Consider the following 144,179-nt stretch of genomic DNA (forward strand, 5'->3'; position numbering starts at 1 on the left):
TGTTTCCACATTACATAGAATACATACTATTCTTTTACCAGTGTTCATTCCACATTACATAGAATGTCTACTTGCCTTGTCATGGTGCTTTAGGACTTTCCAAGATGAAGGTCCTTCTTGAATCATAAGCAAGATGACAACCTCTAACATAATGTTAGATAATATGAACTATTATGCAAAATGGTCAACTTTCTATCCTAGATGATCTCTACTACGCAACATTATCACATAAATTCAAAACATGCTACTTTCATATGCTTTTATCCTTTGATGCTTATTCAAAACATATCATCAAAAGAAAAAAATTTCATAAAGAACCTAGAAGGTAGTGAACCTTCTTTAGTAATAAAGATTCTTCACTTCTTCTTTGCCTTCTTCTCAGGTTCTCCCACAGCGTCGGCGACATGAGCTTCACTCCTATCCTTTCTCTTATTGTTATGTTTGTTTGGACAGTGCCTCTTAAAGTGTCCAAATTTGTTGCATCCAAAACATTGCACCTTGGACATATCTTTCTTCTTAGACTTTCCAAACTTTCCTTTCTTCATCTTCTTGACTCGGGCCAAGAATGCTTGAGTTTGTTCATCGGATCCAAAATCATCCTTGACCTTGATCCTTGATTCTTCCAATATGCATTGTGCCCACAACTCATCAAATGGAGTTGAATCTTTCTTAGAGTATATACTTGTTGCAAAGTTGCTCCATTCTGGTGGCAATGCATTTAGAACACATATGGTCACCTCTAAATCAATGATTGGCTCCCCAAGTCCTTGTAAATGGTCCCTTAACTGAGAGACTCTCATGAGGAAGGATGCCATATCCTCATCCTTCGATTTCATCATTATATATAGCTTGTTTCGTAATGACATCTTTTGATTTCTTGTACTTACTGAGTACAAATTCACTAGCTTGTCGTACATGGCCTTGGAAGTCTTCATGTTTTCCAAAAATGGAACAAGATAATCCTTAATTGATTCCATGATGATCCTTTTACCCTTATTTCCCCTTTCTTGTACTTTGCTAGTTCTTGTGTCCTTTCCTTTGTTGGTTCAATAATTTCTCTAGTTACATATCCCATTACATCTTGCTCTGTGAGTATCAAGACAATCCTCTTCTTCCATGCTAGATAGTTTATTGCCCCTATGAGCTTGTTACTCTCCTTGCAGAAAGAAATTACATGACTTTAAGATTCAACCATTATGACATAGTACAATACTTACTTGAATAGTATTTCTAATCTTCTTGATAGTATGCCCTTGAAATATATCCCCTAGGATTCCTCCACGAAAAACTTCCAAGATGATGTATTCTAAATAGACTCCCTCTTTGCGAGATCAACACCCTTCTTGAGATTGATGTAGTTCTTGATCTTCTTCAATGTAGAAACCCTAGATCAGAAGGGTCTTTTATCAACGATCCTTTAACCAAATCCCTTCAAGAGACAATCTTCTTCTTTTAGGCCATGAGAACTTCTTATCCCTTGACAAAAAAATCTTTCTAGTGTCCTTTCGGCTGCCTTCCTTGCTCACCTTAGCTCCGAAACTATGTTAGAAAATGTAAAGTGGCAGCTTATTATATCTTATTTTCTTTAACCTTGATACTTGCTTGTGAATCTTAGTTATCTTCTTCATGTTCTTTAGTTAAATTTGTTCATCAAACAATATCAAGAAACTGCAACAACAAAAGATGACATGGATATAGGCTCTCAGCGAGGGCAAAATCCCTCCAAGGGGAAAACCCAAAAACTCCTCTTCTTAGAATCTTCTTCAAATGAGATACAAAGATTCAATCCCTAGACCAAGTCCTTCTCCCAGTACCAAGTCGGCCCTTCCTCAAGACCTTCCTTGATTATGTACCAAATTGCTTCTTTCTTGCAACTTCGACTTGCCAACTATTGCTACTCGACCTGCAACTTCGTCCCACCAACAGCGACAGAAACCCTAATCTATCTTCCTTTTGAGATCTTCTTGGAGCAAAACAACTCTCCCCAAGGTCAACTAGGTAAAGAGAAGGATTTCACACTGTCTTGCAACTTGTTCCTACAATTTTGCTTCCCAACAATTCGGATCTGCAACTTTGGCCTTCTTTCTGGTTGCAAAAACCCTAGCTTTTTCACATGTGTGAGAGAGATAGAGCGCAAAAACAACAAATTTCGTCCTCCTAGCTTCTCCTATACTTTCGCTCTCCTTTTTCCAGCTTTCCAACTACAGATCGAACTCTTTCCTTGATAGATCTAACTTGTGTGCCAGGGTAAACCTACTTTTCTAGTGATGATCTACTTTCCGAAAGATTTTTTGTCTCACCGATCCATTCTTGGATGGTCGAAAGAGTTTTCCTTCAGCCTTACCCCAAAGCTAAAATGGATTTTGCCACCGGGATCTTAGGGGAGTCCTAGTGTTCTAGATTGAGTCAATGTAAAAGTGATTTGGGAATAATCCCAACTATTTAGTTAGGTTATTTTTATTACAAATTGCTTGGTCTGCTAGATTATATTTGTGTCGCAGAAATGAGTAGTCTGTAAGGGTCTATCACAAATGGGTTTTCCCCCTTGAAATGTAAAAAATGTAAAAAACATGATGTAAAGTGTCTTAAGGGTTGAAAAATAATTTATTTCCTCATAGGTTAATTAATTAAATTTTCTGGCAAAATTAATTAAAAATCCTAAGTCAGAAATTTAATTAATTCTAGGTCCAATATAAATTTAAATTCTCTAAAAGCAAAATTCGTTGGTCCTTAAAAATTAAATTTTCAGAGGTCCAGGGACTAAGGTAAATTGATTATTTTGCTAAATTTTAAGCCTTTGGCCCCTGGGTTTAAGTCAAAGTCAAAATTTAGAAAAAATTAATTCAAAAAATTTAATTTTTGAATTAATTAAAATGCATTTAATTGAAAAATTCGAATTTCCTCAATAATTTAAAATTTTAACGGATGAGATTAAAAGAAATTTTGATCCTCATCAACGATCAAGATTGCTTTGACGAGGATCACTCGAACTAGCCGTTGCAGCATTTATCTTTAAATAGGAGGTCATTTGTCAGTTAGTTCATCCGATCTCTGGATCGTGTACTAAGCGAAAAACTCTCTTGTAATATTTTTATGACCATTAAATAAAGACTTTGGGGTTAATTTCTTTTGGTGTTACTCTTTGTGGAAACACTGTAAGATGTGTCATTTTCATGCATAGATTTCTTTTTAGCCATTGATGATAACTTTCTGAAGAGTGATTTGAGTATAGGTATCTTGCTCAGTCGCCGGGGTTTGAATGATAATTTAAGTTTTGAATATAATAGCAGGTATCTCTATTAAATCTGAATTTTATTATCGTTTTCTCGCTTTATGTTGATGGTTGAATTGAGTTTTGCAGTAAAGTCTTGATTTTTAGATCATAGAGCGTTCGAGGAAGTTCTCGGTTGACCCAACCAACTCCCGAGCTGTGTTTTCTGAATAGCCCAACTTAATTTTGATCCCGGACTTATCATAAGATATTTTTTATGGGTGACGCATAAAGGGTTTTGAGCTCAATACCTCCTTTAAAATTCAAAAAATTTAATTTTTTGTGTGCTAAATTGATAGATCTCGCTGTTGAGAACTTCAAATTATCAAATTTGGGAGCGGAATTGGACTCACACTCTCCAGATCTAATAGATCTGCCAATCATGTACATAGATCTGTAATTATTTTCGGTTTTCTGACTTGGGTTTTTCTGGTTTTTGTATATATTGCTTGGGGTTTTATTGTTGTCTTGCAGCTTCAGATCTGAGGAAGAAATCTGCATAGAGTCCAGATCTAGGCCTTGGAGGGTAAGATTTGGATCTCTGGGGTTCAACAACATCATTTTGCAGGAATATTTTTCACAGTCCAGGGGTTTTATATTTAATTTTTTTAATTTGGAAAATTTTTAAAGGTTTTATTAATAAATCCTGAAGCAAAAATATAACATCTTAATTTGGGAATTTCTGAGTTTTATTGGGCACGATTTTTTTTTTTTTTTTTTTTTTTTGTCCACTGCCTGGGGTTTCCATTTTTTTTGTTGCAGGAAAGTTTCGAAATTGTTGGGCAAACTGCTTGCAACCCTCATCTCATCGCTTGCCTTTCCTCCCCTAGCTCTTTTCTGCAAGCTCCCATGCATCTATCAATCCGCCTGCCCTTCGATCCAACCCTCGACTGCTCCTTTGTGTCACCCATTGTTGCATTTCGCAGCCCTCCATATCCATCTCGCTGCAGTCTCATCCCTTATTCGCTTTCCTCCTCAACCTGTAAGCATTCATTTCTCATCTCTTCTTCCTCACGCTTCCAAACCCTCTCCACGCAACTTCATTCCCCCATCGCTGCTCCTTCCGCATCCTTTAGCCTACAGTCCTCCGCCCACGCCTCTCCTAAACGCGCAGCTGTAAGCCATACTCCAAACATGCGTGCTACCCGCAGTTCTATCCTTGTTGTCGCCGTCTCTGACTTCATTGCAGTCCCTTCCCACCTACCTGTCGAGCTCCTCTCCTAACCCTCCTTGCTACACCTGCATTCTCCTCCTCACTATCGAATCCTCATCTCCTCACGCTGCCACTGTCTCTGCTCTCTCACCTGCACACACTAAACGCAAACATACATTTTGATTTCTATTTTATTTGTATATTGTATAGGCATATGAGTTAAGTTTTGATGATTTTAGTGTTTGTATAGGGTTAGAGTTAGGGTTAGATTTAAATTTACGTTTTCCTTTTTTTACTTTGTAAATTCATAGGGATGAGTTAAGTGTGATGTATTTTAACTTTAATAAATTTTATTTTGTTTTGATTTGCTTTGATTTTGTTTTTTAAATCTAAGACATAAGAAAACAAAAAAGTTTGATCCCTGTTTTGGCTTTCATTTTTATTTTCTTTGACATTATTTCGATTTTTTTTTTTCAAAAATTTCTAAAAAATTCTTAAAAATTAAAAAATCATAATTTAAAAAAAAAAATCATAACATTAAAAATCCAAAAAATTTAAAATTTTGGTGTCAAATTTAAGAATGAAATAAATTAAAGGATTTGCGCTTAAACATCAAAATTTTTAATATGACCTATGGCCCATTAAAAATTCGTTTTATTTAACCCTTTGATTTATTTTACTTATTCATTTTTCACATTGATGTTATTGTCTAAAAAATAATTAAAACACTAATCTAAAGTTCTTTGGTGTTTCTGATGTTAAATGCTAAATCTTAAATTTTCATGATTCTTCTATAGTCAAAGTGCGACAAACGTTTTAAAACAAATTTATTGTTGGAGAAAGTTAATTGAATCTAGATTTGGGCTATTAAGTGAAAATCATTTTGAATCTGGAATCATTTTGCGTGATACAGTTTTGAGCGTTTATATTGATTATTCATGATTGTCATTATTCGTCACATATTGGAAAATTGTTCTGGATAACTTGCTTTACTTAATCTATGGTTAATTCAAATTGAAGGCACTGGTCTATAACTATTTCTATCTTTTGGTCGTATCTTGGTTACTTTAACATTTAATCTATTCATCTGGTTAATCGAAATCCATTTACAGTTCATCAAGTTGTCCATCATTAAAATCTACTAGACTCTGTTTTTCACAAGTTATCCTCATCCATTTGCTTAAGGACTACCCCCTTGACTTGCCTAGGAGAGAGTCTAAACGGAGTAAGGATCGAGAGTGATAGCCCTTACTCTGAGCGTTGTCGCGGTGCCTAGATACTTAAATGTGCGACAACATTTTTTGGCGCCGTTGCCGGGGACATTTTTTTTTTTTTTTAACAAGTTCGGTTGCTATGTATTAGTTTGAAAAAAAGAGGGAGGCATCTTGCCATACATTAAGTGCTTCTTGAGCATTACGGATCCAAGGGAATACAAAATAGTTCCATTCCTTGATCCTGATCCTATTGCTTCTAGCTATAAGACATCTTTTGCTACTATAGATTCGTACAAACTGAAAACACCAAAACTTACAACTGCAACACATTACTAATCAATTTCTATGTGACTGATCTTTCGCGCTGTAGAGTCCTCCGGGTTCTGGTCAGCCTCGTTCGGTTTTGCGCTGGAGGAGGATGAAGCTTCTTTGTATTTTTTTTCCATCATATACCTGAGGATTGTGATTGATTCTTCGGCATGAGCGCATCTATTACTAAGATCGCTGAACTGCTCGTGCAAAGAGTGAACTCGATGAAGGAATAAGTTCATCTCGGCTCGGTATTTGTCATGAAGGATTCTGCACTGCTCATCAAGCTTTGCTTCCAGATTCCGGATTTGGTCAGCCTGTCTAGCCTCTATGCTGCGAACTTGGTCTTCCAAAGCCCTTTGTTGCGCGCGCACTTCCTCAAATTCTGCCTGCAGATCGCGGCAGTGGAAACATTGTTCAGGGCGCTCCATAGGTTTCGCTTCTCTGATATAAAGACTTTGCTGGATTAGCTCGCTATTCTTGACTGCAAACACCTCTCTGGTGCAGAAACTTTGGAATTGTTTCTTGGCACTGGTGCTGTCCTCTGAATCCCCAGGTATCTGAAGATCGACGCCTCTTGCAGAAAGAAATGAAGCTGCTTGAAATAGAACAACTCTAAGGGGGAGAATACCATCACAAATTGCCTCACTAGAATGAAGGAGACTGAGTCGCTGTCTGGATATAAATAGCGCGTCTGTGCAGTTGGGGCGGGAGCCATCCTGAGTGCTATTTCCAAAATTGGTCCACACAGCCCAATGCATATCTGATTTGGAACAGATGGTCTGTCTGGCGGGACGATTTCTTCTTGCAGTTCGATGGCTTCCCACACTTTGGGCAGATTTTTCAATCCATTTTCTGAGTATATTCCCATCTACCATGCCAGCTCTGTACAATGCGGTTTGACTGTAATCGTGTGAAGCATGGGAGCGGTTGAAAAAAGGGGGCTGAGCTGATTGCCCGATCTGGCTCCTAATACTGATCCTTGCTTCCTTATCTAAACTGTCCTCTGCTCTGCTGATTTGCCTGCAGTTGCGGATTCTATTGGATACGGTGCCCCATACTTGGAATGGATGCGTGATCATGGCAATAGGTGGGTAGACAGGATGTCGTTGCAGCTGAGGTGGCCTTTGGGGCGGTCACAGGCCTTGTTGGCATAACTGTCAGCATCTTTGTTGAGGCCACGCAAAATATGGTAGTAGTTGACCTCCTCCATCATGTCGTTGAGAATCTGATTTCTACTGATGATTTGCTGCAATAAGGTGTTTGGCGAGGTCTGCCTATGCACCATGAGCCGAATTATGATTGCAGAATCGCCGAAGATAGTCGCCTTTTTGATTCCTAGCCTGATCAATTGCGTGAGTCCTTGGAACAGGGCCAATCCCTCGGCCCTGTTGTTTGATAATTCACCCAGCCCCCATTCAAAATGGAGAATTGGCTCACCATTAGCGTTGCATATAAGACCTCCTGCCCCTGCTTTGCCAGGGTTTGACTTTGAGGCTCCATCGAAAAACATATGAAACCTGTTGCAGTTGCTCAGCCATAGAGCAAATTCTTCTTCTTTGAGTCTCAATTTCCAGCCATTACTTGTCTCATTCTGCTGTAAATTCTCTTTTCTCGTTGCCTGGGCACTGATAAGGCTGCCATGCCCATAGTTGAGCAGATTTCTTTCTTCTACACTAAAGTGGGTGGCCTCAATCTTGCCTTGTATGCGGGTGGTGATTGCTTCCACCGCTAAACTCTTGGCTTTGTGGCATATAACTCTTAAATTGTATCCTTTATCTTGAAAAACCTTGTTATTTCTGGCCAACCATATGCACCAAACAAGAGTTAACGGAATTGTGTTCCATATCCTTTGAGTTAATTTGCCCTTCTTACCTTTCCAAGGGCAATTTTTCTTCCAGCTGTGAACAGTTTCAACTATAGATGCCTTTGGTTCCCAGGCAACCTCCCCTATTGAGGCCATATCTTTCCAGCACTTCTTTGCGACTTGGCAATCAAGGAACAAATGTTGCATTGTTTCTTCAGCTTGACAACAATTTGGGCACCTGGAGGGTCCCAATATGCCCCTTTTTTTTAAGTTTTCTGCTGTTAGAATCTTTCCTTTCAGGAGGAGCCAGAAGAAAAATTTAACTTTAGGAGGGGCTTCCGCCTTCCAAGCCAATTTCCAATGAATCCAGATGACCTGTGGATAAGCGCTTTCACACAATTGTTGATACCCTGCTTTGGTTGTATAAAGAGTTCCCGTAGGGTCCCAGCGATAGCTATCTTTTATCCCTTTTTGGACCGGAGCTTTACTGTGCAATAGACTCTTTAGAGCTAGGAAGCTTGTTTCGAGATCTCTAGGGTAGTCCGGAAATGACCAGCCTATCCAAGCTTGAGATTGATTTCCCCACTGCGTTATTTGAGCTAAATTCCAAATTCCTCTGTTATTAAGCCAACTGATAGCTGGGATTGCTTCTATATTGGATCCTATAGAACACTGGCCTGATATTCTGTCAGTAGAGATGCTAATGCTGCCACCTCCCCCGGGTATTTTTGAAGTATGTTGGGCCATAAAGGGGATGATTTTCTTACACAATTTCCAAATATTGGTGCTGTCTCTGCTGGGGACATTGGTGTCCAACAATTGATGCCGAGTGTTGTTCAGATATTTGGCCTCAAGGACTGTTTTCCACCATGCTGAGTCCCCTGTAATTAGTCTCCAAACAATTTTAGCCCCGAGGGCTAAATTTAGCAGATTTGGGGATCTAATTCCAAGTCCTCCTTTCTCAAGGGGCTGGATGACATTTTTCCAATTAACCAGGTTAAACTTTTTTTTCTCCGTCTTTCCTCCCTGCCAGAGGAAGTGTCTGAGAGCTTTCTCCATTTTGTGATGGAAGGCCATTGGAGCTTGGATCAGAGAGAAGCGGTAAATGGGCAGAGAGATCAGGCCTGATTTTAGGAGTACTAGGCGACCTGCTGGGTTCAGCCACATAGATCCCCATTGCTGAATCTTCCTTTTTATTTTATCAAGAATTCCATTCCAAGTATCGATCTTCAGAGGCCCCATACTGACTGGCATCCCAAGATATGTGAAGTGACTCCAGTCAAGCTTGTGTGAGACTCCAAGAATGTTTGCAATGCTGTATATGGTGTGATTCGTTGCATTCCATCCATAGACACAGCTTTTAACTTGATTAACTTTTCCTCCTGAATAATCCATGAATTGATCTAGTATCTTTTTGAAGCGCCTTGCAATGGTGATTGAAGCACCTCCCATCAAGAGGGTGTCGTCTGCAAATTGGGAGTGGTTGATGTTCTTTGTGCCCTGCTCAAATTGAATGCCAGTTATGAGGCCTACTCTTCGGTTGTAATCCAAGGCTTTGCTAAAGGATTCAGCCATAAGAATAAATAAATAAGGGGACAGGGGGCAGCCTTGTCTGAGACCTCGGGAGGATTGGAAAGCAGCACAAGGTCGCCCATTTACCAAAGGGGAAATCCAAGGGTTTGAGATGCAAGCTTTGATCATGTTTATGAAGGAGGAATTGAATCCCATTTTGTGTAATACTGCAAACAGAAAGGAGTGTCTGACCCTATCAAATGCATTGGCAAGGTCAAGTTTTAGGACAAAGCCTTTCTCCTTTCGACTTATGCTAGAGTGTATAGCTTCTTGCACAAGGAGAATGGAGTCTGATATGTGTCTATTGGGCAGAAATCCTCCTTGGTTTTCTGAGATTAATGAGGGAAGGTGAGGCTTGAGTCTAGAAGACAGAATTTTAGTAATAATTTTATATGCCGAATTGCATAGGGATATGGGCCGAAATCTTGAGAAGGTAGAGGGCCTGTTCTCTTTTGGGATTAGAGCTAGATAGGTTGAGTTGGTGAAGCCCCCCAATTTTCCTTTCTGAAGGGACCAGCGAATCATCTTTAGGAGGTCTTTTTTGATCAGATGCCAGTATTCTCTGTAAAAGCTTATTGGAAACCCATCGGGACCTGGAGCTTTGTCCGGATGGAGACTCCAGATTGCTTTTTGTACCTCATCCTCTTCTATTTCTTGCGTGAGCTTGCTGTTCATTCCTTGAGTAACATCTCTAGTCATGTGTTGGAGAAGACTTGAGTAATCCTCATCGCTCTTATCCTCAGATAATAGGTTTTTGAAGTGAGCGGTTGCTGCTTCTTTAATGGAATCTTGAGTATCGTGGCTTTTCCCATCGCTGTCTTTTATTATACTCACAGTGTTTCTTGCCTTCCTGACTGTAGCTTGCTTATGGAAGTATGAGGTATTCTTATCTCCTTCACGCAGCCACAACTGTCTTGATTTTATCCTCCATTTAATCTCCTCATCTCTGGCTGTTTGCCTCAGCTGGGTATACAGTCGAATCTCATCTTCTTTTGCTTGCTGGGTGAGACCATACGCCTCAATGTTTTGCTGGACTGTCTCAAGGCTTTTTTTTATGTCTTTTTTAATGAGCTCAGGTTCCTGATAGTTGGTCTTTGCCCAAGATTTGAGGGCCTGCCTAGTTTGCTTCAGCTTGGTTTCCCAGATAAAAGCCGGGGAACCCTCCACGTGCTGGGTCCACGCTTGCATCACCGCGTCTCTAGCTGCAGGGATTCGGTTCCATAGGGGAGAATATTTAAACGGGAGGGGTCCAAGCTGGCTATGACTGTGCAATGTGAGCGTGATTGGATAGTGGTCCGAGGCGGAGATGTTGAGGATATCTGACTGACCGGTGGAGAAGGTGGATAGAAAGGCGATGTTGATGAGGAAACGGTCGAGCCTTTCCATGATATTTCCAGCTCCTAGACGCCTGTTGCTCCATGTGTATCTTCTATTCTTAGGTTTTATGTCTACTAGATCTTTCTCCTGCATAATATGCTCAAGCCTGTTTCTGAAGGGATCTGAGCTATAGTTTCCTCCTCTTTTCTCATTGGTGTGCATGACCAGGTTTAGATCCCCTGCAAGAATAATATTGCTGTCATGATCTTCTTCTATATTTGTGTTCAGAGTATTCCAGCAAACTTCTTTTTCCCTATAGTGGTTCGGTGAATAAACATTGTAAATTTTAACCTCTGCTCCATTGTCCTTACTTTCCAGTTTAACACTGATCCAGTTCTGATGGATTTTGGTGAAGCTGCAAGTCCATCTACTATTGTCCCACATTGTTAGAATGCCACCCGATGCTCCTCTGGCTTCACTGGCGCAGCCACTGTATTGCTTTTGTTGGTTGATGAGTCTGTTGATTTCTGACTGATCTAGTTTCGTCTCTTGAATGAGTATGATTTCGGGCTTTTCACTTTGAATTAGTTCCCTGAGGGCTGCTTTCTTGGAGGGGTGCCCTAGTCCCCTGCTATTCCAGGACAACAGCTTCATCATGATTTACCAGTGGTATGGAGAGGTGCCCGCCTCTCTTTGCCTTTATTGTTGTTTTCCTTGTCCGAGTGTCCAAGGATGTAGGATTCGATAGGTGTCTGGGATCCCATTGCTATATCTTTCTGTGCGCTTTCTTCTCTTTGCTGCTTAGCCGATTTCCTGCCAGGTCCATGCTTTTTGGGAATGTCACTGGGCGCACCATGTTCCTTTGATGAACTTCTGGTGATTCTTATGGAGTTGATATCAGGAGAGGGTTGAGAAGATTGGGGGGGAGAGGAATGGGGATGCGGATCAGATGAGAGGGGGTCCTGTTCGGGGTCATCCTCAGAAAGAGAAGCAAAGGGATTGGATGATGGAGGGATGGAGGGGTCCGAGAGTCTAGGAGGTGAAGTGGGGATGAGAGGAGGGTGCTGCTGAGAGGATGAGGGGGGGGGCTGATGAGATGAATGAGGATGAGAAGGATGAAGCTGGGAAGGCCCTGGGATTTCAGTTTCTGCTTGCTTCATGGATGGGTTCGTTTTTTTTCTCTTTACCGTTTCCCACTGTCCTTCTTGCTCTATTGAATCTACAGTTATAAGTTTTGGGCATCTATTAGCAAAATGTCCATATTCGTGACATACCTTGCACTTGAAGGGGATCTGCTCGTAGTCCAGCTGTTGAATATGGCACCAGTCATCTACTTTCAGTTTGATTGCCTCCGGTAGTCCGCGTCCCAGATCAACTTCCACACATATTCGCGCACAGGCCTGCATGTTATCCTTGGGTTCACTTCGATCTATGTATTTTCCAACCGCGTTCCCTATTGCTTTGACCGAGTCATCTCCCCAGCAGTGAAGAGGGAGATGAGGAAGTCTGACCCAAACAGGAACAGCACTTGGAATGTCCAGCTCGGGATCAAAGTCCGGGGTCCATTTGTTGAGGTAGAGTCCTCTGGAATCCATGAAGTAAGGCCCATTTCGAAAGATTAGATCCTTGTCCTCCTTGGTTTCAAAGTGGAAGGTGAAGGTTGCCGGGGACATTTTATTCTTAGCGTTTCAACGACATTTCCTCATCATTTTTCTCATTTTTCATCTTTTCATTTGAGCCGACAACGACAACATTTTTTGGCGCCGCTGCTAGGGATAGAGTTTTCCCGTACTTGGTTTCTCGACACCGTTTTAATCATCTCATATTTTCCGCCATTCATTGATCGGTCAAGCGACACAACATTTCCTGGCGTCATTTGATCTTTTCATCGCCTATCTTTCGTCATCTCATTAATCGTTTTATTTGCACCTTTAGCACCTGGACATTTCGGTTCGTTTCTTGTTTGGGTGGCGACTCCACTTCTTCCATTTATTATTTCTCAAACAAGAATCCCTCCCTTATATCTGGTTGATTGTTGCCTTTTGGATCCTAGAGTTAGATTCATGTTCAAGTGGCGACTCCACTTGTTTCATTTCTTACAAGAATCTCTACTAGAAGCTCGCTTCTTGTGGATCTCTTGATTTTCTTGAGCAGGGGTCTCTATCTATCATCCATTTGGTCCCTCATTATTCCTTCAGGCAATTCATCATGGATGATGTGTTTACCCTGTGTCATTTCACTGATTTTCTCCATGATATTCCGGAAGTGGCCATTCATAAATTGTCTTTGTTCTCGAGTGGTGATTCAGTGGTTGTTAGAAAGCATCTATGCAAGTTTACTCATAGAATACTCAGATATTGTAGTTCTCCCTAGTATGATCATGAAGATGTCAAAATGTGTCTATTTGCCTTTTCTTTAGAGGGTGATGCTTTGAATTGATTTAATAATTGTCGTGAAGATTCTTTCGTTTTTTTAGAAGACATCGTCAATGCTTTTACAGATAGATATGGTTATCAAGGTAGCTCGCCTTGTGCCCCCAAAATTATGCAACAAAATGAAACTTATCTTGTGAAGGATCCAACTGTCAATGAAAGATTTCAAGACAATTCTCCATATTAGAATGTAAACCCATTCTGCATGTGTATAATGTAAATAATTTCAACAGATCCATGTCGTGTATGTAATTACCTAGGTAAACCTACTTTTCTGGTGACGATCTACTTTTCGGGAGGTTTTTTGTCTCACCGATCCATTCTCGGATGGTCGGCAAAATTTTCCTTCAACCTTACCCCAAAGCCGGAATGGATTTTGTCACCAAAATCTTAGGGGAGTCCTAGTGTTCTAGATCGAGTCTATGTAAAAGTGGTTTGAAAATAATCCTAACTATTTCATTAGATTATTTTATTACAAATTGTTTGGTCTGCTGGATTATATTTGTGTCACAAAAATGGATAGTCTATGAGGGTCTATCACAAATGGGTTTTCCCCCTTGAAATGTAAAAAATGTAAAAATAATGATGTAAAGTGTCTTGAGGGTTGGAAAAATAATTTATCCCATCATAGGTTAATTAATTAAATTTTCTAGCCAAAATTAATTAAAATTCTAAGCCAAAAATTTAATTAATTCTACGTCCTACGTAAATTTAAATTCTCCAAAGGTAGTAAGTCTTTAAAAATTAAATTTTAAGAGGCCCGGGGACTAAGGTAAATTGATTATTTTGCTAAATTTTAAGCCTTTGGTCCCTAGGGTTAAGTCAAAGTCAAAATTTTTAAGAAATTAATTCAAAAATTTTAATTTTTGAATTAATTAAAATGCATTTAATTGAAAATTTTGAATTTCCTCAATAATTTAAAATTTTGACGGATGAGATTAAAAGAAATTTTGATCCTCATCAACAATCGAGATTGCTTTGACGATGAGCACTCGAACTAACCATTGGAGGATTTATCTTTAAATAGGAGGTCATTTGTCAGTCAACTCATCTGATTTTTGGATCGTATGCTAAGCGAAAAGCTCTCTTGTAATATTTTTTATGAGCAATAAAGAAAGACTTTGGGGTTAATTTCTGTTGGTGTTACTCTTCATGGAAATACTATAAGATGTGTCATTTTCATGCATAGATTTTTTTTTAATCATTGATGATAGTTTTCTAAAGAGTGATTTGAGTACAAGTATCTTGCTCAGTCGCTGGGGTTTGAATGATAATTTAAATTTTGAATATAATAGTAGGTATCTCTATTAAATTTGAATTTTATTATCGTTTTCTCGCTCTATGTTGATTGCTGAATTGAGTTTTGCAGGAAAGTCTTGATTTTTAGATCATCGGACGTTCGGAGAAGTTCTCGATTGAACTAGCAAACTCACGAGCTGTGTTTTCTGAAGAGCCCAGCGTAATTTTGATCCCGGGCTTATCATAAGATATTTTTTATGGGTGATGCATGAAGGGCTTTGAGCTTAATACCTCCTTTAAAATTCAATATATATATATATATATATATTTGTGTTAAATCGATAGATCTAACTGTTGAAAGCTTCAGATTATCAGATTTGGGAGCGAAGTTGGACTCACACTCTCCAGATCTGATAAATATGCCAATCATGTACATAGATCTGTAATTATTTTTGGTTTTCTGACTTGGGTTTTTCTGGTTTTTGTATATATCGTTTGGGTGTTTTATTGTTGTCTTGCAGCTACAGATCTGAGGAAGAAATCTGCATGGAGTCTAAATCTAGGCCCTGGGGGGTAAGATCTATATCTCTGGGGTTCATCAACATCATTTTGCAGGAATATTTTTCACAGTCTAGGGGTTTTAAATTTATTTTTTTTTAATCTGAAATTTTTTTAAGGGTTTTATTAATAAATCCTCAAGCAGATATATAACATCTTAATCTGAGAATTCCTAAGTTTTATTGGGCAACATTTTTTTTTTGTCTGTTCCCTGGGGTTTTCATTTTTATTTTTTTTACTTTTTATTTTTGTTGCAGGAAAGTTTCGAAATTTTTGGGCAAACTGCTTGAAACCCTCATCTCATCGCTTGCCTTTCCTCCCCTGGCTCTTTTCTGCAAGCTCCCACGCATCTATCAATTCGCTTGCCCTTCGATCCCACCCTCGACTGCTCCTTTGTTTCACCCATTGCTGCATTTTGCAGCCCTCTATACCCATCTCGGTACAATCTCATCCCTTATCTGCTTTCCTCCTCGCCCTGCAAGCATTCCTTTCCCATCACTTCTTCCTCACGCTTCCAAACGCTCTCCACGCAGCTTCGTTCCCCCATCGCTACTCCTTGCGCGTCCTTCAGCCTGCAGTCTTTCGCCCACGCCTCTCTTAAACGCGGAGCTGTAAGCCATACTCCAAACCTGCGTGCTACCCGCAGTTCTATCCTTACTTCCGTCGTCTCTGCCTTCATCGCAGTCCCTTCCCACCTAACCGTCGAGCTCCTCTCCTAACCCTCCTTGCTGCACCTACATTCTCCTCCTCGCTATCGAATCCTCATCTCCTCACGTTGTCGTTGTCTCTGCTCTCTCACTTGCACACACTAAACGCAAACATACATTTCGATTTCTATTTTATTTGTATATTGTATAGGAATATGAGTTAAGTTTTGACAATTTTAGTGTTTGTAAATAGTTAGAGTTAGGTTAGATTTAAATTTACGTTTTCCTTTTTTTACTTTGTACATTCGTAGGGATGGGTTAAGTGTGATGTATTTAGCTTTAATAAATTTTATTTTGTTTTGATTTGCTTTGATTTTGTTTTTTAAATCTAAGACATAAGAAAACAAAAAAGTTCGATTCCTGTTTTGGTTTTCATTTTTATTTTATTTGACATTATTTCGACCTTTTTTTTGTTTTGTTTTTTTTTGTTTGTTTTTTTTTTTTTTTTTTTTTTAATTAGAAAAAAAAAAAAATCATAACATTAAAAATCCAAAAATTCAAAAATTTTAGTGTTGAATTTAAGAATGAAATAAATTAAAGGATTTGCGCTTAAACATCAATTTTTTTAATGTGGCCTATCGCCCATTAAAAATTCGATTTATTTAACCCTTCAATTTATTTTACTTGTTCATTTTTCACATTAATGTTATTGCCTAAAAAATAATTAAAACACTAATCTAAAGTTCTTTGGTGTTTCTGATGTTAAATGCTAAATCTTAAATTTTCATAATTCTTCTATGGTCAAAGTGCGACAAACATTTTAAAACAAATTTATTGTTGGAGAAAGTTAATTGAATCTAAATTTGGGCCACTAAGTGAAAATCATTTTAAATCTGGAATCATTTTGCGTGATACAGTTTTGGGCGTTTATATTGATTATTCATGATTGTCATTATTCGTCACATATTGGAAAAATTGTTCTGGATAACTTGTTTTACTTAATCTATGGTTAATCCAAATTGAAGGCATTGGTCTATAATTGTTTCTATCTTGTGGTGTGTCTTGGTTACCTTAGTGTTTAATCTATTCATCTGGTTAATCGAAATTCATTTACAGTTCATCAAGTTGTCCATGATTAAAATCTCCTAGACTCTGTTTTTCACAGGCTATCCTCATCCATTTGCCTAGGAACTACCCTTGTTGACTTGCCTAGGAGAGTCTAAACGGAATGAGTAAGGATCAAGAGTGACAACCCTTACTCTGAGCGTTGTCGCGGTGCCTAGACACTTTGTGCGACAACAGATCCCAAGGCCGACTTGTACTCTTGGAGATTCCAGGATTTTCTAGACTAAAAAATAATTCTTTTTACAATTACAAATTGCCTGGAAAGGTCTAATAAACATGACATTGACTTCTTTGACTCATGACAATAAATCCTAATACCTAATAAACCCTAGAAGCACAAAGAATATGCTTTTACTTAAAAGACCATCAATAATGAGCATGAAACCCATGCTTTGATAATAATAATTTTTCTTTTCTTTTTCTTGTTTGTTACATAGGAGACATATTGAAATGAGTACAATAATTATGAAGACCGAAACTAGTTACATTTCTCAACAAATCTGTCCTTGAAGCCATCCTTGTTCACTGGATTTCCCTTTTGTGGATTCCAAAAAGTACTTCGAAAAGTTGGAGGAAACTTTGTTATAAGTTTCTATGGATAGGGACTTCGAATGACTATGCTTTTCCATGGGTAAAATGGGACAAAATTTCATTACCAAAGGCTTGGGGAGGTTGGGGCCTCAAAAATTTGCCTCTATTCTCTAATGCACTAGCCACAAAAGCGGGATGGAGATTAATATCTACACAAAGTCTCTTGGTAACAGAGGTATACAGGAAATATATTTATCCTCTTTCGATGGAAGATTGGATCCAGCCTCCAAATAAACTTCATCAAAACTGTTCAATTATATAGAAAGCTATCATTTCTTTTTTTCCCATTATTGAATCTGGTTTGGTTTGGAAGATAGGCAATGGTGCGTGCCTCAAGATAGGTGTAGATACTTGGTATGGCTGCAATGATGAATATTGACTACCAGGGGATCTGCTTAATCCTCTATAGGAAAGGGGCTTCTACACCTTGGCATAGGTTGCAGGGGTGTATGGAAATACCCTGGTGCCTCAAACTTGGGTTTCTGCCCAACATCTTGGGCTTCTGCGAAAACACAGTGCCAGAATGGATATATCTCGGCTTTAGGTGAAACCCATATTAGACTATCTGAAGAGGAGGATGAATTGGTTTGGTAACATTCTGCAAATGACTCGTATATCCCCAAGCTAAGTTATTCCTTCCTGATTGCGAACTTACCAGAGGTACAAAGGGGATGGTCACTGGTGTAAATCTCTTTGGAAACTAAACTTCCCGCAAAATCAAGACTCTTCATGTGGTGTGTGTTGGAAAACAAGGTGCCAACCTGGGATTTTCTTCAGAAAATGAAAAAGGGAGGAGCGGGTTGGTGCAATCTATGTGGGAACCAAGAGGAATCTGTCAAACATCTGTTCATTTCTTGCTCCTATTCCCAGACTATTTGGGACCTTTTTGTTGCAACGTTTGGTCCGGAGTGATGTTGGTAAGGGGATGCCATATTAGATATTTGGTAATAGTGGTGCAGCAACAGAGCAGTGAAGGATTACAAGGTTCCCTCTCTTTTTGGATGCTCAGGTATGGCCCAGAACAAATCTATTTTCAGCGATAAGATTATTCCTTATGAGATCATCACTGCACAGTCCTTGGCCAAACTCGATCTTCTGCCCAAACCAAAGTCTTCACAGTCTCGCAGGGTTATTTTTGAGGTTCAGATAGACAAATCAAAGCCTTGGGCTTTTTTTGATGGTGCTTCCCAAGGCGATCCCCACCTATGTGGCAGTGGGGCGTTGTTATATCTAAATGAGATTCATTTCTTCCCCTTAAAAATGGGGTTTGGAGTTGGTACAAACAATTTTGCAGAGTTGTTGCCATTAAAACTTCTTCTTATCTCTGCACATGAGAAAGTTGTAACTGATCTACAAGTTTTTGGGGATTCTCTTCTAGTGATCATCTGGATCAATGGTACCCATCAGTGTCACAACCTACGAATCAGGCCTCTAGTGATTGAAATTTCCGGACTCAAAACTCTGTTTAATTCTTTTTCTATCTCACATATTTATAGGGAAGACAATGCTCCTGCAGATGTATTATCTAAAGGAGAATTAATGGATCCCGGGACCAGGCTGATCATAGAAGTGCAAAATGATCAGTTCTTCGAGTTTTTTCACAGACCGTTCATGGACAGAGTACAGCAGGAATAGTTTCCACAGTTTTGGTATTACTAACATATATACATATATATCTGGCTTTTATTGAATATCGTTTTGTCTATATCTTCAGCATAGTATACTTCTGTGCTTCACAACAGTTTTGTATATGATCAATTTTCAGAGATCATCATGATAGTATACAGATTTATTTTGCAAAGGCCTTTTCGCCTTCTATATGTAAAGATCCACTCCCAAGGGATCACAAAACCAAATACATGCGAGACATGTATCAGCAGGATGTAATTTTATTTCAGTTTATAAAATTACGTTTTTTTCCGTGGAAAAAAAAGAGACACATAATAGTGGATTAAAGATTTAAATAATGAAATGTGTGAAATGTCAAATTAGAAAAAAAGGTTGCATAATATCAAATTTTAATAGTTTTTCCCTCAATATTTATGTTTAAAGATTCATTTATACGATCAACAGAAAATCTCTGTTGAAAAAATATCTAGTAACTACTTCAATCATGACTTCTTAATAAAGATAACACAAACTCTTCTTTCTTCATCCTGCATTTCTTTCTTCCTATATCATTTTGGTATTTTGATGTTGGTTCGATTGTGGTTTAAGAATAACTCAAATTTTATTTATTGTACTCTATGAAATATATATATATATATATATATATATGTTTCTAATTTTTTTCCAATTAACAATAATACTATACACACCCTCTTTCATTACTTTGGTATTCTCATTCGCCCATTTAGGGGTATTCTAGTTTAGTCATATGTGGAAATTTATTTCTTTCTAAAAGCTAACGTGGTTGACCATTACTTTTTAAGAGATTAAGCTCCTTCAAGTTGACCATTACTTTTTCTGGAGCACCAGAAAATAATCCATGTTTGGCAGGACAAAGGAGCGCATTACTATTAAATGTTAAAAACTTGAAGACACAATTCCTGATCTCTAACTGACAATACACAACAAAGTGTTTCACCTCCTTTAGTTGCAAACTGTAGTAGCATCAGAATGAAAACAAAAAACATTTCAGCAAGTTCAACACGAAAGATATTTACTTCTACAATATGGCATTAAGCTATTTTATGTCTACTGAGACAGAAACTTACAAAAGTTACACGTGACCTTCATTATATAAGCTTGTACAGAAGCCTATGTTCCTCAAGAATAATTTGGGTAACAAACTCAAATTGAAATACAAGACAAGTAAGAGAATAATCAACAAAGTGAAACTTGTCATTTGGAAAATTGACAAGATTCACTAACTCCACTGCTAGACAAACGTTATAATATGATACTGTTCCAACTTCCTCAGAGTCAATGATTTCAGAAAAAAGAATTCTTCATGATCCATGAGTAGACAACTACAAACAAAGAGACCATGGAGAACCTTTTTCCTCATCTAGAATATGCCACATGTATCCTTTAGATCATCCTTAGTTCATAGTCACCTGCTTTTGTTATATACCTAACCCATGGCAAAGCCAAATATCCGCTCTTTTCAATAATTTTCAAGTACCTGATCTGCAAAAGAAAATTGCAAGGAAAGAAAGTCATTGCCAATTATCAACATTGTATCAATTCCATTATTAGTAAAACGAAAGATGCAAAGGGTACAGTAGGTGAAGTATGGGGATGCATCCCTACCCCTAGGAGATATTGGGGAACACTATGGGGGATGTCAAAACATTCCTTTAAGTGTGAAAATGTCTGGACCCTGGATATCCACTGTCCAAGGACATCCATATGGTGCCAAAACAGTCACCAAACAAACAAACAAAAAATAGGCACCAAACTGTCCTAATTTGTGTTTTAAAGTGGGTCCTAGATTTTACAAACTCACCCACCTCCATACCAACAATTTTTTATTTATTTTTGAAGCAAGTATAGTGCTCTTCCCTTGTGCAAAGCACAAAAACGAAATGGAAAAATCGCATGCAACAGCAAAAGCTTTGGAACGTCCATTTTTGGAGTTTACCAGCTTTGAACACAGTTATTTGCCAGTGATGTTGGACATTCAAATAATAACAGGAGGGGGGGGGAGTGGAAACAGTGTGGGAGTTTCCCTTTTTGAATACTACATTTTGCCATCCTCATTCCTGTCCCCTAGAAATTTGGGGTACCTTCCATCCATACCCAAAATCTATTTCCCCATCCCCAATATTCTGGTGTCTCAAAAACTTGTTTGAGCATAGGCTACAGTAATCTAGGCACTCCCTCAGCATGAACCAAAACTTCAACAGCTGTGCTTTCATTGACATTGACAACCATTGTCGATGCTTGCTTCATTGACATCAATGAGTATCTTGTTGACAGCTCACTAGTCAATGAAATCCTGGTTGACAATCCTCCCCGTTGACAACCTGCTTGCCAACGAGCCACTTGTCGAAGATTCTCTTGTAGACAATCCCATTGTGTTGACATTGGTGATCCTCTTGTCAACAACCTTATACCATTTGTTGAGAAATCTATAGGGCTATAGTTAGGATGATTTCTCTTAAACTTGATAAATGCTTGTGATGTTTTTTATTGTTTCTTACTTGTTAGCTTCTTCTTATTATTATTATGTTATTCTTATCATCAAACAACTACCAAAACAAGAAGATCAACAATACACAGGAACACAGGATATAGGCCAGGAACACAGGATATAGGCTGCAAGCCAAGGCTAAAACCTCTCCACTTGAGAAGAAAACCCACAAATATCTTCTCTTATAGATTCTTCAAATGACAAATTCCAAGACCTCTAGACCAAAACCAATACCCTTCCAAGACCAAGTCTGACCTTCTTGATGATGTGCTTCCCTTGTCCAAGTCCAAACCAGTCAAATCTCTTCCAGCAGCACAATTTCGACCCCCAGCTACAAAATTTTGGCCCCTACTGCAGGTTTGAAATTTTCGGCCCCTACCACCACTGTTGCTTCCACACGTGTGAGCAGAATTAGGGCTTCCAAGGTTTACCTTGACCTTCGCTAGAGTTTCTCCTTCTTCCAGGGCTTGAGGATGACCTAATAGACCTTCTTTTGACATTCCTTCTGCAATTCTTCCAAGTTTGATCTTCTAGCAGTAGAAAACCTAGCCTCCTTCCTTCGCACATGTGAACAAAGAGAGAGAGAATAACCCAAACACTTGATCTTCGTCCTTCCTCCGTCGCTTTCTTGATGAGAGAATAAATTGTGTCCATAGGAGGTCGAGTTCCCTCCTATATATAGGCTTATAAAGTGGACGAAATGCCCTAATTGAGGCCGACTTCTTAGTTTCCAGGCAGACTTGGTCTTGGAGAGTATTTTGATACTTTTAAATACAAAAATAATTCTTTTTACAAGTTACAATGTGCCCAATGGGGTCTTCATCATATAACAATGACTCTTTTGACTTCTTGACCTAGGACAACCACTTAAAGCACTCAATGGGTGCTTGACCTCTATAATAAAAGACCTTGAGCATGAAACCCATGCTTCAAAAATAACAATAACAAATTTTCTTTTATTTTACAATATACAAGACTCAAAAGTACATTTCATATTTACGACGACCGAACCTAGTTACACAATTTTCAACACTCCTTAACTAGAGAGGTATTCATAAATGGTACATGGACATTCTCAAACTGAAGAGATCTCATAAGAAGAGCTGAATTGGTAAGCCATCTTTTTACATCAAACCAGCGAACATTGTCACATAGCAAGGACTTGACTAACAACTCTGTCTCTCCACAAGATCATAACACAATGTTGGCGAGACTAATGACTGATAGACACCATCATCATTGTCTCTCAAGACACATACCCCACCTAGGTGTTCACAAGGTATGTCTTTCCAGTGCAATTCCTATCTTGGATACCCTACCTCTAATCCAAGTGGATATTGGTGGCCACCCGCCTATTCCACTTGGACCCCCACCGTTGTTTCTTTTCAGTTTCCTTAATTGTAGCACAACTTACTATTTTTGGCAGCTTTTCAAGTCCTAAACTTTCGGAGCCATTTTGAGGGACTAAAATGAGTTTTTAGAGAAAACAGAGAGACCGGAAAAGTCTCAAATTGGTTAAACAATTTGTTTTCGGATTTCTCTTCGACATCTTCGAAACGAGGTATTATGATAGCCAAACGAAGATAGTATGCCAGAGTTACGACCTTGGGAAGTTGATGTACCAATTTACCCAAACGAGGCCCACAATTTTGGCGCTTCATCTCTTAGGGTTAAGTTTTTGGATGTTTAAGGTTTCCCATTGTTTCTCAATAATAAATAGGCCTTTGAGCATCATTGTAACACAGTTCAGAGGCATGTAGCCGCCACATCTCTTCTAAGAGATAAGCTACCATCGCTCGAGCTAGTTTATTTCCATTTTTGTATGTAAGCATATTTCAATTCTTTGATATTAATGAAATGAAGTTTTATTTTTGCTGCATCTCTGTGTTTATGTGTGTATCTGTATTTTGTTGCGTTTCTGCATAAGTCTGGATTAGTGGTATCAGAGCAATCTGCTCCGTCTTTGTTTTTCTTTTCATTTCCCCAACAAGGTCCGGGTATAAGGAGTTAGCGCTCGAACTAGTTGAATCTTTGCAAGACCAGCCTTGCAAACCCAACGACCTCCCATGGAGGAAGAAAAGAAAGATGAGGGGGCAAGAAATCCTTTCAAAACATTGCTCGAGGAAGCCCTTGAGCGACAAAGGAACGTGATAATGGATAACTTTGCCCAGATCCTTTGGCAGCTACCCACAGGTGACACGTCTTCATCCAGCAGCCACTATGGAGGCAACGCACCGTTTAAGGTACAAGTTAACTTTGACATTCCCATATTTGAAGGACAAATAGATGCAGACGCCGTAGATAGATGGTTAAATCTGTTGGAAGGATATTTTTTAGTTCATGACTTTTCCAATCGGGAAAAGATTACTTTTGCACTCCTCAAAGCCACCCCACATGTCAAGGACTGGTGGGAAACCTACTGTGAACAAAAGGACGAGAGGGAATCCTCACTATTTTCAGTTGCACCCACTTGAAATTATTTTCAAGACGCTATCAAGGAACAATATTACCCTGTCGGGAGCTATGAAGATAAATACATAAAGTGGACCACACTACGGCAAGGAAGGGACCAAGATGTGTTAGAGTTCACAAATGTTTTCCATACCCTTTGCACGAAGTTGGGTATCAAGGATTTTGAGCGGCATTTGGTACTCAAGTACCGCGACTATCTACACAAGTACATCCAAGATGAGATGGAGTTCCTGGACATCTCCTCGCTTGGCGCCGCCTATCGATACGCTGTCAAGATTGAGCAAAAATTTAAACAGAAGAAGCGAGACTTTGGACCTGCGCATCCAAAGCAAGGGAAAGGCGTCCCTAAACCGCAAAACAAAAGCATCAAAGCCGCAAGCAAAGAACAACACCACGAAGAAAAAGTTTGGTTACATTTGCAGAAGGATCACCCCACTGCAAGTTGTGCCCGCTCCAATATGGGCCTTACACCATCACTAAGGCTATAGGGGACAATGCTTTCAAGCTTAGGATTCCACCATTCCTTTGCCTGCACCCAGTGTTCAATGTGGACTGCCTTCGACCATACTTTCCACCATTAGACATTGCAGAACAGCTCACACCAACAGAGTTAAACCCATATTGCAAGGAACAGGGCAAAATTGATCGGATCATGGATATGCAGATCAAGAACACTCGCCAACAGAAGATCCAACTGTATCGGGTTGTCAAAGCTGGCCAACTCCTGGACCAAGGCAAGTGACTCATTAGGGACCAAGTTCAGCAGAAGTTTATCCATCTCATGGAGGCACTCAACGCAATGGGGACCATTGCTTCCTAAGGGGGGAGGAATGATCTAGGTGGATATTTATGGCCACCCACCTATTCCACTTGGACCCTCACTGTTGTTTCTTTTCAGTTTCCTTAATTGTAGCACAACTTACTATTTTTGGTAGTTTTTCGGGTCCTAAACTTCTAGAGCTGTTTTGTTGTTTTTAGGGAAAACGAAGAGACCAGAAAAGTCTCAAACCAATTACTCTCTTGTTTTCGGCCTCCTCTTCGAGATCTTCGAAACAAGGTATTATGATAGCCAAATAGAGATCGTATGCCAAAGTTACGACCCCGGGAAGTTGATGTACCAATTTACCCAAACGGGGCGATGCTTCATCTCCAGGGTTAGGTTTTTGGATGTTTAGCGTTTTCTATTGTTTCTCAATAATAAATAGGCCTTTGAGCCTCATTGTAACACATTTCAGAGGCATGTAGTCGCCACATCTCTTCTCGGACATAAGCTATCATCGCCTGAGCTAGTTTATTTCCATTTCTGTATGTAAGCATATTTCAATTCTTCGATATTAATGAAATGAAGTTCTATTTCTGCTGCATCGTTGTGTTTATGTGTGTATCTGTATTTTGTTGCGTTTCTGCATAAGTCCGGATTGACCTCATCCTCAAAGAGTATTAGATGCCAAATTCTTACTCAATCCTCCATTTTTCTTCACAAAGTGAAGACAAGAATGATGTGTCTATCTCTCCCTCTCAGCTAGGTGTTGAAGTTTCTAAGTTTACTTAGTTTAGAAACGCTTCATCCACTTTTTCTGATTTATTCCTACCTACTTGTTATTTTTCTTTAACAAGTTATTCACAAAGTAAATACTGAAAATAAACACCAATGCATGCTCAACATATTACAAATCAGCAACTAAAAGAAACAAGAACAAACACACCATATGACACCATTATTTTTGGACCAATGTCCCCAGAAAAACCCAATGCAGGAAAACCGGTGCAGCTATTTGAGGGTTTTCTTATTAAGCAATATCAAAGTACAATCTAGGTGCCGAAATTGGCCTACCCAACAGAGAATTTCCTTAGCAACTATACCTCACAGTTTGAGAGAAATCTCCTAGCTGAAACCCCAAAAAAACCTTCCGGTAGCTCCTCAGCAGAATACTACTCTGCAACCCCAGCGTCTGCCCAAACTGGGTTGCGTCAGCCCCTCTCTGTCTCATGCTGGCCCTGCATCAGCATTTCTAGGCCTGCATCAGCCCCAGGAGGCCCTACGTCATCTCTGAGAGCCTCTGCGTTAGCTGCACTGACCGCTCTGGTGCTCTGCGCAACACTTGGCTGCCTCTGCATGGCCCTGCGTGAGCCCTTGCTGGGTCTGCGTCACCCTCCTTGGCTACTGCGCTGCTCTCCCGGCACAACCTCTGCCTTCTCTGTTTCTCTGTACTCAATGCCCCTCAACTGCTCTCCCGATCACTGATTCTATCTCTCTTAGCAAACCCCGCTCTAGAGAATAGAATGACTGATCACTCTGAGGTGTTCTCCAAGTGACCCTCAAGCCTCCTCTTATACTTTTCCTGTTGACATCTCAACGGTCGAGATTAAGTCCCTAATCAACGGCTAAGATTAGATCTGGCTTGATCCATGTCTTTTGGACCATTCTAACACAGATTCATATTAATACACATTAATATTTTATTTTCCCTAGGTTTAGACTTAGGGAGTCCATTAAAAATATTAATTATTTTAATATCTCCTGATCTGTTTAGAATCTGCCCAAACCCTTTCTGGGTATTGGAGATCTCATGTGCCCCAACCTCTCCACCAAATTTCGTGGTTGGAGCACATCCGATGCTACCCCAAATCAACACTCCCTCTTAGCAAGGATTGTGCTCTAGCAATACTCCTCACTGAGTATTACTCTGATCATCTGGCATTGGTACCTGTGCTGATGCTAGGCCTTCCTACCCAACATCCTCTGCACTACTGCATCCTATACTGTTGCCCATGGTTCTGCCACTGCCACTGCTGCATCTGTACGACAACTCCCTTTGCATCTGTGTTGCTGCTGGTCCTTTCTCCCAACACTGCATCCGCATTGCACCTCCTCTCATCATGTTGCATTGTGCTGCCCATTGCTGCACTATAACTTAGTTACTGAGAAGTAAGTAACTGATCTCCCAACTGACCTCCCTGTTGGGCTAGAAACACCCACTGATGTTGAAGCTCCCTCTGCCGCTGACAACTGCTCCCTCTCTGACCTCTGCGCTGCTGCAACAACTCCCTGCATTTCGCACCGTTGCACACCTCGTTGTGCCTTCCTACACTAGTGCAACACTCCTGTGCCTCTCGCACTGCTGCAGCCTGATAGCTCTGCGTTGTTTTGGGACTTCTGCACTGTAGCTCTCTCTGTCGCTCCATCCGCATCCATCTCTACCCACTCAGCCAGTCCTGCTACTCCTCGTTGGGGCTCCCGTAGCGAGGTCTAATCTAAGAGGTTGGGTACCTCAAGGATCCTGCCCCTTATCACTTGTAGTCCACCTGACTACAACTCGATGTCTCCCCACTTCTTCTCAAGTGGTGCGTGTGCACTCATGGCACAGTCATCGTTTGTCAAAACTTCCTTCTCTGCCCGTGCTGGCACTACCTTAGTCTCAAAAGACTCTCCCTTACTCTTCTTCCTTGGGCACTGGGTCGCATAATGACCCATTTCCCCACAGTGGAAACACTTGATCTTGGAGAGATCTTTCTTCTTCCGCTTCTCCTACTCTCCCTCAGATGCTAGGGCTACATCCTTCTCCTCCTCCTTGACCTTGATCCCTTTGCTGCTGCTACTTGTCTTTGACTGCCATCTAATCTCTTCCTGACGAAGAGCTGCCCACATCTCGTCCCAAGGTAGGAGAGTCCCTCTGCCCAGGATACTCTGGACAAACACTTCCCAATCTTCTGAGACAACATTCAGGGTTGTCCTCACCATAAGTTCCTGATCCGGTGTTGCTCCTATAACAGTCAATTGGTCTCGGATCTCATTCAGTCCTCCAAGGAAGGTGTCAATCAATTGACCCTTCTTCATATGATACGACCTCATCTGGTTCTCGAGCAACATTCTTCTCTGCACAGAAGTATGCTGGTACAGGTTCTTTGAGAGCCTCCCACATCTCAACTGCCGTTTCCTTCTCGGTTATATGTGGTACCACCTGATCCTTGACCCCGTCAAGGATAATGCATTTGGCCCTTTCCATCGCCTCTATTTGTCATTATCATTGGGGTCGACTGGGATAGCTATAACCTTCAAGGCGAAGTTTTTGACATGATTCCTGTCAAGCACCGATAAGATTTTGGCCTTCCAGACTGCGAAGTTCGATGCTCTGTCCAGTCTATCCTGGTCTCTTACCCCGTGTAGTGCCATGACGCTCCTCTACTTCCCTCCTAGAAGTTCTATGTTCGACTCGTCTGAATCTCTACTTCCCGTCTGGAAGTTCTCTTCTGGACTCCCTCTGAGTCCTGATTTCCCTCCTGGAAATCCTTCTGCCGCTTGTCGAGATGACCCCTACTCTGACCGTCTTGTGCAACTGCACTGCTGATCCAGGGTCCTTGGCTAGAAAGCCTCGGTAACAACTCCTTTGGCCATGCTCTGTCAGGTACTGTTCTGACTACAGTACCTCACCAGCTCCACTCTGCAATATTTCTGCAGCCTTCTAGACTCCAACAACTGCCTCTCTATGAAGTGCGTCAACCCCTCTTTGCCTCACGCTTGCTTTGCATCACCCCAGATGGGTCTGTGTCAGCCCTCCCTAGGTCAGCCCTCTGGCCCTCTGCGTCAGCAACGCTGGCCTCACTAAGGCTCTACGCAACTCCTGGCTTCTTCTGCATGGCTCTGGTTGGCTCTGCGTCGCACTTCTTGGCTTCTGCGCTGCTAGAAACAACTTTTGTCACCTCGGGACAACTGTTTTTTGCTACTATTGCTCTACTCGGCTGATGTCTTTTAGTCCTCCTGTGATCTGCAATCACGCTTTGATACCATGTTGAAGTTTCTAAGTTTACTTAGTTTAGAAATCCTTCATGCACTTTTTCTAATTTATTCCTACCTACTTGTTATTTTTCTTTAACAAATTATTTACAAAGTAAATACTGAAAATAAACACCAGTGCATGCTCAACATATTATAGATCAACAACTAAAATAAACAAGAACAAAAGCACCACATGACACCATTATTTTTGGACCAATGTCCATGGAAAAACCCAATGCGGGAAAATTGGTGCAGTTGTTTGAGGGTTTTCTTATCAAGCAATATTAGAGTACAATCTGGGTGCCGAAACTGGCTTACCCAACAGAGAATTTCCTTAGCAGCTATACCTCATAGTTTGAGAGAAATCTCCTGGCTAAAACCCCGGAAAAACCTTCCAACAGCTCCTCAGCACAAAACTGCTCTGCAACCCTAGCATTTGCCCAAACAGGACTGCGTCAGCCCCTCTCTGTCTCATGTTGGCCCTGCGTCAACCTTTCTAGGCCTGCGTCAGCTCTGGGAGCCTTTGCGTCAGCTACACTGACCCCTCTAGTGCTCTGCGCAACACTTGGCTGCCTCTGCATGGCCCTGCGTAAGCCTTTGTTGGCTATGTGTCACCCTAGAGGGTGCATGCAAACTTCTAGCATGCAAGCGCCAACCTTAGATTGCTTCCAGAATTAGTATTGTTCTTCCAAATTTAGTAATTTCCAGTTTATTTCAATTCTGTTTTAGTTAGTTTTCTAATTCCAATTTGCTTTTTCTAAGTTTAGAAACAAATTCATAAAGATCATTGAGTCTAATTTGGGCTCAGATCTCTAGGACCCAATGCTTACTTGTGTGCATGTCTGCTACTGCTAGTTGAGCACTCCAATCTAGGCACTCTCTCATGTAGGGCTAGGGCACACTACCCTAGGCTGGAATTAGAATTAGGGAATGGTTTACACATCTAACCTAGGCACACTACCAGGATGGAGTGCATTCATTGTGAATCTAGCTCCTAGTTTATAAAGGAACGAGAAGGTCTCCATTGAGTTGGTGTGTGAAATTGAGTTTTGAGATTTAGCATTAGAGTTCACGGTTTTTCAGATTTAATAAAACAATGATGCAAATTTGAGATTTCAGGTTTCCATCTATTTGTTGTTTATTGGAGTGAATAAATTCAACATTAGGCAACAACACACACACACACACACACATATATATATATATATATATATATATTAATGAATGAATTATGTTTGTTCACAATGAGGTCCCTGGCTTTTATATTGCCATGGGTGCCTTTTCGGGAAAGGGCATGATCTATGATCCTGCCCTTTTGTCCAATTACATTAATAATTTTTACATAACATTGCCTCCCTCTCGAATAGATGCGTTGTCCTCAAAGCATACGTAACGACGGGTGTTTTTGGCGAAATGCTTCTGTCACCCAAGAGGCTTCTTTTGCTGGTAGATTCTTCCATTTGATAAGGTGTTCTTTAATTACTCGTGAACATAACTTCTTCTCCCTGGTGGAGATGATCCCCTCTAGTTCTAGAATGAGCTTGCCTTCATCATCTAACATTGGCAGGGTAGTTTGTGTTGATTGGTGCTTGCCCAACGCCTTTTTAAGACAAGATACAAAAACAATTGTGAACTCGACTATTATCAGGAAGGCTTAAGCTATATGCCACTTCGCTGATCTTTTTGTTGATCTGGTACAGTCCATAGAATTTTGATGCTAGCTTATTTTTACCCTTTTGCTTTAGGGATACTTGTTTGTAAGTTTGAAGCTTAACAAATACCCAATCTCCAACTTCAAATTCTCTTTCCAACCTATGCAGGTAGGCTTGTTGTTTCATGCAATTCCTTGCAATACTTAGATTTTCTTTCAATGCTTGAAGAATTTTCTAGGTCTCTTCCAACTGGTCTTTAACTATCGGAACTCTAGTTTCAGTGAAGGCCAAGTCCTTCCATTTAGGAGGTTCATAGCCATACAAAGCTTGAAATGGGGTCATTTTTGCGGAAGTGTGATATGTTGAATTGTACCACCACTCAACGAGGTGTAACCACTGAGCCCACTTATTTTGTTTATCTGTTGCATAACAACAAAGGTAAGCTTCTAAGCATTTATTGACAGTCTCAGTTTGTTCGTCTGTTTGAGGATGATATGTTGAACTCATGTTGAGGTATGTCCCAACATGTTTGAAGAGTTCCTTCCAGAAATTCCCTTTAAATTTAGCATCCCTATCACTAATAATGACTTTGGGAAAGCCATGTAATTTGTAGACATTTTTACAAAATATCTCAGTGATATCTTTTGCTGAATTTGATTTCTTCATTCCTATAAAGTGTGCATATTTTGTGAGTTTATCGACTATGATGAGAATTGTGTCCTTCTCGTATGACATGGGTAATCCTTGAACAAAATCCATTGATACTTCTTCCCATTTTTTATTAGGAATATTCAAGGGATGGAGTAGGTCAGGGGTCTTAACGCTTTCACTTTTATTCCTTTGGCATTGATCACATTCTGCTACATATTTTTGAATGTCATTACTCATTCCTTTCCAAAAAAAGGACTGACGTGCGTTATAGTAGGTTTTAAAGAACCCTACATGTCCTGCTGAAAATGAGTCATGGGATTCCTTGAGGACCTTGGACTTAAATTTAGAGTTAGGGCTTAGGTAAATTCTCCCTTTATACCACAGAATATCATTTTTCCATTCGAATTTTGGATTTTGAGTAGGATTATTAATTATAGCACATGTTTCTAGGTCTTTTGCATATTCACTTCGGATTTCATTAAGCCATTATGGAATTATAGTTGAGACTGCAAACAAGGATGTTTCTTCATCTTTTCTGGAGAGAGCATCTACCACTACATTGTCCTTTCCCCTTTTATGTAATATCTCCAAGTCAAAAGCAACAATTTTTTCAATCCACTTTTGTTGTTCTTCAGAGAGCGTTTTCTATTGGAGGAGGTACTGGAGACTGTTATGGTCTGTTCGTATGGAGAACTTACTTCCCAAAAGATATTGCCTCCACTTGGCTAGTGCGTGCATAATAGCAAGCATTTCTTTGTTGTATGTAGACTTAAGACGTTCTCGCTTATTGAGCTTCCTGCTTTCGAAAGCTATTGGATGACCATCTTGCATCAATACTGCTCCTATCCCAAAACCTGAAGCATCACATTCAATTATAAATGGTTTTGAAAAATCTGGAGTTGCTAACACAGGTGCATTAAACATAATTTCTTTTAAGTCTCTGAAACACTTTTTTGCTTCATCATCCCAACGAAATGAATTTTTCTTTAGAAGGTTTGTCAGAGGTGCAGTTACATGGGCATATTTTTAATAAACCTTCGATAGTATCCAGTTAACCCTAAGAAACCCCTTAACTTGGATATGTTAATTGGTTTGGGCCACTCTCTTATAGCCTTGATTTTATTAAGATCTACTTTCACTCCTTCCTTGGATATTATATGTCCGAGATACTCTACTTCCTCTTTCCCAAAAGTGCACTTGGATTTCTTGGCATAAAATTGATGCTCTTCTAATATAGTGAGAACTTGCTCTAAATGTTGTAGATGCTCCTTCCATGTTTTACTATAAATTAGAATAAACATTAACACAAACTTCCTTAGATAAAGACGGAATATCTCATTCATGGTGGCTTGGAATGTTGTTGGAGCATTAGTTAGACCAAAAGGCATTACCTTAAACTCATAGTGACCTTCATGTGTACGGAACGCAGTTTTTGCTATGTCTTCCAACCTTATCCTTATTTGGTAGTACCCTGATCTCAAATATAATTTTGAGAAGTATTTAGCTCCGTGTAATTCATCCAGCATTTCATCGATAAACGAAATTGGAAACTTGTTCTTAATCGTTATCTTGTTTAGCCCTCACTGGTCTATGCATAGTCTAAACGATCCATCTTTTTTTCGAACTAATACAACTGGAGCACCATATGGGCTTCTACTTTTTGTGATAATACCACACTTTAAAAGATCCTGGACTAACCTCTTAATTTCTGTTTTTTTATGATGTGGATATCGATACGGTTTGATGTTGATGGGATTTGATCCTGATTTGACTTCGATTGTATGCTCGATTTCTCTTTTAGGAGGCAACTTCATTGGAAGGTCTTGGAACACCTTCTCGTGCTTTTGAATTAGTTCTTGAACTTTAGGTGAATCTTCATTAATCATATTTGAAGTTAGCATTTCTAATTGATGATATTGCACTAAATAAGTTGGTGCTCCCTTCCGAATCATTTTCATCATCTAAGATAATGATACAATTTGATTCTCAAGTGGTTGGAACCCATATAACTTGTATTTCTGCCCTTCCCATTTAAATTTTATAAATTGCTTTTGATGATTGGCAGAGTAAGTGCCTAGGGTTTGTAGCCATTGGATACCTAGGACCACATCAACTACTCCTAATGGTACAATGTAGAATGGAGATTCTAGATTATAGTCTTGAATCTGTAATTTGACTTTATGGCATTTCCCTACCTTTTCAATTTCCTTACCGTCAACCACCGTAACTTTCATGTTGGGCATAGGAGATATGAAAATGTTGAGCCTTGTTGTCGCGCGGATTGACACGACAACCCTCAGACCGGGGTTGTCACTCTGATCCCCGATCCCTCCGTTTAAGCCTGTCTCCCGCGGCTAAGGGGGGTAGCCCCTGTGAGATGATGAAGACCAACTGTCGACCAGCTGGTTGGGAGACACGATAGGATAAGCACTAGATGTATTTAGAATCTAAAAGACCAGTGCCTTATGAGATTGATTTTTAAACAATTATTTGCTAGACGATGTAAAAATATGAACCATGAACAGCAATCATTTGTCATCAAATAACCTGAACGATGCAAGATATCCAGTAAACCACAATGATCAGCAATTTAAGGAAATTTCAATAAATGCTTTAAACAATCGCACAAATCATAAATTATTTAACCGAATATCACCATTAAGATGGTCATTCGTTTGCATGGATCGAAAATTACAATCTTGAAATAAAACGCGATGATGTCCCGAGAATAATTGAATCTGGCAAAAAGGAAAAATTTCCACAATGCTTTTTTATGCTTTTTTTTTTTTAATAAAAAAAACCAAACTAAAACAAATTTAAAATCTAATTAAAACTAAAATCTAAAAAAAAATAAAAAGTGGAAAATCCCTTTTTTATTTTTTATATTTTTTATTCTTTTATTTATTTATTTATTTATTTATTTTATGATTTTTTAAAAGTGAAATTAAATTAAAATCTAGACAAAATAAAATCCTAAAGAATATTAAATCAAAAATTTAAATAATTAAAATCTAACAAAGCGTAAATCTAAAATCTAATTAAAATCTATCCTAAACTAAAAGTAAAACTTAAACTTATTAAAAAATATTAAAATCCAAAATTAGTTTAAATATTAAAACCTAGCAAACCTAGACTAAAACAGCATCTAAGTTAAAGGCTATTATTAAAACCTAACAAAATTAATTCTTAAACAAACATTTCTATAATCCTAAAAGAAAAATAAAAATGAACGAATAACAAAGCTATTGAAATCATGAAGTCTGGACGATGAAACTCTAGCTACAGGAACGCTATCACTTGAAATACGCAGACATTCACGACGGCAGAAACGCTGAAGGATAATATAACCAGAGCCAAATTGAAACGAAATCCCTGTCAAATACTCAGGACTTCATTTACGCCAAAGACGCCAGACGAAAACGCAGGCAGGGAACAAAAATTTGATCGATTTATCTATTATGAAAACGTGAAAACCTTACGCCAGCGGATTTTGAACACGGTTGATGGCAATAATGAAAGGTCGATGGCAATAACGAAACGAGTTTATACTCACCTGAGGACCGATGCGCAGATTACCTGGACAGTTTTTTGATAGCAGACGGCGGCTGGGAAAAATAGATACCAAGCAGACCAAAAGAATTTACATGACAGGGTTTCGAAGGCGAGATCGAGGGTCGAAAATCGTTCTAAAGATGCGGATGACCCTGCTAAAAAATTTAACGCAGAAACCACAAACCTGTGCGTGATTTACCTGAAACCGTGACCCTGGCGTTTGATTTAGCTTTACGCTCTGCGTGATGGCCTGATGATGGGTTCAAGACGTGATGATCTGCGACTGAGCCTTCCGGATAACAAATATACGCTTCGATTCTACTAGCTGACGCATGTAAGCCAAGCGAAATTCTGAGTTTGAGATTGATGTGACAGTTTTTGATCCTGGGCCGACGTATGAACATACAGTGGTATTGAGCCACGCTTATGGCCGTATATTATTTTCAAACAGCTGCGTGAACAATTGAATGAGAAATCGGCCCGATAATGAGGATATGATGACAGAAAATCGCAGCAAAGGGACAGGGTATGGCTCAGAAGGAGACAGCGTGTGAAAAGATCTCAGAACTCGTCCAAAGCTTGGCAGTTTTGATGAGGAGCCTGCAATTTTAAGGAAACAAAACCCGACACCTGCAAACACAAAGAAAACAAAACCCTAATCTTAAATCTGCATAAAGCAAAAAATTGAAAAACCCTAATGAAAATTTTGTGTACAATAGAAATTCGAAATAAACAGCTGATTAATGTACAGATTTGGCCCCTTAACAGCCAGATTCAGCAATGAGCACAGGAATATTTAAAGAACAGAAATTTCAGATTTTCACTGTGAAGGACTTCAGAAAATCTCTCATGCAAATTAGAAAAATAAACCGAATGATAGACCCAGGATCAAATCCAACTGGGCTCAGCAAAAAATGCTTGTGGGAGTTGGCTGGTTCAGCCGAGAACTTCCCCAAACGCCCACAAATCTTCTTCGATAAGGGTTTTCTGCACAGCTCAGAACAACCATCAGTAAAGAGGGCAAAAATGCTGCTAGGTCTCAGAAAGTAATGGAGATACCTGCCATTACTTCAGAAACCCTAACAACACTCAAACCCTAGCAAGTGAACAAGATACCTGTGCTCACAATACTCTATAATAAGCTATTATTAATGGCTGAAAATAACATATGCAAAAAATTAAACAATCTCACAGCATTTCAAGAGAGTAACACCAGCAAGATATGGACCCCAAAGTCTTCTTTTATTAATCAGAAACAGATTTACAAGAGAGCTTCTTCAATACCAGACTCAGATCTTATTCTGAAATGACCCCTAGCACCCTATTTAAAGGAAATGATCCCAACGGCTAGTTCGAGTGATCCATGTCGAAATGATCTCGACCGTCGATGAGGATCAAGACATCTCTTAATCTCATCCGTCGAAATTGTTAACTTATTATATTTTGCATACATTCACTTAAAATATTATTATTTTATTATTTAGGGTTTTTGCTCTATTTTATGATTTTTTATTATTTTATTATTTTTTAATTTTAATTTTTTAATTTTTTATTATTTTATTAAATGGATCATCGAACTAAGCCTTCGGAAACATCACCTAGGACCTAGAACTTAGGACCCATGAGGGGATTTAAAACATTTTTCAACCCTCAAGACACATTACATCACGACTTTTACAATTTACATCTCAAGGGGACAAACCCACTTAATGTAGACCCTCACAAATCACCCAGTTTCTGCGACACACTTATAATCTAGCAGATCAGCACATTAGGATTCTCCTAAAATTCTAATGACAAAATCCATCCCGGCTTTGGGGTCAGGTTTGAAGGAAAACTCTGCCGATCATGGATCGGTGAGACGAAAAACCTTCCGAGACGTAGATTACCACTAGAAAGTTAGGTCCACCTAGGCAATTTACATACACGACTCATATCTGCTAAGATTATTTACAATTCATACATGCAGACTGGGTTTACAATTAAATCGATAAAGCTGCTGATGACTGCAGGATGGCACGGACACGTCGTTCAGGTGCTACCCCTTTTTGCAAAGAAAAAAGGGGGGCGTACTGCATGGGTAGTTGACCGGTACTGGTCAACAAGCCTTTTCGCCATAGTTGAGTCCAGAAAGTTGTGGGTGCTACCGGTATCGATGAGAACCATTACGTTGCTTTTTTTGATATGACATTTTAACTTTAATGTCTGCAGCTGCAATATACCTGTCATGGTTGATAATGATACTTGCGGAATATTCTAGTTATCTGGTTTTGGCAAAAATTGTGGAGAATCTTCGATCTCTTCTACGTCTGATTCTTCACTGTCTGAATCATTAGTTGCTTCACACTTATACAAGTTCTTGGTTTCTTTTCCCTTAGCACATCTATGTTTAGGGTCCCATTTTTCACCACAACGTTTGCACTTGCCTTCTTTCATTCTTTGCATTTCCAAGTTAGTTTTTTCTCTTTCACGAAGATGTGGTGGAACATATTTTGTATTATCCGTGTTCGCAGTTTGGGAAAATCTTCATTTTGAATATACTCTTCAACTTTTGGCCACTGCATCTTTTTGTGCTTCTTTTCAGCAACTTTTGCCTTCTATCTTGCTACTTCTATAGAAGTGATGTCATGAAGCTCAAGCTCAGCCTGGATATGGGGTTTAAGTCTCGTGATGTATGACTGAATGAGACAAGTTTCTAATAATCCAGGTACTCGTGTAGCTAAAGTTTCCCATTCTCGAGTGTATTCGTCCACATCTCTTTTTTGTTGCAGTCTAGTGGGTGCTAAGAAGAACTCTTCTTCCTTGACACCTTGGAACCTCTTAAAGAATGCATTTTTACATTTCTTCGAACTGATAGCAAGTTTCGTCTTTTTCCACCACATATACCAATTATATGCTTCACCTTCAATTTGCATGGATGCATGCCTGATCTTTTCATCATCATTGTCAATACCGTAAATCTCAAAATATACTTCCGTTTTATTGAACCATGCGACACTGCATTTCTCGTTACCGTCAAATTCAGAGACCTCCAGTTTTGCTCTTTGTTGATATGTAGCCACTGTTGGAGTGAAGAACAAGTATTGATTCGAGAACTGCATATGTGAGTATTGATTCCAAAGCTGCATATTTTGAAAATTTGTGTTACTATTTTGTTGATGGGGTATGGACGCTGCTTTTGGAGACTCAGGTTTCTAATGTGAATCTGACAAGTTTGATGTTCCAGTGAATTGAGATGTTGAGTAGCTTCATTATTTTGGGGTATTTGATCGGGTGTAATCTTCAACTTGTCACAAATACAAGTCAACATCACCATTGCTTGATTATGATTTAGATCCACCTTATTTGAAAGGATTGCATGATCCTTTTTAAATTCGTTATGGTTCTGCTCGAGCTGACTTTCTATTCTCTTTGTTGTATCCTAGAGCTCCTCGATTTTTTCACCATGTCCGGTCACCTTAGTCTCAAGATCTATCAATATTTTATTAAAATCGGCCATCGACATTGATGAAGACATTGAGCGGGTATGAGGTGGAGTATACTTATCCAGCTTACCCTTTTTCTTAACTTAACCCTAATAATTAATTTTTTTTTAAATATATAATATATATTTTAATTTAATAATCTAATATATATATGATTGGATATATAATTAAATTATATAATATTTATATAAACATTAATTAAAATTTATATAATAAAATTATATGGCATAAATTTTGAATTAATCAAAATGAAATGGCAGTCGGTGGATAAACATGACCAGAGGGTCAACGGCCACATCGGTTGGCAGGCAGACGTTGGCAGATGAAACGATGGCTCAGAACAGTGACAGAACCAATGGTGGATCGATTGTCGGAAAACAGCAGCAGAGAGAAGCAATGGTCGGGTTTGGAAAATCACAAGGCCAACAGTGTTATGGAGGTGGAGCACGACAGCAGAGAACTGAGGGCGGTGGTCAACGGGATAGGAGACAGGGAGACCGGGACAAAGTGCGGAAAATGATAGCGAGAAATAGGGTATGTCGACAGAACAGTGAGGGACTTGTAGCAGTGGTTGCAGTATGACCGATGAGAGAAATACAGCAAAAGGACAAACCGGTGATTGTTTCAGTCGAATGATGCAGCGAGCAACAGCGTAGTGTGGGGGATGCAAAACCCACTCTGATACCAGCTGGAGTGAATAAACTCAACATTAGACAGCGACATATATACATACATACATACATACATATATATATATATAAAATATATATCTATATATATATATATATATATATCTATATATATATATATATATATATGATGAATGATGTTTGTTTACAATGAGGTCCTTGGCTTATACATTGCCATGGGTGCCTTTTCAGGAAAGGGCATGATCTATGATCGTGCCCTTTCATCAAATTACATTAAATAAGTTTTACAAAAATATTTTTTACGTAACATTCATATTATCAGCAGTGTGCGCTTTTACTACCATAGTAGCAAGATTCAGCTGTATTGGCCTTTGCTGTATAGAAATTTGGTATTAGTATGAAATTCAGTGAATTTTCAATGCAATAGAGACCAGACAACTTAATTTTGATTGTGTTTGATAATATATCTCATGTACTTGATACCCATTAATCCATAAACCCAGAGAACAAACAGCCCAAAAAACTCATAAATATTAAAGACATCTATAAATATAAAATAATTGCAAAATTTTCAAGAAATTATTTATTTATTCTGATTTATTGAGCATTCTTGAGGATAAAATTCTTCTAAAATTTGGAACAAAATACATATATTTGTATCTATGAGATGGATACTTCCCATATTGGAGTCGTACTGGATTTTTCCATTACATATTTTTTTCTGTATCAAATTCTTATTCATATTCAAATTTTGCAACTAAGTTTTGCAGGTTAACATACTCTGTGGTTGGTATTTTGATTGGTGTCTTCGGCTTAAGCTATCTAAAATTTTGGTTAAATTCCTGAGTGCAGAATCTGCTTACCATGGTCTGATTTTGACACAACCCTCCCCCACTGGGTCCATGGGGCAGCACTCTTGGCAACCTCTTGTCGCCGCTGACAAAGGGGGTTGCTGGCAGCAGCGTTCTTGATACTTGTAGAGCCTCTACATCATTGGGTGCATCAGTTTTCCACAATGTGTGCACACTTCAGCAGCTGATGCATGCCAAGAATTCCAACAGGCATCAAGACCACGGGGTTGAAGGGCTAGTGCCATGGCAGCTTCCCATCATTGATGATAGGCAGGGGTGTGGAGGCAATATCCCTGACAATTGTAGCCTCTCTACCAGTTGGTGCATCAATTTTCCTTTACAATGCACACTTCAGCAACCTGTGCGTGCCAAGAATTCCAACAATCATCAAGACAGTTACATCTACACACTAAAAGCAACACATGGCACATTGGGAGACAAACAGTCACTGACAGTTATAGAACTGAACTGCCTTTGGAAGCTGAATGCGAATTTCATAACTACTATGTAATTTTGTTTATGATAGGCAGATATCAGAGCTTTTCTTCCCTTGTCATGATCTCTCTCACGGAGCAATGTATATATCTTTCAAACAGTAATACAAACACTGTTTGATCTATTTCTTTCTGTGCATTTTGCTTCAATTTTATCCATGCTTCCGCTTCCCATAACTTAATCAGTCCCACACAGTTAAGTTGTCCTCTGATTGGATCTTGGAATCAGGATCATATAGTGAAGCATTTGTTTGATGCTTCTAGAAGGTCACTAAAAGCATCCAAATATGGCAATGAAATCCTGGTTTCTATAAAAGAATTTGTATATAAGCATTCATAAATTGTAACTGATTTTCTAAAAGCATGATGTGATTATAATTGAATACATAAGTACCTTAGGGTAGGTTGCAACAGAAAATAGAAGCAAACTGCAGGCCAAGCATCCAAGCAAGGGTAAAAGTATGTGGCAAAACAAAGATAGGGTAAAACGCCCAAAAAAAGGAATAAGTGTTTTAGTAGTTACTGTAAGATAATTGGCCCATAAAGAAATCTATAATGCAAATCCAAAAAAGCAGAGAATTGGAGAGCTACTTCAATCAGATCAATCATAAAATCTTCCATAACATATAAGAGAACTCTTGCTATTAGCTTATGTAAATATTGAAAACGACATCTAGAATTGTACAATTAAGTAATAAAATGACCTGGATTCCTGACACAGTAAAATATGGTATCTCAAATTTGACGCGAATTGGTGCCTGCCTCTCCGGGGCTGCCTCTTCAGCAGTGACACTAGGAAGGACAAATTCAGCCCTCAGCATGTATTCCTGGAAAAAAAAAAATCCTAGATGATATGTCAATCAAAAAATCAAAACCAATTTAATAAGAGCCGACAACAGCGATGGTTGATGTAGCAAGAGGAGAAGACCCGTGAAACTTATGAGATAAACCTTTCCACCAGGAAATGATTTAATTTTCCAAAGCAATGCATCCCTCTCTGGTGCATAAGAAGCAGAACCCATGGAGGTTCGTATATGAGGCGTGGTAGCATCAGCCGGAACAGGCAGCTGTATGTCAACATTTGTTGCTGTACTGCACAGCCAAAAAGAAAAGAGTTGAGATTAAGCAAATGAGTACATTCAAACAAACACCAGAAATCCCAAGACCTTCCTTGAGAGACATTGCATTAGATAACTGCATTTTAAGTGCAAAAACCCAAAAGATCTGACAAGATTTCAGGATCAAACAGAAAATAAATATCGTGACAGACATCAGCTAGAGAAGTAGCTTGAAACCTGCGATCTTTATAGTTGCTGCGTGCTCTCACTGAATATTCTACTCGACTTTTTGAATGTCGTTCCACTTGAGCTTCAATCCATATCAATGGCTTTACCTGAGTCAATAAAAAACATGAACATTATTTCAAGAAGGGAACTGTCAAAACACCAGATCCAAAGGCATTTTTGTGAAAATTGCCTTGATTTTGAAGTTATAGAAAAACCTGAGTGCTGAGTCTATATGTCATCAAATCAAAAGCCCCATCAGGAGGTATGAAAGATATAGTCCTATCATTTTCAAAACGAGCTAGACGAACACACCTGCGAAAATAAATCAACTGTTAAACTTTTTTCTTATAGAGAAAATATACCAAGAAAGACATCTAAAATATTTCCAACACTGCCATTTTTAAAATGAACTGTCATTTGGAAACAATATTCAAGGAATGCATCAGGAGAAAATGGGAGTTTGACTGCATACTGATGAAACTTGATGTCCTCTAGATCAATGGAACCCTTTGCTGCTCGGCCTTGAGCTTCTAGTAGCACCCTGTCATTAAGACCAAGCTTGCATTCTGGCATTCCACTGAAGAAAAGATATCAATCAGCATACAGTTAGCAGTTAGCAAAGTTCACTATCAAAATTATCATCCTTGTACAAACTTATTGTGAGTTATAAAATAAATAAATCAAATCTCTCTTGCATTTAGACTGCCCCAGAAAATTTCCTAAATGAAAAGTTAATTTACATTTTGAATTTCAAAACAGGAAACAATAATACTAGAGGTCGGAGCAATTGCATAACTCAGCTTGACTTAAGTACGTGACACTATTGCATAACTTTCACTGTGAGTGTTATAAGTTGAGTGCAATGGAACTAACAGGAAAGTCAATTCACACTTGTAATTATTTTGTGAGGAAGGCATCACTGAACGTTGCCTTGTCATTGATATTGTCCAACAAGTTAATCTTGTGGAAAAACCTTTTCACGAATGACACATCTCCCTCCAATTTACATTAGCCATATATTATCTTTCCATCAAGGATAGCATGCTGGGCAAGGATACAATAAGCATCTGTAATGAGAGGAGACGAAATATACAATGTTTGGGGAATTTATATGTTCTGCAAGAAATAAACACACAATAGTTGAAATTTATTTCAGATTGAGCATTTCTTTATCTAGTTGCATAAGTTTTAATTTAAGCATGTATATTTTGCTCCTCCTACCCCACCCTGGAACATGAAAATCCAGATTTTGAAAACATCATACTCAAACCCAATTCCACATCAACACCTGCAAACCATAGCAACCATGGTCCCGGTTATAAAAATACTCCAAGGTTCTCATTATAGATACTAAATATATTGAAATCATTTTATCTTATCAAATTCCCTCTATGGCTTTCTATTGGTCAGTGTCCCGTCTCCAATAAGTTAAATGACCATAAATATGAATACAGTTCTTCTTTTAGTGTTAGGATCAGCCATGCAAAATCTGGAAGTTAGTGTGCTTACTGATGGGAGAAATACTTGTAATATATATCTAAAACTGTGATCGAATTACTTTTGGTATCCCACTTCTTATTGTGGACTTTTTCTATAGTACAGAATTTTTTTTGACTCTGTAATCACATTGAATCACCACTGTTAAATTGCTTTTGCCAAGCAACACTAATATTATATTTTACTGTGCACATTAGCAAAAGTCTGGTCATGTTTCTATTAGCTGAGAATTCACAGTAGTTATCATTATTGGCATCCATTTGAGTCAATGTGATATGTTTATGGTCTAAGTCTGTAATGTTATCCTTCTCGGGCAGAATGTGCTGTAAACACTGTTGAGGCAATGGTGGTTAAGCTTGATTTAGTGGTCTGCTAGTGATCATTAATGTCATTTATGACTCTTCCTTAGCAGGCAGCCATAGCCCACACTAGTGGTTAGCGAGGCGGTTAAGCTGGACATAGTGGTCCCTCAGTTGTCATGAATGTCATTCATTGTACACCAATAGTGGGGTCATCAATTAGCTCACTTAAGGAGCCCGCAATGGTTGTTAGAGTTAGGATTGTGTAATCTAGCCCTAGCACCTATAAAATGTGGTTCTCACCACAACTGTAAGCATTCAAGCGTATATGCTATTCATAATTATTGGGTACAATGATAACCAGCAAACACTTGCAGGTCAACTTTTTTATGAGTTGTGGTGTGTTTCTAATGCCTTGGCGTATCTGCCCAAAAGTATTCAACAAAATGAGAAGCAAAGCCAAATTATCTTCCAATCATAAAAGTTCAGTTAAAAGTGGAAATATGACTGTCCTTGAGTTTTTTAATTTATGGACCATACATTCAGTCAATACAGCCCTAAGTTACTGATAATATATCATCTAAGATATTTAATAAATTCATAACATAAATAACTTCATCTATGCAAAATATAATAATTTAACAGTATGCCAAAAGTCACATATAGCAGCTAATAGCAAATTAAATGGTTTTCTTCCTTTCCACATGGCAGAAAAGCTACCTCAAGTAGGCTCTCATCTTCAAAGCACCAACTACATCTGACTGCACTATTTGTCCATTGCTATTCACAAGCATATTGACACTTTCCACCACATCCAAGAATACCTGAAAGAACAGGAGGATAATGCCAACTACTTAAATTTATATTCTCCATACACAAATAAAATACAAAATCAATCAAAATCTACCTCCCACCTCATTTTTCTTGTGCTGTATTCCTTCACTTCGCCATGAAACTGCATTTGTAACAGCCATTGGAGGACGTTGGGTGACTTCCATTCTATAAGCATCGGTTTTAATGAATTCACTAAGAATCTTTGCCTCTGTATATTGAGGGTATCCCAAATCCATCATTTCATCCAATAGTTCATACTGCAAGCATGCAAGAAAAACAATCAGAATGTGACTAGAAATTCAAATTTTAAGTTTTCAATAAAGAGTTCTACACATTGAGCCTTACTAACTAAACAAGAAATTAAAATACTTGCATACTAACCACCACAACAAAATTATCTCTCAAAGATTCTTCTTCCAACACTTCAAAATAGTGCTTGAAAACCTGCAGGAATCACACACATAACACTACCAAGATCAACACAGAACTGACCTATTGCTCAATTAATCCATTATCCGATATGCAATACCTAAGAAAAGTGATGCAGCATAAATAAAGATGCTTTGATGTGATGGTTTGCTTGTAGTATGCAGATTTCACACGCTGAAGATTGTAAACAGAGCAATCACATGCACACAAAATACAAACCCGTAAAGCCAAAAGCAGGTCCACAACGTCAATCCATAACAATATAAAAGCATCTTTTTTCTATTCTTGAAAATGAATCTGAGTTATGCATTCCACAAAAATATCGTTTATTGTAACGAATAAGAACTGTTCAAACTTACCTCCACAACCCTGTGTAAAAATAGCAATAAGCTAGCTGCATTGGAGTTCTGTCTTGATGCTGTCATAAGGTAAACATTGTTGTGTTGAATGAACAAATAAGTGACACCATTGTCATAAACCACAGGATTTTGTGATGCAGCATCTCCCTGTATAATGCAGCAGAAAAGGTCTATGTGAGGAATTCATTCCATCAAAAATCTCATCTATCGCAGAAGTTTCAAATCATGTGTTATTTACAGGGCTAGTTGATTTTTATGATTTCATGAAAAGAGGTTTCCTCTCAAAATGGTTGTACAACATAGTTCAATTTCCACAGAATTGATAAAAATTCAACTCGAGATTTCTCAACCAGCAGGGTGTTGATTTTTTAAAGTGCAATAGGTACAAGCACTAATTCCTGAAAAACTGATAATTACTTCTAATGACGTAATATTCTATTAGCACTTCCGGTTTATCATTAAGCAATTACACTTCAGAAATTCAACCATAAATGCACAAGGACAGTAGAGATCACAATGCACAAAGATAACACAAGATTTACCCTGGGAAGACCCACTTGGGAGAAAAACCCAGCGACCTTTTCCTTAGAGAAATTCCTCAGTTCAACAAGAAATACACCTAATTCTGCTAGTTAAGTATGATGGTCAAACTGCCCTCTTGTCAAACCCAACAAACTTGGCCCTGCCTGATATGCCTAGGCCGAAATTCAGCCTCCCATAAACTCAGCTCTTCTGCCCAGAATTTCGGCCCTGCTTCTTCGTCCTTATTCTTCTTCTCCTTCGCTTGGATGCACAGAAGATACTTTGACATGTGTGAGATCGAATTGTGCATTGTGGAGGACGTCAAGTGCCTTATATATAGTGTTTTGGCTATTATAGCTTGAATGGGTGTTCTTCACTGGGGCTGACTTGACAAGTTTGGAGCCAAAAATTCAAAATTTTCTCTTTTGAAACCGGCATGAACAACATGTCTTATATTAATAATTTCAATAGCTAACAATAAAATGACATGAAGAACATGTCTTACATTTTCCATTATATATTTCAAGGGCTAAAATATTAATTATGAAGGCTGTCCGCAGCTACAAAATTCAACACTCCCTCTTAGCTAGGGAGGTATTCATAATGACTATCAAATGTTTTCTTGTTGACAAATTTCTCTAAGAAGAGGTTTATCATTTATCAATAGCACCAACATCATCTGATTACCATAATCCTGGTCAACATCTTTGACCTATAGTAAAAATCTATAGCATCAACTAGGTACCATAATTCTGGCTGGTACCTCTGACCTATGGTGCATTATCACCATAATCTTGGTCGGTACGCCTAACACATGGTACAACATTAGCATCAAGTAGTCACCCTAATTCCGGTCCCTCTTGGTTCACCATCATCCTGGTCAATATCTTTGACTCATGATGAATCTCCAAAGGCCACACTCTTCATGAGTAATTTTGCGCTTGATGCTAAATGTGCTCGCTCAACCTATTTGAAGAGTCTAAGCCTGATGTCGAAAGGCACCCACTCAACTGAGTGATTCTTGGCCTATGGGACCATTCTTCCTAATTTTGTTCAACATTCTTGACACGGGAAGAATGATTGTGCTTTGTTGGACCATTCTCCCCGATTTCAGTTAATACGCATGATACAGAGAGAATACATGTCCCTGATGCTATCTCATTAGCACTCCCTCTCACTGAGGGAGGTATTCTCAACAAGTCCAAGCTTCTCCCTGAAGTACACAAACTTCGCTCCAGAAGCTTTGTAGGAATATCAACTCTTTGTTCATCAGTAGAGATGTATTGGAGCTTCACTGCTCCCTTTTGCAACATGTCGCGACTTAAGTGGTACTTGATCTCGATGTGCTTCAACTTGTCATGGTAAACTAAATTATCTGCAAGCTTCACACAACTTGATTGTCACAATATATCACAGGTGGTTCTAGCACCTGATCAAATAGTCTTGTGAGTAACTTTCGAAGCCAAACTGCTTCACAACTCGCTAAACTAGTTGCCATATACTCAACGTCGACAGTGTTGAGTGCAACAAATGTTTGCTTCCTGCTCATCCCTAAAATCATAGTGGAGCCCAAACTGAAACAACCTCCAAATGTATCTTTTTGTTTTCCACGCTCCCTGCCCGATCTGAATTTGTATATCTTTGCAACTGTATATCACTGTTTGAGACATATCTTAAACCATAATCAATTGTACCACGTAAATACCTCAATACATGCTTTGCAGCAATCCAATGTCTTGGTTCCGCCTAGAACTGGCTCCGGAGTGTTCACTGCAAAGCAAAATGTATAGCCTGGTATTAACCAAATACATCAAGGAACCAATCCACTTCCAGTACATGGTTGGATCTACAAAATTTGACTCAAAGTCTCTCAACTTCCTCAAATTAGTCACCATAGGGGTTGCCATAGATTTACAGTCCATCATTCCAAATTCCCAAAGGATCTTGATAATATACTTTCAATGAGCAAGGAATATTTCACCAGGTTTCTACCATACTTCTAGTCCTAAATAGTAGTGCATCAAGCCGAGATCCTTCATATCAAATTCAGAGGCCAGCTCCAGCTTACACTGAATAATGAGATGTTATACACTTGTCAGAATACAACAATAAAATCATAGGTTCATTTTTCTCAACCTTGATATATAGGTTTGGATCAACATCACTTTTGGAGAAGCCAAGTCTTATCAGGTAGTCACCAATTCGAGAATACCAAGCTCTAGGTGCTTGAGTAAGTCCATACAAGTCTTTCTTCAATTTGCAAACGTGAGACTCCTTCCCATGAACCTCAAAACCTTGAGGTCCTTGAGGTTGTTCTATGAACACTTCTTCCTTAATCACACCATTAAGGAAAACAATCTTTACATCCATCTAATGTAAATTCCAACCCATAAAAGAAGAAATAGAAATAATAGATCTAATAGTAGTGTACCTGGCAACTGGAGCAAAAGTCTCATCATAATCCTCTCCCTCTTTCTAGGAGAATCCTCTAGCCACAAATATCACCATGTATTTGTCAATATTGCCATCCACTACATGCTTAATCGTGTATATCCATTTGGAGGTCACCACTGACTTCCCTTTGGGTCTAGGCACAATCTCCCATACAACATTCTTCATAATATATTGGTATTCTTCCATCATCATGTTGTAACGGCTACAACCACCCTCCAAAATTTTGCTTTAGCTTCGTTTTGAAGCCTCTCTACCAACCTTTCACAGCAGCATGTCTTGCCTTGTCAAGCACACAAGCTTCAAAGATTTTCTTGCACAATGATAGCCTGTCCATCAAAGCTTGTTGCATTCCCCTCACAGGTTGTTTCATTGAACTTGGTCCAGCTGCAGGGTGAGCAGCTCCCTGAAGAAATTGCGCAATTCTGTCTAGCAGCCTACTGGGCTCCAGAATTGGGCAAATCTCCTGTCACTATTCACTAGAAAAATTGCGCAATTCTGGGCAGCAGTCAGCTTCTCTACCTAGAAATTGTGCAATCCCTCTAGGCAGCCAGCCCAGCTTCCACCCAGAAATGCGGATTTTTTCTTCCCAACTAAGCAAACTGTTGCATGTGCAGTTGAGTTGACCGGTTCCCTCCGGGACTGAGCAAAACTAATTTGCATGCATGGGTTGCTTCTCCCAAGGCAGCATGCAAAGGCATCCCTTGATTCAGGGATCTACTTTTATCAGTTGGAGGTTGCATGCAACGATCATTTCAAAAACCTCCCACCAAGTGTCTATCTTCCTAGATTTGTGGCATGAGCATCACATCTTCGATTTTATCAAAACTCATGAACCGGATGCTGCAAAGCTCATTCCTCACATTGACCTTGCAGCTTTGACATCCCACATTGCATCTAGGAGTCGTCGGCACATTCAGCTCAGTTGTTTTGGGGTAAGCCCGCCTTCCATGTCTTGTGTTGCATTTCTGTCGCTTTTTGTGTTTCGCTTTGTGTGAGTGTTGTCTACTTGATTTCAATGAGCGCTTGTTTTCATTTTGATGCATGTTAACTTGTAGAAGCATCGTTTCAATTTTCGTTCACATCTCACTGCTATCGCATGCATGACATTGTTTTGCACGGACAGTCACTGTCGCGATGACTCGCTTCACACACATGCATGCTTTCTCATTTTCTGAATATTGCGCTTGTTGTTTGCATGAATGATCATTCACTCTTGTTTGCACTCATCTCATCATGCATTCACACTTCTCATGTTTTCATTCACCCGTCGGCCAGACTGGGCTGCCTTGGCCCGGACCGTGCCTTGCCCAACTAGCACTGTGCATTTCCAGAAGCGAAGGCTCTGCCTTCCCTCCAGAAATTGTGCAAGTCTAGCCAAGCACTGACCTCCAGGCATGCATTGCGCAATTCTTGGAGGCAGTGTCCTGTTGGCCCCAGAAACTGCACAATGCAGTTTGCTGGTTGCATGTCACTGTTGACTGAAATTGCGCATTGTGCAGTTTCAATCCTCAGCAGGCCAGGCTGGACTATGCATTGCGCAATTCTAGCTGTCAGCTAGCCTCTTAACAACTCGGACTGTGCTTTGCGCAGTTTTGGCAGTCAATCTCCCGACCTCCCGGCGGAAATTGCGCAACCTTCATGATCAGTCACACAGGTATGTTGCAAGTCAGTTCTCAAGTTCGTTTGGTTTTCGACTGACAAATTGTTTGCCATGAGTGTTGCCATGGCTCCAAGTATCGCAGGTTTTCATCTACCTCATAGCAGCACAAGTACAATGGTTTCCAGGAGAGTAGAGTTGAAGACACCGTTCAGAGCACACTTGGGGATGCAGTCGATCAAGTGTCTATGAACTTGCCTACCCATGAAGACATCGAGTTGTTCATAGACAAGGACATCAAGATATGACGACAACAACATCACAACAAGCAGCACCATCAACAGCAGCTGAAGGCAGCATACCAGATGCAACGAACACAAGAGGAAGGTTGTTGACAACACAGAGGCAGAACAAAGTTGCAAGCTCAAGCAGATCCACTTGTGATGAAAGCAACTTTGGAGACTCAGGCTATGAGGTGACGGCGACATGAAGATCGCGTGAAGACAGAGAACGGAACAAAGAAGGAGTTGCATGTGCTAAAGCAGCAACTCAAGGAAGAACAGGAGCTGCATAGACGAGAGAATGAGTTGCAGCAGGAACAGGTACAACAAGGGGCGCAACATGCATTCACGGATGAAACTACGCCTGTACAAGTTATAGATCCATCCCAGCAACTGGCACGAAGCAGACAAGGTGAGCAATGTTGTTGATCGCATGCAAGGGAGTGCAGCCGCATGCATGTCATTGTGCGCACGCATGTGATCCCACCCATTCAGCACACTCATTGAGGCGAGGACAAGAAGCAAGTCTAACTGGAGCTGAACATGTACCTCGACAAGTTGTTGCGCACAGCCACCAGCACATGCTTGGAGCGCAGCGTAGACACTATGCATCAACATGTTGCCAGTCCGGTCGCACCCAAGGAGACCATGCACATGCTATCAGACGAGTTGGACGGAGGCGTCGTATCAGTGTACTCAAATGCAATGGAGACAAGAGTGCTTCAACAAGATATCACCATTGAGCGCACAGACATCATCACGGACGAACAAGCTTGGCGTCAGTTCGCCACCATCGACCATCACAAGGATGTCAAGAGTCGGTCTCACCTCAACGGTCCGAGTGTTAGTGATGTCTTGCATGGCTTTCTCAAGCCATTTTGTCTCACATGGGTACATGTGAAGATTGTATGTAACATCTTGTCAAGTGTAAGTTCAAGTGTCGATAGTTGAACGTAACAGTCATAAAGTAGATGAAGAGTTGTGAGGGTATATGAACTGTCACAAAGGGGAATGTCAAGGGCCACCCCACCCTTTGCTATAAATAGTCTCTCATAACTCATTGTACAGGCTTTTGGTCAACCAGATAGGACTATCTTAGAGAAAGTTTGGACAGTATTGTAACGCGCCTTGGCTTCTCCACTGCGCAGAGCTAGTATATCTCTTTCGACGAGCAGGCAGTTGTGGTTGTAACGTTCCACTATTGGAACTAGTGGTTGGACATGGATGTATTATATGATTGGAACTTACACTTCTTAATATAACAGAGCCAGCACGTTTTCATGCATATGTTGTTATTATAGTTGGACTATTCTAGTTGTTGTAGCAATGTATGTTCTTTAACTTACGAATGTGTGTATGAACTATTTTGTATGCAATTGTATGAATCTTGGTGTAGATATGTTGTTGGTTTAAACATCACTTTGGATTGCTCACTATCTTGCTTTCCAGCTAGTGATGCATCTTTGCTCGTGTGTTCCCTTCCAGGCCGAGTACTATTACAGGTTTCCAAGGGGCGCATTCACCTCACTCCCCATGTGTTAGAACCTCTCATGCACCTTCCTTGACTCGTTGTAGCTGTCACACCCTTGCTACCAATAGGGACACCTTACTTGCCTCTGTGCGAAATCGCGGTCAAGGCATTATCGTACGACCCACCACTGGGACTCCTACACCAAACGGTCTGAGGTCTAATTGGGACTTCTTATCGGGGAGGTCCCCTGACCTGTTGGCGGGTCCAACACTGTCAACATTTCTGGCACTAGAAGGAGGGCCAGATGACAAGTTGAGCCCTCATCATCTATTTTGAATTTTTTCACATCTATCATGGAGTTTGTTATAGTTCGCCCTCCGAAATGTCTGTCCAACGAACATATCTTTCACATCAAGAGGGAGTTCTAGGATCACTTGTCACAAATCACGTATGATGGTGAAGGCGAAGTGGCTTGGCCTGAGCACTTAGATGACTTCCATGCTCTCATGGAGGGAATGGAAGATTTTAATGAAACAAAGGTCTGTTCGTTGCTCGCACACACACTTTGCGACCACCCATCACAATGGTGTGGCACACTACCTCATAACTTCGTGCACTCATTCAAGCAGTTTAGCGATCTAATCAAATCCGTTTTCCACCATTTTGATCCTGAAGTACTTGATAAAAAAAATTTAAAACAACGGAAGGCCCCGCACGAATCACCTATGGAGTTTTCGGAGCGTTTCCGTCTATTCATGTTTGAAGCCCCGAAAAGTCAGATGAAATTTCAGTATCTCATGGATAGATTTGAATATTGCCTTATCCAATCTGTCAATCCCAAGAAGAAGTTCAAGCTCAAACCCCGCTCAGCATACTTCGATGATGGAGTTGCACAATCACAGACGGACACGTCGCTGTCACAAGTGACTGTCCATCGTCCCCTCATCAAACAGCTCCACCATCGCAGAGTGATGTGGGAGAGCATGAACACACATCTGTTCAACCGTCACATCCTCCCAACATCGCTCCTTCCGATTTTCGTGCAAGCTTGGTTGGGAATCCCATGGGTTATCACATGTATTTCGTACCTCAACCTCCGTCCTCGTATTCTAATCATCCTTTAGATTGCACTGTCTTGTGTTCTTCTATTCCGGACTCTACACTTGTTTTGAACGAGGATCGATCTATCGACGAAGTTGGTGTTGCACAACCAACATGCGCTATCATTCACGAAGAGTATGACTGGGAGCTTGAACATCCACCGGCAGCAGAGGACCATCCCTGTCTATTCGTACCTCCTCCATTTTTTCCTAACATCCTTGATGATCCTGCCATCCCTGATTTTTCATGTGTATCTCTGTCCACGGATGCACCCATTGTTGATCATTCGTAGGACACACCAGATGTCAGTCCATCATCTGACAACGGAGAGGACCAATCATTCTTTGAACATCCACTTGATTTTTCATCTATCTTTTCCGGAAACACAGAGGATGAACATTCTTGCTTCTCATCTACCCCTCTGTGTGATTCATCAAATCATGAGGATGCCAACCAACATCCTGAGTTTTCTGATCTTGGTTGTCGTGATCTCTTTACCTCATCATCTGATCACAATGTTGATTCATTCGTTGTTAATCCGTCTAAGCCACTGGTCTACGATGATCCATCTGTCAACGAAGTCGAAACCCCGCAGACTGTTGAGGCACTTCAGCTCGAGCTGATGGTTATGTCAGGCCCTCACTGTCTTGAGGTTGGTTTCACTTTTGATCAAGAAATTGTTCAAACATGCAAGGCTCCTCATCACTCATCTGTATGCATTGAAGATCAATCTAACACTCAGATTTCACTTCCTCCACTCGAACTGCATGATCCCATCACTCATGCATTGGAGGAATCTTACTCAGCAAGCACACTTGCGCAACGCAAGTGGTCTACCTTCCTCACGTGTGCTTGCATGTCACAATCAACAGTGTGCATATGCCTAACATCTACACGTAGTGTCACACAGCATCATGGCAAGTCCACAGAGTGCTTGTCATGCACTTTCACTCATTTTTGTTTTATGGATGCTTGTAAGCTCGGAGTGTGTCTGTCTTCATTGTCGTATCTTTCACATCTGCTGGTTCGCACAACTGGGTTGCTCGTGGACCAAGCCTTCACCAACATGGGTTAACCAATGCACCGGTGGCTGCATTGAAAATATCACTTCGCATGATCAGGCCCATGCACTGTTAGCTTAGGAGTAGGAGTAGTGTTTGCTTTCAGTTTTGCTCGCTTGCATGCTTGTTTGCATTCTTGCTTTGCATGTTTATTTGTTTGCTTGCTTGTTTGCTTAATCACTTTGCTTTCGCATTTACTTCTGCTTCTGATTGGCTTTGTTGTTTGTTTGCTTGTTTTTGTTCATAGGTTAGTTTCGCATGAAACCATGCATGACTCTTGAAACAAGCTGGGTAAAGTAGAAGAGGCCTTGTGCAGCTATCGCTACTTGGTTGTCTGTCAACCTACCTCTGTATGAAGAACTTGTTACTTTTAGTCCATGATACATCGATGGAAAATATGTACTGTTCAAAGTGAACCTTAGTGAAAACACAACGCTTGTGCGCTAACTAGTGTCACCTACTCTAGTCGGTTATTTTTGGGTTAACCCTTGTCAGCTCTGTCAACTAGAATAAGGTGGGGGGAAACCTTAATAGGCACGTCAGAGGTATATAATAAACTACTTCTCTGAAGGAACAACCTCTTATGCTCTCAATAAGTCGAGATCCCTCTTCCGCCTCTGAAATGAATAAGTGTTATGCACAGTTATGAAAAAATGGAAAAAATGAAAAGTGAAAAATGAAAAAATAAAAAATGAATAAGGCGAAAGAAGAGAAAGGCTTCCTGCGCAGAGAGGTGATGCAAGTAACTCCGTCGGGGTACTAACCAGGCTCGCTGGTAGCGGAGCAATGCTTGTGTTCTTGCGTGACTCCGTCGGGGTACTAACCAGGCTCGCTGGTAGCGGAGCAATGCTTGTGTTCTTGCGTGACTCCGTCGGGGTACTGTCCAAGCCTACTGGTAGCAGAGCAACACCAGAGATGAAACTAAGACTCTGACGACTATACTGCTTGTGCACCAATATACCCCTCAACCCTAATCGAAACAACTATGTTGACTTGTCTTGGAATGTGTGTCAATCGACCAAGAGCTTGGCAGATGCTACATCTTACAATCAAGCAAGTGTGGAAACCAAGACGAACTGAGAACTGAACAATACTTCCAGAGGTGTTAGACTTGCTTTTCACGAACAAGGTCCATTCAGAGAGCTGGAGTTCTACCAATGTGTCGCCAAGTGTTGTAGAGGCTACAACCACCCTCCAAAATTTTGCGTTAGCTTCGTCTTGGAGCATCCCTACCAACTTTTCACAGCAACATATCTTGCCTAGTCAAGTACACGAGCTTCAGTTATTTTCTTGCACAATGACAGCGTGTCCATCAAAGCTTGTTGCATTCCCCTCACAAGTTGTTTCACCGGACTTGGTCCAACTACAAGTTGAGCAGCTCCCTCAAGAAATTGCGCAATTCTGGAGGGGAACCAGCCTTCCCTCCAAAAATTACGCAATTCTGTCTAACAGCCTGCTGGGCTCTGGAATTGTGCAAATCTGCATGTCACTATTCACTGGAAAAATTGCGCAATTCCTCTAAGCAGGACTGCTCAGCCCAGAAATTGCGGAATTCTGGGCAGCAGTCAATTGCTTTGCCCAGCAAATTGTGCAATCCCTATAGGTAGCCAGCCCAGCTTCCTCCCAGAAATGCGCATTTTTTCCTCCCAGCTGAGTAGACTGTTGCATGTGCAGTTGAGTTGACCGGTTCCCTTCGGGACTGAGCAAAACTGATTTGCATGCATGGGTTGCTTCTCCCAAGGCAGCATGCAAAGGCATCCCTTGACTCAGGGATCTACTTTTAGCAATTGGAGGTTGCATGCAACGATCATTTCAAAAACCTCCCACCAAGTGTCACTCTTCTTAGATTTGTAGCATGCGTGTCACATCTTCGATTTTATCAAAACTCATGAACTGGACGCTGCAAAGCTCATTCCTCACATCGACCTTGCAGCTCTGACATCCCACGTTGCATCTAGGAGTTGTCGGCACATTTAGCTCAGTTGTTTTGGGGTAAGCCCGCCTTCCATGTCTTGTCTTGCATTTTTGTCGCTTTCTGTGTTTTGCTTTGTGTGAGTGTTATATGCTTGATTTCAGTGAGCACTTGCTATCATTTTGATGCATGTTAGCTTGTAGAAGCACCATTTCAGTTTTCATTCGCATCACTGTTGTCGCATGCATGACATTGTTTTGCACGGATGGTCATCGTCGCGGCATGAATAATCATTCACTCTTGTTTGCACTCATCTCATCATGCATTCACACTTCTCATGTTTTCAATCGCCCGTCGACCAGATTGGGCTGCCTTGGCCCAAACTGTGCCTTGCCCAGCTAGCACTGCGCATTTCCGGAAGCAAAGGCTCTGCCTTCCCTCCAGAAATTGTGCAAGTCTAGCCAAGCACTGACCTCCAGGCTTGCATTGCGCAATTCTTGGAGGCAGTGTCTTGTTGGCCCCAGAAACTGCGCAATGCAGTTTGCTGGTTGCATGTCACTGTTGACTGAAATTGCGCATTGCGCAGTTTCAGTCCTCAGCAGGCCAAGCTGGACTGTGCATTGCGCAGTTCTAGCAGTCAGTCAGCCTCTTGATAGCCCGGACTATGCCTTGCACAGTTTTGGCAGTCAGTCTCCCAACCTCCCGACGGAAATTGCGCAACCTTCATGATCAGTCACACAAGTATGTTGCAAGTTAGTTCTCAAGTTCATTTGGTTTTCGACTGACAGATTGCTTGCCATGAGTGTTGCCATGTCTCCAGGTATCGCAGGTGTTCATCTGCCTCTCAGCAGCACAAGTACAATGGTTTCCAGGAGAGCAGAGTTGAAGACACCGTTCAGAGCACACTTGGGGATGCAGTCGATCAAGTGTCTATGAACTTGCCTACCCATGAAGACATCGAGTTGTTCGTAGACAAGGACATCAAGATATGACGGCAACAGCATCACAGCAAGCAGCACCATCAACAACAGTTGAAGGCAGCATACCGGATGCAACGAACACAAGAGGAAGGTTGTTGACAACACAGAGGCGGAACAAAGTTGCAAGCTCAAGCAGATCCACTTGTGATGGAAGCAACTTTGGAGACTCAGGCTATGAGGTGACGACACAACAGGAATATCGCGCGAAGACAGAGAATGGAACATAGAAGGAGTTGCATGTTCTGAAGCAGCAACTCAAGGAAGAGGCGCTACATAGACGAGAGAATAAGTTGCAGCAGGAACAGGTACAACAGGGGGCGCAACATGCGCTGACGGATGAAACTGCGCCCATACAAGTTATAGATCCATCCCAACGACTGGCACGGAGCAGACAAGGTGAGCAGTGTTGTTGATCGCATGCAAGGGAATGTAGCAGCATGCATGTCATTGTGCGCACGCATGCGATCCCACCCATTCGGCACACTGACCGAGGCGAGGACAAGAAGCAAGTCCGACTGGAGCTAAACATGTACCTCGACAAGTTGATGCGCATGACCACTAGCACATGCTTAGAGAGCGGCGTAGACACTATGCATCAACATGTTGCTGGTCCGGTCACACCCAAGACGACCATGCGCATGTTATCAAACGAGTTGGACGGAGGAGCCGTATCAATGTACCCGTATGCAATGGAGGCAAGAGTTCGCTTCAGCAACATATCACTATTGAACGCATGAACACCATCACAGACGAACAAGCTTGGCATCAGTTCGCCACCATCGACCATCACAAGGATGTCAAGAGTTGGTCTCACCCCAACAGTTCGAGTGTCAGTGATATCTTGCATGGCTTGCTCAAACAATTTTGTCTCACATGGGTACATGTGAAGATTGTATGTAACATGTTGTCAAGTGTAAGTTCAAGTGTCGATAGTTGGATGTAACAGTCATAGAGTAGATGAAGAGTCATGAGGGTAGATGAACTGTCACAAAGGGGAATGTCAAGGGTCACCCCACCCTTTGCTATAAATAGTCCCTCATAACTCATTGTAAGGGCTTTTGGTCAGCCAAGCTTCGATAGGAGTATCTTAGAGAAAGCTTGGACAATATTGTAACGCGCCTTGGCTTCTCCACTGCGCAGAGCTAGTATATCTCTTTGGAGGAGCAGGCGGTTGTGGCTGTAACGTTCCACTATTGGAACTAGTGGTTGGACATGGATGTATTGTATGACTGGAACTTACACTTCTTAATATAACAAAGCCAACACGTTTTCATGCATATGTTGTTATTGTAGTTGGACTATTCTGGTTGCTGTAGCAATGTATGTTATTTAACTTACGCATTTGTGTATGAACTATTTTGTATGCAATTGTATGAATCTTGTTGCAAATGTGTTGTTGGTTTAAACATCACTTTGGATTGCTCGTTATCTTGCTTTCCAGCTGGTGATGCATCTTTGCTCGTGTGTTCCCTTCCAAGCCGAGTACTATTACAGGTTTCCAAGGGGCGCACTCACCTCACTCCCCATGTGTTAGAACCTCTCATGCACCTTCCTTGACTCGCCGCAGCTGTCACACCCTTGCTACTAATAGGGACATCTTACTTGCCTCTATGCGAAATCGCAGTCAAGGCATTACCATACGACCCACTGTTGGGACTCCTACACCAAATGGTCTGAGGTCTAATTGGGACTTCTTACTGGGGAGATCCCCTGACATGTTGGCGGGTCCAGCACTGTCAACACATCGCATCCTTCCAAACTTGTTGGTTCATTACTTCCTCATAGTTGGAAGGTTTAGAATCAATAGGATTAGTCATCAATGTTGCATATCCAGAATATCTCTTTCGTCGCTTGCTTTCCCTGAAGCTGCCACGTCGAGTTGCATGTCCTTTTGCTTCTTGCAATGTAGATCTAAGCCAAGCTGGCCTCTTCTTGATTTCTGGAACAACAATTGGATCCATTGGTTCACTAGACCCTTCTGGCTCTTCTTGTATATGGGATGTTTTGTAGGTTTGGATGGAGATGAACCCTCTTCCTTGGGAACTTCACGTCCTTCATCAACATCAGAGTCGATGGGAACTTCTTTAGACTTCCAATAGGCAATATTTTCATCAAAGATAACGTCCTCACTGACTCCAACCTATCATTGTCCAGGAACATAAATTTTATAGGCCTTTGATTATGGTTGTATTCAACAAATATTCCTTTCTTTCCTGAAGGCTCTAGTTTCTTCCTTTTATTGTTGGGTACATGTATGCAAAGTGGACAACATATGTTGGAAATCCTAAGAGGGGGGTGAATCAGTATTTTTTAGCAATTAGTAACTTATTAACCTTTTTAGAGCATTAATTAATCTTTGGCATCAATTCAAAACATAAATAAGCAGTAGACAGTAGACATGAGAAATTTTAGGTGGAAACCCCCTCCAACACAAAAACCACCGAACGCTTCTCTAATAATTTATGAGTACATCAAATGCTTCAACTCCAATTGGAAAGGGGACGCCCCAACTCCCTATTACTCTAGAAAAGCATTCAATTTTCCAGCTCCAACGCGTTAGTTTTATCAGCAATCGCTGAAAGGGTGCTCCAACACCCTAGCAAGCTCCAACTTTCCCTAGCACAACCCTACCACCTTGAATTGTTTTCAGGCTCCAACCTGAAGGTGACTTCAATCACCTACCTAGCACCACCCAACCACCCTGAAAATGACAATGTATTTTGACAAACTATTGTGGGCTCCCATACCAGGGACAATGACCCACTTTGCAATGAGCCCCTGTAATAATATTATAATGAAATCCCAACAAAACCCTAGTTCAAACCTCCTACTTGTTTATTGCCAAGTCATGTTGTACCTAATGTTGCTCAATTGTCCCTCTGTTCAAGTCCTTATTTGCATTGATGACACAGTGTTGCTTCAACCCTTAATGAATGAATGCTTGCTAGAAGATTAGATGCTTGACAGTTGTGTTGATGCCAAAAATTTCTCTGTATACAAACAGGCTGCAAATTGGTGGTGATGATACATTTAATGTTGTCGTAGTGTCCTAAATGAAACCCTATTGTCTGCTACAGAGCACTTTGATGATGTTCAATAACTGCAATCTTCTTTCTGTTGAAGGAGTACAATTGTACCTCTGACTTTTGACTTGAGATCTTGAACAGTTTATTTCAAACCGATGACTTTGAGAAGTATCACAAATACATATATTGTACTTTCACTTGCTCGTTTGTGCAACAATGAATGGTCACCAGATACTGCTATCACCTTCACTAGATAAATTTGGTCTTTTATCTTATTGAAACTTCAAATTCTGACTTCTAAATAGCAGCACTAAACTATGATTATAAAAATAACAATTGCCAAAGTAAACCATACCTTTGACCATTGTAGGATACTTTAAAGGATGTTTGAATGTTGTCACTGAATTGATTTGGTGTTGCAATAATTCTTAGTGTGGTCGACTTGACTTCATCTTGGTTAGCAGATTCATGAATAGGTATATGATTGATCGACAAGCCACTATTTCATGTTGTAGTTCCTATCTAGGAAAAAATGTTACTTGTAACTATTCCAACAAGAAGAATTTATTATTGAACAAGCATTGTTGCTTCAAATCTCCAGACTATTGGCCATACACTTTAATTCATTGAGGTCAGCTAAAAAGGATGCATATAGTAAGTGTATATATATGATTGTCGTAGTTGCCAACACATAAGTGATAGTTATAGTATTCTAAGTTGAATCTTCGTTGGATAAGAAGAACACATACTTTTGCGTTTAGTAGACCCACTCCATAGGATTAGGCTGCAACAATGCCACTACAATTTTTTAGAACTGGACGAAGATTTCAGTATCAAAAGACCTTTAAACTACTTCATATTTGTATCATGGTGGCTACAGAGATTTGGCAATTAGACCATGATTGTTCCAACGAACTTCAGTATTGCTTCTTTAAATAGACTATACCCAAGCCGTAGATGTAATCTCACAAGCATAGACTTCAGAAAATAGAGCTTAATAAGAGATAAATGACGCAAAGATTCTGGATACAAAATTTGATTTTGTTTTGCACAGATAATACTTCAAAATTCATCAAGGGTCCGCAAAAGATCTCAAGTAACCAAGCCGCATAAAATAATGAAGTTTTCTTCACAATATTTGGATGCCCTAAAGAAAGTCGAGCCAAACAGCAGATGCTCAAACAATTAATAACTCCTTCGCTGACCTTGAGCCTCTACAATCACAAAGTACATCTGTTGTATTAGGATTTGATGCCCTAAAGAGGGTCGAAGTCCTTGCTCCTGCAACAGAAGACAACAAATCCCACAAAACAAATCAAAACACCTTAAACCCTCTCATCTGATCTGATCAACACAGATCAGGGCTGAATAATAATTTCAAAACAATGTCACAAGATCATTACGTTAAATTACATACTTAGGAGGTAGGATACATGCCTTTTTACAGTTTTTTGGTGGGGAGCTTCCATAAGGTAATTGAATTGCCTTTTGGGGGGAGAAATTTGAACTTTAAATTTAATTTGTAGAGGGAAAACTCCTTTGGGGTTTTTGAATTCAAAATATCTTTAGGACCAAAACCCCTTCATTAGATGCCAAAGAGGAAAACCCAGTCAAACTCTTCCTCTAGTAAAATCAAATCAAGTTGAGACAAACCAAGATCATTTGACATAGACCTTTCTCCATCCATCAAGTCAGCATACCAAATAGATAAGTCATCTTCATCATCAGACAACTCTTTAGGAAGACTTATCTGTTTGGTAGCCTATCAAACTGTGACAAGTTTACTTGCTATAACCAGTTGTTGGAGCCTCCACTAATAAGCCGACATGAACAGTAAAACGGGTCGACTTCATATAAGGCTAGGCCGACTTGATGGATGAGAAGCAAGGTCTAATTTTGACATAAAAAATATTTTTCTTTCTTTGACACAATGAACCCAAGAAGGGTTTCTTACATAATAACTTTGACTTTGACTCAACAAAAATCCTAGAGCACTCAATGGGTGTTTTCACCTATTGACCATTGACCCAAGCATGAAACCCATGCTTTAATAAGTCAATTATTTTTACAATAATTTATTTTTTCTTTCTTATAACAAATACAATTATGAAGACCAACACTAGTTACATTCTTCAACAGGTTTCCGATGTATATTCTCTTTTTTTTATATTTCTTGTTCCTTTTCTTCCTCCTCTTCACAATCTATGTAAAATAATTTATTCTCATCACACTTATGACCCTTAGTGTATTTGTTATCACAACTGTAACAAAGCCCTTTTGCTCTTTTTTCCTCCAATTGTTGTGGTTTCAACCTTGTAGGTTGTGGGAGGCTAGGAGCAACAACACTTCCATCTTTATAGTTGTGAGTGGTAGACTTCCTTATTGCCATAATTTTGCTTTCAACTTTTCTTGCCACCTTGAATGCCTTCTCCAATGAATTAGGTTCCCAAAGGCAAACCTCATGTTGGATGTTATCCTTTAAATTCCCTATGAAGACATCAATCCTATGCTCCTTTGGAATATCATTTACCTTGATATTCAATCTTTGGAAGTCTTCAATGTGTTCCGCCACTGAACCCTTTTGTTTGAGATTTATCAATTGGCTAAATAAGGTATTTCTCTTTGTATCTTCATAATGTGCTACCAATTCTTTTGCAAAGATTGTCCAAGTGACAATTGATTTACGAGAACAAAGCCATCGATACCACACAAACTATTTTCGTTCTAAATATAAAGATGCAAATGATACATTTTGTGTGTACGACACATCATTTAGATCAAAGAATTGCTTCATCTGTATTATCCATGTTATCGGATCCTTGCCATCAAACTTCCTCATATCTATCTTTGGAATGTGGTGGGTCTTAAACCCAACATTGGAGTCTCTAAAATCATAATTCATATTCCTTTTGTCCTCATCATGATTTTCATGGATTACCTTGTCACCACTAGGAAGCCTTTCTTGCAGCAACTTTGTCAAACCTTCCTTCAACCCTTCCATCTTGACATTCATCATTGCTTCCACATCTGATTTTAAACCATCCTTCAAACCTTCCATGTCCCTTTTTATTTTTACTTCTAAACCATCCATCTTAACATTCATCATCACTTCCAATTCATTTTTTGTTACTCTTTGTGAGAGCGAAATTTGTTGCACTTGGTCTCGTAATTTTGATATATCATGTTGCATTTCTTCTTCTTTTTCATGTGTCACAGTAGAACTTTCTGGTTTCTTACTAGGTGTATCCCTTTTTTCGTTTCGAGGCATTTTGGAATCAAACAACAATATCTATGCTTCACTATGTCCTTCGAATCACTTCAAACTGATTTTTCAAACAAAAGTTATGCAAAATTTTAAAAAATACACAGTTTTTTGGCTTTTAGGAGCTCAATCTTGAAACTGTTGTATCTCTATAATTTCGGCCTCCCAAGCTCTGAAATTTCATCCAATGGTAGCCCTCTAAGTCTTCTTTCCAATGCCACAAGTCAGACCAAGATTGGATTCTTCAAGATAAATTTATGCCAAATCTCCCACGATGACCTGATTATGGACTAGTTCAGTAGAGCGAACTTGTACAGGATGCCACATGTCATTGTTTCAGCCTTCGGCTGTGCAATTTCAGTCACTTTTTATGAAATTCAAATCTGATGCTCGAAGAGAAAGTTATGACGATTTTTCCTAGGTCACATGTTTGAGACTGAATTCTAGAGCATGTAGAAACCCTAACTTCTTCACACCATCTCAAAAAATATAACAAACCGAGATCTGAAATTTTTACATGAAGTTCACAAAGATTTTCACTCCATGTGGACAAAATTTTAGCATTTGAAGCCTCGTAGGAAAAAAATTACAGCGAAAATTCCAAGATGACCTGTTCGAAGTAGCGAAACCTTAGACTCCAAAGCTTTAATACCAAATGTTATGCAACCAAATCACAAAAAAAAAAAAAAAGATAGATCAACGACTTGAAAATTAGCCTCTTCGAGGGGGCAACCTCATTTACATCACATAAATGAACAATTCTTGGATGATACAAATGACAAGACCTCCTTGGTATATATAGGAGTCTAAAGGGTCACAATATAATCAGAGCCTACATAACAATAATAATGTAAGGGCACAACAATAACAATATGGGGGCTACATGGGCACAACAATAATAATAAGGGGGCTACACTAACAATAACAATAAGGGGGCTACACTAGTATTATAGGGACCTTACGAAATCTAGCAAACTTTTCTTCTTAAGAGAAATTTTTCTTCACCAATAATTATAATTCAAAATTATTCTAGGAATTTGTGCCAAAATCCAAATCAAAAATACTAGTCAAACCTAGTCAAAATATCAACCAATCAACACTAGTCAAACCTTTCAAAATAATCACTTATGTTCAACTTTCGTCCTAGTCAATAGTCTCATGCGGTCAACTTCAAGTCTGTGGTTGACTTCTTGCGGTCAAACTCGTGATCAACCCTGCAGTCAAAGCTCAGTCAAATTGTCCTCTTTACGATCAAATAGTCCAGATTTTCGTCAAACATAGCCTCTTTTCTTGGTCAATGTCAGCAAGAAACTCAGACAAATGAAGCAGATCAGACCATGTCAAATGAGCAAGTTAGCGTTGGTCAAATGGAAGCTTCAAACTTTTATATTTCATCCTCCTTTCCTCACACATGTGGATTAGAACAAAAGAGATCGATGTGATGTCTGAAATTTCAAATTCTCAAAGTAGAGGAGGTCATCTTGTATTTATATTAGTTAGATGGGGGGACTTTTGACCAAAAGTCACACCCCTTCACTTGTGGGGTCGTCTTGACTTTTGGGGCCTACATGAAGCCCAAAATAATAATTTTAATTTTTTATTTGTACAATTTTCTTTGGCTGACTTGATAGGCCTTTTGACATGCTGAAATACCTCTCGATGCTACAAAAAATCAACACTCCCTCTTAGTAAGGGAGGTATTTCTGCAACAGATTTCCCTTGACGAAATTTCTCCTTCCTTAAGAAAAGTTCATGAGCTTGTTGTGTTGATGCATGTCTATAAAATAAATTTGTCCTGGAGTGGACAGTGTAACTCCATACATATCCAGGGTGCAAATGTATCAATCTACTTTGGTCATGACCTAGGCTAGGCATCCAGATGTTTCTAGCTTCTTGGGAGAGAATTTGCCCTTAGACCATTCAACTTTCTTGTCAAAGTCCTTTATGACCTAGCCAAGTCCTTCTAACAACCAATTCCTTTTGGCTTTAAAAGTGAATTACATCTATCTCCTTCGGTCCACATAGCGAAGTCCTTATGGATTTTAAGGAGAAGATCTATCCAATCCTATAATTTGTTTGGGGCATTCACCTCTAGTCAACCTAGCCAAGTCCTTCTGGCTTCAAAGGTGAATGTATCCTATAATTGCCTTGATAAATGGCTTGGGCCATTCACCTTTCTGGTCAAAGTCCTTTATGACCTAGCCAAATCCTTTTAGCAGCCAAGTCCTTCTAGCTTCAAAGGTGAATGTATTCATCTCCTCTTGGTCAAAGTCCTTTATGACCCAACCAAAGTCCTTTATGGCTTTTAGGAGATGATCATCCCAATCCTACAAAGACTTCATCATTCCCTTCCAATGAGGGAAACATTCAACATCAAACTAAGCTCATCTTTGTCCACAATCTACTCATTTGTGGATATGTACTAGAGCTCTACTGCTCCTCTTTACATCATGTCTCGAATGAAGTGACCCAACCATGTCCTTCTAGCTTTTGAAGCCTCATTGCTTCATGACATGATATTCCTACAAAGACTAACTTCACCTCATAAGACATATCTCAAATCACGCCCAACTGTACAACACAGGTACAATATGCTTTGTTGTTATTCATTGTATATGCCTCAACTCAACCATAAACTGGTTTGGGGTGTTTACTACAAAGCGAATATCTGGTCTGGTGTTACCCAGGCACATCATGAATCCAATCAATGGCATGTACATCGTACGATTCACTAGGTCTGAATCTTCAATCTCAAGAAATAGTGTATTTTCCATAATTACTCATTTCGATCTTCGAGGCCAAACTCCCTCTGACATTGAAGCAAATTCTCCTGCCACTATTGCTCCCCTTATCACACAAGTTACTCCTTCTATTAAAGTTGTAAGCAAGACTTTATGTCGTAGTTGCTCCCTCTTATTGGGAGAACCCTCTTGTCACAAGCTTTGCTTCATTCTTCCTGATGCTAATAGAATCATTGCCTTGACAACGTCCACGATGTACCTGCAAACCTCATTCAGGAGGCCATGGAAGATACTGATCAAGTGTTGTGGATATTCCACTAGACAGTTCGTCCCAACAAATATGATAATATTATATTTAAAATCTGAAATTCTACACTATTACAATTTTATTAGATTTGTAGATTTGTAGATTTTACTGTAAATGGTGCATGCATGCGAAGGAAAATTATGCAAAAAATAGAGAACGGCAGAATGAAAAGCTCACACACAAATTTGACACGATTTTCTCTAGGAAACCCTTTCGAGAGAAAAAAAAAAACCCCATCTGGAAGGTGAGGTTGCTCTGCTTTCTTTCTTTGTCTGGAAATATGGCTGCGAGTATAAAGAAGTATGGTTTGTGGCCCGTGGGCTGCTACAATGCACAAATCCTCTGTGTGTGTTCTACCTCATATCCCTTTTGCCTATTTTTGCTCATCTATGGAACAAATGCACTCGAAAGAATGGAATCCCTTTTCCTCCTAGTGGCCCGGTTATAATACAGTTTGATAACCTACTAGTGGTTAGGTTTGACTACCTCAACTCTTAACCAGAGTTACAAAATAGCCTCTTTTAGATTCTTTTACATCATAATCACGTGGCTAGCCCCTTTACCATGAATAATGGGGGCTAACGTGGCATTCTCTCAAATTATGGTGGTGAAAGCAGCAAGGTCATCTTTTGAGGGGCATAACTTGCGCATACAGACTCCAATTGATGTGGTTCCTGCACCATTGGAAAGGTCTTTGTGTGTAGAATAGTATGAAAAGGTGTTACGCGAAAGTGGCAAAGTTTTACCCCCAAAATTTCTCATTTGATGCCTCAAAACTCTCCCGGAAGGTTTCAGACCTTGTTTTTCCAAACTGGGTCTGGCCGGTAAAAACAATCTTGTGAGTTGATTCCTCCACTTTTTCCACTTTGAAAGCATCAAGATCGATGACAAACAATATAATGATCCAATCCAAATCACATCTCCCCATTTGGGGAGGCTTTTGGTCCCCAAAAGCTTTTTGACTGAATGAGGTGAGGAAATTTTCCCTCCACCTTCTCTCTGGTCTACCATTTTGCTTTGCTTGGAAGTTTTCCTTTCAACCTAATTTGCCAAAGGTCATGTTGCCCTTGTCTTGTAGTTCTAGACTTCTTCTGCAAAACTGTATCTTTTGTCAACTTTGCCTGAGCATCGCCAAATCCTCCACAAAAGGTAGGACTTGTTCCTCTCCCTGATCTAGCATGGAAGGCTCATAGAGTTTCAGATTCTCTACATTCACAACTAAATAAATGCGCCTATATGGTGGTAAACTGAGTCAATAGGCATTATCACCCACCTATTCCAGTTTCTCGAAGGGACCATATATCAAAGCCTTGATTTTCCTACCAAACCCTTGAAGCCTCCCTTTGTTCAATGGTAACCATACTCTTCTGTCTCCCACCTTGAATGATTTATCTATTCTATGTTGATCATGTCTAGCCTTATATTTCTCCTACGACTTTTGCAATATCTCTTGTACTTGTAAATGGCTCTGCCTTATCTTCTCTATAAATTTTTCAACCCTCAAGGTGTCTCCTATAAAATCTTCCCTCACTCCTTGTTGTCCATATGTAATGTCCAAAGGTGGAGGCGGAAAATATCCAAAACAGGTTTCAAATGGGGATTTTCCTGTAGATGTATGGCCTGCATTGTTGTAAGAATTTTGTATATATACTATATTTTCATCCCAGGTGTTCGGATGCTTTTGGCTGTATCCCCTCAGAAGCTGCACCAAAGTCCTATTGACTACTTTTGTCTACCCATCTATCTATGGATGGAATGTTGTAGATCTCTTCAACTTTGTGTCCATCTTCTCCCACAATGTAGTCCAAAAAGCACTGAGAAATCTCATATCCCCGTCTAAAACGATGCTCCTCAGTGTCCCAAACTTCAAAGTGCACCTAGACCTGTCCAAAGAATAAGTTCATTGCTTCTTGCCCACTGTTGGTCCTTTTACAAGGCATCAAAACACATCTTTTCGAACCTATCAACTACCACAAACAGGTAGTCATGTCCCTTGCTGGTTGTTGGTAAACCTCCCACAAAGTCCATGGAAACGCTTTCCCAAGGACGAGTGTGTATAGGTAAGGGATGATATAAACCCTGTTTCATGTTGCTAGGCTTGCTAGTACAACAAAGCATGCGTCCTCTTATGAACCTAACTACCTGCTCTTGCATCTTGGGCCAATACACATACCTCTGCAAGTTGGCCACGATCTTACCTACACCAAAGTGCCCTGCAACCTTCAAGGTGTAAGCCTCTCTAATCAGTTGCAATCGCTCACCTTTAGGAACACATAGCTTATCCAACCTGTAGAGTAACCCATCCTGGAGATGGTAGTCAACAGTGTTGTCGCCATTGTGCACATGACTTTGACTCTACAATTGCTGAAACACCTCCTTGAAGTCCTCATCCTCTGAATATGCCTCTCTATATGCATCATGGGTGAATGGCTCCATGTGCATAAGAGTCCCCAAAGTTGTGATCCTTGATGTGGGTGGCCTTAAAAGCATATTAGCCAACTTGTTTGTGTTCACTTCTTGTACTTGATCACCAAATGAAACTATTGCAGAAACCCCATCCACTTGTAATGCCTAGTCTGTTGTAGCTTGCTTTGGGCCTGCAAGTACAGTAGTGGTTGGTGATATGTGCCGGATTATTGTCTCATTTCCCATCAGATAGTGTTTCCACTTCTTCACAGCTTGCACCAAGGCATATAGCTCCTTGTCGTAGGTAGGGTAGTTAAAATTGCCCCATGAAATACTTTTGAATGGTAGCATACAGGCCTTCCTCCCTGCATCAAGACTGCTCCCATAGCATACCCACTCGCATCTGTCTCCACTTCAAAGGGTTGCTGCAAGTTTGGTAATGCTAGAACTGGTGCTTGACTGATCTTCTTCTTTAGCTCCTCGAAAGCCCTTTGCTGACCCTTTTCCCACTAGAAACTCTTGCCACTTATTGTTATGGTGTGGAGCAGTGTTGCCACTGTTGAAAATAAGGCTATGAATTTCCTCAAGTACTATGTTGCCCCAATGAAACTCTTGACCTCAAAAACATTAGTAGGCACCAACCATTTCATGATGGCCTCCATCTTAGCAGGATCTATCTTCAACTCTCCTCCACCAATCACATACCCCAGATACACCAAAGGTTGTTGCACAAACTCACACTTCTTGAGATTTGATAGCAGTTGATGCTTCTTTAATGTCACCAGCACCTGCGTCACATGTGAGATGTGTTCTTCCTAACTAGCATTGTATACCAGTATATCATCTAAGTAGACAATAACAAATGAATCTATAAAAGGGTTCAGTACATTATTCATTAATCTCACAAACGTAGTTGATGCATTACATAGGCCAAATGGCATGACTAACCACTCATACAAACCTTGTCTGGTTTTGAAGGGTGTCTTCCAAATATTTTATTATTTGCCTCGAACTTGGTGATATCCAAACTTTAAGTCCAGCTTGGAAGTATTTTGCTTGTTGCAACTGATCTAGCAAATCATCTATTTTGGGCAAGGGGTAACCGTGCTTGAGCGTGATTTTGTTCAACGTCATGTAATCTATACACATCTGCCAAATCCCATCTTTCTTTGGCACAATGATAATAGGTGACCCACATGGTGATGTAATTGGTCGAATGACACCATGTTCTAACGGTAGTTGCAACTGTTTCTTCACCTCACTTGCTTTTATAATAAACTGCCTATACAGCCCAATGTTCAGCAATGGGGAGTCTAGCGATAATTGGATCTCATGCTTCATTTCCCTCTTAGGTAGTAACCCTTTAGGCTCTTGGAACACATCCTTGTATGCCTGTAGCAACTCTTCCAGTTGTTGTTTTTGTTTCTTAATACACCCCTCCAGGGATACCTTGCCTCTTACTGACTCTACTACAGACTAACTTTCTCTTAAAAATAATAAAACATACTTCTTACTAGAACTGATCAATTTCCTGGCTTGGTTGAAACTTACCAACGAAATTTTTGACTTGCCTTTGTGCGTGTTGATAATGAACAACTTTCCATCATTGACAAGCTGGTATTGGTTGGCTCTCCACATGAATATTGCATCTTGCATGTACATGTAGGGACTCCCAAATGTTGGAATTTCTAAGTCTAACTGTTAGAAACCCTTCATGTACTTTACTGATTTATTCCTACCTACTTGTTCTGTTAATTAACAAGTTATTTACTACGTAAATACTGGAAATAAATACAAGTACATGATCAACACATTACAGATCATCAACTGAAGGAAACAAAACAAGCACACAAGTGACACTGTTGTTTTTGGACCGATGTCCCCAGAAAAACCCAATGCGGGAAAACCAGTGCAGCTATCTAAGGGTTTTATTACTATGCAGTTTCTAAATACAATCTGGGTGCCAAAACTGGCTCACCCAACATAGAATAATCTCGGCAGTAGTACCTCTCAGTGGAGACAAATGTTCCAGCTGAAACCCCGGATAATCACTCTGGCAGCTTCTCAGCTCCAATCTGCCCCACAAAACCCCAACGTCAGCCCCTAGGGACAGCGTTAACCCTTTCTGGCCCACGGTTTGCCCAACGTCACTCTGGCTTGGCCTGCATCAACCCTCTGGCCCTCTGCGTCGCCCACACTGGCCCTCTGAGGCACTGCGCAACTCCTGGTTGCCTCTGCGTGAACCCCTAGCTGGTTCTGCGTCCCTCACTCTTGTTTACTACGCTGATCCTCCTGGTGCTATCTTTGCCTCTCTGCTTCTGTAATCACTGCCCCTCAGCTGCAACTCTGATCACTCTCTCGAATTCCTCAGCAAACCCAGCCCTAGAAAGTCGAAATCTTGATCAACTCGGTGTGTTCTCCAAGTGACCCTCAAGCCTCCTCTTATACTTTTCTCGTTGACAAATCAACAGTCGAGATTAAATCCCTAATCAACGGTTAAAATTAGTTCTGGCTTGATCCATGACTTTTGGACCATTCTAACACAGTTTTATATTAATTCACATTAATATTTTATTTTCCCTAAGTTTAGACTCAGGGACTCCATTAAAAATATTAATTATTTTAATATCTCCCAAACTGTTTAAAATCTGCCCAAACCCTTTCTGGGTATTGGAGATCTCATGTGCCTTAGCCTCTCCACCAATTTTCGTGGCTAGAGCACATCCGATGCTACCCCAAATCAACACCAAACACAACTCCGAATACATCAAGGGGAACCACATCTAGTTCTACTTCATCAATAAAATCAACATTGATAGCAAATCTAATTTTGCATTGTTTTGTTACCTTTAGCTTTGCATCCTTATTTACCCATCCCAATGGATATGGGTTTGGATGATCACGAACTTCCAATCCCAACTTCTTGACCAACTCTACTACAATGAGATTCGCCTGCGATCCTGAGTCAAACAAAGCATCAATCTTTGTCTTCTTGACCTATATCTTTATATGGAAGAGTTTGGTCATTTCTTTCTCTTCCTGTTGTTGAAGGCTACTCAAATTCACCTCCTTCTGCACTAACATACAAACGATCTTCTCATCCACGTCCGAGCTATTTTCAACTTGGTTGCTCGAATCAGTGGCCATGAGATTCTTCTTATTATCTTTCTTTTTGTTCTTCGGGTTTAGATCTGGATGCAACTTCCAACACTTTTCCTCTGTATGGTCAGTAATGTCACAGTGGTTGTTAGGATCTTTGCACTAGTGTGCTATGACTGTCGTCTTTTTACCTTTTCCCCCTTTTTGCTTCTTCTTCCCCTCCTTCGAAGCATCATGTTGCTCCTTCTGCTTCAATCCACTTGATTGTGCTCTCTTTGGGCCTATGTTCTCCAGGTAACTGTGCCTGTACACAAACATCATCCACTGATTTGGGCTTCGCCTTGAACAACATCACTTGCTCATTCAAATGGCGGTGTAGACTCCCCAAGTACTTGAGGAGTATATCTGGCTTCTTTGAGGAGATATTCAGCATTATGGCCATCTTTCTGAACTTTGTGGTGTACTCTTGCACGCTTTGGCCCGAATTCCCCTGAAGTAGTGCCACGAGATCCACTAGTGCTCTACATACCTAATAGGATAAAATTGTGACTTAATGCGAGTTTTGAAGTCCTCCCACTTAGCCACTGGAGGCTCTCCCTCCAACCTTAGGGTCTCTCTGTGACTCTCCCACCAAGTCAGTGCATAGCCTTCTAATTTCATCTACGCAAATGAAATCTTTTGTCCTTCCTCAATTTGATGGACGCTGAAATAAACTTCCAGTTGCTACAACTAATGATTCAGCTTCAAAGCATCAATCTCATCGTGGTAAGGGAGCTGTGATTGATTCACGACACCCTAACTAGGTTGATATTTTTCGGGTTCTTTCTCCGAATGATTCTTCGTTTCTTCTCGATCTCCTGATCCCCCTTCTGATTTGTCCTCTGCATTTGAACCCCATGTTCTCTGACTATCCCAAGCTCATTTTTCAACACCGCTAGGAGGAGATTTACATTGTGACTTATATCTGTGACTTGTTGTTCGAACGCGAAAACCTCACATTTGTGGGATCACGACGGTCATTCACAAATTCGTCGATCGTGATTAGGGTTTTACGATTTTTGACCCCATTGATCTAGATCTCTTGCAAATCTCCACAATATACCCAAAGAAACTTGCTCTGATGCCAATATGATTCGTAAACTGCTGTGGATATTCCACTAAACAGTTCATCACAACAGATTTGATAATATTATATTTAAAATCTGAAATTCTACACTATTACAGTTTTTTTAGATTTCTAGATCTGTAGATTTTATTGTAAATGTGCATGCATGCAAAGGAAAATTATGCAGAAGATATAGAACGGCAAAATAAAAAGCTCACACGAACATTTGACACAAGATTTTCTCTAGGAAACCCTTTCGAGAGAAAAACCTAGCTGGAAGGTGAGGTCGCTCTGCTCTCTTTCTCTGTCTAGAAATATGGTTGTGAGTAAAAAGAAGTATGGCCTATGGCCCATAGGCTGCTACAATGCACAAATCCTCTTTGTGTGCTCTACCTCCTATCCCTCTTGGCTATTTTTGCTCAGCTATGGAACAAATGCACTCGAAAGAATGGAATCCCTTTTCCTCCTAGTGGCCCGGTTATAATACAGTCTAATAACCTACTAGTGGTTAGGTTTGACTACCTCAACTCCTAACCAGAGTTACAAAATAGACTCTTTCTAAAGTCTTTTACATCATAATCATGTGGCTAGCCCCTTTTCCATGAATAATGGGGGTTGACATAGCATCCCCCTGGTGGTGAAAACGGGAATGTCAACTTTTGAGTGGCATAAATTTCGCATATGGACCCCGATTGGCATGATTCTCGTGTCATTGGAAAGGTCTGTGTGTGGAATACGTTATAACATGAAAAGGTGTTGCGCTAAAGTGGAAAAGTTTTACCCCTAGAAAACGTCATTTGATGCCTTAATATGCTCCTGAAAGGTTTCAAACCATGTTTTGTCAAACTAGGTCCCACCATAAAAACAGCCCCGTGAGTTGATTCCTCCACTTTCTCCACTCTAAAAGCATCGAGATGGATGACAAACAATATAATGATCCAATTTGGATCAGAAACAATTATGACCACGCAAAGAATACAAAGACAAGAATGAAATAATTATAGTAATCAAGGGAGAAAGATATGAATTACTTATCTTTTGATTAAACTACTGAGAGTTGAAGGGAATTGTCAACTCCCTCTTGATCCTTGCTTCCTTGTAAAAATCAATGAAGTCCATTTGCAATTTCATCAAACTTGGATTCTTTTGTCCTCTTCTAAGATGGATGGTCATCCTCATTCTTAGTATCAACTGCTAATGCACGATTTGTAAGGACTTGGGTTTCTTCATTAAGTCATGCATCACAAATTCTAGGTCTTGCTCTAGATTTCATCTCACAAACCCTATTACTTTCTTATTCAAGACTTCAATACAAGATGTAGCCTCCAGGTCTTCTTATGGACGTGCCTTTAGCTTGTTAGCTCCTCTACACCCAAGCCTTTGGTTGACCTAAAAAAATCCTTAGCATGTAGTGACAACCTAGCCTCTTCGGGGCTAAACCCAAAATTGTCATAAAAATATTCTCTTGTCAAAATATCTTTGATGACATTTTTGCCTCTATACATATCAACAAAAGATTCATCTCCCTTTGGACCAGCAAATGATTCACTATGATCACTAACATTGGTATTATGTTTATAATCCGTCATATAATCAAAGTGGTTTGATATAAGACTAGTAATGTTTCCAAGACTATTAAATGTCTGCAATAGAACTACACTTTGAACTTGCAATCTCATCTTCTTGATACCAATATTCTTTGCTAGCTTCTCTTGAACAAGTTGTGTGAGACTGCTAGTAGTGCACAAACCTTTCATGTTGTCCTTCTAAGGCTCATACAAATTGCTGGGGCAATGTTTGGGTGTAGGCCATAATTTTCCTATTCAGGTTCCTTGTTGTCACAACATTATTCTTTCCTTCATTTCCCAAATTCCAACACTCTTTCAGTGCCTGAGCTTGGTTGTGATCACAGCTTAATCCACTAATAGTTTGTATCTTAGCTTTGAAAATGGATCTTATGCCTTATCCTCCATTCTTGTCACTTCTTTTTTTGCACTAATGTTCATACTTTGCAATGTTAGTTAACTAGAGGCTTTGTTGAAAGAAATTTTGGTAAGGTACCCCTGTTAGAAGAAAGGACTAACGACTAGCTCAAACTCTTGCTTTAAAAAAAAATAGTTGAAGGAGCCTTTCTCCTCAACTCCCTCTAGCTTAGGAGTAACTTCCTTGAATCATATTCACAACTTCCCAAATAATCAAATTTACCATATCACATGACAAACTTGAAAATGGTGTCATCATCTAAAGCATGAACTCAAAACTCGGGTCATAAAAACAGATTATTCCCCATCCTTGAATTAGACCATCTCAGGTAGCAAGTTGTCCTTAATCATTCAAAAGGGCTCATACCTCAACTGCTTGCCATGCTTTCTGCCATCTTAAAATGCCTTCTTGGCTCCTGAGTCCTGCTCTTGGAGGTGCCATGAAACCAACCTTAATCATCCCTTCAAATGTCCTTTAGATTCTTAGAATGCATCACAAACTAATCTATGTAATCAGGCTTAGATATTTATCAAAGTTCAGCCTTTCTTCTGCAATTCTAGGGCTTAAGAACATTTGGCTAATGATAGACTTTCCCAAACTTGGCTTCTTCAAGTTACTTTGATGGCTGCTCTTTCACCAAGGCTCTGATACCATGTTGATTTTCTGTAAGAGAAACTGATCTTCTAATCTAATAATTAATTTCCAATGATTGTTTGATCAAGTTAACTTATGTCACATGTATCATTAAGCAATTATAGATAAAAAATCTCAGCAATAATACAATGATAACAATAGGATCATAAAAAGATAGCCAAGCAATAAAGAGACAACAAATTTACCCTGGGAAAACCCAACCTTGGGAAAAACCCAGCAAACTTTTCTTCATAGGAGAAATTGTTCTTAAGCATTAATTACAATTCAAAATTATTCTAAGAATATCTGCCAAAATCCAGGCCAAAGATACTAGTCAAAATATCAACCAACCAACGCTAGTCAAACCCTTCAAAATAATCACTTCTGGTCAACTTTCAACCTAGTTAACAGTCTCATGCAGTCAACTTTGAGTCTGTGGTTGACCCCTGCAATCAACTGGACCTGCGGTTGACATCCTGTGGTCAACCTTGTGGTCAAAGCTTAGTTAAACTATCCTTCTATTTGCAGTCAAACAGTCCAGATTTTCTGCCAAACGCCACCTCTTTTCTTGGTCAAAGTCAACCAAAAACTCGATCAAATGAAGCAGATCAGATTTTGTCAGATGAGCAGGTCAATGTTGGTCAAATGGTAGCTTCAAACTTCAGATTTCCTCATTTCCTCACACACATGGATCAGAACATAAGAGTTTGATGTGATGTCCGAATTGTCAAAGTGGAGGAGGTCATCTTGTATTTACATTAGTTAGATGGGGTGACTTTTGACCAAAAATCACCCCCTTCACTCGTGGGGCTGACTTGACTTTTGGGGCCTACATGAAGCCCACAATAATAATTTTAATTTTTCATTTGTACAATTTTCTTTCGCTGACTTGGGAGGCCATTTGGCATGCGAGAATACCTCCCGATGCTACAAAAATCAACAAACTCAATCATTGATCACTTTAGAGATTAGAGTTGTGCATTTGATCAATAGCTCAAAGTTATTAAAGAAAGGCTAGGCCAAGGGAGAATACACATCTTGAGCACAAGACACAGTGAGAATGAGATCTCAGTGGTTGCGTGGAGAAGGACTTCCATTCAAGTGTGTAGGGTTCAAAGAAAGTGCAAGGGGCAGCAAGGGAGATCCAAATCAAACAAGCAAGATCAAAGGATGGATCTAGGTTTGATCAGCTGGATCAATTCCAAGTTTATTGTTGTATGTATTTTCAATGGACTATTATTCCAGGAAAGGAGCCCTTGTAAGTTCTGAAGTTATCTAAATGAAAATTTTATTTTAAGGGCAAAAATCTTGTGTGCTTGTGATTGTGAGATTGGTGTTTAGTTTTGCTTTTGCTGATTATTTGTTAAAATCCTAGACGTGTTTTTTATTCAGTAGATTTGAGTAAAATCTGCTAGGTAATAAATTGTTGGGTTGTTAGGGTTAGAAAATTAATAGGTAGTGGGTTGGATATAATGCCCATAAATGTCATCTCTAATAATAACATAATAACATTCCTCTCCTACTTGTTGAGTAGGAGATGTCCAGGGGCACCCAAATAACACCTGAAAGGACAGAGACAGTCCATCCAGATGCCAAACGATCAAAAAAGACTAGAAACCTTAGAACCAGCAATCGTGAATGTGTCCCATAGGTTTGTTTGAGGCCAGGTTTGTTGGCCTGATAAAGGGTGAGTGGGAGGTGTGGATTGTCCGCTAACTCGTTGTCTGGGGGAGTTTGTGCACTGTTGAGCTCTAGAGGACCTAGTCCGTCTTCCAGGGATGGATCTGAGACGATTTAGTTGCTGAGGTCTCGTGTGGCGGGGTGAGGTCCCACGGATCCTCACTAGTCTAGAGTCTGAATATGAAACGGTATCAATCGTTCTCTTTGTGCCCCTGTCTAAAGGTAGTACCCTGAAAAATGTCGTGATCCTCTGTGTGGGGTCTAGTCTGATGGGAGGTTGAAGAATATGCGCTCGGAACCTGAGAGCCTCCTGCATATATAGGGCCAAACTGAAACATCTTTGACCAGGATACCTAAAAAATTCAGTGAGGGTCTGAGAGTCTCCGAACAGGCAATGGAACCTTCCTCTAATCTCGTAGTAGATAGGGCATCCAAAAATGAAGTGCACCTCAGTCTCTACTTCCTGTAAATGACATACCTGACAGATTCTGTCTGGTCTATCAATCTGGTGGTCCGTCTCTACCCGAAGTCTATGAGAACCTACTCTAAACTAGCCTAGAGGAATGTGAAGAGCATGCATCCAGTGGTGAAACATATACTGGAGTCGAATAATGAGCTCGTCTCTCAACTCCAAGAAGTGCTCAACGTAGAAGGCCATCTTTGGGCGCAAACCTCTCGGAGGATTGACCCAAGTGACCTGGATGAACTGCCTGTAGATGTCCTCCATGATGATCTTGTTCAACTCTTGTCTAGTAGGTAGAAGGTGAGTAGGAGCATCCAACGAATATCAAAAAGGAGGGAGACGATCCAACTGAATGCCCACTGACTCTAAGAGATTTGAAACTCCTGTAAACCAACATCTAGCCCAGCCCGAGGGAGTAGAACGAGCAATAGTCTCAGAAGAGCAATATGCCAAGTAAGGGTAACGGTCCCTACTCTTTATCGAGTCTGCAAATCCCCGAACACGATGCAAGAATGAGACCAAACTGAAGATTGTCTCAAGCCGAAAGGGTTGAGCTCCAAACTCTGCAAGGATGATGTGTTGAGGTATTGTTTGTTTGCATCTAATGATGCGGTGGAGAAGAAGAGTTTGGACTCTCTCAACTGAAGCCCAATCCGACTCAAGTAAAGACGGTCCCCAAATCTCTGAGCCATATAGAACAGTGGGACGAATCAAGGTGTCCATGAGGCTCATCTTGGACGAGATGTCCTGGAAGTGATGTCGAAAGCACTGTCTCTTGAGAAGGGCTAAGGATCCATATCCTTTGTTGATCTGAGGCTGAAGCGTTGGTCGCAAACTGAAGCGGGGACCTAAGAATTGCACCCCAAGTACGTATACGTGCTGGTGATCTCAACCTCCTCCCCTCTGAATAGGAAGTGAAGGTCCGAAGTTTTCTTCACCCCATTGAAGATCATAACCTTGGTTTTACCCAGGTTGACCGTCAACTGTCAAAGATCGCAAAACAGAGCTAAGGCATCCAACTACCTTTGTAATCCTTCTAGAGATGAGGAGAGGAGGACCACGTCGTCAGCAAAGAGTAGAATAGATATCATGACCTGGTGAAGAAGGCAACCATCAGTGTCCTCAATATGCTCGTGTAGAAAAGCCTCCAACTCATCAATATAGATCCCAAACAGGGTAAGGGACAATGGACAACCCTGTTTAACCCCAAAAGTGCTTCGGATGAAATCAGACGTCCCATGAACCATGCGAAGACGACCAAGGTCAGACTAATATAGGCGGATAATAGTTATCAATAGGGTCACCAAGATGCCAATATCTTTGAGTCTCTGGAGTATGGCTTCCTTCGAAACAGGGTCAAAAGCTTTCCGAAAATCTATGAAACAACAGTCGACTTTCTAAGGAACAGTGAGCAAGGTATAGGTAAAGGGAAAAATACAAATGCAACTGATTTTTAATATTAGAAATAAATTGAGCGGTAAAATTTCTTAAGATTCACTCTACTCTGATCAGCTGCATTGTCTATTCTATTAAATGTTCTCTAATATGTTAGCTTGTGCAGCCTTAAAGTCAACTTTATGTTGTGGCCCTGCCTATAACTGTTTTTTATATGACGATATGAGTGGTAGTTATCAGCTCTATGCCCATGGTGGCTGTTTTTACGGCCCCTTTTCGTATAAAACGCTAGCAATATTTATTGTACATGTAAATAGAAAATGAAGCATTTCATTCCAAAAACAAATGAAGATTTCCAATGGATGAAAATCTCATTATTTTTCTTACCTTATCGTATTTTTCAAATTTATTATTTGCTGAATTATCTTCCTTGGGCATCAACCCTGAGTCATACTTTTACTTTTCCCATTGCTGAGAGATTGACTACGGTTGAAAATGAAGAAGAACATCCACAATTCCTTATCGACAATCATACGTGCTTTATCAATGAAAATAGCATACTTGATGAGCAAGATGAGTAAACAATGAATTCTTATAACAATTAGACGAGAGAACAAAACTTTACTATGGACTCATAAAGTCTGCTTAGATGATAGAATTGGAAAAATACATGTTATGCGGCCTGCCAAATAAAATGTTAAATGTGTCCACAACATCTTACTATTTTGTTGTTAATATTAACAAAGCAGGCTTGGCTTAGTGGTCTCTGGAAGTGAATTTATCAAGCCGCAGTCAAGTGGTAAGTCGGGGCACTTACCACAGCGAACCTCGGTTCCGGTGGACGTGCCCCACTGAACCCGCGATAAAGGCGAAAAAGGGACCATGTTTTACGCCTGTTGTACCCATTATACACGGTAGAGTTTCATAGTCTCTCCACCTAAACAAAGGGCATTTTTAACCCCAAAAAAAACCAAAAAAATAGCGGTCTGTGGAATGATTACCATCCAGTATTTGTCATTAACTCCATTGTTTTTCTTTTCTTTCCTAATTTGCTCCGAAATCTATGATTTAATTAAACCCAACATCTGTTATGAAATTTGCATCAAGTTTCCAATAATTTCTCTTTTTAATTTGTTTCTAAAAATGAGATCCTAAGAACTCAAGTAGATTTGACGCTCTCACATGCATTCCTGAAATCCTCTATCATTTCAGGAATCCTTGATATGAATATGAGAGCACACGCATTCCTGCAATCATCTCTCCTTTCACGAACCTGTGCTATGCAAATAAGCTTCAAGAACCCACTTTTTTAAATGTCAAATATTAGTTTGACTCAAATGTCAGAAGTTCAATTCCAGTGCAATACCCATAAGTCCGGTTTAACCAGTCATCTAGATCACGATCTAGTCTAAGTTAATTTCATCCTACAAGTTCTTCAACGAAAATCTATAAAATGCGAAACCCTCATCTACCTCTTTCGCAAGAAGATTTGAGAAGAATTGCTCAGCCTGGGATGACGAGATGTCACCTCGGTAATCCCGCCATATGAGAACCCGGCCCTTCATGTCTAAAATAAATAAAGCAGATGCAGCACCTGCCATGGCCGGCAAAAAGAAATCCCCAAACCCCGAAATCCTTGAAGGTTCTAATCAAATTCCTGAGCTCGATGCCTGGTTTTGATTAAATTTTCTGCAAATTGCCCTAAAATTTGTTAATACCATTGGAGGTTTCTCCATTGCTGCATGGATTGTAGGAGACAAAATTTATCTAAAAGAATGCAGACATGCTTCTTCGCCAAAAGTTTCTCTTTCCTGGAGATTATGACATGAAAGAATGGATTTAGTCAGAGCAAAATTATCACTTTCTTTGAGGTGTTTAGGACTAACCATTCCAAAATGGGGTTGGGTGTCATCGACCAAGGAAAGAGTGGGGTAGAAATAAGATTATTTTTGGACTTTTTCGTGTTCGAATGAGTGGAAAATTTTAAGGTGAAATTTTGATTTGAGTTATTTAAACTGGTTTTTCATTGTATATATGGATTCAGCACCTGAAATATCCTAGGGCACTTAGATTGTGCACGGTTACTCATCAAGCTTGTGATTTCAATAAATTCTTGCCGGATTTTAGAGAAATTCGACCGGAAAAACCCACCGGAAAAGCTTACAAAAAGTCGCACTAAAGACAATTAGGTTACGAATTTAACTTAATGTGGGGTCTCCAATAAAAAGAGTATATTAAAGCTAGCATTTCGTGGAGAGCAAAGATTTTTATTGCTCAATTAAGAACTAACTTACATCAACTTCGGTGTGAAATGGGACGGTGGAAGAGACCTAAAGAAGCTTACGAAGAATTGGTGTGTACTTTTTGCAATCTTGGCGCAGTGGAATCGGAAAAGCATTTCATTTTGGAATGTGGTGCTTTCAGAGACATCAAGGACATTTATGGCAATACGTTAGCATCAATTCATTGGCATTGTCTTTTCAATGAGGGCACTGTTAGAAGGTTGGGTCAACTCATCATCAATTTGAAAAAGAAAATGATTGAATTGCAAAAGGCAAAAAAACGCGAAGTTTGGTAGTCCCGTAGACTATTTCTAGTCTTGTGGACGTTAAAATATCATTCATTCATTCATATCAGTTTCCTAAAGGTGTTTATAACTAACCATTCCCAAAATGGGGTTGGGTGTCCTAGAGAAATAGGGATAGTGATCATGGCCACTCATGTAGTTGGGTGTCTTATAGAAATAGGGATAGTGATCATCACCATTCATCTTTATGATGGAGTTGGATGTTATAAAGAAATAGGGTTGGGGACATTTATTACGAAAAATAAGATTTAAGGAGTGGGTTCTTTTGTCTCTGTAGAATTTTGGTTTTTGCTAAGTAATGGATTACTAGTATACTTGGTTTACGAGCTATTGGATATACTTTTGGTGTTATAGTGACACTCACTAAGTTTGATCTTGAGCCTCCCCTAGATTACTCCAACCATGATTATTTAAAAACAAATGATATTTATCATTTATGTAGTGGTTTAAATAATTTATTAACTTGGTTTATTGTGATGAGATTTAAGGGGTAACCATTGGTTAATGATGGAAGTTTTATTGTGATGAGATTTAACGGGTAACAATTTTTTGACATGGTTATTGATGGACATTTTTTTGAATATTTCAGCGCTTATCAAGTCATAAGTTTCTGTTAGTTTTGCTTTACAATTTTTTGTTGATGGCTTGATATAAGCTCCCCAGCCAAGTATGGTAGAGATCTTGCAATGTTTTGTTAAACATTTTGGCTCAGTTAAATTAAATAAAAATAAAATTAATAATTATAATGGCACATTCTAACTTATATCGATGAAATGGCTTTTTTCAGAGCATTTTTTCTAGTTAATTTTAACCAAAATTCGGCAAGATTTTTAGAAACTCAAGTTTAAGTTGTTAATTTGTAGAATTCGAGTGCCCCAAGTGTTTTTCAGGGTACTAAATCCATTTATGCATTCAAAATTGTATTTTAAACAACAAAAAATCACAATCTTGCTTGAAATTATATTGTTGGATTCAAGTGAAAAAGGTTATTTTGTCTATAAGTTATACTACGTCTAATCCTAAATATTAATAAAACATCTTGACTCAGTGAAATTACATAAAAATCAAAATAAAACTAAAAAAATAAAATATAATTATAATTATAATTATAATTAATTACAATTAATAATTAAATCAATATAGATTGATCTGAACTCTCGATCTACAAGTGCCAAGAGGATCAAATCTTTTGAGGTCAAACATTTTTTAGAGTGAAAAAAAAATTGATCTTTCTCACCCTTTAATAAATCCAAAGTTAAAATAGATAAAGAAGATTGATTTATATATAATGGTTAAAACATTGTTTAAATAATTATTAAAATTTGATTATTAAAATGTTTATTATTTAGTGAAAGTTAATATTTTATTTTATAAATAAATAATTTTAAATAATATGTTTTTTCCTTAAATAATAATTATACAATTTATATTATATAAATAGTAGTGAATTGATCTGTGTGTTCATTATTAATTAACTATTAAGTTATAATAGACTTTTTAACATTCAATTAAAAAATGAAAATTGACTTTGTTACTTTCAATTTTGTCACCTTCAATTAAATATTGTTTTAAAAAACCTTTAAAAATTTTAAATTTAAATATTTTTTACATACTAAAATCATATACATTATTAATATTTTGTTATCAAAATGATAATAATCATCATAAATAACACAACAACATCGAGGACAATTTGCACTTGGATAATTTATAAAAGAATATTAATAAGACACATTAATAGTATCACATTTACATTTGCAAATAAAATTAATTAAACAAATTTAAACAATGTTAAGATGTAAATGAATTTGATATTGCATGATAATATGAGAATGAGGTTGTTAAGTTTTACTAGCACAATTGGTTGAGGATGAGTCTTGTTAGCAAGGCGACCCAAGATCAAATCTCGGGAGGGGTGGTTGTGCCTTGTGTTAGGGGGAGGAGATATGCTAAAAAATTCAATCAGCCATGGGTTGGTGTGGCCCAGGTCGGGTACGATCCTCGGGTGACTTTGACAGCTTAGATGCCCCTGTGTCACGCCCATGAGTCGTGTGGGCGACGTGCGACGAGTTGGGGTAACGCGCCTCGGTTAAACGCGACGAGCTAGCGTGCGACGAGTTGGGGTGACGCGCCCTCGGTTAAACGCGACGAGCTAGCGTGCGACGAGTTAGTGTGTGACGAGTCGATGAGCGGGCGAGTCAGTTGCAATGAAAGTTTGCGATGATGGGACGAGTTGGTGTGCGACAAGATGGGCGGTCGGTTAAACGTGCCCGAGACACGAGCTACGACGAGCCAATGGAGAGTCGAAAAACCGAAGAGATGAAAATTTGGCTAAGTATGGATATTTGCAATGGTGAGCTTATACGGTGCGCGGTTGGGCAAGTGGACCCAGCGGGGCGACGAGATGGGCGAGCCAATGTGAAGTTGGGGCATGGTTGGAGGAGAAGGAATGAATTCAAGTTCAAACATTCCAAGTGTGAGTTCAAGTGATTGTGGATGAGCCAAGGGAAGGGCGAGCAAAGTAGGACAAGGTGCAGGCGGCTCTAGATCGAAGCACCAAGCCGAGGAAGAAAGAAAATGCAGTTCAGGTGGACAGGTCGCAGGCGGGGCATGTCTGTCCAGCGAGCAAACTGGATAGGGCGTCACTGCACGAAGTGGCACCTTTGCCCGACCGACGACCCGCAGAGGACATCGCAGCTCGACGAGGGCGACCTTGCCCGAAAGGATGAGTTGCTGCAGTTGGACTGCGGTAAGGCCGGTCTAAGGTGCGGGTGAATTGTCAAAAATTTGGTGCGAGTTGCGGACATGCGCCAAAAGGGCAACACGCCGTGAACGAAGTGTTGAGCTGCAGGAGCTGGTTTGTGCAACGAACAAGTGCGGAGGGCAACCCAGGTAGGGCACCTCTGGCCGATAAGTTGGGCGACCCGACCCGGTAGGGGTGGGCGCTCCTGAACGACAATTGCACACTGTTGAATGATGCAGGCCGAAATGTGATGTTTTGACATAATTGTTGAGAGGAAAGTTAGGGTTCCTTCACAAAGGTTGTACTTGTATATTTATTTGTAAAATATTATTATTATCATTGTTAAGAAGACTCTAACCAGGGAGTTTCCCCTCCCATTAAAGATTGTATCCATTGTGCATATGTTTATAAATGATAATGATGATGAATGTATTTTTGTTGTGTTAAAAAAATGAATGCTTAGTATTAGTGAAAAGAAATTGGGTAGCAGTGCCGCACCTACCTATGTGCGGTTGAAATACTACCGCCAGGATAGGGGCATGCCAGGTGGTATCAGAGGCCTTGATTTTCTGCAGGGCTTTGTTGAAGATTTGAAGAGAAGCTGATCCCATTATCACTTCGTGACAAGTGGTGTCAGAGGCCTGATTCAGAGAACGAGTTGAAGTTGATCTCATTGCACTTTGTGACAAGGATTAGAGGCTTGATTCAAAGGATCGAGGTGTGCAAGTTGAAGTGTTAGTACTACTCTTCATGACAGGTTTAGCAGGGGTGAAGCATTGTGCTTGGGCCAAGCTGAATGACGAGACATGGCAAGTTGGGAAGAATGCCAAGGGAGGCTCTTGCTGACCTTATACATGTTGAAGCAGATGAAATAAGAGAACCCATGGATTCGAGATGAACTTGAAGTCTTGGAAAGGAATGTTGAAAACAAACTTCTTCGAATTGGTTGGGCAATGGAGCAGGATGTAACTGCAGATTGCGACGATGAAGAAGAGGAAGTCGTGATGTATGAAGATGTTGCACATGTGACAATGATGGAGGAAGAACTTGAGGCACTTCCAATTGATCAAGTTGGACATGGATCGTACATTTTGCAGACATTAATGGATGAGGATACTCGCAGGGAGGAGCCTCATGATGAAGTAAGTATTCCTATTATTACTTGTGTTTCATTAGAACTTTTGGAGGATGGGCCATATGCAGTGAAGGGCAAATTCAGCTTGCCAATGCAATGGACAACCTTACCATGGATGTCTACAATGAGACATTGTACAGAGAAGCAAGGACCATTGACTGTTGCAGAGCTTGTTGGGGTTGTTTGTGACCTTATGGCATAAGGTGCAAATGCCTGTGACAAGGGAGGAACATGATGATGATTACGGAGGATGGGTCATGTTTTAGCCACATGGAGAATTGGCTAAGTGCCCGACATGACTAATGGATAGATTGGAGAAGGGCACACACTTGATTTTGATGATACTTGGGTGGACTTCTTCATGGCCGAGACCAAGAGGCAGTCTTGGTGGACCTTTAGTGGGGGAGCTATGATGGAAAGGACTTATATGACTTGATGATATATATGGTTTGGGTGACCAAGGGCACTTGACCTGAATGAGGACTTGGATGAGATGACAGATGTTGTGATGGGTCTACTTAGTTGGACAACATGGGCAGCTTGAGTCATGGACATTGAGTTGGATAGATGGAGCATGGCAAACACTATGTAGGGACATTGTGTAGGTGCACTTGTAGAGATGTCACTTATGAGCATCCAGTGGGTAGTGCCAAGGCAGTGATGTTGTGCAGATGAATTTGCTAGTGTGACATGGAGACATTTTACTTATGAGCCGATGGAGAGGTTATGCACTTTTATACAACAAGGTCATGGACTGATTGGACTTGTGAGCAGTCTATGAGAGCATTCCTACTACATGGAGAGTTGAGGCATCTTGCAGGGACCTTTGAGACCAAGACATGTATGCTTGCTGAGATGTTGGATGGAGATGATTCATGGAGCTTGTGATGACATGATATAGTTTCAGCCATTAGGGACTTCATATTATAGTGGGCTTGGAGGATCGGATGCATTGAGGAGCTAAGGTCAATGACTTTGATGCAGTATGGGGTGCATACTTTTGAGCACGTTTATGGAGGACCAAGATGAGACACTTGGAGTTGATGGAGTTGCAGCGATGGTGATGCCTTGGTGGCAACACTTGGGCATGTGTTGAGCCGAGACTTGACCACTTTTGATACATGGTGGCTGATTGGTTTCTGACCATACACAACACATGGATGATGAGATAGGTGTATACTTGTTTCTTTGGCAGACTTGAGGGATGGCACATTACAGATATGATGGAGGTTTCTTCATGGACCCCGATGTGGCACATTGAGAGTCGATTTGATGAGAGGACCTCTTCATTTTGAGGAGATGGATCTTACACATATATGGATGATGATGGTTGGGATAGATGCAACAGATTTATATGCAGCACATTGAAACCAACATCATGGACATCATGTTGTGGATGAGATGGATATTACTTCATGGACCTGGGCATGGCTTACTTGCATTTTGATGCAGATGGGATGGATTCTTGATCGAGTTGATGTTGTGATAGGATGCTGAGAGAAACAACCGATGATGGCATGAGGAGGTGCATTTTCATTGTTTGAGCATGACAATTGGATTGATCACCCGACTAGTTCGAGTCATGGAGCCTAGCAATGTACTGAGATATGTTTGAGTTGGATTGGAGTATCATAGCAGCAGTTCACATGATGACGATACATGATGGGGTCGACACGATTTATGTTGCAGTGAGCATGTAGCTTGAGTTGGAGGAACCAACCTTCCACAGTGGGGCAACATGTGGATTTGCGACAGATGTGGTTGATGATCATGGATTGAGGAGACTTTCCTATTCATGGAGACATGAACCTTTATGGTTTGTGCGATGGCAGAGCAGAGGTGGGCAGCATGGACATTTTGGATGTTGGAGCTAGCAACACTTTGCGATGTCATATGATGGTGTTGTCGAGGACGACAACCGTTTAGAGTGGGGGAGTATGTCATACCCATGAGTCGTGCAGGCGACGTGCGATGAGTTGGGGCGACGCGCCCTCAATTAAATGCAATGAGCTAGTGTGCGACAGGTTGGGGCGACGCACCCTCGGTTAAACGTGATGAGATGGCATGCGACGAGTTGGTGTGTGACGAGTCGGTGAGCGGGCGAGTTGGTTGCGACGAAAGTTTGTGACGATGGGACGAGTTGATGTGCGACTAGTTGGGCGGTTAGTTAAGCGCGCCCAAGACACGAGTTGCGATGAGCCAACAGAGAGTCAAGAAACCGAAGAGAAGAAAAATTGGCTAATTATGGAGATTTGCGATGGTGAGCTTATACGGTGCACGATTGGGCAAGTGGACCCGGTGGGGCGACGAGATGGGTGAGCCGACGTGAAGTTGGGGCATGGTTGGTTGAGTTGAGAGGTCAGCCTGGGCAAGCCAACCCACGTTACATACATGGCGGAGGCATATATATGGAGGGTGCATGGGTGGAGGAGAGTTAATGAAATTCAAACATTCCAATTGCGAGTTCAAGTGATGGTGGATGAGCCAAGGGAAGGGTGGACGAAGTAGGGCGAGGTGCAGGCAACTCTAGATCGAAGCACCAAGCCGAGGAAGAAACAGAACGTAGTTCGGGTGGACAGGTCATAGGCGGGGCAAGTCTGCCCGGCGGGCAAACTGGGTAAGGCGTCGCTGCACAGAGGGGCACGTCTGCCCGGTGTGCGACTCGCGGAGGGCATCACTACACGACGAGGGTGACCCTGCCCGAAACGACGAGTTGTTGCGGTTGGACTGCGGTAAGACCGGTTTGAGGTGCGGGTGAAGTGCCAAAGAATTGGTGCGAGTTGTGGACAAGCGCTAGAAGGGCGACACGCCGTGAACGAAGCGTCAAGTTGCAAGAACTGGTTTGTGTGACGAAAAAGTGTAGAGGGTGACCCGGGTAGGGCGCCTCTGCCCGACGAGTTGGGCGACCCAACCTGGAAGTGGTGGGCGCTCCTCAATGACAGTTGGGCACTGCTAAACGATGCAGGCTGAAATGTGATGTTTTGACATAATTGTTGAGAGGAAAGTTGGAGTTCCTTCATAAGGGTTGTACTTGTATATTTATGTGTAAAAAATTATTATTACCATTGTTGGGCAAACTCTAACTAGGGAGTTGCCCCTCCCATTAAAGATTGTATCCATTGTGCATTTGTTTATAAATGATAATGATGATGAATGTATTTTCGATGTGTTAAAAAGATGAATTCTTAGTAAAAAAGTGAAAAATAATCTAAGTGTTGAATGTTAGGCATAGTCCGTACTTGAGAGTATTGGTGAAAAGAAATCGGGTAGCGGTGCTGCACCTGCCTATGTGCGGTTGAAAGACTACTGCGAGGATAGGGGTGTGACACCTTGGGTCGCGGCTCCTCAAGCCACAGGTCAAGCCTGGAGGATCACATACAACTTGACACACACACACATATATCTATATATATATATATATATATATGAAAATGAGGTTGCTAATTTTTTTTGTTTTAATTAAATTTTAATTTAAATGTATCTCACAAATATACAACGTCGCTATAAATTTAAGTGTAATATATAATGTTGATGCTTAGTACAGTCTCTTATAAAAAAGCAATTGATAAAAATATAAAATATAAGGTTTTTAGGAAAAAAATAATTATTTATAAAATTAAATTCTAAAAACTTATTATACATTGTAATTGGATTAGAAAATTGAAATGACTTCCTAAACCTAGAAACCTACCCTGCGTTAGACTTGCCCTATAAGCAAGTGGTAAAAAATTCCTAAACACTTCTTATTTATTAGAACTAATATATAACTTAACAAATTATGCTATCCTAAAAAAAATATTTTTTTATGTGTTTCAACTTAATCTACAGCCTAGAAACCTACCACGCTTTAGGCTTTCCCCTATAAGCAAGTGGTAAGAAATTCCTAAGCACTTCTTATTTATTAGAACTAATATATAACTTAATAAATTATGACATCTTATAAATTTTTTTTTTTATTTGTATTAACTTAAATCATTTTTTATATGTTATGGTTTTTAATTAAATATTGTGAAAAAATTATTCCACGTATTAAAAATCTAATTACCATTTAAAAATAAATATTAAAGATAATTATAATTTTTTTATATCTTAAATAAAAACAAGAAAATAAATTTTAAGTATAATAAAATAAAATTATATTATAAACTAAGTTCATTAATATTTATTTAATCATATTCAACATTGAAAAATCTAAAATTTTACATCATTAATATATTATTATTGTTATCCAATTATTATCATTATCTAATTTTAAGGTCATGGTCAAGCCAGACACCAAATTGGTATATGAGACCCCCTTGTTTGTGGGACAAGTGACCCACCTCTGCACAACTATTTAACTGATAAGTCTACGAAAGCATACACACTCTACCCCTCTATATATAATAGTACAATATAATAAAAAAATTAATATAAATTATTATGATTATAGCACACGTGTTAATTTTATATATTTTTTTCAAATTTATATTTTATATTTATTTTCTATACCTAACAATTAAAAAATAAACCCTATAAAAATTGTTTAATCACTAATTTTAACCAATCAAAAAATAAAAATTTTAATTTAAAAATTTTAAACATAATTTCAAATTTTTGAACATTCATTTTAATATGATATTTTTTTATAAACTATATAATTTTTTATAGATTTTTTTACAAAACAAAAAGTCAAAATACTTTCACCAAAAACCAATTACAATATAAACACGTCTCTGGACGGGTATAATAAAGTCATGTCCTAGTGATATTCTCACTTAATTTGCAATACAAAATCATAACACATTTATAACAATTAATTAATGCAATATTGTGAGTAATGGTAAGGTCGATCAAACCATTAAAAATGAATTGACTTTCAAGTTTTAAACACATAGAGAGAGGAGTGGTGAAAATGTTGCAACTTTATTGATGTTATTATCCTTATGACCACTTAACATGAGAGTACATTCACTTTTTGTTTAATAATATGCATTCTCTCCTTTAAATTTTGAAATCTGAAATCTTTAACTAATAAATTAAATGTTATTTATATTTGCTACTTGTAATTGAAACTTTTTGGAAAACAAATAAGATATATTTTGGTAACAATTTCTATTTGACAAGGTTTTCGGTCTTATGGGCTTCTATAGAAGACCCTAGAAAGATCAGAAAAGTTTTTATGCATGAGGTATATGTATAGCCATGAATAATAAGGGAGAATTTTTGATATTGTTTCAAAGCCTTTGCATACTAATTGTAAGAAATGTTGGGGAGATTACAGTGACAAGAATTCTTTCTCATCATAGATGCATTAAGAAGCGGTAGACAGATTTCTTCACTAGTGACTGCTATAATCAATGATCACACTGAAAACCTTTCTCAGAAGCATAAATCCACTTCGTCCAAGTTCTGAAAATTAACACTTTAAATATTGATCAAATTTCAAATAAAAGCTCCTCATTGGAAGAAGGGAATCTTCTCACATAAGAAGTGGAGCAAGTGAGATTCATCACCCAAACCATGATTCCTCTCTCACAAGTTAACAACATTAAGGCTAGATTTATCTTCATCAAAAATAAAATGCAAAGGGAATCCCCCCTTCCCTCCCTCATTAAGTCAAACGAATTTCAGTGGGTGGGAGTATTAACTCCCCTCCAAGCTATCCTAGAAGATTCAATGACCGCATCCTTGATGGTTGGTGACAAAGGCTCAATGTATCTCCCCTTAATGATTGTCCTAATCACTCTCTAGTGACATTCCCCTCGCTCATATTGCTCCTGCTTGCTAGCTTAATATATTCATGTCTTTCTTAAAGAGATATTGATTTAACTTTGGTTTCACCATATTAGCATTGCCATGATAATGTGATGTTGAATTTCACAACTCTTCATTGATTTAAAATATGCCTTTAATCTTATATAAACTAGTAATCTATTTGACAACCATAACAATTATATTTTAGCATATAATACCTGTGACCCTCAAGTGAAAAATTTATACTCCTTGCTCATCTTATGTTTGCACAACCGAGGTCGGAAAATTCAAGAAGGGGTGTTGCTCAAGTTAATAGAAAGCTCTAAATGATAGTCCATTAGTTTGCATTATAACATTGTTGTTCAAGTGATTGTGCTTCTTAAATCACATTGACTTCCTTCAATCTTGAATGCTTCATACATGTATTTGTAACATTGCTCTTGGAAACTACATACATATAAAGTGTAAATGCATGCATGCATGTGTAAATATTGTATCACATTTACATAATTTCAACTAGTTAAAAATGGCCTCTTTTGTCTTGTTTGAGGAAAGTTATTTCAATCTTGTTACGTTTAGAGTCATAGGAAGATAGTTTTATTGGTGGAAGTGGTAAAGTGTTATAGCCTCCATTCGAGTTTGATTCCTCAAAAAATTGGTTGGTGGCTCCTGCAAGTGATTGTTGATTAGAATAGTCATTATAGCTATTAAGTCAAACTATGTAGTACAAAAAAAATAGAACACATGGAAACATCAACTTTTTTTCAATACAACTAATAATCATACTTTTTCAAAAAACATTTTTTTTTTTAATTTCTTTTTATTATTTTCAAAATGATCAAATTATTGTTTTATTTCACTTATTAATATTATCAATTAAAAAATTATTTTTTTATATTATTAGCATTTTTATAGTATTAACATTGACATCAAAGCAACAACATGTAATTATAATGATAATTACAATGATACAAAATCAAACTATGTTTCATGTTGTAATTAAAATGATACAAAACCAAACGTGTTTTAAAGAAATTGGAAAAGTTCCACTAAGATCACAATGTCAAATTTAAAACCCTGATATTATGATAAGCCTTGAGTGATTAATGCATGATCTTATGACAAATCTTGAGTGATTAACTAAATCACAAGTTAATAATCATTGAAACTTCATAAGAGGAGTTGAAAATAGGGAATGTTTAAAGTATAGAGACAACGATACCGTGAGAGAAGGTTTCAACACTCTAACAATGATATCAATTTGCGGGGAGACCAATTAAGGGGCCCCTTAAATTTTTTTTAATTAAATTGTCAAACAAGAGCTAGAAAGTGAAGTTCTTAAAGATAAGATGATAGGTTTTAGATAAAATACAACTTAAATTGGTAGAATTTTAATGGGAAATTTCCTTCAAGGAGTTTGTGATTTACAAGGTCGACACAAAATCTTTAACAAAGAAATCCCAAAATCCCAACTTTTATAGTGAAGGATCCCAAATTTTGATAGTAAAGGGAAGGTTTATGTAAAGGCTTGGACTTGTTGAATTAAGAAGCTATGACTAACTTTATAATGACACTCTTTAAAGGGTTTATTCATGGGAATACAATCTATAAAGTGAAGTTATTAAAGATAAAATGACGAGGTTTTAGATAATCAATAACTTAAATTAGTATATTTTTAATGAGAGGTTTCCTTTAAGGAGTTTGTGATTTATAAGGAGGTATAAAGCTAAAAGGTGTTGAGATACCTAGAACACAAATTTTTTAACAAACTAATACCAACATTTTATAGTAAAGGGATCCCAAATTTTGATAGTAAAGGGTAAGTTAAAGGCTTGGACTTAATTGAATGAAGAAGATATCACTAAATTTACAATGACATTTCTTCAAGGGTTTACTCAAGAATTAGGGAATACAATCTATTTATTGTAAGGTGTGTTATTGTTTTTAATAATTTTAATATATATATATATATAATAATTTTGTTAAAAAATATTTAAAAAGTTTAGTATGTCAATTTGGTCTAGTTTGGGTGGTTGAGAGGAGTCTTATCCTCCCCACTCAAGTTCCATTCTTTGACACATTGAGCTCTTTAGTATATTTTTGTAACAACTTTGAGCCTTTTTGTTCACCTAGAAGAGAGAAAATTGAACTTAAAAAATTCAACACAATTCGTTCTATCTCTAAATGCGTCACCTTTATTGTGCAAATGAACTTATATCTATCAGTTATCTTATATGTAAATTCATGTGTTTTGTGTTAATGTTTGTTTTTTAATTATTTGATACTTTGGACACAGTCATTTATGGGAATTTGGGTTATAACTTAGAGTTTTGGTCACCCTTTTGTATAAAAGGGTGATTCCTCCTCTCTTTTGTATCATCATTTTATTATTAGCAAATGAAACCATGTTACTTATTTGAATCTTATTTTTGAAGACGTTTTTCTTCATCATTTAGGAATTTCAAATGCAGTCTAAATTATTTTAATCCTTTATCATAATTTATCTTTGTATTTTCCATTATCAATATTTAGTATAGTGGCAATGCCCATTTTGATCACATGGACATTACAAGTTTTTTGCAAAGATAAAAGCAATATATTTCATTGCAAAAACAAAGGTACATCAGGACAACAAGCCTAAAGATGGTTGTAAAAAAATTCTAGAACATATAGTAGCATCATCTCTGATTCTTGAACATTTGCAGAGAGAAGAATAAGGGAAATACATTGATATCAAAACATCAAAGTCGCCAACAGAGAGAGGAAACAACTAGAAAGAGCCATAGAAATACCAAAGTAGATGTCGAACCTCATGCCCATAATTCTGATACCAACACCAAAATGACGACTAACAAAAGAGGAAACAACCTTCACTAACGGAGAAGCCCATAGAACTGGTAGAAGATTGAGCCATAGAGAAAAATGAAACAACCCATAAAATCCATAGAACTCCCATAGCAAAGAACTATCATAGCAAACTCCAACCTTTGTGCCAAAAGGTATGGTACCAAACACCAAGGAGACGACCAACACAAGAGGAAAACAAGGGTTGGCACCCACAAGCATCATCAAAGAGCAATAGTCATTTAACAATAGGAAGAGAGAAACCTTCACAAAGTATTGCTCGTAACCACCAAGACTCCACGTGTCACCATAGGAGAACCACAAAAAAGTTCATCAGTGTCATGTCACAACAGAAGACAAAACTAGAAACACATATATGAAACTTAGTCCAACATGGGAAGCATGCAATCTAGAGAACTAGCAAACGATGTATCAGTTGGGTCTCCAAGAGGATCAATTAGATCCCCCAAGGCCAAATTTGACACCACATTGTTATCCACATGACTCAGACGAGCATCTAGATCATTAAATTGGAATTTGATGTTTCATAGAATTCTCTAATGTCCTTCAGTCCAGAAAAGATATTGTAATTGTGAACTTGCTTGTCCTTAAAAAACAAGCATAACAAAGAATTCATTTGTTAATGCATAGACAATGAATGTAAGAAATTTATTTTCTTTTGTGAGATCTTCCCAAGTATGGAACCCATTTCAGATCATCACCTCCAACCTCTGAATCATAGAAATATAAATGCTCCCTAGACTCCTTAGATTCCAAGAATAATATTTCCCTGCGTACCTCCAAATGTGCAAAATCAAAATATGAAGCAACCAAATCACATGCAAATGTGTCACCCTGTTTGACGCCAACATAACCAACTCCACCCCCCTACGACTCACCATAGGCTGACGGGGAGGCATGGCTTCTGATACCAAAGAGAAAGATTGACAACCAACTAACGAACCACGATCGAAAAAAGAAACAAATGGACGAACCATCACCCCATTCAAACCTAACCGAAACACGATAAGGTTGCCCCCAATATCAATAGCAAAGGACCCAATTCAATGGTCGAGTGCAACTCACCACACAGGAGAGGTGTACACTTCAGAAGAACACACTACCAACAGAAAACCACTAGACAATTTGGACAACCACAAAACCTAATTGTCCAGATCCAAGTCGATAGACCCCAGACTTGGTAGAATTGAAGTGGAAACAGGAGGTTCACAAAAGGGTAAACAACACCCTAATTCACCAAATCCAAATGCAACAAAGGAGTATACAAGAGATAACTACTCAGAACCCAACTTATAAGACAAAGTTTTACCAAAACAAGCAGGGAAGTCTAGAATTCAAATCCACAGTGAAAAATTGCAAGGATACCAACAACCATAAACCAACACTAGGCAGGGGTACGAAATACTTGAGAATTCAGAATATGAAAGAGGCGAATTGGAAAAATTAGCCACCAACTCAAAAATAGGCCATTGCGATGTGGTATGCAAGAACAAGATGAAATACGTTGACATGCTCGTCGAACCACCCTAAAGAGAAACTGAAAAAGGGGAACCCAATGTTGCCCACATCTAGGAACTAATGTCGTCACCAACAACTCAAGGAAATCATATAGCAGACCATAACAAATGCAACTCCCAAAAACACCATAAAACTAGAGGCGAGGAGGAGAGGATTACACCTCTCCTCCACTGCAACACACAACATACCTTTGCCACCCCATGTGCATGCATTTAAATTGAAAGGAATTTGGGTATAAATCCCAAGTCCACCGTCCTCCACTGTGCCACACCATTCCCAATGAAGGATGATTGTACACCTCTATGTCGTATTCCAAGAGACTACTAGATTACACCCCCATCGGGGGACATGGACATTACATATAATATTAATATAGGTTTTGGATTTATATGACAAAAAAAAAATTGGTGTATAAAAAGGATAAATATACATAATCACATTTCTAATGAATGCTTACTCCTAAGTTTTGAATCAATATCAAGGGACATACTACCACTACGTTTTTCCCTTGCAATGTTATCCATTCAAGGACCCCGTCTTTAATTAGCTTTCAACTAGAGTATTCAAGTGAATGCCATTCTTTTTTTTAAAGCTACATTTAAAATAATTTCAATGAGGGGTTATATAAGATATTTCAAGAAGTAGAGACAAAGTGATAAGCTTTAGGAATAATTTTCCATTTTTTGCCTCAAAACTCTTGCAAAAAGGGAAATCATCATAATGCTCAATTAAGGTGTGAAACTCAAGGTTGTTTTCCATTGCTTGAAGAAGTTTACATTTAACTGGATATAAAATATGTTTTTTTTTTTTCCTTGTCATTAGGAAAAGAGAGATATTTAATGCAAGTTTTCCTATTTTTGTGTGTATTAAGCCCTCACTTAAAAAGGTTTAAAAAAAAGTAGGGCATATTCAAATAGGAACTAGATGGAAGTGGGTTAAGGCCTTTAGGAAGATTGGCAAAACCACCCTCTTCTGATCCTTTGGGGCTTTTGAAGGTCTTAGTTTCAAGTCCAAGTGCTAGAAGATGAATTCATATGTGCTAGCTTGGGTTATATCAATGAGATGGTCAAGCCCCAATAATAGTCCTCCCCCCCCACCCAAAGTGGCACCCATGTCATTAATGATTACCTAGATGGCTTAGATCAAAGCAATTATGGAGTGTAAACATGTTTGTTAGTTTTTTAAGAAAAAGAAAAAAGAACAAAATAATTGGATGGAAGCATTAGCAAATGCATTTCGTCATATTTTTATTTGTTAAATATAGAAAAATAATATGGGACATAAATAGATACATGGTTGGATCTAGAATAAACTTGTGAAAATGGTGTGTGTGTGTGTGTGGTGGGGGTGGGGTGGTGGTTTACGAACCCCAAAGATCGGTGACTGCTACATCCACGAAATATTTGTACCAGGCAGATCCACCCGAAGGGATCATTTTTTGTCAGCTCAACCATGGAGCCTAACCCTGAGAGTGTCAAGAGAATTGAACCCATGACCTTTCAATAGCAAAGGTGCTTTAACAATGGGGACTCGACCAATTGAGTTAAGTTTCCCTTTATACACTTCATTTTTCACTCGGATGGATCACCACATGAAGAGGATTTATAAGAGGCATGGGAGATCTCCCAACTTCTCTTCCATAAAGCTCTCCCTCTTTATGACAAATTTCCTAGAAAGAATAATATACTAGTTGAAAAATAAAGCAAAAATAATTAAGGGATGTCATTGGCACGTTGAGATAAATAGTTTTAACTCATATCTTCTTCATTTGAAACTCTCTCTAACACCCCAACCATTTTTTACATCTATGTGGTTGAATTTTTTGATTAGATGATTCCTAGTGTTGTGGTTGAAATTATGACCTTTATAACTTTGTTGAGCATTTTAAACAAAGTATAGTAAACAAGTTCATCTCGTTCATTAGAGAAAACTATTCTCAGAGAATATATTCATTTGAGTGGGTGAAAATGATACCACAAAACTTTATGTGGTTGAAGATTTATACCTCTTTGATAAGATGTACAAACAATTTAGGAATAATGCACATGAAATAATAAGATAACCATGTTAAATTGATAGATATGAATAATAAGATAACCATGTTAAATTGATAGATATGAATAATAAGATAACCATGTTAAATTGATAGATCAATCCCCACATTAGTATACACAAGATATCCCTTAATTTTCCTTGCAATTTGTAATTGATTGGAATTCGTACACTTGATATATTAAAATTTTACATGCATTAAACAACCCAAGGTCCTACTTATGGTAGATCTTAGAAATGTGTTAAACATCTTAGATAAGAAACACGTGAAAATGATTGCCCCTTTGTCTTAATACTTATGATGAAAATTACAATAACGGGTTATCCCTTTTGGACAACTTTTATAATACAAACATCAAAGGAGGGGATGATCCCTAGGCATTTAATGGTTGTATTTCATGGGAATGTGCTCCAACAACCACGAGAGGGAATTCTTCTTGTTTAAACAACGTGACCATGAATACATTGTTAATGGACCCTAGTCACACAAAGGAAGGCCAATTTGGATTCAATACTTGCTTATTTTGTATGGAGGTATAACCTTCTCACCAACCCCATACTTTAAATGTTACTTAACTACTTAAAAAAATGTGCACACTTTTGATAAAATGGCCATAAAACTTTATTTAATAATGAGTTGGAAAGCTTTTGGAAGACCTTCTAAAATATAGGGACCTTTAATGTTTGCAATAGGGATCCCATGCTTGTTTAGGACTTGTTGATCGTGTTGGAAGTCCGCCAACAAAGGGGGTATCCATGGTATGAAGTCCTAATTATACCTCACACCATTGGACTAGGAGACCCTCTGGATAATAGGTCTGATCACCATTATTCTCAGGGATTTTCCTTAACTGCAATTATCAACATAAGGGATTATAAAAACAATATTTGAAGCACTTAGAAAGTAAGTTGACATTGTGAAGCATTCAATTGCAATGTATATAAGGTACTTTCATGGAAGGGAAAAGAAAGAGTGAGCCTTTAGAAGAAAAGTAATAGTATTATCCTAAAATAGACACACAAGAGCATGGAAATAATTGTTGATTAACCTACAAAGCAGTCCACGAGATAACAACGATCATAAAAGAAAGTAACATCGCACCTTCAATAAGATGCATACCAAAGGCAACGAAATAATTTATTTTCATTTGTATGTGTTAACATAAACATACACCACAAACAATGAAATAATAATCTTACAATAATTCACAACATATGCATGAAAGTGCACCGACTATGAGAGCTTCATATAGTAGGTGAAAGTCCCAAGATGCACAATTACAATGTTGCCATACTGGGCCCAATAACATTAAGTCACTACTTGCTCCTCCAAAGAGTGATATTCTTTCCTATGCCAAGCTAGAGAAGACAAGGTGAAAAGTCCAAAAATAACTTTGCTTGAATTATGAGGGTTTATTTATAACAAATGATGTGACCTTTCACCTCCCATGTGACACTCTCTCATGACTCTTGAGATTCTACTATGACTCTTAAACTTCTTACATGACTCTTAGTAGGACTTCCTAGTGACTTTTTACATTCCATGAGTGACCCTTGGGCTTCAACACAATTTAAATTTTATCACTTTTGAAAATACAATAACAACATTCCACAAGTGACGTGGAAAAATGCATTGACACATATGACTTTTGTGGTTGTAAATAGTTTTCTGGATCCATCGCATATTATTAAAAGGATATTGATGTTTTGAATTAACACCTATGGTTCATCTTCAAGATGCAGAAATGTGGTGACGCTTTGAGAAGCCATGAATTGGCGACGATGACATAAGACTTCATAGTGCATAAAGGCCAAGCTCTTCTTTTTTTTGGTGTGACTTTGACTTCTTCATGATGGATCTTTGCTTGTTCTTCGTCTTCACCCTCCAAAGGGTCTAAATGGGTTTTGAAACATTCCAAATCAACATGAATTTCCACATCTTTGTCTTGGTCCAAGACTCCTTCATGTCCATCATGATGGCTCCTCCTCTTGATTCTTCTTCACAAGTGCCTTCTTGTAGCCTCTCCTTTATAACCTCCCTTAATCATCACCCTATCATGTTGAGATGATAATACTTGCAAATGAACTCCACTCATCACAAGCCAACATTAGTCTGAAAACCATATATTCTACCTTTGCTTGCTCATGGAAATTTTGATTGTGATGAGGAAATGGGCAAGGGTTTTGAGAGAGAGAGACTAGGAATTATGTAGTTGAGCTCAATAGTGACCAAGGGATGACCATGTTGTCCACTGGAACTATGTAGTGCACAATAAGGGGAGACTGTCAAGGCTCTGCACAGTGGGAAATTCCAGGAGATAAGGGTGATGAGCTTGCTGACTGAGGATGCATAGGTGTGTAGTGCTCAAGAAAAAGGAGGTAGGGATTGTGCAACTGAGCTTCATAGGGATTAAGGGATGACCCCATTGTCACTAGAACTACACAATTCATAGGAGGCAAGACAGGACAAGATATTGCGCAGTGAGGAATTTCAGTGAGCAAGAGAGACATGACTAGCCACTATAACTGTGCAATGATTGAGGAGCATGCTCACTAAATTACACAATTCTCTTTAGCAATGACTAGGAGGAGGCTCCACTATTGTATGACCCTCCTCCCACATCTACCCAAATAACTGTCCAACCGGGGTAAAAATGTGACAAAGAGTTACTATGATATGATTCAACTCCCTATGTGTCAGTTAAGGAAGTGGAACTGGTAGAACACAATAACATAGACCTTCCAGACCCACTGTAGAACCCCAGGAACCATCCAATCTTCCAGGCGACTAGCCCCTGAGACAAACTAACTTTTTACCTCATTAATCCCCTAGTCGGTCCCATTGACATGGGCATGAGTGTGACTGGTGTTGAGTCTTGAAAATGTCATTCATTTGCATTACACTTTCGCTATTATGACCATTATATCACCTCCATTTCACCTCCATTTCACTACTATGTCACCACATTCATCCCACTTTCATTATCATTGGGCTACCTTTATGTTTTTCCAATATTTATTATTTTTAAGCCTTTTAAGTGAATTTGTGGTTAAACATTAGAAAATAATGTGCATATGCTTATACCTAACAAATGGGTTGAGTTTGTTGACATGTGTAGGTTGAAAGGAGGCTTCTAGAAGACCCTTATGTGGCACTCTAAGGCCAAATTCGAATTTGGTTGAAAAGAATCATGGGATCATGAGGATATGTGTCACATCTCCTAATTGTATTGTAACTCTAAAAGACATGTGTCTTATCAGTTCCTATTTTGATTAGGACTCTAGAGGTAGAGGGAGATATTCATGGATTATCATTAATGAGATGGCTCACATCTTTTTGTATAAATAGGAGGTCTCTCTCCTTCATTAGTTAGTCTCTCTTTAGTCTTTTCTTAGTCCTTTTAGCTTGTTAGTCTCATGGCTTTTGAAAGCTTTTGTACTTTGCACTTTTGAAGAAATTGAATAAAGCTTTGATGTTCTCAACATGGAAGGAGATGTGAAGTAGATGTCATGGAGCATATTAGGATGTAAGTAGATTAGATTTCATTTTGTAAATATTGCTTTGTAGAATGTAAGGTAGATTAGATTTTCATTCATGCAATTTTAAGTATGCTTTGATTTCATAGGTAGAAGGGGGCCCCTGCCTTGTACAGTTTGAATTATTGCATTTTATTTTCTCTCGGGATTTGTTTTTATGTTTATGTATTTGCTTTACAAACTAATGGTATTTGAAGTTGACAGGTTCAAGCTGCTGCCTTTGTTTTTATAGCTGATTTTTAGTCTTATTTCTCAAAGTTCTGCTAACACATGAATGATCTTTTATCATAAACTGTTATCTTTTAAGGATCAGAATACCACTAACTTGCAGTTGGCTTTGAGTGCTTTTTAGACTAATCTTTCACTACTTTCTAATCATACTTTGCATAGTACATATGGCTGAAGTAGAGAGTTAGAAAGAGCAAAACGTTATCACTAGTCTTTAAAGTAGATTTTTCTCATTTTTAATCACTTTTCTAATTCAACTTGAGCTACTTCCTAATCATACTTTGCATAGTACATATGGCAGAAGTAGAGAATTAGGGAGAGATAATCATTATCTTTGGTTTTAAAAGTGACTTTCTTTTCTTTTATTTGCAGCAGCATGAATGGTGTCTAGTGCCATTGGAAGTGGTCATTTACTTTCAAGTCATTTCAAGTTCTTTGCTTTCAGTTTCATTTCAAGTTATTTCTTTCAAGCTCTTTCTTTGCAAGTTTAAAAGTTTGATTACTTTCTAGACTTATTTCTAACTACTTCCTAATCGTGCTTTACACAGCACATGTGTTTGAAGCAGAGTTTTGGGAAGAGTTGAACATTATAACTGGTCTTTAAAGTGGTTTTTCTTACTTGTCACCTTAGAGCTTGACTACTTTTTGGACTTATTTCTGACTACTTCTTAATCGTGCTTTATACAACACATGTGTTTGAAGCAGAGTTTTAGGAAGAGTTGAACATAAACTATAAAACAACGAAGTAAGAGAAAGGTTAACTAAGCACATATAGTGCACCACACTTCATCAGTTTACGATACCCGGATTGATAATTTATGTAGAGCAATTTAAGACGTTAAATTGACTAAACATTTTGGCGCCGTTGCCGGGGAAGTGTAATTAGGAGACCTTATTTCTTACATCTGGAAAAAAAAAAATTAATAATCCTTGAGTATGCTCTCCTCTTGCACTTTGTGTGATCTGGAGGATCAGAAAAAGGATTGTTAAATAAAAAAAGACAAAATAATAATTCTTGAGTATGCTCTCCTCCTGCACTCTGTGTGATCTGGAGGATCAGAAAAAGAATTGTTAAAAAAAAAAAAAAAAAAAAAAAAAAAAGTAGGAGACAAAATAAACTTCATCACTTCAATTGATTCAATAAAAATAAATAAAAAATAAAAGATAAAACTCAAGTGCTTTGATAGGTTCAAATTGTCCAAAATTGTCTGGTTATGCTTTGTAGTGGTCTTCAAAACACTGTATCTTGTTCAAATAAGGTTTTGCAACTTAGTTGCAGAAACTGCCCTGATCCCGCAGCTATCTGACAATCCCGCAGCTGTTTCAAGGTTTAACAAGTTACAGGCATCTAATAAAAAAACCGACCACATGGGCATCTCCAGAATTGTCCCGACATGGATCTTATCCTAGTCACCCAGCTCAGATCAATGAAAAACCAGCCTAGGACCTTAGTCAAAGTCTTGTTTTTAACATGTTTTTCTTGAAGTATTTGCTGCCTGAAATTGAAAATCATTAATCCTTTTTATAAAAATTTTACAATTTCAGAGAAGAGAAAAAAAAAAAAGAGAGAGAAAAACAATCTAGGGCTATCTCTATTCTTAGTTTTCACTGTGGCTTCAATAAAAAAAAAAAAAATATGCCTCCCTGTTCAAGCTTTGACCTGTTGATTCCTGTAGGAGGCATTCATCATTTAGTGGCAGATTTCTGAGTTGATTTCACCTTTGGATAGCTACCTTATCAATTAGAAGCAGAGAATTGAACTTACTAATGATGGAAGCACCATTTGCATAAAGGAAGTGAAGGACCTTACTGTTACCAAGGAAAATCCAGATGTTTCCAGCAATGACTTGTTGAATAAGATTCAGAAAATTGGAAGGTCTCTTGCTCAGAAAGACATGGCTGATCCCCCATACCTAGTCGGGAATGAGTATCGATTTTGATTCTCCAGTAATGACTTTTGGTAGCTTGGCCATGGCTGATGCTGCCACTGTTAGTAGTAAGATAAGTTCAAATAAAAGACCATTTTCTGGTATATCATTCGATGACATGTGTAGGCTCTATCTGTCTTTGGCTTCACCTCCTGCACTTCTTAACACAGTGATCTGATTGAAGAACCATTTGCTGGATCAACGGCTTAGTGAACGGAATAATCTGCTCCATCAATAGAATCCAAAGCGGTAAACTCCATTAAGGCCGCTGAAGAGTCTTACCCTCACCAACTCCGTAGATTGAGAATTAACTCGCTGATCACAGAGATTGATAGAAAGTGTCTCTCTGGCTTTCTTATAGGAAAGGTTGACCTTCGGCACATACATGATAGATGGCGCGGCAAGATTCAATGGTGTGATGAGAATGAATGACGAATTGGAAAAATCTTCACAGGCCGAACACAGAATAGTATAGAAAGAAAAATCAACTCAGAAAAAAACGTAAACAGCTAAAAAACGTCATATTTTAAACGTTCGATTCTCCCAAACAGAGACGAATTTCAAAAAACTAAAACATGGGTTTTTTTTCCAGGTGGGTTAATTAGATAACCCAGAAACCGTTTGAGAAAATTCGTGGCGGTCTGGGAGAAATCTTCGGTTCTTTGGAGCCTCTTTTTTGCCGCCGCGTGAAGAAAAACGTGAATTGATTAACTGATAGTTTAAATGTGTGATTCGACTCCGCGTGCCTGAGGGAAGGAATTCTAATTGGGATCAATTATATGCTGGCATCCAAAACCAATTATACACCTTTACACGCCTTCCATCTTATTCAATTCGAACCTGTTTAGAGACGTGTCCCAATTGAACACGACTCTCTGCCATTAAATCTCATGAAGACGCTGTCGGTTAAATGTTGGAAAAAAATCATGTTTGAAGAGCTCAGGGAAATGAAGGATTCCCTCACATTTCAGATTACTCGTCCTAAAAATCTACTCTAGAGATAATTGACGGTTGTTGTGATTTCTAGGAAAAGAATACGCGTCCCTTAAATCTCCGGAAACAGAACAACAAACACTCAATGCAAAAGCCTAATTACACACTGGCATGACTGATAAAAGGATACAGAGATAGGATTCCTCAGTTACACTTTGCTCAAGATCTTGATTTCCTTTCAAACAAGTAAGTGTTTCTTTGAGTACGAAATTTTGCATATCAACATATTCGAATACTTAGTGAAAGCACATACCTGTTTTAGAATTTAGTAGCCTAACTTTTGACTCACTAATCTTGATTATGGGAAGCAAGAAAATAGAATCCGGATCAGTATACACCACTTGTGTCAATTTCTTTATTGCATTCTGCATTTATTGTGATTTAGGGGTGAAAATGTATGCTCCACTAAGTGCTCAAGAAATGACTTACTATGAACATGTTCAGAAGCACCATGAGGAGAAAGGTTGTTTGTATGCCTGCCTCTTCACCATGTGCTGCTGAGTCTGCTGTTACAAAATCTGTTGTTGCTGCCCTTGAGAGATATACTCTGCTGTTGCTGCCCTTGAGAGAGTAGAGAATGATGCAGTCATCTTCCCATACAGGAAATTCATGTCACAAAGAAAAAAAAACACAACAAAACATTAAGATGTGGACTCCAAAGGATCAAAATAATTTTGTTATGGACTTTTTGTCATATGATTCCCTGATATGATCTGAGGTTTTTGTTGTAATTACTACACTCTGTTTCAGCCACTCCATTTCACAGCACTTTCTACACTCTGCAATCCCGCAGCCATTTAGCGATCCCGCAGCCATTTAGTGATCCCGCAGCTGTTTTGTTAAACTCTAGGTTGTAGGTGTCATCAGGCAAAACAGGTCACATGGGTAGCTAGGGAAATGTCAGTACATGGATGGTGTCCTATTCATTCGGTCAAATTTGCTGAAAAAGACCCCGGTCAAAGGAAGTCAAATTGGGTGTTATAACAAAGTCGCCACACTGAGTCGCCACACTAAGTCGCTGCATGTCAAGAAAAAATAATAATTTTGAATCAATGAAATGAACAAGTTATTTTCTCACTTTTCTGAAGGTATTGATTAATTTTGGACTGATAATGAAATTGAATGGCTAACTTTTTATTCAAGATTTTTTAGCTACAGAGCTGTTCCTCAATTTCGCAGCCAGAAAAACCTCATTGTTCAAATCAGCCTATCTTTCTCATACAAAATCAGGTTTTGATGATTTAAGTACCATTGGAAAGATCTCAACAAGATTTATACATTGAGAAATATATCATTAGAGTTTGAAATGGCAAATAATGAAATAAATTGCTGAAAAGAAGCAACATCAACTTGAGGCACTAATTCCAAAGCAGGTATAAATTCTTTTGATTTTTCCTTTGAGAACTTGTTTCGTTAATACAAATTCCTAGTTTTGTGTGTAAATATCATAACTAGAGAGATTGGCCACCTCTCTCCTTTGATAATCTTACATTCTATTGCAGAAGAAGTATTAGTTTTTTTGCAGGTTCCAAGAGGAAGGACAAATGACTACAAGGGAATGATGTCTCTCTAAGAGACCAATTTGTTTCATAAGAGGATGATCAGCAACAAAGAGGAAATATGCTGATGCAAAATCAGATCCAAACACTTGAAAAACTTTCAGATACTATTGTCTCCATCACATCCATACTTCATAATAAACCATTCACCTCATTCCACTCCATATTTTCCATTTTTATTCACATACACTTTCCATTTATTTTCGTCCATTCATAACCCACCAATAAAAGCAAAAGGCTCATTCACATGCTTATTGCCATTGTCATTTTTGTTCTCCATTGCCATTTTCCATGTTCACTTTCCATTCCTTGTCATTTTCATTCCGCAAATAAGCCCTGCTTCAATGCAAATTATTGAGTCCATAGTCCTTTGAGTCTAAGTTCTTTGTAAAAACACCTTGAGACTTGCATGCCTTAATGGCAAGTCCTCATGCTGACAAACAATGGGAATACATTAATGTCCCTTGTTCGTTAGATCTTCTAGGTGACTCGACATCAGCAAATTCATTCGTACCTAGCAAGATGTGTTTGGGCATCTTGACTCTCATTGTCATCAATGGTGAGAGTTCTCGTGTTGACTAGTGGCATCCATTAATGGCCACTAAGCCAACAATTTCCTACTATGTTCGACATCAGAACATCTTTTCACATAGTAGGAATTGTGCCAATGAGTTTTGAAGACATGAAGACTATTATTTTTCAGCATTTTGGAGCAGATTCAGCAAGTTTTAGTAGAAGCAATAAAAAGCCATCTTATCTCTCTATCCATGACTCCTCTTGTTCAGCCACTTGAAGAAGAATGTGATCAGAAGTTTTCAGCCACCACACACATACAACTCATCCATTCCAAAGGTTAAGTGAAGGTACGACATTTTCTAACTTTTAACCATAGAATTCCATAAAAAGCTAGAATGATACTTGTTGGAAAAACATTTCTCTTCCTCATTTCGTAAAATTGCCAATACTATCAGTTGGGGGGGGAATACATTCATATTCATATCTTTCCATGTCCATAACATATTCAAGAGCTCACATACTTCCAACATATATTAATTATTACATTGCTATTATGAGCATACAATGGCTTTTGAAAAAGTGCTTAAAGGATAAATTGGATACAAACAAAATCATGGTTGTCACACAAGAACCAACCATCATGCAATCCAATAAAGATATACTTTGCAACAATAATCAAAATATCATTATGCAAAGTTCAAAGATCAAAATAGAAGGCAACAAAAAAAAATGGTTGTAACACAAGAACCAACCATGTTGCAATTCAAGTGAAACACTTTGCAGAAATATGAAGTTATCAAATGATATCATGCAAAGTTAAGCCAAAGCTCAAGGATCAAAAGAGTCAATGTAATATATGTTGCATGAGGACATGCAATAGCTTCAGTTGGGGGGTATGTTGAGTCTTGAAAATGTCATTCATTTGCATTACACTTTCGCTATTATGACCATTATATCACCTCCATTTCACCTCCATTTCACTACTATGTCACCACATTCATCCCACTTTCATTATCATTGGGCTACCTTTATGTTTTTCCAATATTTATTATTTCTAAGCCTTTTAAGTGAATTTGTGGTTAAACATTAGAAAATAATGTGCATATGCTTATACCTAACAAATGGGTTGAGTTTGTTGACATGTGTAGGTTGAAAGGAGGCTTCTAGAAGACCCTTATGTGGCACTCTAAGGCCAAATTCGAATTTGGTTGAAAAGAATCATGGGATCATGAGGATATGTGTCACATCTCCTAATTGTATTGTAACTCTAAAAGACATGTGTCTTATCAGTTCCTATTTTGATTAGGACTCTAGAGGTAGAGGGAGATATTCATGGATTATCATTAATGAGATGGCTCACATCTTTTTGTATAAATAGGAGGTCTCTCTCCTTCATTAGTTAGTCTCTCTTTAGTCTTTTCTTAGTCCTTTTAGCTTGTTAGTCTCATGGCTTTTGAAAGCTTTTGTACTTTGCACTTTTGAAGAAATTGAATAAAGCTTTGATGTTCTCAACATGGAAGGAGATGTGAAGTAGATGTCATGGAGCATATTAGGATGTAAGTAGATTAGATTTCATTTTGTAAATATTGCTTTGTAGAATGTAAGGTAGATTAGATTTTCATTCATGCAATTTTAAGTATGCTTTGATTTCATAGGTAGAAGGGGGCCCCTGCCTTGTACAGTTTGAATTATTGCATTTTATTTTCTCTCGGGATTTGTTTTTATGTTTATGTATTTGCTTTACAAACTAATGGTATTTGAAGTTGACAGGTTCAAGCTGCTGCCTTTGTTTTTATAGCTGATTTTTAGTCTTATTTCTCAAAGTTCTGCTAACACATGAATGATCTTTTATCATATACTGTTATCTTTTAAGGATCAGAATACCACTAACTTGCAGTTGGCTTTGAGTGCTTTTTAGACTAATCTTTCACTACTTTCTAATCATACTTTGCATAGTACATATGGCTGAAGTAGAGAGTTAGAAAGAGCAAAACGTTATCACTAGTCTTTAAAGTAGATTTTTCTCATTTTTAATCACTTTTCTAATTCAACTTGAGCTACTTCCTAATCATACTTTGCATAGTACATATGGCAGAAGTAGAGAATTAGGGAGAGATAATCATTATCTTTGGTTTTAAAAGTGACTTTCTTTTCTTTTATTTGCAGCAGCATGAATGGTGTCTAGTGCCATTGGAAGTGGTCATTTACTTTCAAGTCATTTCAAGTTCTTTGCTTTCAGTTTCATTTCAAGTTATTTCTTTCAAGCTCTTTCTTTGCAAGTTTAAAAGTTTGATTACTTTCTAGACTTATTTCTAACTACTTCCTAATCGTGCTTTACACAGCACAAGTGTTTGAAGCAGAGTTTTGGGAAGAGTTGAACATTATAACTAGTCTTTAAAGTGGTTTTTCTTACTTGTCACCTTAGAGCTTGACTACTTTTTGGACTTATTTCTGACTACTTCTTAATCGTGCTTTACACAGCACATGTGTTTGAAGCAGAGTTTTAGGAAGAGTTGAACATAAACTATAAAACAACGAAGTAAGAGAAAGGTTAACTAAGCACATATAGTGCACCACACTTCATCAGTTTACGATACCCGGATTGATAATTTATGTAGAGCAATTTAAGACGTTAAATTGACTAAACAACTGGGACCCTCCAGTTGCTCACATAACATGGGTATGCTTGCAACTGGGGACTTTCTCAAGCAATTATGTTCCTGCGACTCCAACTTCTATCCCACTTTTTTAGGCCAAGGGCTCAGGTCACTACCCAACACTCCATGACACTTCTAGAAATGAAAGATTACAACGGAATAATGATACAAATATAATTAATTGAACAAGGACTCGACTGGACCCCTACTAGCCATGACAAACATTTCGACAAACATGTCACAAGGATGCAATCTACACGTTTAAACAACAAATATGAGCATATGGGTCTCATACTTATCTGAGAATCGCAAAGAAGCATTGATGCCTCATCAAAATAATTGCATTTCCATCTATTAAGTCACATATTCATCGTAATTTCAGTGATTAACCAAAACATGATGAGAGCCATACATTTCCACTGTCATAAAACTCATTCATAACCAACATATAACCAACAAAAATATCAAGGATATAACAGCCATATAAGCCACATATAAGCAAGTATATTTACCCATAAAATGCCAAGGAGAAAGAGAGCTCTTATTGATGATTGCATAAGCCGACCAAGTATGGGATTTCCATGAACCACTTGATCGTAGACTATGTTGAACCAAATCTTTCTTTTATCTAGTCAGCCTCGTGCCATGTTCCAAGCATGAATGTGGGATCTCATAAAACAAATCAATCAAAACCATCCAAAGATTCCAGAGGCCAAACTACCTCAAACCTCAACCAGTGATTCAACCTCATGGTCGGACATCCTTAATCATCACCAGATTGGTCTTTACCCAAGCTGTCTAGGGCTCCAGAGCGTTTGTTCCAACCAGGACTTCCAGGACTGGTAACTAAACCCACAACTGATGTTGGGCTTCCAAAGCGTTTGTCCAACCAGGGCTTCTAGGACTAGTAACTCAACCCAAGTTGTTACATGGATTCCAGGGCGCTTGCCCAACCAAGGCTTCCAGGAACTAGTAACTCAACCCATAGCCAAAGGCACAAGAAAACAAACCAGAAAATAAAGTAAAGCCACAACATCATGCCTATCGAGGAAATGGAAAGGCTAGGAAAAATTGTTGTCAATCTAGGCAAACCTCCATGTCAATGACAAATCATAACCAAGAAACCACATGCATACGCCATGCATGCCAAAACTAGTGAGGAAAACATACGTGCAACTCGGCACCTGCAAGAAAAACCCATTGTAGTTATTGATCCTGATTTCCTCTTGCGTTTTCTTGCTCTTCCTTTACCTTCTTGCTCCAAAACTCCAAGTATGCCACACTCCTCCAAGAGTGCTCCAAGAAAACTGTAAGTGTCAAAGAGTATGAGAGAGAGAGAATATAGAGAGAGCTCCAAAACTGAACTGACAAAAGCCATGAACCGATCCTCATGAGCCTTTTTATTAATGAGGCCTCTATTTTCTTTATTTTCCATTATTTCCTTCATTTTCCTCCTCACATGCATCTGGTGACCTTTCACCTTCCTTTTCTCCTAAATTCCATTATTTTCTTAAATAAAATGCTAATAAATGCCTCATGCCTTTCCAAAGCCTTTGCCATTTCCTTTGCTAATTTCCGTAGCCATTAATTAATCACAATTGATACCCATCACTATGTTTTTCCCAACGTTCAGCTTGGAATACGTGTCCCATGACTAAGTTCTTATTTTACATTTATTAATTTTTACATGGATTTTTGACCAAGGCTATTACAGAACCCTTCCCCTTGGGGGAAGATCGTCCTTTATGTTCAATGACACCTATAACCACAAGACTGTTGGAAGCAAAACATACTTTCCGTGGAGCTTTATAACTTAGCTCGTTGTAGTATTTACAATAATCAACCTGCTGAAAATAAAACCAACATGAAAACATAACATCATGACAACCATAATGACATGACATCCATACCGCTTATTAGAGCTTTATAACATTACTCATGGCGGTATTTAGATCCATATACATATGTACATATACCAAAGCATCATACCAAAACATATACCAAAACATATACCCAAGACATATACCAAAACATATACCTAAGGCATATACCAAAAAATTTGCTCAACCAATGAATAGAGAAGGATACATAGCCCGCATTTGATCTGTCATCTCCCATGTCGCTTCATCAGGCCCGAAGTGCTTCCACTGCACTTTAACTTGCTCAATTGCTCGGTTTCGGAGCATGAGCATCTTTCTCTGCAAAATGCACTGAGGTTTCGACTGAAATTTTCCTGCAATACAGACCAATCAATCACATGATCATCATCTTTAACATACTTCTTAAGCAATGACACATTGAAAATATCATGGAATTTCACTATCAGAGGCAGTGCAAGTTGATAGGCTACTGGCCCAATCCTCTCAAGAATCCTGAAAGTTCCACAAAACCGAGGTTCCATCTTGGCACATTATCTAATCCACAAGGATCTCTTCTTCGGCTTAATGTGCAAGTACACCTACTGCCCAACTTGAAACTCCTTAAACACCCTATTTTGATATTCATAGCTCTTCTGCCTATCCCGTGTTTCTTTCAAATTCTTCTTGATTACGTGAATTTCCTGTTCCATTTCCACCAACATGTCCAGTCCAATCAACACCTTGTTAACTAGATCACTCCAACTAATGGGAGTGTTACAACTCCACCCATACAATGCCTCAAACTAACGCATCCTCAAATATTCATGATACCCATTTTGTAAGCAAACTCTACCAGTGGAAGATACTCTTCCCACTTCCATTGTTGATGCATCACATACATCCTCATCATATCCTCCAATATCTTGTTGACCCTCTCTGTTTGTCCATCTGTCTGTGGATGATAAGTTGTGTTGAAGGCCAACTCTATACCTAAACTTGCAAATAACTCTTTCAAGAACCTAGAAGTGAGCTTAGCATCCCTGTATGACACAATTTCTTTTCAGAACACCATGCAATTTGACCACATCCTTAATGAATTCTTGTGCTACATCATTCGTTGAGTATGTAGACTTCACTAGAATGAAGTGCACAACCTTTGTCAACCTGTCCACCACGACCATGATGGAATCATGTTGTCTAGATGTCCTCGATAAACCTATGATAAAGTCCATGGAAACGACCTCCCATTTCCACTCTGGAATCATAATCGGCTGTAGTAGTCCACCTAGATGCTTGCACTATGCTTTTACCTGCCGACAATCCAAGCACCTAGCCATAAACTTTGTTACATATCTCTTCAAATTCGACCAATAGTAAAACTTCTTCATTGTTTTCAGCATCTTCTGATAACCTGGGTGATCTGAATATGGTTCACATGAAACTCCCTCAAGATCACCTTCTTGAGTTCATTGTTGTTTGGCACATATATCATGTCTCTAAACCTTACCAATCCATTTGTCGTAGGACAATAGTCCACATCCTGTTCACCTGCACCTATACATGTACTTGTACCTATACCATTGCATGTACCTATACCAATACATGTACATGTACCTGTACTCTACTGCAATCTATGCCTAAGCTCCATATACATGACATCCTGCTAACCTGCCCGCAAGATCTTGTCCTGTAGATCTGTCTCATAGGAGCTCATAACTACTATATGATTTACTTATATCCATATGCTGAGAGCATTTGAAACCCCGTTCTCTTTACCTTTAATATACTTTATCTTGTCCTGTAGATCTGTCTCATAGGAGCTCATAACTACATTATGATTTGGTTGGTCTAATAGATATCACAATCCACTATGATCACTCATTAATACAAATTGTCTACCAAGAAGATAGTGCCTCCACATATTCAATGCATGAATGATCGTTTCCAACTCAAGATCATGTGTCAGATAGTTCTGCTAATGCTTATTTAGTTTCTATGACTCATAACATACTGCATGTCCTTCCTGCATAAGGCTCCACCAAGCCCTCTCTTGCAAGCATCTATACATACCACAAACTCTTTGTCTGGATATGCGATCTTTAACATTGGAGCATGTGTCAACAACTGCTTTAACTGCTCAAAACTATTTCCTTTCCTTTGCAATGATGTGATAGGATAAGCAATCTACGGGAATCTCTTGATGAAACCGCTGTAATAACCTGCTAACCCCATTAAGGACCTCACCTCATACACGTTCCTAGGAGCTGCCCACTCCATGATAACTCTTACCTTTTCTGGGTCCACTGTTATGCCTTCCTTGAAAACCACATGTCCCAAGTAATGTAGCTCAGCCTGAAAGAAACTACACTTGTTGAGCTTAGCATACAACTGATGCTCTCTCAACAATCTCAATACTATTGCTAAATGTTCGACATGATCTTCTTCATTTCTAGAATATACCAATATATTATCAATGAACACAATAACAAACTTTTCCAAATAAGGATGCAACACACTATTCATCAAGCACATAAAAGTAGTTGGAGCATTATTCAAACCAAATGGAACTACAACAAACCCATAATGTTTGTACCTGGTCCGAAAAGTTGTCTTGTGAATGTCATCTTCTTTAATGCGTACCTCATGATATCCATATCTCAGATTAATATTCAAGAACACTACTGCTTTAGTTAGAGGAGGAATGACCTGTTATCCTCACCTATATGGATTCATTATTTAACAACACTACTGCTCCCTTCAACTAATCTCATCAATCCTCGACAATGGGTACCTGTTCTTGATGGTCACTTTGTTCAACTGCCTATAATCAATGCACAACCTGAGAGTACCATCTTTCATGTTCACAAACAATATCGGTGTGCCCCATGGTGACACACTTGGCCTAATGTATCCCTTTTCAAGCATTTCCTTCAATTGAAACTTAAACTCTACCAACTCCAGTGTGCTCATCCTATAAGATGCCTTAGATGTTGGTGCTGCTCCTCATACCAACTCAATAGAAAAGTATACTTCACTGTGAGGTGGAAACTCTGAAATATCTACGGGAAATACATCCTGAAACTTCTATAGAACTAGGTACCTGCTCAAAACATCTGCATCCTCAACTTCCTTACCTTTGTCACTAGAAATATGCACTGCAAATAACACACACCCTTTCCTGCGATTACGCTTGGCCTGCATAGATGTCACCATTCTCACTGATGTTGCTTTCTTCTTACCCTGCAAGACTCTTTGTTCCCCATTGTCCTTCAGGCACTCAATAGCTTTGTCAAAATAATCCACCTTGGTCCTATGAAGATACAACTAATATATACCCAATAACATATTGTATGATCCTCACGATATTATATTCAAATGTGTTGAGGTAGGCATACCATTCAAATCAAATGCACAAGCTCTTACCCATTGATGAACTCACTTCTTTGTACTTGTAGCCAACTGCACTAACCAAGACTCTGCATGTACTTCTTTATTCAAGCCACACTTATCCACCAGGCCAAGATTAACATAACTATAATTAGATATAGGGTCAATCAAAATAGAAACAACTTGATCACAAAACTTACCCTCCATCTCGATAATAAATGCCTGGTGATCTGCCTGCCTGTTATCCAGAACTACATAGATCCTAGGAGTACTTTGTTCAACATCTCCCACTGTCTGTGCCTCGTGAACATTGTAGATCTGCAGTCTACCACCCTCATATTGTGGACAATCTCTTCTATGATGCTCTCCTCCATAAGTCCAACACTACCTATTTTGACTCTTATTCTGCTCCTTAGACCGAATTCCTTGTCCTTTGCCAGATGCATTGAAATTCTTAGGTGGTGAACAATTCTCTTTGTTACCTATATCCCGAGGTCTTGCTCACTTCTTATCCAATTTTCCTTCATTCTTATCATTACACTTCCAATCCTGCTTAGTCTCAAATCTCGTTTCAATTGCTCATAACGATGCTTTAGATTTTTGATGGCTTCCTCCAATGGTTTAGGCTCATCAAACTCAATCCTATCTTTGAATGGTATCGACAACCCACTAATGAATTTTTGAATCTTGGCCTTCTCCTCCTTGAGGTAAGGCACATACCTTAGTAGCTCCAAGAATCTTCTAGTGTACTCCTCATCGATCATAGATCCCACCTTCAACTCATAAAATTCCTTTGCCATGTCATCATAGTATCTCTCCGATAGATACTTGTTCCATAATAACATATCGAACTCACTCCAAGTCAACTCCTCCTCATAAATATCTCTTACGCTCTTTCAATCTTCTCACCATATATCTTCTTTACATTTAAGATTGAATGTAGCTATTCTGGCCTTCATGTTTTTGGAGTAATTGTGCAATCTGAAGAACTTATTCATTCCAAGCAACCACGCTTCTACATCATGTTTTTTCTTCATCTCTCCATCAAATGTAGGTGGCTTTAATTTTTTAAACTCATTCGACAAATATCCCCTATCACTCCTCCTGACTCCTCCTGTAAGGATGATAACGATGACGACCATAGTGCATGTTAGAACTAGAACAAGAATAGTACCTATGTCTATCGCCTCTCCTATCCAGACTGTCCAAGAACCTGCCATCTCTGATCATGTCATATATGTCTGACTTGTACCCACTAGGAGACCTACTGCCATATGCCCCATTAGTTATGTCCTCTTGTTCATGACTGATCCAAAGTGTCCCTTGTCGCTGCAATTCTGACAAACTCTTAAGGGTTACGACATTAACCTCTTCTTGTTTCTCCTGTGCTTGTATGAGTATGTCATTATCTCCTTTGCAACTCCTTATTTCTGCCCTCGATCTTCTTATTGTGTATGCTAAGTCAGAAGAATTCCCAACACCACGTTTCCCATATGATCCATAAGGAGAATCTCGTGAATTGTCTTCTACCATCTTGTTAGTCGTCTTGATATCTTTCCTACAAGGTATCTTATGTCAGCTAAACCAAATCATAAACAAACCAACATATCTTAACATCATTCAGGGAGGATAGGTCATCTACAAGATCAACTGATTTAGCATAATACATGTATAAACATAATCATAACAACATGTATAAACATAATCATAACAACATGTAAATATGTAGCATATAGATAAAACAAAATATAGACATCATTCTAACTATCGTCTAGTCATCAATGCATGGCCATATCAATCACATACCATGACCTCATGCATGACAACAACAACCATACCAATGCACACTTGATAACACGTAAGCACTTGACATGGATAAACAACGCATAACCAATCATACACGCATGACAACATATTCTGCGACAACACAATGCATATGCAACAAGCACATAGACCATAAGCATAAGAAACACATATGCAACCGACATGAATGCATGATCAACACACCACCCATCCAGTTTGAGGGGTGAACCGTGCTCTGATACCACTCTGTAGTATGAGATATCACCCAAAGAGAACGAAACCATGGTCTGTTACCACTCAGTAACACCCTCCTCCCACATCTACCCAAGTAACCGACCAACCAAAGTAACCATGTGACAAAGAGTTACTATTATATGATTCAAATCCCTATGTGTCAGTTAAGGAAGTGGAACCGACAGAACACAACAACAAAGACCTTCCAAACCGACTACAGAGCCCCCAAGAGCCATCCAACCTTCCAGGTGACTAGCCCTTGAGAAAAATTAAATTTTTACCTCATTAATCCCCCAGACACTCCCATTGACATGGGCATGAGTGTGAATGGGACCCTCCAGTTGCTCCCGCATCATGGGTATGCCTACAACTGGGGAATTTCTGAAGCAGTTATGTGCCTAGGAATCCGACTTTTGTGCCACTTTTTCAGGCCCAGGGCTTAGGTCACTACCTAGAACTCCATGACACTTCCAGAAATGAAAGATAACAACGGAATATTGATACAAATGTAATTACTTGAACAAGGACTTGACTAGACCCCTACTATCCATGACAAGCATTTCATCAAACATGTCACAAGGATGAAATCTACAGGTTTAAACAACAGATTCGAGCATAAGGGTCTCCTACTTATCTGAGAATCACTAAGAAGCATTGCACCTCATCATAATAACTGCATTACCATCTATTAAGTCACATATTCATTAATACATTCAATGATTAACCAAAACATGATGAGAGCCGTACATTTTCACTGTCATAAACTCATTCATAACCAACATATAACTAACAAAAATATCAAGGATATAACAACCATATAAGCCACATATAAACAAGTATATTTACCCATAAAATACCAAGGAGAAAGAGAGCTCTTATTGATGATTGCATAAGATGACTAGGTATGGGACTTCCACGAACCACTCGACCGTAGACTAGGTTGAACAAAATCTTTCTTTCAGCCTCTCACCCCCGTGCCATATTCGAAGCATGAATGTGGGATCTCATAAAATAAATCAATCAAAACCATCTAGGGCTACCAAAGGCCAAACCACCTCAACCCTCTACCAGTGACTCCACCTCACGGTCGTACATCGCTAACCATCACTAGATTGGTCTCTACCCAAGCTGTCCAGGGCTCTATAGCATTTGTTCTAACCATGGCTTCTAGGACTAGTAACTCAACCCACAAATGCTATTGGGTTTCAAGAGAATTTGTCCAACGAGGGCTTCTAGGACTAGTAATTGAACCCAAGATGTTACAAGGATTTTAGAGCATTTTTCCAACCAAGGCTTCTAAGAACTAGTAACTCAACCCACAACCAAAGGCACAAGAAATCCAACCAGAAAAAAGAAAGAAAGTAAACCCACAATGCCATGACTATCCAGGAAATGGAAAGGCTAGGAAAATCCACTGTCAATCCAAGCAAACCTCCATGCCAACAAAAAATCATAACCTAGAAACCACATGCATGTGCCATGCATGCCAAAACTAGTGAGGAAAACATACATGCAACTCGATACCTGCAAGCAAAACCTGTTGTAGCTACTGATGCCAATGTCCTCTTACGCTTTCTTGCTCTTCCTTTTCCTTCTTGCTCCAAAACTCCAAGTATGCCACACTCCTCCAAGAGTGCTCCAATAAAAATCTAAGTGTCTAAGAGTATGAGAGAAAGAGAATAGAGAGAGAGCTCCAAAACTGAACTAAAAAAGCCATGAATTGATCCTCAAAAGCCTTTTTATTGATGAGGCATATATTTTCTTCATTTTCCATTATTTTTCTTCATTTTCCTCCTCACATGCATCTAGTGACCTTTCACCTTCCTTTTCTCCTAATTTCCATTATTTTCATCAATAAAATGGAAATAAATGCCTCATGCCTTTCCAAAGCCTTTGCCATTTCCTTTGGAAATTTCCTTAGCCTTTAGTTAATCACAAGCGATCCCCATCACTATGTTTTGCCCAACATTCAACTTGGAATACATGTCCCATGACCAAGGTATTATTTTAACTTTATTTATTTTTTACATGGATTTTTGAACAGGGTTATTACAACTTTCCACTAGAACTACACAATGTGCAATGGAGGCAGGAAGGAATCAACTTTGGGTGCAGTGAGCGGGTGTAAGCAATAAATACTTGAGAGACTATGCCTCCGGCTTGCACAATGTGTTTGTGGAAGAGGCTTCCCTTAGGATGGTGAGTGCGTAGTTGTAAGAGGTAAGGGATGCATCCTTATTGGCTAAGAATGTGCAATGCATTCATCCAATCGACGAGAGTTTAAGTATGCAAAGTGTGAAGACAAGGGAAAGCCCAAAAAATGGATGAGTGTTGGATTAATGGAAAAGAGATAACACATGATATAAACAAGTTCCAAAACATATTCACAAACATGTATACCATCAAACACAAGCCAAGAGGATGCGCAATACTTAATATCCACATGCATACCTTGAAACGACAACAATGTGACACTTATTTCTGAGTGCGACAGTTGAAATGTAGCTTTGTGACACTTAAAATACAAGTTACAACACAAGTGTCAACTGTAAAGAGAAAGTGAGTTGAGCTATGGGAGAGTGTCTAGTGCATATTCTTCTGATATGTAAGTTCACTTATGCAGAAGAGTGTAATAGAGTTGCCTCTAGTGGTGCGCCAAAGTGCAACACATGTAGGAGTGAAACAATCAAAACCGACACTTGTTACAGTAAGAATAAGTGAAAAGAACACTTGTAAAAGATAAAGAAAGTGAAATCGACACATATGAAAGCTAAAGAAAGCAAAAATTACACTTGCGTAAATGAAAGAAAGTAAAAATGTCAGTCATGAAAGTGAAAGTGACACTTATGAAAGAAAAAGCGCGCGAAAGCGACAATTGAGAAAAATCATTGGGATGATGGTACATATGCAACTGAGAGTGAGAGAATGTTTCTTATGCTTCAAAGTGCACAAAGATCAGAAGTGAAAGAAAGCTATGAAAAGAGCTTCGAGTTAGACTCTTCATACAAGGAGAGCAAATAGGAGCGAGGTGGATGCCACTAAGAAGTGTGACAACTCTGACACTGATAATTTTATTCTCACTGTCAATTGGAATTGCACATTGACTATTAGCAGAGGCTGCGCAGGCACTGTCTTTATGAATTGTGCAGTCACTACCACCAAGGGTTGCACAATCATTATCATCAGGAGTTGCACAGTTACTACAACCATGCAATGTGTAGTCATTGTATCTAGGGACTGCACAAGGATTATTTCCAAATACTGCGCAAGACTATCTTTAAGGGTTGCGCAGTGCCTATCTTCAAAAGTATACATTGACTATTATGCTTGCTAGAAAGAGGTGCGCTTGTGATGCATCAAAAGCTAAGCATGTGTAAGCAAGTGACTTTGACATTTAGAATATCACAATAAGACTTAAGGACTTAGAAAAATATCAACCAATCATGAAGTGAACATGAAAAACTTGAGATGACAGATCATAATATCACAGGGAGGCTCCAAAATTTAGGATAAAGGAAAATTTTTGCAGGGTGTTTGTCATAACAACAACACTTGGTGACAAACTGGAAAAATACACCTTCTATGTTTTGGTATAGCTGTAGACATAGAGTCTAGTCTTTTAGAAAGTATTTACTCACCATGTGGATTACCTCAACTTCCCCATTTATCCCTGTTATAAGTATACTCTCTCCTATCCCCTTTCTCAGCTAAACACATTTACAAGGCCTACAATATCTCAATTGTTTCAGTCCGAGAGGAGGATAGTATATATTTGCGAGTTTAAGATGATCAAATTTTTAATTCCATCTCTAGTGTTCCTCCGCTACCAACAAGCTTGTTCAGTACCTCGATGTTGTCAGCGAGCCTGTTTAGTACCCTGGTGAAGTTTCTTGCTTTAACTATCTACATAGGAATCCTTTCTCTTCTTTCACACCTTATTTTATTTTCACTATGCTCATTGGAATTTTATCAACATTTATATCTCTAGAGCGGAAGAGGAATCCCGACTTGTTGAGAGAAAGAGAGGTTATTCCTTTAGAGACTATTATATACCTCTGAAATTCTATGCTCGCTCTAGTTTTCTTCTTTCCCTGACATATTACTCAATTGGATCCACATGTAGAACACCTTTAAATTATATTGTCGAGTCAAGGAATGAAGATCCTAAAATAAATACGGGCACCATGATTCTGCTCAAGGCTTTCCATTCAAATGGATTGTATTTTCCATTCAAACATCATTGACCTTAAAGATATCATACCTAAGCAAGAAAGAAGGATCAAAAGTTAACCAAGTGTTGCTCGTCATCACAATTTCCCTTTAAAAGCTTCGTAACATTGCTCTTTTGAGCCAAATGAGAGTAGTTTTCATGCACAATTTAATTAAAAAAAACGCGAAAGAAAGACACGGTATGACAAGAAAAACATAAGCAAGAGAATAAAGCAAATGCAAGATTAAGATGAAAGCATAGGAATGCATAAAGAAAGAAAACAAAAATGCAGGGTCAATGCAATACAAAAGAAAAACTAAAATGCGACTAGACCTACTCCTAACTTAACTCGCTAGAAGGCCAAGGCTAATTTAAGTGAAATTTCCATTGCAACCATCGAAGTTATTCCCAACCTGCAAGCACAAGGATATGAACAATTAGGAATAATATAGAATAATGTGTAAAAATAAAGATATGATCATGAATAACTTGTGCAAGAAATAGAAGGTCTTACCTACTGGGAAAAAGATGTGGCATAACAACTAATTTAGTCTATCTGCAACCTTACCTTTTCGATTATAAAAAAATCATGCAAACCTTGAAAGCTTCTCATGAATGTACCTTCATCCAAATTATCATTCTTAGCAAACATCACGAAAGATCAAAACTTATTATTTACGATAGTGCTTGCAAAGTAAGATGTTTCGATCCAATCATGGAATTTGAAAAAATCCTTTTGAAAACTCTGGAACTCTTGGGATGCTGAACTTTCAATTAGCGCATTTGAATCATGGGGAGAATCTTGCAAAGAAAAGATAACATGATCTCATTCAGAAACCTTGTTAAGATAATGAGGAACTGACATAACCATCCACAAAGGCTAAAATGCCTTGACTGCTTGACAAGTATTTAAACAATGAAATGATTAATCATAAAGATCAATGGGTTCAACAAGATCAATTGATGTACAACAACTATCGTCAGATATACTAGTGGGAAAATGATTATTTGAATGAAAATTGTTAGACCTAGTGTTATGATCAGATTGGTGGCTTGACATACATGATTCTTGATTCTAAATCAGTTCCCTTTGTGTCAAATTCCATACCAAAAGAATAATAAGAAAGCTTGGGGAATTAAAAATAATTGTTGGCCTTATAAATACGGGAAACCAATTAGAATAACAAGATGACAAAAGGTTAGAAGGATATGTCAAATCAAATCTCGTATCCATATCAACATGGGGATCTTGATCCACTAAATTATTCAAGCATTCAATGCTACTCAAAAAGATTGATTGGGCTAGAATGAAAATGATTAGCTTCACAACATTCACAATAAACATTAGGAGTTGATTGTTCACAAAAGCACTTAACACAAATGAATTATTCGGCCAATGATGATCTTTGTCTCAAGCCGAAAGGGTTGAGCTCCAAACTCTGCAAGGATGATGCGTTGAGGTATTGTTTGTTTGCATCTAATGATGCGGTGGAGAAGAAGAGTTTGGACTCTCTCAACTGAAGCCCAATCCGACTCAAGTAAAGACAGTCCCCAAATCTCTGAGCCATATAAAACAGTGGGACGAATCAAGGTGTCCATGAGGCTCATCTTGGACGAGATGTCCTGGAAGTGATGTCGAAAGCACTGTCTCTTGAGAAGGGCTAACTTGCTAAGGATCCATATCTTTTGTTGATCTGAGGCTGAAGCGTTGGTCGCAAACTGAAGCGGGGACCTGAGAATTGCACCCCAAGTACGTATACGTGATGGTGATCTCAACCTCCTCCCCTCTGAATAGAAAGTGAAGGTCCGAAGTTTTCTTAACCCCATTGAAGATCATAACCTTGGTTTTACCCAGGTTGACCGTCAACTGTCAAAGATCGCAAAACAGAGTTAAGGCATCCAATTGCCTTTGTAATCCTTCTAGAGATGAGGAGAGGAGGACCACGTCGTCAGCAAAGAGTAGAATAGATATCATGACCTAGTGAAGAAGGCAACCATCAGTGTCCTGAATATGCTCGTGTAGAAAAGCCTCCAACTCATCAATATAGATCCCAAACAGGGTAAGGGACAATGGACAAACCTGTTTAACCCCAAAAGTGCTTCGGATGAAATCAGACATCCCATGAACCATGCGAAGACGACCAAGGTCAGACTAATATAGGTGCATAATAGTTGTCAATAGGGTCACCAAGATGCCAATATCTTTGAGTCTCTGGAGTAAGGCTTCCCTCGAAACAGGGTCAAAAGCTTTCCGAAACTCTAGGAAACAACAGTCGACTTTCTAAGGAACAGTGAGCAAGATATAGGTAAAGCAAAGAATACAATGCAACTGATTTTTAATATTAGAAATAAATTGAGCGGTAAAATTTCTTAAGATTCACTCTACTCTGATCAGCTGCATTGTCTATTCTATTAAGTGTTCTCTAATATGTTAGCTTGTGCAGCCTTAATGTCAACTTTATGTTGTGGCCCTGCCTATAACTGTTTTTTATATGACGATATGAGTGGTAGTTATCAGCTCTATGCCCATGGTGGCTGTTTTTACGGCCCCTTTTCGTATAAAACGCTAGCAATATTTATTGTACATGTAAATAGAAAATGAAGCATTTCATTCCAAAAACAAATGAAGATTTCCAATGGATGAAAATCTCATTATTTTTCTTACCTTATCGTATTTTTCAAATTTATTATTTGCTGAATTATCTTCCTTGGGCATCAACCCTGAGTCATACTTTTACTTTTCCCATTGCTGAGAGATTGACTACGGTTGAAAATGAAGAAGAACATCCACAATTCCTTATCGACAATCATACGTGCATTCTCAACCCAACAAAACCAAAAACATAGCGGTCTGTGGAATGATTACCATCCAGTATTTGTCATTAACTCCATTATTTTTCTTTTCTTTCCTAATTTGCTCCGAAATCTATGATTTAATTAAACCCAACATCTGTTATGAAATTTCCATCAAGTTTCCAATAATTTCTCTTTTTAATTTGTTTCTAAAAATGAGAACCTAAGAACTCAAGTAGATTTGACGCTCTCACATGCATTCCTGAAATCCTCTATCATTTCAGGAATCCTTGATATGAATATAAGAGCACACGCATTCCTGCAATCATCTCTCCTTTCACGAACCTGTGCTATGCAAATAAGATTCAAGAACCCACTTTTTTTAAATGTCAAATATTAGTTTGGCTCAAATGTCAGAAGTTCAATTCCAGTGCAATACCCATAAGTCCGGTTTAACCAGTCATCTAGATCACGATCTACTCTAAGTTAATTTCATTCTACAAGTTCTTCAACGAAAATCTATAAAATGCGAAACCCTCATCTACCTCTTTCGCAAGAAGATTTGAGAAGAATTGCTCAGCCTGGGAAGACGAGATGTCACCTCGGTAATCCCGCCATATGAGAACCCGGCCCTTCATGTCTAAAATAAATATAGCAGATGCAGCACCTGCCATGGCCGGCAAAAAGAAATCCCCAAACCCCGAAATCCTTGAAGGTTTTAATCAAATTCCTGAGCTCGATGCCTGGTTTTGATTAAATTTTCTGCAGATTGCCCTAAAATTTGTTAATACCATTGGAGGTTTCTCCATTGCTGCATGGATTGTAGGAGACAAAATTTATCTAAAAGAATGCAGACATGCTTGTTCGCCAAAAGGTTCTCTTGCTGGAGATTATGACATGAAAGAATGGATTTAGTCAGAGCAAAATTATCAGTTTCTTTGAGGTGTGTAGGATTAACCATTCCAGGTGTGTAGGATTAACCATTCCAAAATGGGGATGGTGTCATTGACCAATGAAAGAGTTTGGTAAAAATAAGATGTTATTTGAAGGTGAAATCTTGATTTGGGTTTTTTAAACTGGTTTTTTCACTATATATATGGATTCAGCACCTGAAATACCCTAGGGCACTCAGATTGTGCATGGTTACCCATCAAGCTTGTGATTTCAATAAATTCCTGCCGGAATTTAGAGAAATTCGACCGGAGAAACCCACTAGAAAAGCTTACAAAAAGTCGCACGAAAGACAATTAGGTTACAAATTCAACTTAATGTGGGGTCTCCAATAAAAAGAGTATATTAAAGCTAGCATTTCGTGGAGAGCAAAGATTTTTATTGCTCAATTAAGAACTAACTTGCATCAACTTCAGTGTGAAATGGGACGGTGGAAGAGACCTAAAGAAGCTTAGGAAGAATGGGTGTGTACTTTTTGCAATCTTGGGCAGTGGAATCAGAAACGCATTTCATTTTGGAATGTGGTGCTTTCAGAGACATCAAGGACATTTATGGCAGTATGTTAGCATCAATTCATTGGCATTGTCTTTTCAATGAAGGGACTGTTAGAAGGTTGGGTCAACTCATCATCAATTTGAGTAAGAAAATGATTGAATTGCAAAAGGCAAAAAAATGTGGAGTTTGGTAGTCCCATAGACTATTTCTAGTCTTGTGGACATTAAAATATCATTCATTCATTCATATCAATTTCCTAAAGGTGTTTATAACTAATCATTCCCAAAATGGGGTTGGGTGTCCTAGAGAAATACGGATAGTGATCATGGCCACTCATGTAGTTGGGCGTCTTATAGAAATAGGGATAGTGATCATCACCATTCATCTTTATGATGGAGTTGGATATTATAAAGAAATAGGGTTGGGGACATTTATTACGAAAAATAAGATATAAGGAGTGGGTTCTTTTGTCTTTGTAGAATTTTGGTTTTTGCTAAGTAATGGAATACTAGTATACTTGGTTTACGAGCTATTGGATATACTTTGGTGTTATAGTGACACTCACTAAGTTTGATCTTGAGCCTCCCCTAGATTACTCCAACCATGATTATTTTAAAAAAATGATATTTATCATTTATGTAGTGGTTTAAATAATTGATTAACTTGGTTTATTGTGATGAGATTTAAGGGGTAACAATTTTTTGACATGGTTATTGGTGGACATTTTTTTGAACATTTCAGCACTTATCAAGTCATAAGTTTTTGTTAGTTTTGCTTTACAATTTTTTGTTGATTACTCGATATAAGTTCTCCAGCCAAGTATGGTAGAGATCTTGCAATGTTCTGTTAAACATCTCGGCTCAGTTAAATTAAATAAAAATAAAATTAATAATTATAATGGCACATTCTAACTTATATAGATGAAATGACTTTTTTCAGAGCATTTTTTCTAGTTAATCTTAACCAAAATCCGGCAAGATTTTTAGAAACTCAAGTTTAAGTTGTTTAATTTGTAGAATTCGAGTGCCCCAAGTGTTTTTCAAGGTACTAAATCCAATTATGCATTCAAAATTGTATTTTATACAACAAAAAATCACAATCTTGGTTGAAATTGTATTGTTGGATTCAGGTGAAAAAGGTTATTTTGTCTATAAATTATACTACGTCTAATCATAAATATTAATAAAACATTTTGACTCAGTGAAATTGCATATAAACAAACAAACAAACAAAAATAAAAAAATTATAATTATAATTAATTACAATTAATAATTAAATCAATATAGATTGATTTGAACTCCCAATCTACAAGTGTCAAGAGGATCAAATCTTTTGAGGTCAAACATTTTTTAAAGTGAAAAAAAAATTGAGCTTTCTCAACTTTTGATAAATCTAAAGTTAAAATAAATATAGATTGATTTATATATAATGGTTAAAATTCAGTTTAAATAGTTATTAAAATTTGTTTATTAAAATGTTTATTATTTAGTGAAAGTTCATATTTTATTTTATAAATAAATAATTTTAAATAATGTGTTTTTTTCTTAAATAATAATTATACAATCTATATTATATAAATAGTAGTGAATTGATCACTATGTTCATTATTAATTAACTATTAAGTTATCATAGCCTTTGTAACCTTCAATTAAAAAATGAAAATTGATTTTGTTACTTTCAATTTTGTCAACTTCAATTAAATATTGTTTTAAAAAACCTTTAGAAATTCTAAATTTAAATATTTTTTACCTATTAAATATCATATACATTATTAATATTTCATTTTGTTATCAAAATGATAATAATCATCATAAATAACACAACAACATCTCGGGCAATTTGCACTTGGATAATTTATAAAAGAATATTAATAAGATAACATTAATAGTATCACATTTACATTTGCAAATGAAATTAATTAAAAAAATTTAAACAATGGTAAGATGTAAATGAATTTGATATTGCATGATAATATGAGAATGAGGTTGTTAAGTCCTACTAGCACAATCGTTTGAGGATGAGTCTCGTTAGCAAGGCGACTCAAGATCGAATCTCACGGGGGGTGGTTGTTCCCTGTGTTAGGGGGCGAGATATGCTAAAAAATTCAATCAGCTAAGAGTTGGTGTGGCCTAGGTTGGGTGCGATCCTCGGGTGACTTTGACGACTTAGATGCCCCTGTGTCACGCACATGAGTTGTGTGGGCGACGTGCGACGAGTTGGGGTGACACGCCCTCGGTTAAACACGACGAGCTGGTGTGCGACGAGTCAGTGAGCAGGTGAGTCAGTTGCGATGATGGGACGAGTTGGGCGGCTAGTTAAACACGCCCGAGACACGAATTGCGATGAGCCAACAGAGAGTCGAAAAACCGAAGAGATGAAAATTTGGCTAAGTATGGAGATTTGCGATGGTGAGCTTATACGGTGCGCGGTTGAGCAAGTGGACCCAACGCGGCGACGAGATGGGCAAGCCAACATGAAGTTGGGGCATGGTTGGAGGAGAAGGCATGAGTTCAAGTTCAAACATTCCAAGTGCGAGTTCAAGTGATTGTGGACGAGCCAAGGGAAGGGCGAACAAAGTAGGGCGAGGTGCAAGCAGCTCTAGATCGAAGCACCAAGCTGAGGAAGAAACAAAATGCAATTTGAGTGGACAGGTCGCAGGCGGGGCATGTCTGCCCAATAGGCGAACCGGGTAGGGCGTCGCTGCATGAAGGGGCAAGTTTACCCAACCGACGACCCGTGGAGGGCGTCGCTGTACGACGAGGGCGACCCTGCCTGAAATGACGAGTCATTGTAGTTGGACTGCAGTAAGGCTAGTTTGAGGTGTGGGTGAATTGTCGAAGAGTTGGTGTGAGTTGCGAACAGGCGCCAAAATGGCGACACGCTGTGAATGAAGTGTTGAGCTACAAGAACTGGTTTGTGCGATGAACAAGTGCGGAGGGCGACCTAGGTAGGGGGCCTATGGCTGATGAGTTGGGCGACCCGACCTGATAGGGGTGGGCGCTCCTGAACGACAGTTGGGCACTGTTGAACGATGCAAGCCGAAATGTGATGTTTTGACAGAATTGTTGAGTGGAAAGTTGGGGTTCCTTCACAAAGGTTGTACTTGTATATTTATTTATAAAATATTATTATTATCATTGTTAGGAAGACTCTAACTAGGGAGTTGCCCCTCCCATAAAAGATTGTATCCATTGTGCATATGTTTATAAATGATAATGATGATGAATGTATTTCCATTGTGTTAAAAATATGAATGCTTAGTATTGGTGAAAATAAATTGGGTAGCAGTGCCGCACCTGCCTATGTGCGGTTGAAATACTACCGCCAAGATAGGGGCGTGACAGTTGGTATCAGAGGCCTTGATTTTCCGCAGGGCTTTGTTGAAGATTTGAAGAGAATTTGATCCCATTATCACTTCGTGACAACAAGGCTTTGTTGAAGATTTGAAGAGAAGTTGATCCCATTATCACTTCGTGACAAGTGGTGTCAAAGGCCTGATTCAGAGAACGAGTTGAAGTTAATCTCATTGCACTTTGTGACAAGGATCAGAGGCTTGATTCAGAGAATCGAGGTTTGCAGATTGAAGTGTTACTACTACACTTCGTGACAGGTTTAGCAGGGGTGAAGCATTGTGCTTGGGCCAAGCTGAATGACGAGACATGGCAAGTTGGGAAGAATGCCAAGGGAGGCTCTTGTTGACCTTATATAGGTTGAAGCTGATGAAAGAAGAGAACCCATGGATTCGAGATGAACTTGAAGTCTTGGAAAGGAATGTTGAAGACAAACTTCTTCGACTTGGTTGGGCAATGGAGCAGGATGTAGTTGCAGATTGCAATGATGAAGAAGAGGAAGTCGTGATGTATGAAGATGTTGCAGATGTGACAATGATGGAGGAAGAACTTGAGGCACTTCCAATTGCTCAAGTTGGACCAGGATCGTACATTTTGTAGACATTGATGGATGAGGATACTCACATGGAGGAGCCTCATGATGAAGTAAGTATTCCTATTATAACTTGTGTTTCATTGGAACTTTTGAAGGATGGGTCATATGCAGTGAAGGGCAAATTCATCTTGTCAATGCAATGGACAACCTTACCATGGATGTCTACGATGAGACCTTATACGGAGAAGCAAGGACCATTGACTGTTGCAGAGCTTGTTGGGGTTGTTTGTGACCTTATGGCATAGGGTGCAAATGCCCGTGACAAGGGAGGAATGTGATGATCATTGCGGAGGATGGGTCATGTTTTAGCCATATTGAGAATTGGCTAAGTGCCCGACATGACTCATGGACAGATTGGAGAAGGGCACACACTTGGTTTTAATGATACTTGGGTGGACTTCTTCATGGCCGAGACCAAGAGGCAGTCTTGATGGACCTTTAGTGGGGGAGCTATGATGGAAGGGACTTATATGACTTGATGATATATATGGTTTGGGTGACCGAGGTCACTAGACCTAATTGAGGACTTTGATGAGATGACCGATGTTGTGATGGGCCTACTTAGTTGGACAACATGGGCAGCTTGAGTCATGGACATCGAGTTGGATAGATGGAGCATGGCAGCCACTATGCAAGGACATTGTGTAGGTGCACTTGTAGATATGTCACTTATGGGCATCCAATGGGGAGTGCCAAGGCAGTGATGTTGTGCAGATGGATTTGTTGGTGTGACATGGATACATTTTACTTATGAGCCAATGGAGAGGTTGTGCACTTTTGTACAATAAGGTCATGGAATGGTTAGATTTGTGAGCAGTCTATGACAGCATTACTACTACATGGAAAGTTGAGGCATCTTGCAGGGACCTTTCAGACCGAGACATGTATGCTTACTGAGATGTTGGATGGAGATGATTCATGGAGCTCATGATGACATGAGATAGTTTTAGCCATTAGGGACTTCATATTATAGTGGGCTTGGAGGATCTAATGCATTGAGGAGCTGAGGTCAATGACTTTGATGCAGTATGGGGTGCATACTTTTGAGCACGTTTATGGGTGTGCTTGGGAGAGTGACTTGATGTGGAGGACTGAGATGAGACACTTGGAGTTGATGGAGTTGCAGCGATGGTGATGCCTTGGTGGCAACACTTGGGCATGTGTTGAGCCGAGCCTTGACCATTTTTGAAACATGGTGGCTGATTGGTTTCTGACTAGAGGCAACACATGGATGATGAGACAGGTGTATACTTGTTTCTTTGGCAGACTTGAGGGATGACACATTACAGATATGATGGAGGTTGCTTCATGGACCTGGATGTGGCACATTGAGAGTCGATTTGATGAGAGGACCTCTTCATTTCGAGGAGGTGGATCTTACACATATATGGATGATGATGGTTGGGATAGATGCAACAAATTGACATGCAACACATTGACACCAACGTCATGGACATCATGTTGCGGATGAGATGGGTATTACTTCATGGACCTGGGCATGGATTACTTGCATTTTCATGGAGATGGGATCGATTCTTGATCGAGTTGATGTTGTGACAAGATGCTGAGAGAAACATCCGATGATGGCATGAGGAGGTGCATTTTCATGGTTTGAGCATGACAGTTGGACTGATCACCCGACTAGTTCAAGTCATGGAGGCTAGCAGTGTACTAAGATATGTTTGAGTTGGGTTGGAGTATCATGGCAGTAGTTCACATGATGACGATACATGATGGGGTCGACACGATATATGTTGCAGTGAGCATGTAGCTTGAGTTGGAGGGACCAACCTTCCACGGTGGGGCAACATGTGGATTTGCGACAGATGTGGTTGATGATCATGGATTGAGGAGACTTTCCTATTCATGGAGAAATGAACCCTTATAGTTTGTGCGATGGCAGAGTAGGGTTGGGCGGCATGGACATTTTGGATGTTGGAGCTAGCGACACTTTGCGATGTCATATGATGGTGTTGTCGAGGACGACAACCGTTTAGAGTGGGGGAGTATGTCACGCCCATGAGTCGTGCGGGCAACGTGTGACGAGTTGGGGTGACGCACCCTCGGTTAAACGCGACGAGATGGCATGCGACGAGTTGGGGCGACACGCCCTCGGTTAAACATGATGAGCTGGCGTGCGACGAGTTGGTGAGCAGGCGAGTCGGTTGCGACAAAATTTTGTGACGATGGGACGAGTTAGTGTGCGACGAGTTGGGCAGTCAGTTAAATGCGCCCAAGACACGAGTTGCGACGAGCCAACGGAGAGTTGAAAAACCGAAGAGACAAAAAATTGGCTAAGTATGGAGATTTGCGATGGTGAGCTTATATGGTGCACGGTTGGTCAAGTGGACCAGGTGGGGCGACGAGATGGGCGAGCCGACGTGAAGTTGGGGCATGGTTGGTCGAGTTGAGAGGTCGGCTTGGGCAGGCCAACCCACATTACATCCATGGCAGAGGCATATATATGAAGGGTGCATGGGTGGAGGAGAAGTCATGAAATTCAAACATTCCAAGTGCGTGTTCAAGTGATGGTGGACGAGCCAAGGGAAGGGTGGACGAAGTAGGGCGAGGTGCAGGCATCTCTAGATTGAAGCACCGAGCCGAGGAAGAAACAAAATGCAGTTCGGGTGGACAGGTCATAGGCGGGGCACGTCTGCCCGGTGGGCAAACCAGGTAGGGTATCGCTGCACAGAGGGGCACGTCTGCCTGGCGTGCGACCCGCAGAGGGCATCACTACACGACAAGGGTGACCCTGCCCGAAACGACGAGTTGCTTTGGTTGGACTGTGATAAGACCGGTCTGAGGTGCGGGTGAAGTGCCGAAGGGTTGGTGTGAGTTGCGGATAGGGCCAGAAGGGCGACACGCCGTGAACGAAGCATCAAGCTATAGGAACCGGTTTGTGTGATGAACAAGTGCAGAGGGCGACCCGGGTAGGGTGCCTCTGCCCGACGAGTTGGGTGACCCGACCTGGAAGGGGTGGGCGCTCCTCAATGACAGTTGGGCACTGCTGAATGATGCAAGCCGAAATGTGATGTTTTGACAGAATTGTTGAGAGGAAAGTTGGGGTTCCTTCATAAAGGTTGTACTTGTATATTTATTTGTAAGAGATTATTATTATCATTGTTGGGCAAACTCTAACCAGGGAGTTGCCGCTCCCATTAAAGATTGTATCTGTTGTCCATTTGTTTATAAATAATAATGATGATGATTGTATTTCCGATGTGTTAAAAAAATGAATGCTTAGTAAAAAGTGAAAAATAATCTAAGTATTGAATGTTAGGCGTAGTCCGTACTTGAGAGTATTGGTGAAAAGAAATCGGGTAGCGGTGCCGCACTTGCCTATGTGCGGTTGAAAGACTACCGCTAGGATAGGGGCGTGACATCTTGGGTCGCCGCTCTTCAAGCCATAGGTCAAGCCTAGAAGATCACAGACAACTTGACATATATATATATATATATATATATATATATATATATATATATATATATATGAAAATGAGGTTGCTAATTTTTTTTAATTAAATTTTAATTTAAATGTATCTCACAAATATGCAACGTCGCTGTAAATTTAAGTGTAATATATAATGTTGATGCTTAGTACCAGTCTCTTATAAAAAAGCAATTGATACAAATATAGAATACAAGGTTTTTAGGAAAAAAAATAATTATTTATGAAATTATATTCCAAAAACTTATTATACATTGTAATTGGATTAGAAAATTGAAATGACTTCCTAGAACTTAGAAGCCTACCACGCTTCAGACTTCCCTGGTAAGCAAGTCGTAAAAAATTCCTAAACACTTCTTATTTATTAGAACTAATATATAACTTAACCAATTATACTATCCTAATTTTTTTTATTTTTTTTTAATTATGTGTTTCCACTTAAATCATTTTTTATATATTATTGTCTTTAATTAAATCTAGTGGCTAGAAACCTACCACGCTTTAGGCTTTCCCCTATAAGCAAGTGGTAAGAAATTCCTAAGCACTTAGGCTTTCCCCTATAAGCAAGTGGTAAGAAATTCCTAAGCACTTGGTAAGAAATTCCTAACCACTTCTTATTTATTGGAACTAATATATAACTTAACAAATTATGCCATCCTGTAAAAAAAATATTTTTTATGTGTTGCCATCTTATAAAAAAAATATTTTTTTATGTGTATCAACTTAAATCATTTTTTATATGTTATTGTCTTTAATTAAATTTTATGAAAAAAATTATTTCAAATATTAAAAATTTAACTACCATTTAAAAATAAATATTAAAGATAATTATAATTTTATTTTATTTTATTTATTTTATCTTAGATAAAAACAAGAAAATAAATTTTAAGTAAGAATAAAATAATATTATATTATAAATTAAGTTCATTAATATTTATTTAATCATATTCAACCTTGAAAAATCTAAAACTTTACACCATTAATATATTATTATTGTTATTCAATTATTATCATTATCTAATTTTAAGGTCACGGCCAAGCCAGACACCAAATTGGTATATGAGACCCCCTTGTTTGTGGGACAAGGGATCCACCTCCGCACAACTATTTAACTGCTAAGCCTATGAAAGCATACATACTCTACCCCCTCTATATATAATGGTACAATGTAATAAAAGAGTTAGTATAGATTATTATGATTATGGTAAATGTTAATTTTATATATTTTTTTCAAATTTATATTTTATATTTATTTCTACACCTAACAATTCAAAAATAAACCCCATAAAAATGGTTTAATCACTAATTTTAACCAATCAAAAATAAAAATTTTAATTTCCAAATTTTAATCAAATTTTTGAAAATTCATTTTAATATAATATTTTTTAATAAACTATAGAAATTTTTACAAAACAAAAAGTCAAAAAAATTCACCAAAAACCAATTACAATATAAACATGTCTGGACGGGTATAATAAATTCATGTCCTAGTGATACTCACTTAATTTGCAATACAAAATCATAACACATTTATAACAATTAATTAATGCAATATTGTGAGTAATGGTAAGGTCGATCAAACCATTAAAAGTGTATTGACTTTCAAGTTTTAAACACATAGAGAGAGGAGTGGTGAAAATGATGCAACTTTATTGATGTTATTATCCTTATGACAACTTAACATGAGAGTACATTCACTTTTTGTTTAATAATATGCATTCTTTCCTTAAAATTTTGAAATCTGAAATCTTTAACTGATAAATTAAATGTTATTTATATTTGCTACTCGTCATTGAAACTTTTTTGGAAAACAAATAAGATATATTTTGGTAACAATTTCTAGTTGACAAGGTTTTCGGTCTTATGGGCTTCTACGGAAGACCCTCGGAAGATTAAAAAAGTTTTTTTTATGCATGAGGTATATGCATAGCAATGAATAATAAGGTAGAATCTTTGATATTGTTTCAAGGCCTTTGCATACTAACGGTAAGAAATGTTGGGGAGATTACAGTGACAAGAATTCTTTCTCATCATAGATGCATTAAGAAGCAGTAGAGAGATTTCCTCACTAGTGATTACTATAATCAATGATCACACCAAAAACCTTTCTTAGAAGCGTAAATCCACTTTGTCCAAGTTATGAAAATCAACACTTTAAGTATTGATCAAATGTCAAATAAAAGCTCCTCATTGGAAGAAGGGAATCTTCTCACATAAGAAGTGGAGCAAGTGAGATTCATCACCCAAACCATGATTCCTCTCTCACAAGTTAACAACATTAAGGCTAGATTTGTCTTCATCAAAAATAAAATGCAAAGGGAATCCCCCCTTCCCTCCCTTGTTAAGTCAAACAAATTTCAGTGGGTGGGAGTATTAACTCCCCTCCAAGCTATCCTAGAAGATTCAATGACCACATCCTTGATGGTTGGTGACAAAGGCTCAATGTATCTCCCCTTAATGATTGTCCTAATCACTCTCTAATGACATTCCCCTCGCTCATATTGCTCTTACTTGCTAGCTTAATATATTCATGTCTTTCCTAAAGAGATATTGATTTAACTTTGGTTTCACCATATTAGCATTGCCATGATAATGTGATGTTGAATTTCACAACTCTTCATAGATTTAAAATATGCATTTAATCTTATATAAACTAGTAATCTATTTGACAACCATAACAATTATATCTTAGCATATAATACTTGTGACCCTCAAATGAAAAATTTATACTCCTTGCTCATCTTATGTTTGCACAACCGAGGTCCGAAAATTCAAGAAGGGGTGTTGCTCAAGTTAATAGAAAGCTCTAAATGATGGTCCATTAGTTTGCATTATAACATTGTTGTTCAAGTGATTGTGCTTCTTAAATCACATTGACTTCCTTCAATCTTGAATGCTTCATACATGTATTTGTAACATTGCTCTTGGAAACTACATACATATAAAGTGTAAATGCATGCATGCATGTGTAAATATTGTATCACATTTACATAATTTCAACTAGTTAAAAATGGCCTCTTTTGTCTTGTTTAAGGAAAGTTATTTCAATCTTGTTACGTTTAGAGTCATAGGAAGATAGTTTTATTGGTGGAAGTGGTAAAGTGTTCTAGCCTCCATTCGAGTTTGATTCCTCAAAAAATTGGTTGGTGGCTCCTGCAAGTGATTGTTGATTAGAATAGTCATTATACCTATTAAGTCAAACTATGTAGTAAAAAAAATGGAACACATGGAAACATCAACTTTTTTTCAATACAACTAATAATCATACTTTTTTAAAGAACATTTTTTTTTTTTTTTAATTTCCTTTTATTATTTTCAAAATATCAAATTATTGTTTTATTTTACCTATTCATATTATCAATTAAAAAATCATTTTTTATATTATTAGCATTTTTATAGTATTAACATTGACATCAAAGCAACAACTTGTAATTATAATGATAATTACAATGATACAAAATCAAACTATGTTTCATGTTGTAATTACAATGATACAAAACCAAACGTGTTTTAAAGAAATTGGAAAAGTTCCACTAAGATCACAATGTCAAATTTAAAACTCTGATATTATGATAAGCCTTGAGTGATTAATGCGTGATCTTATGACAAATCTTGAGTGATTAACTAAATCACGAGTTAATAATCATTGAAACTTCATAAGAGGAGTTGAAAATAGGGAATGTTTCAAGTATAGAGACCATGATACCGTGAGAGAAGGTTTCAACACTCTAACAATGATATCAATTTGAGGGGAGACCAATTAAGGGGCCCCTTAAATGTGTTTTAATTAAATTGTCAAACAAGAGCTAGAAAGTGAAGTTCTTAAAGATAAAATGATAGGTTTTAGATAAAATACAACTTAAATTGGTAGAATTTTAATGGGAAATTTCCTTCAAGGAGTTTGTGATTTATAAGGTGGACACAAATTCTTTAACAAAGAAATCCGAACTTTTATGTAAAGGCTTGGACTTGTTGAATTAAGAAGCTATGACTAACTTTATAATGACACTCTTTAAAGGGTTTATTCATGGGAATACAATCTATAAAGTGAAGTTCTTAAAGATAAAATGACGAGGTTTTAGATAACCAATAACTTAAATTAGTATATTTTTAATGAGAGGTTTCCTTTAAGGAGTTTCTGATTTATAAGGAGGTTTAAAGCTAAAAGGCGTTGAGATACCTAGAACACAATTTTTTTAACAAACTAATACCAACATTTTATAGTAAAGGGATCCCAAATTTTGATAGTAAAGGGTAAGTTAAAGGCTTGGACTTAATTGAATGAAGAAGATATCACTAACTTTACAATGACATTTCTTAAGGGGTTTACTCAAGAATTAGGGAATACAATCTATTTATTGTAAGGTGTGTTATTGTTTTTAATAATTTTAAAATATTTTTTTTAATATATATTTATAATAAATTTGTTAAAAAATATTTTAAAAGTTTAGTATGTCAATTTGGTCTAGTTTGGGTGGTTGAGAGGAGTCTTATCCTCCCCACTCAAGTTCCATTCTGTGACACATTGAGCTCTTTAGTATATTGTTGTAACAACTTTGAGCCTTGTTGTTCACCTAGAAGAGAGAAAATTGAACTTAAAAAATTCAACACAATTACGTTCTATCTCTAAATGCATCACCTTTATTGTGCAAATAAACTTATATCTATCAGTTATCTTATATGTAAATTCATGTGTTTTGGGTTAATGTTTGTTTTTTAGTTATTTGATACTTTGGACATAGTCATTTATGGGAATTTGGGTTATAACTTAGAGTTTTGGTCACCCTTTTGTATAAAAGGGTGATTCCTCCTCTCTTTTGTATCATCATTTTATTATTAGCAAATGAAACCATGTTACTTATTTGAATCTTATTTTTGAAGACGTTTTCCTTCATCATTTAGGAATTTCAAATGCATTCTAAATTATTTTAATCCTTTATCATAATTTGTCTTTGTATTTTCCATTATCAATATTTAGTATAGTAGCAATGCCCATTTTGATCACATGGACATTACAAGTTTTCTGCAAAGATAAAAGCATTATATTTCATTGCAAAAACAAAGGTACATCAGGAGAACAAGCCTAAAGATGGTCGTAAAAAAAGTCTAGAACATATAGTAGCATCATCGCCTTGATTCTTGAACATTTGCAGAGAGAAGAATAAGGGAAATACATTGATATCAAAACATCAAAGTCGCCAGCATCGCCAACAGAGAGAGGAAACAACTAGAAAGAGCCATAGAAATACCAAAGCAGATGTCGAACATCATGCCCATAATTCTGATACCAACACCAAAATGATGACTAACAAAAGAGGAAACAACCTTCACTAACAGAGAAGCCCATAGAACTTGTAGAACATTGAGCCATAGAGAAAAATGAAACAACCCATAAAATCCATAGAACCCCATAGCAAAGAACTATCATAGCAAACTCCAACCTTTGCGCCAAAAAGTATGGTACCAAACACCAAGGAGACGACCAACACAAGAGGAAAACAAGGGTTGGCACCCACAAGCATCATCAAAGAGCAATAGTCATTTAACAATAGGAAGAGAGAAACCTTCACAAAGTATTGCTCGTAACCACTAAGACTCCACATGTCGCCATAGGAGAACCACAAAAATGCTCATCAGTGTCATGTCACAACAGAAGAAAAAACTAGAAACACATATATGAAACTTAATCCAACATAGGAAGCATGCGATCTAGAGAACTAGCAAACGGTGTATCAGTTGGGTCTCCAAGAGGGTCAGTTAGATCCCCCAAGGCCAAATTTGACACCACATTGTTATCCACGTGACTTAGACGAGCATCTAGATCATTAAATTGGAATTTGATGTTTCATAGAATTCTCTAATGTCCTTCAGTCCAGAAAAGATATTGTAATTGTGAACTTGCTTGTCCTTAAAAAACAAGCATAACAAAGAATTCATTTGTTAATGCATAGACAATGAATGTAAGAAAAGTTATTTTCTTTTGTGAGATCTTCCCAAGTATGGAACCCATTTCAGATCATCACCTCCAACCTTTGAATCATAAAATTATAAATGCTCCCCAACCTCCTTAGATTCCAAGAATAATATTTCCCTGCATACCTCCAAATGTACAAAATCAAAATATGAAGCAACCAAATCACATGCAAATGTGTCACCATGTTTGATGCCAACATAACCAATTCCACCCCTACAACTCACCATACACTGACGGGGAGGCATGGCTTCTGATACCAAAGAGAAAGATTGACAACCAACTAACGAACCACGATCGAAAAAAGAAACAGATGGACGAACCATCACCCCATTGAAGCCTAACCGAAACACGATGAGGTCACCCCCAATGTCAATAGCAAAGGACCCAATTCAATGGTCGAGTGCAACTCACCACACAGGAGAGGTGTACACTTCAGAAGAACACACTACCAACAGAAAACCACTAGACAATTTGGACAACCACAAAAACCTAATTGTCCAAACCCAAGTCGATAGACCCCAGACTTGGTAGAATTGAAGACACCCAATTGAAGTGGAAACAGGAGGTTCACAAAAGGGTAAACAACACCCTAATTCACCAAATCCAAATGCAACAAAGGAGTATACAAGAGATAACTACTCAGAACCCAACTTGTAAGACAAAGTTTTACCCAAATAAGCAGGGAAGTCTAGAATTCAAATCCACAGTGAAAAATTGCAAGGATACCAACAACCATAAACCAACACTAGGCACGGGTACGAAATACCTGAGAATTCAGAATTTGAAAGAGGTGAATTGGAAAAATTAGCCACCAACTCAAAAATAGGCCATTGCGATGTGGTATGCAAGAACAAGATGAAATACATTGACATGCTCGTCAAACCACCCTAAAGAGAAACTGAAAAAGGGGAACCAAATGTTGCCCACATCCAAAAAATAACGTCGTCACCAACAACTCAAGGAAATCATATAGCATACCATAGCAAATGCAACTCCCAAAAACACCATAAAACTAGAGGCGAGGAGGAGAGGATTGCACCTCTCCTCCACTGCAACACACAACATACCTTCGCCACCCCATGTGCATGCATTTAAATTGAAAGGAATTTGGGTATAAATCCCAAGTTCACCGTCCTCCACTGTGCCACACCATTCCCAATGAAGGATGATTGTACACCTCTATCTCGTATTCCAAGAGACTACTAGATTACACCCCCATCGGGGGACATGGACATCACATATAATATCAATATAGGTTTTGGATTTATATGACAAAAAATGTTTTGGTGTATAAAAAGGATAAATATACATAATCACATTTCTAATGAATGCTTAATCCTAAGTTTTGAATCAATATCAAGGGACATACTACCGCTACGTTTCTCGCTTCTATAATAGCAATGTTATCCATTCAAGGACCCCGTCTTTAATTAGCTTTCAACTAGAGTGTTCAATTGAATGCCATTCTTTTTTTTAAAGCTACATTAAAAATAATTTCAATGAGGGGTTATATAAGATATTTCAAGAAGTAGAGACAAAGTGATAAGCTTTAGGAATAATTTTCCATTTTTAGCCTCAAAACTCTTGCTAAAAGGGAAATCATCATAATGCTCAATTAAGGTGTGAAACTCAAGGTTGTTTTCCATTGCTTGAAGAAGTTTAGATTTAACTAGATATAAAATATGTTGTTGTTGTTGTTGTTGTTTTTTGTTTTTGTTTTTGTTTTTTTTGTTTTTTGTTTTTGTCATTAGGAAAAGAGAGATATTTAATGCAAGTTTTCCTATTTTTGTGTGTATTAAGCCCTCACTTAAAAAGGTTTAAAAAAAAGTAGGGCATATTCAAATAGGAACTAGATGGAAGTGGGTTAAGGCCTTTAGGAAGATTGGAAAAACCACCCTCTTCTGATCCTTTGGGGCTTTTGAAGGTCTTAGTTTCAAGTCCAAGTGCTAGAAGATGAATTCATATGTGCTAGCTTGGGTTATTTCAATGAGATGGTTAAGCCCCAATACAATAGGAGGACCCTATATTTACTAAAAGGTGTTCCTCCCCCCCCCCACCCAAAGTGGCACCCATGTCATTGATGATTACCTAGATGGATTAGATCAAAGCAATTATGGAGTGTAAACATGTTTGTTAGTTTTTTAAGAAAAAGAAAAAAGAACAAAATAATTGGATGGAAGCATTAGCAAATGCATTTTGTCATATTTTTATTTGTTAAATATAGAAAAATAATATGGGACATAAATAGATACATGGTTGGATCTAGAATAAACTTGTGAAAATGGTGCGTGTGTGTGTGTGGTGGGGGTGGGGGAGGGGGGGTGGTGGTTTACGAACCCCAAAGATCGGTGACTGCTACATCCACGAAATATTTGTATCAGGCAGATCCACCCGAAGGGATCATTTTTTGTCAGCTCAACCATGGAGCCTAACCCTAAGAGTGTCGAGAGAATTGAACCCATGACCTCTCAATAGCGAAGGTGCTTTAACAATGGGGACTCGACCAATTGAGCTAAGTTTCCCTTTATACACTTCATTTTTCACTCAGATGGATCACCACATGAAGAGGATTTATAAGAGGCATGGGAGATCTCCCAACTTCTCTTCCATAAAGCTCTCCCTCTTTATGACAAATTTCCTAGAAAGAATAATATACTAGTTGAAAAATAAAGCAAAAATAATTAAGGGATGTCATTGGCACGTTGAGATAAATAGTTTTAACTCATATCTTCTTCATTTGAAACTCTCTCTAACACCCCAACCATTTTTTACATCTATGTGGTTGAATTTTTTGATTAGATGATTCCTAGTGTCGTGGTTGAAATTATGACCTTTATAACTTTGTTGAGCATTTTAAACAAAGTATAGCAAACAAGTTCATCTCGTTCATTAGAGAAAACTATTCTCAAAGAATATATTCATTTGAGTGGGTGAAAATGATACCACAAAAATTTATGTGGTTGAAGATTTATACCTCTTTGATAAGATGTACAAACAATTTAGGAATAATGCCCATGAAATAATAAGATAACCATGTTAAATTGATAGATATGAATAATAAGATAACCATGTTAAATTGATAGATCAATCCCCACATTAGTATACACAAGATATCCCTTAATTTTCCTTACAATTTGTAATTGATTGGAATTAGTACACTTGATATATTAAAAATTGTTACATGCATTAAACAACCCAAGGACCTAGTTATGGTAGATCTTAGAAATGTGTTAAACATCTTAGATAAGAAACACGTGAAAATGATTGCCCCTTTGTCTTAATACTTATGATGAAAATTACAATAATGGGCTATCTCTTTTGGAGAACTTTTATAATACAAACATCAAAGGAGGGGATGATCCCTAGGCATTTAATGGTTGTATTTCATGGGAATGTGCTCCAACAACCACGAGAGGGAATTCTTCTTGTTTAAACAATGTGACGATGAATACATTGTTAATGGACCCCAGTCACACAAAGGAAGGCCAATTTGGATTCAATACTTGCTTATTTTTTATGGAGGTATAACCTTCTCACCAACCCCATACTTTAAATGTTACTTAACTACTTAAAAAAATGCGCACACTTTTAATAAAATGGCCATAAAACTTTACTTAATAATGAGTTGGAAAGCTTTTGGAAGACCTTCTAAAATATAGGGACCTTTAATGTTTGCACTAGGGATCCCATGCTTGTTTAGGACTTGTTGATGGTGTTGGAAGTCCGCCAACAAAGGGGGTATCCATGGTATGAAGTCCTAATTATACCTCACACCATTGGAGTAGGAGACCCTCTGGATAATAGGTCTGATCACCATTATTCTCAGGGATTTTCCTTAACTGCAATTATCAACATAAGAGATTATACAAACAATATTTGAAGCACTTAGAAAGTAAGTTGACACTGTGAAACATTCAATTGCAATGTATATAAGGTACTTTCATGGAAGGGAAAAGAAAGAGTGAGCCTCTAGAAGAAAAGTAATAGTATTATCCTAAAATAGACACACAAGAGCATGGAAATAATTGTTGATTAACCTACAAAGTAGTCCATGAGATAACAACGATCATAAAAGAAAGTAACATCGCACCTTCAATAAGATGCATACCAAAGGCAACGAAATAATTTATTTTCATTTGTATGTGTTAACATAAACATACACCACAAATAATGAAATAATAATCTTACAATAATTCACAACATATGAATGAAAGTGCACCGACTATGAGAGCTTCATATGGTAAGTGAAAGTCCCAAGATGCACAATTACAATGTTGCCACACTGGGCCAAATAACATTAAGTCACTACTTGCTCCTCCAAAGAGTGATATTCTTTCCTATGCCAAGCTAGAGAAGCCAAGGTGAAAAGTCCAAAAATACCTTTGCTTGAATTATGAGGGTTTATTTATAACAAATGATGTGACCTTTCACCTCCCATGTGACACTCCCTCATGACTCTTGAGATTCTACTATGACTCTTGTTAGTGTCAGCCCTTCCAGACTTCCTCCAGTGATCAAATGTGCTCTTACAAAGTGATTTTGAAGTGTCAAGGTCAAATTTTGTCATTTCAGTGAGTCTTCAAGCAAAATTTGGTCACTAGGCATTAGGTCTAGGGTTTGCTCTCACTCTTTCCAAAGTTGCCCAAATGCCAACCTATGTCACTATTCAGCTGAGCCTATCTTCATTCAGAGGGTTTTCATCATCATGTCAAGTTCCATAGGGTCATTTCACAGCTTATCCATGCTTCAGTTGCGCCTAGGCAAGGTCATTTCCCTCTCCTAGGGTTTTGAAGCCAATTTCTCTTGGACGGTCAAATCATCGGCAAAACTTGTATCCTGATGTTCATACACCTTCCCCTATCCTCAAAGTACCTTATCAAACACTTCCCATCCCTGAGATTCCCCAAATTCCTCATTTTCGCACAAACCCTAGTTTCTAGCTACAACCTGGCAATTTTCTAGGTTGGGCCTGTGTTTTTCCCTTTTGGACCCCTTTCCCTCACTCAATCTCTGAGATTCCACTTTCCCCTGCTTCCTAACATCCCTCCCCACTTCCAAAAATTTCCCCAAGAATTTAGAAACCCCCTATCCCCTTCATTTCGCTTCATTTCGACAAAATTCCTCGTTTCACACATCGGGACAAGTTTCACTCAAATGATGTTTCAGAGCAATAAAAGATTAATTTTGGAAAACTCAGAGAGGTTTTTTTCCATAACATGCCAAAGAAGAAAAACCTCTTTCACTTTTTGCACAGGTGTCATGGTTTTAGAGAAATGTCAAAATTGCAATCGCTAGATCCAAGGAGGTTGGCCAAGGCACTAAAACAACGGAAAAGGCCCGATCCACTCCAAATTTTGGCCAAAGCCTCTTTGACTGAGCATGGTACTTTATTGGGGACTCCCAGCCCAAATTTCAAGAAATTTGGAGAAAATTTTGTCATTTGTGAATTTTTTGTGCCAAACACAGGTTTTGTCCATTAACGGGTCTCACCCCCCGCGCGACCCTTTCACTTGGCAACTCCATTTTGCAAAAACTCAGCATTTCCAGATTTTTCATGCAAAGTTACACATGCTCATCCATTTCCAAGAGATTTTGTGAAGTTTTGGGCCTCCAGAAAGTCAAAAAACAAGCAAAAAATGACTTTCTGCCACATTTTTGAGACACAGAAAGCAGTCTTGGGAGATTGCAATTTTGGAGGGGCAAATGACCACCAAATTCAGAAATTCTAGTTGGGTTGGAAAGTAGACTCACAGACCTTTCCAACAAGCCTACTCTTGCCCCATTTGGACACCTGGAAGTGCCCCAAAAGTGGCCCCAAAGGCGCGCGACCCGTCAGGCAAATTTTCCAAAATTTCAGTATACAGCTCAGAAAAACGCAGTTTTGACCTTGTTTGACTTTATGGAGTGAATTGTTATCCTCCTTGATGTAATTAATGTACTTTTATGACACTTTTACACTTATGTACCTCTTCTAGAAGATTCATTCATGAAAAAGGTGAAAATTAAATGAATGAATTGGTTTCCTAGCTTATAGAGGCAAGTTGTTTTGACTGCCTAGTTTGTAGTGCTTAGTTTAGAAGTGGTTGAAACAGCTCCTAGGATAGTGATCTCGACCCATAGAGGCAGGAAAAGAGGTTAGATGATCTATATTATGTACTTTCTTTCTCATTTTCATGGTTGGACTCTTGAGGGAGAAGCTATCATTGTATTATTCACTGTATCTCTGCAATTTTTGGCTAAGGAAGACCAGGGTTTTGCAGTCCTTTTTGGGATTCTTGTGGTTACATGTATTGATGGTGTGTTTCTCTATGTACTTGTAAGTGTGTTATGTGAATCATCTTCTTTCTTTTCCTTCTGCACATTAAGCAAACGAAGTGTTAAAGTAAGAATTCATGACTGTCATGCTCTGCTTTTAAGTTTGTTTAATTTCAATGTTTTCTACTGTCTAAGGAGAATTCAAAGTTATTGTTTGCTCTCCTTAGCTCCTCACCTGTCATTCCTGATCATCCACCTCAATCAAAGGCATCAATACTGTCTCCTACCTCGCCCCAAAGAACCCCCTGCAGAAACTGTGTCCAATCCCCGCACCCAAAATTGCCCTCTCCTCAATTTGCCACCAAAAACCCTAAAAACCCCAAATCAACCTTTTTGATCAGTTTACTAGCCTAAAATCAGTGTTACCTTATTGGTCATCTCATCCATTGAAGATTTTACTGAGATAGACCGGAGAGAGCCCTCTCCTGCCCCGTAGGGCTAGCTACGAGGCTAAGTGGTTTGATGTTGCCTTGAGGTTTACCTTTCTCAGCCTGAGGTGAAATTTCAAGCGCTAACATACTGGCGACCATACTGGGGAGAACAAATTGTTTGCTGACTGATGTGTTTATTT

The 144,179-nt window shown here is 38.7% G+C and overlaps 2 protein-coding genes across 3 annotated transcripts; one reads left to right on the forward strand and one right to left on the reverse strand.

Annotated features, from left to right (window-relative positions):
- Positions 1-18,246: 18,246 nt before the first annotated feature.
- On the forward strand, positions 18,247-18,870 carry LOC149225722 (uncharacterized). Its single transcript, XM_089379998.1, has one exon. It carries the CDS (start codon positions 18,247-18,249, stop codon positions 18,868-18,870), a length of 624 nt encoding a protein of 207 aa, XP_089236124.1.
- A 1,026-nt stretch (positions 18,871-19,896) lies between these two features.
- On the reverse strand, positions 19,897-79,991 carry LOC149225723 (AP-1 complex subunit mu-2-like). Of its 2 annotated transcripts, none has more exons than XM_089377295.1 (11): positions 79,613-79,989; positions 44,662-44,808; positions 44,255-44,317; positions 43,954-44,130; positions 43,760-43,863; positions 41,716-41,820; positions 41,459-41,555; positions 41,253-41,350; positions 40,908-41,049; positions 40,662-40,784; positions 19,897-20,367 (listed from the first exon to the last, which is right to left on the reverse strand). In XM_089377295.1, exons 1-11 carry the CDS (start codon positions 79,739-79,741, stop codon positions 20,269-20,271), a joined length of 1,284 nt encoding a protein of 427 aa, XP_089233421.1. In that variant the 5' UTR covers positions 79,742-79,989; the 3' UTR covers positions 19,897-20,268. The 2 variants fall into 2 exon arrangements, 1 of the variants encoding a protein (XP_089233421.1); XR_016247697.1 differs by having other exon boundaries at positions 20,106-20,367; positions 40,886-41,049; positions 79,613-79,991.
- Between the last annotated feature and the right edge of the window lie 64,188 nt (positions 79,992-144,179).

Source organism: Pinus tabuliformis, chromosome J, assembly GCF_031772625.1.
Source record: "Pinus tabuliformis cultivar Carrire ecotype Pingquan chromosome J, CPIR1, whole genome shotgun sequence".
NCBI lineage: Eukaryota > Viridiplantae > Streptophyta > Pinopsida > Pinales > Pinaceae > Pinus > Pinus tabuliformis.

Coding starts and splice junctions, on each gene's coding strand:
- LOC149225722 (XM_089379998.1), top strand. CDS start 18,247: ATGGCCCAGAACAAATCTATTTTCAGCGATAAGATTATTCCTTATGAG.
- LOC149225723 (XM_089377295.1), bottom strand. CDS start 79,741: ATGGCAGGTGCTGCATCTGCTTTATTTATTTTAGACATGAAGGGCCGG. Junction 41,821..43,759: donor AAGATGAGAGCCTACTTGAG/GTAGCTTTTCTG, acceptor TCTTTTCTTCAG/TGGAATGCCAGAATGCAAGC. Junction 20,368..40,661: donor TTACTGTGTCAGGAATCCAG/GTCATTTTATTA, acceptor TTTCTTTTGCAG/ATCAGGTACTTGAAAATTAT.